A 144,179-nucleotide genomic window follows, 5' to 3' on the forward strand; every position below is an offset into this window, starting at 1 on the left:
AGTTCCTTCAGCATTTTGTGTGAGTTATTCTGGATTTCCAGCATCTGCAGAATACCTAGTGCTTATAATTGTTGAATGCTGATTTTTTTTTTGTTGCTCGTCGCGCCCTGACTAATACACCACAGCGAATTCTTAATACATGTTAATGCATATGGCGAATAAAGTTGATCTGTGATTCTTGATACTCGATGTGAGTTGTCTTCTTTTTTTGCTTGCGGTAAGGATTGATTCTGTTGGCTGCACTTTGCTAAAACGGGCTTAGAGTGGCACTGTGCCCCAGCGCATGAAGTTCCGGGGAGTCCCTTTGCGAAGACAACATCAGCAACAGCCGCGTAGCCCAACCCTACTCCCTCCCGTTCACCCTTTCTCTAACCACAGATCACACATCACACATCACACAACAGCTCCAAGGTCAGCATCTGAAGGAGCTTATTTCCTCCGGTAAACAGTACAGACATACAAACAGTCGGCCCCCTATCTACAACATCTCGCCACGCAGGAGAAACTCACGCAAATTCCAGCCACTGATCATCAGTGAGAGAAGTTGGACTCACTCACCCTCCTGTGTGTACGATTTTCCATTTTCTTGCGGAGATTTAAGTCAAGACTTCAGAGAGGCGGTGCCGCTGTGAAATATTGAAAGTTGGAAGAAATTATATTCCAGAAAGCATCCCTTCCAAAATTCTGCGCTTGGCGTGGTTGGGGGCGAATATCCCCCGCTTACTAAGAGGAGTGGAGTCAGAGGAAGCGGCATTGTCAGCGCCCATCTAAGACTAACCCAGAATGATCGGCGCTGCCGGGACGACTTGAATGGACGGAGGGCGACTGGTGGCTCAACCCCGCACAACAGGTAAGCGAGAGGAGGCTCCGGGGAAGATGCTACCCGAGGCTCCTGTGTCCTTTGGGAACTTAAAATGATATTCAACACCCATTGCAGTGCGCTGCGATAACTAATTCCAGTTTAAGTCTTCGGATTCTATCGATGGAAACGGGAGAGAGGTCAGCGCTAGCAAATGTCCAGCCCATGAACAATTGGATTTTTTCCACTTCACGCTATGCAACTAGCGGGAACTGATGAACCTTTTAGTTGGAGGTTCATTCTCGGCGGCTCTATAACACGTTTTCTAAGGGAAGTTTTAAAATAGGAATAATCTGTAAACCGACTTTCACTTTAAAGTTCGCTCTAGTATTCGCTGTGCGGTAGCGTTAGCCCTATGTGTGTGCACGTATGATCAGTCTATTAGCAACCAGCTCCACGGTTCATCACGTACTTCCAACCGCTCGACGAGGAAAATAATAAAATTTCCTTTAAGTTTACTAGGAATACGTTTTTAGCCGCAAAGTTTGTCCTTTTTTTAAAAAAAAGTCGGCCAGCATTCGTCCCCTTGTTCCTGTGCGGGCCCGGTGAAAGAGCTTTCCAAAGGACCCCACCTTCCCGGCCTCCGCTTCCTTCAAAGCCAAGCAGGCTTCTCCATCATTCAATTATCTTTTTGAGAGTTACCATTGAACCTGCCCCTGACGCTCTTCCAGGCTATGGTTAGAAACAGTTCATCCCTGTCAACAGCCCTTGAAATATTGAAGTTTTCCTTTAACCTTTTCTGCAATCAGGAGAATAAATGAAGTCTATGTATAATATCGGACCTGTTCTTACAATAGACCCAGACGTAAAGATGCTTGAAGTGGTAATGAAACTAAATTAGTTCTATTTCTGACTGCATTAGGGTCTGTTTAACAATCCTAGATATTTCTGCTTGTTATTGCTAAATATACAAATGTAAGACCATGAGATGTAGGAACAGAATTGGGTCATTTGGCCCATGCAGTCTGCTCCACCATTCCATGATGGCTGATTTATTATCCTCTGGACTCTATTCTCCTGTTTTCTCTCCTGCCTTGATGCCCTGACTAATCAAGAACATATCAACCTCTGCTTCAAATATACCCGGTGACTTGGCCTCTGCAACTGCCGGTGGCAATGAATTGCACAGATCCACCAGTTAATGGAGTGCATTTTGGAGGCAGAGTAGGACGCGCTGACACTACTGTCCATTTGTAGAGAGACAAGAGGATTTTGATACTGGAATCTGGAGCAACAAACAAGAAGCTGGAGGAAATCAGTGGGTTGCAGCATGTGGAGGAAAATATTGCTTGTCTATTTCTTGTTAGAGCTACCGTCTGAGCCGTTGACCTTCTCCAGCATTTTGTTTGTGGCACCTATACACGTGTTTAATGTTACCAACCTTGGAGGAAGTTCAACTCATCTATATCCTGCTTGTCAACATGGTGGGTGGCCTTGTCTTTCACTCCTTCCCTCTTTCATGTCTCCATCCCTCTTTCACCCCTTCCTCTTTTCTTTCTCATTCACCCTTTTCCCTTTCCTCACTTCCTCCCTCTTACCTTCTTTCTCTTTTCTCTTTTCTACTTTCTCTCCCCCCCTCTACTTTTCCTTAAATTCCTCTTGCTCTCACCCTCCCCGCTCCCGCAGCTCTGTCTCTTGCACAATGGGTAAAAAGCTTTGGAGGTGTTTGAGTAAGGATGAGGTTAGAGAGTTCATAAAACTTCTAAACTGGCCAATCAAAATGGTATATCTATAGTTCCATGAAGTTTTTGCAGGTGAATTGTCATTACCCACTCATTCATGGCCACACTTCATGAGCTGCCTAACTATACATAGGGATTAAATAAGACATACAAGCAGAATTAGAGCATTCTTTCCTTGAATCAGCCATTCAGTCATGGCTGTTTTTATTTTCTCAATCCCTTTCTCTTGCCACCTCCCTGTAACCCTTAATCCTTATACCAATCAAGAACCTATCAATCTTTGCTTTAAATGCATCCAATGGCTTAGATGTCCACTGTGACTTCAGATTTCCCATGTCTACAGGTTTTTGCTTTTCAAGATCATTGCAGCTCTGGTCTTGCCCTTCCATGGTCCAACAAGTTTTCCTCCAGCAGATTAACATTAGATTATAAAGTAAGATTAGCTTTATTTGTCACATTACATCAAATCATCAAAACATGCAGTGACGTGTGTAGCTTGCGTAAACGACCAAAACTGTTTGAGGATGTGCTGGGGGCTGCCCGCAAATATTGCTATACTTTTGGCTCCAATATACCATGCCGACAACTTACTAGCCCATACATCTTTGGAATGTGGGAGGAAACTGGAGCACGTGGAGGAAACCCACGTGGTCACGGGGAGAAAGTACAAGCTCCTTGCAGTCAGTGGCAGGAATTGAACTCGTATTGCTGGCACTGTAAAACACTATGCTAATCGCTATGCTATTATGCAGTCACAATTTGGTTTCATTTTCCGAAGGCAGCCTTCCACCAAACATATTGTTAGCACTAGCATAACACTGCATTGGACAGTCAAGTTAGGCAGAGGCACAGACACAAAGAGAATACTCAATTTGGGAAGATCTTTGAATCTGTACTCCACTTAATATTTGCTATGTTTATGAGAGGATAAAAAGTAAGTGGTGTCACTCTACTCGGGATGCATTTTACACTTGCTTTACTTGGCCCAAGTTTTAAGCAGCACTTTCTATCTATACGAAATAAGGCAATTTTGTAAACAGATGGTAAAACCCTACAGTTGTGAAAGAAATGATTTCACCTACCATATCTCTACTGAATTTATAATTCAATTTCCTCAGGAATTTATAGATCCAAATACTGTTCAAAATATATCACAATACTTCTCAGATTACAACAGTTATTAAGAAACTTTGGATTCATTTCTCATTTGAAAACTTTTAAGTTCCAGCATCTGGCTGAAAACTTTGTGAACTGCTGTCCCAGTGTAGTTTTGGGAACAGAGGTAGATTAGCCATTCTTTCTCCTGCGTAAATTTCGTTCAGGTTCACATGCTTTGGAAATGCAAAGTAAGAATTTTCATGAGGAATAATGCCTCGTTCCATCAGAATGAGCAGCATGACGGTCATGCTAAAGAAGAGACATTCCAGACAGTCATGGAAATAGACTGACTGGGAGACATGTTTGATGGACTGAATAATCTTTTTATAAGTGTATGTTTTTATGTATTCATAGGATGCTGATAGCTGAAGAATTTAAAGTCAACCATGTTGATTAGTCTGTAGATGCATATAGTCTAGAACACATCCTTTCCTGAAAGACATTTTCGGTTGTCATAGAATCATAGAGCACTACAGCACAGAAACAGCCCCTTAGCCCATCCAGTTTGTGCCAAGCTGTCAACCTCTTTAGTTCCACAAACTAGGTCCCTTCATACCTCTCCCATCTATATATTATCTAAACTTTTCTTAAATGGTGTAATCAAATCCAAATCCACATCACTGGCAGCTCATTCTACACTCATGCCACCTTCTGAGTGAAGAAATTCTCCCTCAGATTGCCTTAAATATTTCACCTTTCACCCTTGACCTATGATCTCTAGTTATAGCTTTGCCCAAATTCAGTGGAAAAAGCCTGATTGCATTTACCCTTTCTATACCCCTCATCATTTTACATGCCTCTATCAAATCTCCCTTCACTCTCCTAGTTGTCTCATAGCTATGTGCTGAGATGAGGCTTGTTATTGCTGGTGTCAGTTTTATTTTCAGTTTAATTACTTGAATTTAACTTCTCCACCTGCCACAGTAGGAGTTAAATTCATGCTCCAGATTAATGGTCTAGTGATCAGGTTTCTGTTCCACAAGGGTCCTATAGCCTTATTGCCAGTTTAAAAAAATTACCAGATGAGTGCTGGGCCAATTAAAATAGCAACCTGTTGGTAAAGGTTGAAGGTATGGCTGGGGGCTAAATCTTGCAGTGTTGTTTCTGAAGAGGACTTTGCCGGATCTGCAAAGGACATGAGAAGTGAAATACTAGAGGAATTCCAAATCGGTAAGATTGGGTTAGTAAAAAGGCTGATATAGAGATAAAATACCCAGTCCTTCACTGATTCTTCACCAATTCTTCACCAACCTGTCCTAAACACTAAAGAGTAAAGGTAGGCTCAAAGAGGGATGTTTATTTTCCTCATGTGGAGAACTGGATTCAATCTGAGGAACAAGCAGGTATCTGCAGCTTGTAGATATCCGGCATGCTACAGCATTAAGTCTGAGAACCCTTCCAACATGCTTCGGCAGATGAGGAATGTTGGGAACTGGTAGATACCAAATAGCCGAATAAAAATGAGTGTGAGAGCAAGCAGTTACATACCTATATATGTCACTTAGTGCAGTTTTTGGCTTCATCCAGTGAATTAAACGGCTGTGGAAACGTGTTTTTCAGGGTCTTTAGATATAAGATATAAGATATAGGAGCAGAATTAGGCAAGTCGATTATGGTTAATTTATTATCCCTTTCAACCTCCTTCTCCTACCTTCTCCTGGTATCCGTTAATACTCTTACTAACTCAAGAACCGATCAATCTTCACTTTAATGATCTGGCCATCACAGCTGTCTGTGGCAATGAATTCCACAGATTCACCACCTCTGGCTGAAGAAATTCCTACTTTACTGTTCCAAAGGACTTATTCTGAGGTTGAGGTCTCTTGTCCTAGACTCTCCCACTAATGGAAACATCCTCTCCACGTTCACTCTATCCAAGTCTTTCAATATTTAAAAGGTTTGAATGTATCCCTCCCCCCATTCTTCTAAACTCCAGTGGGTACAGGCCCAGAGCCATCAAACACTGCCCACTCATGAACCCCCTCATTCTGGGATCATTGTTGTGACCTTCCTCTGTATCCTCTCCAAAGCCAGCATGTTAGATAAGTGGCCACAAACTGCTCGCAAATGCAGTCTGACCCAATGCCTTGTAAAGCCGTAGCATTAAGTCCTCAAGCTCTTTGATGTCTATGCACTGAGTGAGGGCAGGAGACCTTTCTACTGGGTCCTGTTTTATTGTCTGAGACTTGGCTGGGACTATTTCAAATTAGATAAAGGTAACTATACAACTTTGGCAAACAATCTAATGGAAGAAATTGTACCCTAACCAGGAAGCTGCTTAACAGCGTAAACTTGCAGAGAGATCCAGTGGTTTAGTCAATATATTAAAATAATAACTCGTGTTTAGCTCAGGCAGGGATTCTAATTATGATTTGAACTCCCTTTGATCTGCTAATTGCTGGAAGTGCAAATTGATAATGGACCATTTGGGAAGCCTGAAAATATTAAGACTAAAGGCCAGTTTACTTTCCCAATGAAATTTAAGTTTTGACAAAAAAAAAATTAGGAATAATGGAAGAGAAAGTAAAGTGAACTGGAGATGATACAAACAAAAAGGGTGAAAGAAGAAGTAAATTAAGAGAAAATAGGGAAAAGGTCATGAATGAAAAGTAGGAAAAAAATGGAACCCTGAAAATTTGAATAACATGACCAATGTTATTTAATAATATTTTTGTAAATGAAGGATTGCTTTTCCATTGATTCAGTTGTGCTGCTTTCAGTGTGGAGAGGTTGAACGATGTAGGATCAAAAATCTCATTATAAATGTACAATTTTTCCAACATTTGTGGTCAGGTTAATTGGTAATTAATGTGCTGGTGCAGTAAATTTGTGGAACTCAGGGGAGGGTTTAGGACCAGCTGCTTTTTTAGGAGGCTAGTAGTGAGGAAGTGTAAATTATCTAGAAATGGTTATGGGATTATCTGCATTTCTGCCTCACCATGATCAAGTTGCTGGATAATTTACAGCTTAATAATAACATTAAATACTCCCTTATTCTGATCATGAAAACCAGGGTTTGAAGTTCATTTCTGCTTTGAACGATATTTCATGAAATGGTGTGAGTCCCAGTTGTAAAATGCATCTTTCTGATATCAGTTGCTTCTTACATTCCATCGTTTTTGGGAACGGGGCTTGGACTCGAGGAGAATCACAAACCAGTTCCCGTGCTATAATGTCCATGGGGAGAAAAGGTCAAAGATAAGTCAGCAGTCAGAAGACCTGCTGAAAATCTGTCCTTCAAAAGGGATAAAACAGGCTCACAGCCCTTGTCTCTCTTATAAACCTGACCTATATTTTCATACTAGACAAAGCTGTCAATCAAATTCACAAATCCCAACAGACCCAGAAACGTGCATCACATAAAATATTTACTCGATAGTTTTTGTTCAATCAGAACTGAAAACCAACTTGTTCAAGTAGCTACTAAAGCTATTACTAAAGTAAATAACGTTCATCAAATCTTAATGTTCAAGGTATAAACGTCATATTCCCTTTAAATAATGGCAGATCTGCAATTAGTTTCTGCTGGAGTTGATGCACATCATGTCCGTCATGGGCACCAGCCTCCCCAGCAGTGGGGAACACCTTCCAAAAGTGATGCTTCAAAAAGGCAGCATCCATCATTAAGGGCCCTCATCTCCCATGGTGTGCCCTCTCCTTATTGCTACCATCAGGGAGGAGGTACAGGAGCGTGAACATCTTCTAACCCTCCACCCTCAGATTTCTGAATGGATAATGAACACGACCTCACTCGTTTTACTCTCTATATTCAATAGTTCCATTTAATATCAGAAAGATGTATACAATATACGTCCTGAAATCCTTTTTCTTCGCAGATGCGAAAACAGAAGAGTGCCCAAAACAATGAATCACAGTACCAACATTAGAATCCAAAGCTCCCTGCCCTTCCCATGCACAAGCAACAGCAAAGCAAAGACTTCCCGCCACCACCATCCACTTCTGCAAAAAAGCATCAGCACCTTCAGGAATTTGAATTATATATATATTATTGTGATTTATATATTTTAATGTATTGTGCTGTAATACTGCTACAAAACAACAAATTTCATGATATATGTCAGCGATACTAAGCCTGATTCTGCCACACAAGCCTTCTCTTAATTAATGTTCTGCATTCCCGTCAGGGTAACTCCCTACATCATTCTACTTCCCTAACTTTGTTGCCCTAAGTACGTCTTTTACTAATCTGGCTGATGGCATTTTGTTTTGATTTCCTTATTGGATTTTTTCCAACAATACTGTAGGGTTATGGACTAGTTTTGAAATCTGTCACAGCAGAAACATGCACCGAGTTTTCTCTTCTCTACCCCCTTCATAATTACACTCTGTGGCCACATTATTTGTTACCTCCTGTACCTAATAGAGTGGCTGCTGATCGTATGTTCATGCTCTTTTGCTGCTGCAGGACATTCACTTCAAGATTCAACATGTCGTGCGTTCAGAGATGCTCTTCTGCACACCAATAACTGCGTGGTTATTTGAGCTACTGCTACCCTCCTGTCTGATTGAACCAGTCTGGCCATTCTCCTCTGACCTCTCTCATTAGCAAAGTGTTTTCACCCACAGAACTGCCAGCCAGAGACTGTTTTTTTTTGCATCATTCTCTGTAAACTTTAGAGACTGTTGTGCTTGAATATCCCAGGAGATGAGCAGCTTCTGAGATACCCCATTACCCTGTCTGACATCAACAATCATTTCACAGTCAAAGTCACTTAGAACACATTTTTTCCTATTCTGATGTTAGGCTCGAACAGCAACTGAACCTCTTGACTGTGACAGCATGCTTTTATGAATTCAGTAACTGCCGCAGGTTTGGCTGAATGGATATTTGCATTACCAAGTAAAGTGGTCGGTGATTGTATATTCAAGCAACATACATCAAAGTTGCTGGTGAAAGCAGCAGGCCAGGCAGCATCTGTAGGAAGAGGTGCAGTCGATGTTTCAGGCCGAGACCCTTCGTCAGGACTAACTGAAGGAAGAGTGAGTAAGGGATTTGAAAGTGGGAGGGGGAGATCCAAAATGATAGGAGAAGACAGGAGGGGGAGGGATAGAGCCAAGAGCTGGACAGGTGATAGGCAAAAGGGGATACGAGAGGATCATGGGACAGGAGGTCCGGGAAGAAAGACAAGGGCGGGGGGGGACCCAGAGGATGGGCAAGGGGTATATTCAGAGGGACAGAGGGAGAAAAAGGAGAGTGAGAGGAAGAATGTGTGCATAAAAATAAGTAACAGATGGGGTACGAGGGGGAGGTGGGGCCTTAGCGGAAGTTAGAGAAGTCGATGTTCATGCCATTGTATATTCATGTGATTGTATATTCATGCTCTTCTGCTACTCTAGCACATCCACTTCAAGGTTCGACACGTTGTGCATTCAGAGACGTTCTGCACGCTGCTGTCGTAATGCATTGTTATTTGAGTTGCTATTGCCTTCCTGTCAGCTTGAACCAGTCTGGCTAATCTTCTCTGACCTCTCCCATTATCAAGATGCTTTTGCCTACAGAACTGCACCTCAATGGATGTTTTAACCATATAACAACTACAGCATGGAAACAGGCCATCTCGGCCCTTCTAGTCCGTGCCGAACTCTTCCTCTCACCTTGTCCCACCGACCTGCACTCAGCCCATAACCCTCCATTTCCTTCCTGTCCATATAGCTATTTCCCCTCTCATCTCAAACCTATGCCCTCTAGCACAAGGTATTTCAAAAATGCTAAAGAGTTACTGACTGTCTACCCCATCTCTCATAAAATGTCTTTATCAGTCTCAGCTTCCAATACTCCAGAGAGAACAACCTCAGTTTGTCTAAACTCTCTTTATAGCTAATACTCTCTAATCCAGGCCCCATCCTGGTGAACCTCCTCTGCACCCTCTCTGATACCTCCAGATCTTTTCTTTTTGTTTTTTTTTGCACCACTCTCCATAACCTCTAGATACTGTTGTGTGAAAATCACAGGAAATCAGCAGTGTCTGAGATACTCAAATCACCCCATCTGCCACCAACAATCCTTCCACGATCAAAATCGAGATCATGTTTCTATCCCATTCTGATGTTTGGTCTGAACAACAACTGACCACATCTGCATGCTGTTATGGACTGAGTTGCTGCCACATGATTGGGGATTAGATATTTGCATTAATGAGCAGGGGTACAGGTGTACCTAATAAAGTGGCCACTAAATGTATAGTGGAAAGAAAGAGCTTCAGACTGTTTATTCTGACCCAATAGTTATAATCTCTCAATTCTGGTATCATATTAATGTTCATCTCACTTGACAAAAATCATTCTCAGTTGTTTATTAATATTGCTGGCTTGGTGAAGCATAATTTATGTTCCTGTATCTGGCAGAAAGCAATAATAGCTAATGTGTTCAGGAAATAATCCAATAAATAATCCAAAAGAGAGGAAAATGCTCTGTTCTTATCTCAATTTCCCCAGCACAGTCTGTGCAGTGAGCTTCCAATCTTAGGACAGATATTAGCACCACAGAAGTGATTCATTGCACCAAAGTATCTGATGAGGCAGTGTTTTTATATGGAGTGGAGTGTGAAACTTCTGATAGTTAAGGCAAGACTAATATAACCATATAACAATTACAGCACGGAAACAGGCCACTCGGCCCTTCTAGTCCGTGCCGAATGCTTACTCTCACCTAGTGCCATTTACCTGCACTCAGCCCATAACCCTCCATTCCTTTCCTGTCCATATACCTATCCAATTTTTTTTTTAATGACAAAATTGAATCTGCCTCTACCACTTCTACTGGACCTCGTTCCACACAGCTATCACTCTCTGAGTAAAGAAGTTCCTCCTCGTGTTACCCCTAAACTTTTGCCCCTTAACTCTCAACTCATGTTCTCTTGTTTGAATCTCCCCTACTCTCAATGGAAAGAGCCTATCCACGTCAACTCTATCCCCCTCATAATTTTAAATACCTCTATCAGGCACCCTCCCCCAACCTTCTACGCTCCAAAGAATAAAGACCTAACTTGTTCAACCTTTTTCTGTAACTTAGGTGCTGAAACCCAGGCAATATTCTAGTAAATCTCCTCTGTACCCTCTCTATTTTGTTGACATCTTTCCTATAATTCAATGACCAGAACTGTACACAATACTCCAAATTTGGCCTCACCAATGCCTTGTACAATTTTAACATTACGTCCTAACTCCTGTTCTCAGTGCTCTGATTTATAAAGGCCAGCATACTAATGTCACCAAGTAGTAAGCGGCATTGGGAAGTATAGGATATAATGCATCAGAAGTCGTTTAAAGAATACTAACTGGACTAACATCCGTATCGCTGACAAAAGAGAATTCAGACAGTGGAGTCTGAAGCATAAACAAACCGCTGGAGGAATTCAAGTAGCATCTATGCCAGCGACATGGTCATCATTTCAAGTTGATTTTTATTTATTCAGAAATATTCAGATTACAGGCCTCTCTGGCCCAACAGACCCATGTCACCCGTTGATACCCATATGACCAATTAATCTGCGGACACATTCGTCTTTAGAACATGGGAGGAAACGCGAGCATCTGGAGGAAACACACACCAGTCATGGGGAGAACGTGAAAGCTCTTTGCAGTCAGTGGTGGGAACGGACTCGGGTTAGTGTGGTTCTGTGATAGCATTGTGCTAACTGCGACACTACCGTGCTGCCCCACAGTATTAGAATATACAGAGCCTCGGCCCGAAACCTCGGCCATCTCTTTGAATCCACAGATGCTGCTTGACCCACTGGGTGCTTCCTGCTGCTTTTTAATGGTTTGGATTGGGTGGGTTGTGTTTGTACTTGCACAGTATAGAAGAGTGCGAGGGAAATTCATAGAAACACAAGATCCTAATGGACTTAATGTGGTGGATGTGGAGAAAATGTTTCCACTTGCAGAATGATCTTAAGCTAAGGGGTGTTGTTTAAAAATAAGAGGTCACCCATTTAAGGCAGGTTCAGAGATGAGAAAATCTTTTCTTTCTGAAGTTCCTGAATATTTGAAACTTTTCCTCAAAAAGCAATAAAAATGGTCCTTGAATATTTTTGAGGTATATACAGTAGGTATTTGATAAGCGACCCGGCTGGTGGCATAGTGGCATCAGTTTTGGACTTCAGGACGAAAGGTCTAGAGTTCGAATCCAGCTGGCTCCCCTGCACGCCTTTCATCCGTGCTGGGTTACGAGCTGGTGACCTCTTTGGAAACTCACCCGGCAGAAGGCAATGGCAAACCACTGCTGTAACTTGCCTCATACGCGGTTCCCCACTACGTCAGAGAGGCGTGGAGGGAAATCGTCCGCTAACCGGAGAAACTCCGGATGCAACGTATCTAAATTTGATAAGCAAGATTACTCTGGGTAGGAGGAAGTGTAATAAAGAGGTCACACGTAGTCTTATTAAATGGCAGATTAATGACTTAAGGGGGAACTTTACATATTCTGTCTCCTAATTTGTATGTACATGTATTTGTACGTGGAGCAGAGGAAGCAAAGTAGCCAATCAGAACCTCAATCAAATAAATCACGGTGGCAAAGTCCTTTAGTTCATCTACCTGTCTCGATTTTGTAACCTGTAATGCAAATGTCGGGATGAGGTTGAAGGCGCTCGGCAGAGGATGGCGCTTGGGAGGCTGTATCGGAGGGCTGGTCGGAAGCTCGAAGTTTTCGGATGGATGGACTCAGTGTCGGCTATGGTCAGCTGCTTCCAAGGCATCGGCAAGTTGACGGTGCCTGGGGGTTTATGGCAGGGAGTTTCTCCCTTTTGCCGCCTGCTATCGGGGACTCGGGAGTAGATCGACTCGGGGACTTTTGTGACCTTATTTACTTTGCCCATGGTTTGTTCTTCATCAAGTTATGGTATTGCTTTGCACTGCTGTAACTATATGTTACAATTATGTGGTTCTGTCAGTGTTAGTCTTTGGTTTGTCCTGTTTTCTGTGATATCACTCCGGAGAAACATTGTATCATTTCTTAATGCATGTATGCCTTTCTAAATGACAATAAAAGAGAACTGAGTGTTCTCATAATCTAAAATGCCAAAGGGCTATTGAGGTAGTGAACTTTTCTTGTGGACCTGTGGTATTGCTGGCACTGTTAGCTTCTACTTCACTTAAGAGCTGCTTTAAACTACTCAACCGTGGCTCATGTTCGGAGTGTGTTGGTGTTTGACATGATTGTGTAGCCAAGTTTCCATAGAACTCAATATATAAGTTTGCTGATGACACAACATTTGTAGGCCGTATCTCGGGTAATGATGAGTTTGAGTACTGAGAGGAAATTAAGAACCTGGTGGCATGGTGCGAAGACAATAACCTATCCCTTAACGTCAGCAAGACTAAGGAATTGGTTGTTGACTTCAGAAGAAGTAGCAGACTGCACAACCCAATTTACATCAGTGGTGCGCAAATGGAACAGGTCAAAAGCTTTAAGTTCCTCAGGGGCAATATCACAAATGACCTGACCTGGTCCAAGCAAGCACAGTTCACTGCCAAGAAGGCCCAACGGTGCCTTTACTTCCTGAGAAAACTAAAGAAATTTGGCCTGTCCCCTAAAACCTTCACTAATTTTATAGATGCACCGTAGAAAGCATTCTTCTAGGGTGCATCACAACCTGGTATGGAAGTTGTCCTGTCCAAGACCGAAAGAAGCTGCAGAAGATTGTGAACACGGCGCAGCACATCACACAAACTAGTCTTCTGTCCGTGGACTCACTTTACGCCGCACGCTGTCGGAGTAGTGCTGCCAGGATAATCAAGGACACGACCCACCCAGCTAACACACTTTTCGTCCCTCTTCCCTCCGGGAGAAGGCTCAGGAGCTTGAAGACTCGTATGGCCAGATTTGGGAACAGCTTCTTTCCAACTGTAATAAGACTGCTGAACGGATCCCGACCCGGATCTGGGCCGGACCCTCCAAATATCCAGACCTGCATCTCGGTTTTTTTGCACTACCTTACTTTCCATTTTTCTATTTTCTATTTATGATTTATAATTTAAATTTTTACTATTTACTATCGATTTGTTCTCCAGGGAGCGGGAAGCGCAGAATCAAATATAGCTATGGTGATTGTACGTTCTAGTATCAATTATTTGGTGACAATAAAGTATAAAGTAAAGTATATTTCACTGTTTGTTTCAATTTTTAGATGTACATATGACAAATAAAGCTCTCATTATCTTTATAAAAGCAGATGGTTATAGGTGGGGAAATTGGCTTGATTGAACTTAAAAATCTAGTGAGGTTGAATCGCCTTGATGTGGTGTAGCGCCCATCCAACAAGTTTAAAAATATTGTTTGCCTGAACACAACAGGTTGACTTGTTATTACTCTGCTTGTCATTTCAGTGTGACTGTCGCCTTTTAAATCTGAATGGTTTTGTACATGCTAAGCTAAAGAACAGATAAAAGATTTTTTTTATTCATTCATCAGCTGTGCCAGTATTTATTGTCCATCCGTATTTGTCCCTTGAGCTGAGTGGCTTGCGAAGGCCATTAAAAATTAACCACATCTGTGGATACGAAGCCACATGTAGACTAGATCAGATAAGGATGACAGATTTCTACCCCCAACAAATATTTATGGACCAGATGGGATTTTTGATACAAGTTAGAATGATTCCAGCTGCTGATATAAGATTTTCATTACAAATTTATTAAATGATGTGACTTTAAATTCTCTGACTGGGGTTACAAACACTTGTTTTTTGATCAAGTGTCCAGGTCTCTGGATAGTAGTCCATTAGCTTAACGCGCTGCTACCATACTCCTATTAATAAGCCATATTAAAAAAAAATGTCAATTAGATCATCAATAATTCATGACTCCAGCCTCCTGTTCAAACTTATTTTTTCTCCCCTAACATCCTTGGCCTCCTCACTATTCCCTGAAAATCTCTTGATTTTGAACGTGTCTCTGTAAACCATTACCTCGGGCATTATTTTCTCCTTTCTTTAACTGCAGCACAATCAGCCGATCACCCCAATAAATCCCAGGATGGTTGAATTCAGGTTACATTTCAAAGAGCAGAATAAATCTTTTTGACATCAGGTATTATGCTTTGCAGGCTTTTGTCTCATTATTTGAGTGAGTCTGTTTGTTCCTGGTACTGTGTGCACTGTGTTTTGTGTTATTATTCTCAACTGAGTTATATTTTTTGTAAAATGATCTGCAAAGAATGAGCGTATACACCCATCAGACCCATGGTGGCTCTTTCAGAGAGCTTTGCAATTAAACTTGCCATTGTTCTTTCCTCAATAGTGCTAGAAGTGTTTGTACTTATGCAACCATTTCTCTTTGGAAAGTTATTATTAAATCGGCTTCCACAGCCCTTTAAGATCAGAACAAGATACAGCATTAGAAAAAAAAGTTCTCCCTGATTCTTTTGTCAATTGTCTGAACATAATTAATTTTCTTTTTATGATTGCATAAAATCCTTGTGCTGGTTTCTAAACCAAGCTTTTGTGAATTTTGATGTTTAGAATTCATTTTATCAAAACAGAAAACCCACTTTACCCCTTTCAATTTTTGCGCTTTTATGTAGGTAATTTTGACATTTAGTGTTAAACAGGTAAGAGTGAATTGGCAGTCTGGTTTAAGTCCATCCTGTATCTTTTTTCCACACACACACCATATGTCGTATCTCAAATTACTCATATAATATTACCCAAAATATTATTTCTCGAATTTGTATTTGAATAAATCAATACTACCTCCCAGAGGAGCCCGGACCGCTCATTTGCCAGAACGTTGCTTCCGCAGTTTAATTTTAAATTCATTCCCATTTCAAGTTCAGTCTATGATCTCTAGTTCCACTGCTCTGGACAAGGTGAAACAGGTTATGGTGGTCAGCATATTATCTAGTCACTTTGAAGTCTCAAGAGCACCAACCAGATTGGAACTCAACCTTTTATTTTCCAATGAGAACCTGCACAATTTACATAATGGTTTGCAATAATCCAATCTCTTTCCACTCTCCTTTCAAATAAGTGCAGATTTTCTTCAGATGTAACCCAGCGGCCAAAGCTACACTCAGCCAGAAGACGGGGATTAAGGAGGTAAGCAATTTGATAGACTAAGGACCAGGAACTGGCAGGTTAGACTGTAAAATGGTGAATGTTAGTTCTGACTGAGTGAGTGTTTATATAAGAATTTATATAGAATGCTGTGTTTGGAGCTTGATTGTGACTTTTCTTCAGTTTCATGGCATGTTTTGAGTGATGGAAAGATATTAGTGGCATTTTGTCCAGGATATTACTAGTTTAAATAGCTGAAACTCTCACCATCAGAGAAACAAAGAAGTTCAATGATTATGATGGAATACAAGCAGAAAGAAGCTGGAGATGAGTGTACCAAAGCTGCGGGAGTGTTTCCATGAGAGAAAAATTGTTGAAGAATTATTGTTTCTAGGAGAATTATTTGCCATCAGAGAATGATTGTGTACCAAAGAAAGATTGTTCATGAGGCATGGACTGTCAGGGAACAATTTATTCTGACTTCCAGGCAGCCATGATATTGAAGACAACAGTTGCCTACCCAAGATTATCTATCAAAGAATAACTGCCATTAGGGAATGACTATCCACCAGGGAATGGTTGCCCATTAGAGACTGAATGATGGTCAAAAGCTAATGTAGAATGAGTTAGAATTATAGAACAGTATCTATTAATGAGCACTGGTCTACTATAGATTGATTTACTTCCAGAAAACAGTTAGCAAATCGCACTGCAGTACACCAATGGAGAACGGATGACTCAGAATACCTTCTTGGAGAATGATTTGCTATTTTAGATTGACTGTTTATCAGAAAGCAATTGTCTATTAGAAATTACACATCTGAGTTTGATTTACTATCTGAACTGTTGACTATTAGAGGTCAATTTTTCGTCAGGGGTCGATGTCTAAAAGAGATGGATTAACTAACAGAAAAGGTATGTCATCAGAGAAAGATTGTTTAACGGAAATTGTCTAATCCAGATCAGATGAATGCTTAAAATTGTGTACCAGGGGACGACTGAGTGTTAGAAATTGTCTGTTGGAGAGCAGTTGTCTTTTACAGTGCGATTTACAATCAGATGATTGTCCAACAGAGAACAATTCCCTATCAGCAAATGACTTACTGTCAAAGACGCATTGTCTACCTCTGTAAAAGTGCTCTACCAGGTAACAGAACATGTTCGTGCACCTAGCCATACTAAACACACGAATACCAAAACCAGTGATCGGTGCAGTCAATCTTCTGAAAACAGAAGAAGGAATAGATTTCAGGATGATTTTGCTAACTAGAATTTCTTAATTACGAGTTTTCTAAAGTGATGATTTTTAATACGGTATATAAGTCAGTGAATAAAAGGGTGTCTTTTGGAAATTGTCATGCAGTCGATGGAGATAGGTAGTAAATTTTCTTCACTTGGTATTCCTTTGGCAAGGCCTGTAAGTTATATTTTTGTGGAGTGTGTGCTTTGCAGGCTCTTGTCTTACTACCTGAATGAGTCTATTTGTTCCTGCTACTGTGTGTATTTGTTCTATGTTATTTTCCTCAACTGAATTATATTTTTTTTTACAAAATAATCTGCAAAGAAAGAGAACATTCTCCCATTATACCTATGGAGGCTCTTTGAGAGAGCTGTCCAATTAAACTCTCCATTGTATTTTCCCCAATGGTGCTGGAAATATTCGTAGTTGTACAAACATTTCTTTTCCAAATGTTAGTAAATCTGCTATCACTGCTCTTTCAGGGAGTGCATCTCAGATGAGAACAAGACACAGCATTAAGGAAAGTTCTCTCTTGATTCTTTCATTAAATGCTTGAACATAATTATTTTTCATTGTATGATTGCACAAAATCCTTGTGGTCGAGCTGACAGAAACAATTCAGCAGCAATTATGTCGGTGTACCAACTGGAAATCCAACAGAATGCTTGCCAGTTAAGCAATTTACCAAAGATGCAATTACTAATCCCAACTTCATAGCTGCAATTGCATTTGAAGGAAATGATCATTTGCAAGAAATAGTTAAATCTGCCCCAGAAAGTTCTTAAAGTGGAAGATTTCCCAGAAGTTCTACTTTAACAGTCTCCCATATGCAACGTGAACAAAGACATACTGTACAGAGTAACTCATCCAACCATTAGTATTTGAAAAAGCTATCCCAATTATTCCCTGTTTTCCCCATAGTCCTTACATTTTCCCCTTTCAAATATTTTTTTCCCCTCTATCTTCTCAGACAATCTTAAAATCATAGGTTGATGATGGATGCAGGAGGTAATTATCTGGTCCATTCTGTCCCTGCTGGAAGTGGAACTTGTCAGACAGATGACACGTCTCAGCTCTTGATGCCTTACTGGAAATTAATTATCACCCAGGTATATTTTAAAGTGACGAAAGCTTTTGCTTCCACCACCCTCTTCAGGCAAAGCTCCAGACCAGCACTAGTTTATTGTAGAAGATATTTTCCCGCTATTCTAAACAACCTATCTATCAACCTGTGACCTCCTTATTATTAACTTCCCTGGATAGAGAAATAACCCTTGCCTGTTGACTGTATCTAGGTCTCTCTGAATGTTACTTTTGATTCTGATACCGTCACATTTCCATGTAGAACATTCCCAATCGAATAACAGATCCTTCTTCTCTCTGGCTGTTTTGGCAATTCCATCAAACAGAGTTGTGGATGAAAAAAAAGGCTAGGTATCACTGCAAAAGTATGTTGGTAACTTTCCAGTAGCTATGGAATGAATGCATGAAGGGAATAAATGAAACCAATGGGAAAGGCAGGAGAGGAGCAAAAAGTTGGCACAAGCAGAATGGACCATACGGCGTCCTTCGTTTATATATTTCAGTGCTTTTATAATTTTCTGAAATTCATGGTTCAGCCTTTCAAAGTTCAAAGTAATTTTATTATCAAAGTACGTATATGTCACCATACACAACCCTGAGATTCATTTTCTTGCAGGCATACTCAATAAATCCAATAACCATAATAGAATCAATGGAGGACTGTACCAACAGGGCAGACAATCGGTGTGCAAAGGGCAATAAACTGCAAATACAAAAAGAAAGAAAGAGAAAAATATAATAAGTGTGCAATAAATTTTGAGAACATGAGATGAAAAGCCCTTGAAAGTGAGTCTATGGTTTGTGGGAACAGTTCAGTGATGGGGCGTGAAGTTGAGTGAAGTTAACCCTCTGATTCAAGAGCCTGATGGTTGAAGGGTAATAACTCTTCCTAAACCTGGTCGTGTGAGACCTAAAGCTTCTGATGGTAGCAGCAAGAAGTGAACATGACCTGGGTGGTGGGAGTCTCTGATGATGGACGCTACTTTCCTGTGACAACGCTTCGCGTAGATGTGCTCAATGGTGGGGAGCACTGTACTTGTGATGGACTGGGTCATATCCACTACTTAGTGAAGAACTTTCTGTCCAAGGGGATTGGTGTTCCCATACCAGGCAGTGATGCAGTCAGTCAATGTACTCTCCACCACACATCTATTGAAGTTTGTCAAAGTTTTAGACGTCATGCCGAGATTTAGCAAACTTATAAGGAAGTAGAGGTACTGCCACGCTTTCTTCGTAATTGGACTTGTGTGTTGGGCCTGGGACAAGTCCTCTGAAACGTTAACACTGAGGAATAAGCTCTTCTTCGGCATCTGGCTGGATATGGGTATCAATTTTAACCAACATTTTGATGGCAAACTCTGTCATCTTCATCAGGGACGATGCCTGGGCATGTCTAGACTGGTGGTATTTATACCCCCGTCGTCCATCCCTCCTGATTGGTTAGTCCTCATCCAATCAGGTTTTCGCTGTCCCACCTTATTTACAATTGAATTGCTGCTCTTTCCTAGAGCGAGACCTTTGTCTTCAATAAAATTCTTTTTCTCTATAGTTTAATTTCAATGGGTTCCTTCACCAGGTGCTCCCAAAAGCCATTGGCTTTTTGTGTAGTTTTGTGTAGTCAAAGTCAATCATATGACCATTGTAAATGAAATGTTCTGCTCCCCCTGGGTAATCCAAACGGATACACCTCCTGTGCTCCCTGATGCGGGTTTCCACCAATCGTCCCATCTGGCTGATGTGTGCCGCTCTGCATTCACAGGGAATCCTGTATACACCAGCCATTCAGAGTCCCAGGCCATCATTGACTCGCATAAGCTGTGATTTGAACTTCCTTACGAATCTGTGGATGGTATTAATCGGGTATTTTAACAGGATCCTGGCGTTCCTTCCAGAAACTGGAAATATAGGGAAGGTAGGCGGTAGCGAGGGGTTCCTTCTCGTTGTTAGGTTTCCTGGTTTTTTCCGTCTTCCTTATGTTTCCACGGTGGAATCCTGCATCTGGGAGCACCGGAGGTGTATCCGAATGGGTTACTCGGGGGAACCGGCGGTAACAGAACGTTGCATTCACAATGGCTGTAGGATTGACTTTGGCCCAAAACTACTGAGCCGAGCTGATTGGTTTTGGGACTGCTTGGTGAAGGAAACCATTGAAAAAAACTAGGGGAAAATAATTTCAACAAAGACAAAGGTCTTGCTTTAAGTAAAAACTGGGATTCGATTGTAAACAAAGTAAGGGAGTGGAATCCTGATTCAATGAGGACTAACCAATCAGGAGGGATGGACGATGGGGTATAAATACCATTGGACTAAGACATGCCCAGGCATCATCCCTGAAGAAGATGTCAGAGATTGTTATTGAAATATTGGTTAAAATCAATACCTGTGTCCAGCTGGAAGTCAAGAAGAGTTTATTTGTTATATATGCCAGGACAACACTAGATCAGGTTTCATTACATTGAGGAATTTAAAGTTGCCGACCCTCACCACCTCTGATTCCCCTAATGAGGACTGGTCCATAGGCCTCTGCTTTCCTCCTCCTGAAGTCAATAACCAGCTCCATGGTCTTGCTGATATTGAGTATTATTATGGCACCACTCCGCCAGATTTTCAATCTCCCTCCTTTGTGCTGACTTGTTAGCACCTTTGATTTGGCCTGTGGCAGTGGTGTTGTCAGCATTGGAGCCACAGAGTCGTAAGTGTAAATTGAGGCAGCGATACGGTGTCAAAACTCTGCTCCAGATATTAGGTGTTCAAATGAAGTTATCGCACAGCTGAGATTGCTAAATACTCGTTGCTCCTTTCCTAGTCAAAATAAAACGGTCTTTTTTTTAGTGTGCGAAGACCAACAAGCTAACATTGGAACAGTTGTACCTGCATAACTAGGTAAAGCTAATGGGGTACGAGTTACTCACAATGTTTGAGTGGACAGATTGGCAAGTTAGCAAATAGATATGTGGAGGTTCGAAATCCTGCCCATTAGTTCCAGGTCCACGACACATTTTCTTCAACCTCAACCATGGTTAATTCATTCCAAGGCAAGTCACCACCAACCGACAAAAAGCACTGATGAGATAAAAAGGATGCAAACTGGAGAATGGTGTAGAACAATCTTTCCTTTGTATCTAACCTAGGTTCTACTTGCCCTGAGGGGGTTTGTTGAGATGAAGTTGATGGAGTTTATTCCTCATTTAATCTAGGCCATATCTCTTTTGGAAATGTTTGCAGCAGTGATGAAGATAGAGCTTTATATAGTATCAATGTTTCAAAGTTTGCTTGCTTCAGAAGGGTTTGATAGGTGAGTATATAAGGTCAGGTGGAGGGGTGGAGATACATCTCTACCAAAGGAGATGTAAGGCGCTCCTTCCCTCCACTAGCCTGCAGGTCACCCTTGGGCAAGGTGTAGCAGCTGCTGAGCCCCCGATCAGGGTCACATGAATGGTGGATGGTCGTATGAGATGAGCAGCTGGTGCATATCACAGGTCCTGTTCACTGACGCCAGGTAGGCAATCTGTGAAGAGTATTGATAATGGCTGGGGTCATCCTTGTGAAGTCACTGCCCAGAAGAAGGCAATGGCAAACCGCTTCTGTCGAAAAATTTGGCAAGAACTATCAGACCATGATTGCTGTCACATGATATGGCACATTATGAAGACGATAGGTACATAAGGAACTTCAATTTATATCCAACTTTGGTGTACATGCCTTGGAAGGAGGGTTGCTCTGCATCTAACCGCACGGCACTCACCCATCTATGTTGAAGTGCAGTGTGGAAGAAGAATTAATCTGAACCTAACCTGAGAGTAAAAGAATATAAATGGATTTTTACTCTATATTTAACCTGTGCCATTCTGACACAGGAGTATCCGACACTTATCGATGAAGTCGGGTATTAATAACACTATCAATTTGGTGTTATATTGGTATCTCACAGCACTATTTATCCACTGTTTAGACAAGTATAAAAGACCTTGCAGCTCTATTCAAAAAAGACGAGGGTGTTTCAGTTTGCTTCGATCAACATTACAATGAAATGTGGGGCATTCATTTAATCCCTCTCCACGAGGCTTCTGTGGCTTTGCCTTCAGCAATAACTATAATGCTCCAAATATTTTTGTTGAGTCACAGATGTTTTTGTAAGAAGAAAGTGTTTCATCCTTTCTGTCTGCACCGGACTCCCACCACTCCATTCTGGGTGCTAATTGTTAATTTTTCCTGATAATCCCTGTCCAGGACTGTATTCCTTGGGTTGCAGAAGACAGCGGGGTTTCTTTTATATGGTGTAATATACCGAAGTGCTTTGGAAATGTTGTGGCCGTCGAAAAATATCACGAGCATTCAGAGGCAGGTTTGTCATTCAAGGAAGGTGAACTACAGAATCTGAGAGGCTTGCAATGCTCGAGCGATGATTAAGCTTTACAGAATAGGTGTAGGAAGAATTGAATTGAATTGACTCTATTTCTTACATCCTCCACATACATGAGGAGTAAAAATCTTTACGTTACGTCTCCGTCTGAATGTGCAATGTGCAAATTATAGTCATTTGTAACAAGTAGTCAATATAGTTTAAAAATACAATTGTGTCAGCATGAACTAATCAGTCTGATGGCCTGGTGGAAGAAGCTGTTCCAGAGCCTGTTGGTCCTGGCTTTTATGCTGTGGAACCATTTCCCGATGGTAGCAGCCGGAACAGTTTATGGTTGGGGTGAGTCGGGTCTCCAGTGATCCTCCAATGATCCTTCGGGCCCTTTTTACGCATCTGTCACTCTAAATGACCTGAATAGTGGGAAGTTCACATCTACAGATGCGCTGGGCTGTCCGCACCACTCTCTGCAGAGTCCTGCGATTGAGGGAAGTACAGTTCCCATACCAGACAGTGATGCAGCCAGTCAGGATGCTCTCAGTTGAGTCCCCGTAGAAAGTCCTTAGGACTTGGGGACTCATGCTGAACATTTTCAACCATCTGAGGTGAAAGAGGCGCTGTTGTGGTTTTTTTTCACCACACAGCCGTTATGTACAGGCCAAGTGAGGTGCTCAGTGATGTGAATACCAAGGAGTTACAGCTGTTTACCCTCTCTACCCCAGATCCCTTGATGTCAATAGGGGCTAGCCTGTCTCTGTTCCTCCTGTAGTTAACAAGCAGCTCCTTTGTTTTTGCGACATTGAGGGAGAGGTTGTTTTCTTTCTTGACACCACAATGTGTAGGTTGTCTCGATATTATTTGAAATAAGGCCAATCAATGTAGTATCATCTGAAAATTTAATTAGACAGGAGCTGTTGGTGGCGACACAGACATGGGTGCACAGAGAGTAAAGGAGGGAGCTTAGGACCCTCGGGGGGGGGGCTCCTGTGTTGAGGGTGAGAGGTTTTTGTCAAGCCTGGAGGGAATTATGGTGTTGAATCCAAGAACGGCATTTTCACATAAGCAACCCTCTTCTCTAGGTGTGTAAGGGCGGAGTGTAGAGCTGTGGCTATCGCGTCATCTGTCGATCGGTTGTGTCGGTAGGTGAATTGTAAGGGATCCAGTGTGGGTGGTAGCGTGCTGCAGATATAGTCCTTGACCAGCCTCTCAAAGCTTTTGCTTATTATTGAGGTGAGTGTGACGGGACGCCAGTCATTCAGACATGGTACCTTGGTCTTTCTGGGTACAGGAACAATAGTGGATGTTTTCAAGCAGGAAGGCACTTGGAGAGGGAGAGATTAAAAATGTCTGCAAACACACCAGCCGGTTGTGCAGTGCACACTCTGAGTACCCTCCCTGAGATGCCATCCAGTCCCGCAGCCACTCATTGGAAACACCTGCGTACTTCAATCTCGGAGATGACTGAGGTGCAGGTTGCATCGATGGCTCTCCTCTGAGGCTCAGTGTTGGCGATATTGAACCGAGCGTAAAAGAAAGATTTAGCTCATCTGGGAGAGAGGCAGCGATGTTGGCAGCACCATTCCGTTTAGCTTTGAAGTCCGCGATGGTGTGCAGACCTTGCCACAAGCTCTACGTGTTGTTGGTGGAGAGTTGTGTCCGGATCTTGTCCCTGTATAGTCGTTTCACTGATCGTCGCCGCATTTCTTGAGCTCCTGTTGGTTACTGGTGGCGAAAGCTCTGTCTCACGCGTTAAGTGCAGCGCGCACGGAACTGTTGATCCGGGGTTTCTGGTTTGGATAGACCCTGACTGATTTTGGGGGACAACGTCCTCGATACACTTTTGTATGAAGCTCGCCACCCCTTCTGTGAACTCAGAGACATCCTCATCATGAAAGGCATTCCAGTTGACGTCACCAAAGAAGGCAATAAAGCAGGAACAATAGTCAAAGTAATTCTTGTTTTAGACCAGTGGATGCAAAATCATCATTTTCCAAGAGTATAGAGGTGTCATGTTGTGACAGAATACTTCATGGAGTTTAACTATATTAGGAAGGATGAAAATAATCACCATTAGGCACATTAACATTGTACATTTGGGATCAGTTTTCCATGAGTGAGAGCAGGATTCTCAAGTGAATGTCTAGCCATACTCCGTAGTAAAAGAAATTCGGTTTTGCACCATTCAGTACGATGTGCTCTGTTTATGAAACATACTAATTCATTTCCACCAGAGGTCCTGCAGATGCCGGAAATCCAGAGCAACAAACACAAACACTGAATGAACTCAGCATCTACGCAGAGGGATAAACAGTGCCGCACCATTGGGTTTGAAGCACCCTGCACTTCCTGTAACAAAGCAAATTAAATGTTCTGGGTATAAAACCCTGCTGAGGTCTGAAAGATTTTACGAAAGAACATTCTGCAGCATCTGTTAGACATCAGGGAGCCCTAACCACTGCAGGCAAATGAGTTGATATATTTATGTATCAGTACGGCCATCAGTAATGTGCATAAACAAACATAATGACTTAACTTATTTCTTCACATCAAGTAGTTTCTTTCCCCTCTCTCACTCTTGAGGAGCTTTTGGCTCCAGTCTGATTAATCTGTAAATCCGCCTTTAGAGCTTAATATCATAAAACATAGGAGCAGAATTAGGTCATTCGGCCCATGAGTCTGCCTCACCATTCTATCATGCTTGATTTATCATCCTTTTCAACCCATGTTCTTGCCTACTCCCTGTAACCTTTGGTGCCCTTACTGATCGAGAACATACCAGCCTCCATTTTAAGTGTACCCAATAACGTGGTCTCCAGAGTCACAATTTATAGGCATCCGTTAGTCTCATGAGACCATGGATTTGCGCCTTGGAAATTTTGCAGGGTGCAGGCCTGGGCAAGGTTGTATGGAAGACCAGCAGTTGCTCATGCTGCAAGTCTCCCCTCTCCACGCCACCGATGTTGTCCAAGGGAAGGGCAAGGGCCGATACAGCTTGGCACCGGTGTCGTCGCAGAGCAATCTGTGGTTAAGTGCCTTGCTCAAAGACACAACAAGCTGCCTCAGCCAAGGCTCGAACTAGCGACCTTCAAATCAGTAGACGAACGCCTTAGCCACTTGGCAATTAATTCCACAGATTCACCGCTCTCTGGTTAAAGAAATTCCTCCTCATCTCTGTTCTAAAGAGATATCCTTGTATTCTGAGACAGTCCTAATCTCCCCTGTGATAGAAAGCATCTTCTCCAAGTCCATTCTATCTCGGCCTTTCAATATTCAATAGGTTTCAATGAGATCCCCCCCCTCCCCGCCCTATTCTTCCAAACTCCAGTGAGAACAGGCTCAGAGCCATCATGCGCTTGTCCTATGTTAAGCTTTACATTCCCGGGATCATTACTGACAACCATCTCCAATGCCAGCACATTGTTTCTTACATAAGGGGCCCAAACTGCTCACTGTGCCCCCAATGCCTTTTATCCCTGCTTTTATATTCTAGTCCTCCCAAGCAGGAGCAATGAGTCAAGATACCGGACGGTGGAACTCTGCTACCTTTTTTTGCGTCTTCCCTCTGTGCACCCATCAAATCCCTGAGCCTCCTACACCGATCAAAATAAACTCATAATAAAAGCAGCTCACTCCGGAAATATCAATAAAGTAGCTATCAATAATGGTACATCCTAAAATTAGATTCTATTCCCAACACATGTAACAATGCACTGGAGAGTGAGATGCCATGCAGCCCATCGTGACTGTGCTAGCTCTTTGAAAGAGACGTTAGACGACCCCATTCGCTGCCCTTTCCCTAGAACCATGAGCATTTTAAAGCCTGCATCTTAATCCCTTTTCACTCTGTTTTTACTCTTCTGAATACTGATTCCAGTGTCTCCTCCTTGATATTTTATGTTTTGCTTCAAATAAACACTGTTTTTATGTTTTTCTACGGTGGTGGTACTTTGCCACATTTGACAGGTAGCAATCAGTCTTCGTGTCTCCGAGTTGCAGAGAGGTTTGTGTCCAGAGTCTATGAAGAGACAAGTTTGCAGATTGCTGCTCTGTTTAGCCTCATTTTACTTCTTACATATAGCTTGATAGGTCTTCAACAGAACTTCAGCAAGGATATCTTTTGCCTTGTCTCACACATATGGTCAATAAGATGAGAGGAAGTTTCCATATCGTAAACTTCAGATCAAAGTTCAAAGTAAATTTATTAACAAAGTACATATCGTGGCTATCCCTCGAGGTCAAGGGTGATGGTCTTCGTTCTGACGAAGTGGCCCACAGAGCGAAGGTGCCTGTGCGTGTATTTGTTTAACGTGTACTTGATGTTGCACTCCAAGAAGCACACGATACTTCACAAATCAACCAACTGATTCCAATGGCATGGAAACCATGACGACTGGAGCTGATGGATTTGTTGCAGCCTTCATCCGCCTTCACAGCCGTTGAGTTTGTAGTAACTTCGTCCGCCTGTTCCACCGTTGAGGTCTTGGTTGGATTGTTCTTTGTCAGGGACCTCACCCTCGACCTTACTGCCATGGGTGACCCTTACCAGGAGCATAGCTCCAGACGGCATCGCTCTCGGGATCACAGGACCACACAAGCCCCTCCACCACGACAAGGTGACAATCCACGGAGAAGAAAGTACATATATGCAACCATATACTACTCTGAGAATAATTTCTTGCAGGTATTGACTGTAGAACAAAGAAATAGAATAGAATCAGTGAAAAGCAACACACAGACACATTCTGACAAGCAATCAATGTTTAAAAGAAGGAAAACTGTGCAAATATAATACAAATAATAATGATAATAAATAAATAGTGAATAAATAATACCGAGAACACGAGTTGTAGAGTCTTTGAAAGTGAGTCCCTGGGTTGTGGAATCAGTTCAGTGTTGAGATGAGTGAAGTTATCGATGATGGTTGAAGGGTAATAACCGATCCTGAACTTGGTGTGGTGCAACCTAAGACTTGTGTACCTCCTTCCCAAAGGCAGCAGCGGGAAGAGAGCATGACCTGGTTGGTGGTGATTCTTGATAATGGGGGCATTGCTCCTCTTAGATGTGCTCAGTGGTGGGGAGCGCCATTCCTGTGGTGGACCGGGCTGTATCCGTTGCTGTTTCCATACTAGGCCGTGATGCAATCAGTCAGGATACCCCTCTTATTTATCAGCTAAGCAGTGAAGTTAAGCTCCAATTCAGTGAAAACTCAGACCTTATTATTATACAAGTTGCAGTGTAGTTCTCTGAAAGAAATTCATCTTATCAGGGGAGGATATCTTTATTGATTGCAGCGGAGTTGATAATTGGGCTAGAGAAACATCTTGTTTCTTTTTAAGATCCACTCCTTGAATTCAAAGGTCCATCTATTAGAACTTGAATAAATCAAAATGGATGAAACTTATTGGCTAAATGTACTGGATTAAAAAAAAATGAACAGGGATTGTCTGTAGTTGTAGTTTCTCTCTGCAACATGTTCAAGAATCTGAATGGTTCTTGATTCTGAACCCCCCCCCCCATGGCTTCTATCACCCGAGTGTTCACTGTACCTCCTTTAACCCTATTGGTCTAGGTTAGAACAGTTGTCCACTAGCACAAAGAAGCTTGCATGGTGGATGGCTTGTATTCATGGAAAGTGAATGATTCAACATGGAATCTTGGAGCACAGCAAGAGGCCATTCAGCCCATCATACCTGTGCCACCTGTTCGTTTGAAGAAAATGTCTAATTTTCCCCACCCATATTTTGCACTTTTTAAAGTTGAGACAGAAGCAAGTATACCATCCAGACCATAACCGTACATTGGCCTGAAAATGTGGCAGGCTAATGCATTGAAAATCTACCTAATTTGGAGTAAAATAAAATGACTATTTCCAGGTTGTTATGTATTGTACTGGAAACTTCACTGGCCAGTTCCTAGAATTAATCAGCCTTAATTCACTAACCCACATCAAAGTTGCTGGTGAACGCAGCAGGCCAGGCAGCATCTCTAGGAAGAGGTACAGTCGACGTTTCAGGCTGAGACCCTTCAACAGGACTATTTCACTAACACCTTTTTCATGTAAGTAGCATATAAGTAGATGTAACTTATCTATGCAATATTCTTTTTGGAGTATTGTGGGGAAAATTAGAGACCTAATTGTCTTGAGAAGTAATTACCACAGGTTTGAAGTGTGATCCTGTAAACTACCTCATTATGATGGAAGTAACTGGGATAATGTGTAGCTCGACTGGTTAATGGTTGGGTTGAGCTGTTCTCCAATTTTGGGAATCCATTTTGCAAATGTTTCGTCACCATGCAAGGAGACATTATCGGTGCGCTGTTCTCTTGCAAAAGAATTCCCAGAAGCGTGGTTTTCCGCAAACAATTCTATAAACAGACACGTAGACCTTGATCCCATTTGTAAGCCAATGTGGGCAAAATTCCAGACAATGCATTGGGTTAGCCTCGGCACCGATCAGTGATGAGATCCCCCTCCCTACATCACAATTGAGTTTCCATAAAGATGACTAATCAACTGATTGATAAGTATATAAAGGCCGAGCATTCAGAGGACACACCACAAATGATCAGCGCACTGTTGATGTCTCCCCTGATGGTGACAAAACATTTACAAATGGTTTGCTAAGATCCGAGAATGACTCAACTCAACTACCTCACTATGAAGTGTTACAGACAATGTACAGGGTAGACAAACAAGGTGTCTACCCTGTACATTGTCTGTAACATTTTATTCTGCATTCTATTATTGTTTAACCTTGTAGTACTCTACCTCTATGTACTGATGGGATGAAGTGATCTATAATGGATGGCATGCAAAACAGGTGTTTCACTGTACCTTAGTACGATTAACACTAATAAAACAAGTTACCAGTTTAATGTATGCCCCATGCCTACTTTTCATTCTTTGGGTGCTTCACTATCCTCACAACCCCCAGCTACGTCAGTGACCTCTGTACTTGTGCAGCTGGCTCTTGAACCTGGCTGAGGCTAGGTTTTATTAGCCATAACTCTCAGATAGATCCTGCTGTTCAAGGCCTGGCCTCTCCGGTTTTATTAGTTTATCCTCTGAGTTTCCAGCTGCACCAGTTTTCACCCTCATGGTCTTCAATCTAAGGTCCTGATAGTCAACCAGTTACCTCTCCATCCCAGGCTTTTGGTCATTGTTCCTATGCCGGAAATGTTCTCTCTCTGGCTATGCATCACACTCACAATTTTAGCCTTGGGGCTTGATCCACAACCTAAGTCTATGGCCTTGACCCATGTATCTACTCCACAATGTACTTGCTCAGAAGACCAAAGCATCAGTCTTGGGTGGCATGTTATCCGCCACCAAGAAAACAACAACCTTTAGCTCTGCTTAAACACTTGAGCCTGAAGAACTGCTGAAATTTGCAGAACGAGACTGCAGCTCACACTAGTGTACCCTGCTGCTACACAATTGGGTGCACAAGAGAGTGCATTTGGAGGACACCCTCAAATGGGTGTTCAACTAGAGCACCTATTTGGATGCACAAGGAATTGTCCTTTGAAAGCCACAATTCCTTAGCCATCCAAATGGGTGCTCTAATTTCTCTGGAATTACTTTAGCCAGAGGGCTGTGAATTTGTGGAATTAAAATCCAGGTTATTGGGTATTAAAGTAGAGGTTGATAGGTTCTTGATTAGTAAGGGTGTCAAAGGTTATGGAGGGGGAAGGCAGGAGACTGGGATTGCGAGGGATAATGTCGGCCAAGAGAGAATGGCAGAACAGACTCAATGGGCTGAATGGCCTAATTCTGCTCCTATGTCTTGAGGTCTTATGAAAAATATCGGGTTATCTTCCTTCCAGCCATTGATATTAAAATATTCTACAAAATCACTATATTTCACTCTTAATAAAAACTGCCTGTATCAACAGATTGGATCACTGGAAGGTGTTGAAAGCAAATAGATTGGAATTCTGGTCGATCGGCTATTACTCAGTGTTGTGCTTCTATTTACAATGAGGTCTGGTGTTCCAGGGTCCCAGTTACAGATGTGTTTGTTTAGTTGTTTTCCCCTAACATGATTACACAGTAGAAACAAATGTATGATTGATAGCTGGATCTTGTTGCCAGAGGAGGTGGTGGAATGTGATACAATATGTTTAAGGAACATTTAGACAGGATCTTGGATAGGCATAGCATTAAAGGACGGGGACCTAATGTGGGCAGGGTGAATTAGTGTAGATGGGGATAAAGGTTGTCAGCAATTGGTTGAGCCAAAGGGCCCATTTCTGTGTGATACAACTTTGTCCTAATAATGGAGACACTAGAGATTGATGATACTGTTCAGTTAATCTGCCATTTTGTTGCTCACTCCAGAGATCCTCTGGAGTGAGAAACAAAATGGCAGATGAACTGAACAGGTCAGGCAGTTTGTATGGAGGGATATACTCTGGATGAACTGTTGTGATCCTTCCACAGATGCTGCCTGACCCTCTGAGTTTCCCTACCATTTTGTACTTTGCTCTATCACAATGGAGTGTCTTGGTAGCGTAACGCCATCTGGGTTCAATTTCCAAGGAGTCTGCATGCTCTCTCTGTAACTGTGTGGGTCTCCTCTGTTTGCTACGGTTTGCTCCCACATTCCAAGGAAGTGCAGGGTAGAGTTAGTGAGTTGTGGGCATGTTACGTTGGTTCCGGAAGCCTGGTGAGACTTGTGGGCTGCCCACAACGTATTCTTCGAGTGTCTTAGTTGTTGACGCAAAATGACAGGTTTCACTGTATGTTTCAACGTACATATGACAAATAAAGCTAATCCTTCAAAATCTTTACCGGATGGTTAGGGGTGTGTGTGTGTGTGTGTGTGTAATGATAATGACAGAAATCAGTGCCTGTAAGAAGTGATGGAAGTTGAGTGAAGTATAGTAGTTTGGGATTTAAGGATGGCTTTACAGGTAGAGATGTTCTCATTTTCCCATTATCCTTGACGTGTAGATGGCAGAAGTTGTGGCTTTGGAGGTGGTGTGGAAGAAGACTTGGTGAATCGTTGCAGTGGTCTCTCAGCCCATGATCCTTGGCTCATTCCCTAACCCGTCCATTTGTCTAACCAGATCCTCTCCCAACAACCCTGAGCGAGTGACCCAATATCTGAACATTACTTAGTAGGTACAGAGGCGATGTCAGGGGTAAGTTTTTTACGCAGAGAGTGGTGAGTGTGTGGAATGGGCTGCCGGTGACGGTGGTGGAGGTGGATACGATAGGGTCTTTTAAGAGACTCCTGGACAGGTACATGGAGCTCAGAAAAATAGAGGGCTACGGGTAACCTTGGGTAATTTCTAAGGTAAGGACATGTTCGGCACAGCTTTGTGGGCCGAAGGGCCTGTATTGTGCTGTAGGTTTTCTATGTTTCTATGTTAATCCATCCACTGACTATAGTTAACAACTGATCATATAATTAAAAAAAATCCTTCTTGAACGCCAATCCATTTTCTCACTCTTACAAATTCCTGCGTAAGAAACTTTACTCCGACCCCTGTAAGTCACGCTGCCTCATGCATTTACCAATCCCGACCTCAACTCAACATCATATTTCCAGGGCCTCTTTCCACACTAGGAACCCGTATTTAGATCTACTTTGTAAGCTCTAGCATCTAATTCCTGTTCAGCGGCATGCAATGTCTTGGCCCTTGTGGGTTTTTTTTCATTTGCATTCCCCAGCAGCAGATCTTTGAATGACTGCTTTATTGACACATTTCGAACTGAATGGTTAATGCAGCCAAACAGGTAGAATTCCTAGATACTTGTCACATATCAGGGTCTGCCTTAGTGTTATTCAGGTTGCTTTATTTTCTGAGGAGTTGCAATTGAAACCAAACATTGTATGATCAATGATAATGTCCCTACCTCTGACCTTGTGTGAAAACAATTTCTGCTTTCATTCTACACGAATAAAGTGAGTACATTCCAAATGTATTTCATTGGCTGCTGAGAGCTTTCTGCCATTCTAAGGTCATGGAAAGCATTGTAAGAACACCAGTTCTCTTTTCTTCTTACTCGAGCAACATTTCCAGGAGCTCTTCATTTTAATAAAATGAAAGTTTCTGGGACATACTTTACTGTTGTCTTATATAAGAGTTTATTTACTTTAATTTTGGTTGTAATTATTTGTTTGAGACATGTCAAATGTTTCTAGGTGTGAATGCATTAACGGAATTTATTTGACAATTTCTCTTGCTGAACAGACCAAACTGCCAAGCTTCAGAAGTAAAAGGGAGGGGGGTTTGAAACAATGATGAATTTTACCAAATAAAAAAAAGAGAGACAGTGAGATTGACACTAAGTGTGTTCCAGAATAACAATATCTGCACCTACTCAAGTGTCAAAATTCAAAATGTTCTGAGAGCACTGTCATAATAATAAAAATGCAATGCCTTCAGTATTCACATTCAGTGATTTCTAACTCATTAATGCAGCTGCATTAGAAAAATGGCTTTGTTACTAATTTACAATCCAGAGACTGTGAGTTCAAATTCCAGTGCTGTAGGAGTTAGAATTTTATGAAATGCCAGAAATTATGGAATTACAGAACGCGTCTTATGTTCCAATTGGAATCCGCCTGAGTATATGCTTCACACAAATTAAAAACCTCCACACAAATCAGAAACAAGCAACATTTGTCTGAAGTACAAGGCCATCTTTCATGTTACTATTGTAGGGAAGAAGGTCTCAAGACCCAAACTCGATGATTTGGAAACAGCTTCTTCCACTCTGCCATCAGATTTCCGAACGGTCCATGAATCCTTAAACACTACCTCATTACTCCCTTTTTTATTGCACTATTTATTTATTTTTGTGATGGATAGTAATTCTATGCCTCCAAGCTATTCTTCTACTGCCACAAAGCAAGACGCCTCATGGCATATATCAGGAATAATTAATCTGATTCTGAAATATGATTTTAATTTTGACTCTTATGGGCACCGAGCATTTAAGCATGTCCCCATGATCTTGTGCCATCATCTCAGCATCTGCTTCACTCTGCTCTGCTCTATCAACAGGCCTCCTCTCCCCTTTGACGATTTGCAGTGAGAATCTAGTGTGATGATAAGAATGCGTTTTTAGTGGTTAGGAAGAGGGAGAAAAAAAACAATGGTTCAAAGTCAGGCTTTTTAGTGCTTCTTCAGAACTAGTGTCCTACATGAATCTCCTCCTGGCTTAGCTCATCTCACTATCACCATATTCCTCTGTTCCTCACACCCTTCCCCTCAAACTTGGCTGGGATTTCCACCACAACTCTTTCCTTTGACAGTAAAATGTTAGCGGTAGATTCTAGTCAGGCTCTACTTAAATGGTTTTCATCCATGTTTTTAATAGATTTATTTCTGATGTTCTCCAAAAGTTGATCTTCCTCTGGAGTCGCTTAGTTTCTACATTTACATAAGGACCCATTTGTAGCTGATTGTAAAGATGAACGTTAGCCAACTGAATGCAAAAGACATGGGTATTTTTTGGCCAAAGGATGGTCAGTTGTAATTGCCAGTTTATATGTTGCAAGATGTCCAGCTTCTGGCCTCAAGTATAACAATTGCTCAGACAATATGGTGACCATAATTTCAGGATCAAAAACGTTATAAGGATGAGACCCAATCTTGTCTTGCAACTTGAATTGCTGATTCCTTACCCAATAGTCTCCCAGAGTTGTGTTGTGTTCCGCTGCTGTTAACTTCCAACCAATACTAGGAGAAAGATGACCTACACATCCATAGGTTATAGTTTGGTTTAGCAAGCCTGGTTGGATGTATCCTTGAGGGTTTAAGCATATTAATCCCAGCCTTATATTTGCCAGCGTAGTAGCCTTTTCCTAATCACCTCACTATTCAGAACAAACTGAACTCTTTCCATATCTCCTGCTGTGCTTTTGCTTGCAGTGTTCTTTGTTCCTGGAAACTGCAGGGCAAGAGTGTTGGCATACCTACCCCTGACTCAACAGCCAGGAGGTGGCTGAGGAGCTTGTAATGATATCGCAAAAATATTGGGTACTTTAATTCAAATTTAACAAACATACGGTGGCTACTCAAATGGTGAGATAGGATTACCTCTCTGGCTGAGCTAACAATAATGCTTCTGGCTGGCCTTGAGTTGAGTAACTGTGAGTCTAAAGCTCTAAGAGACTTTGTTATCAATGGAAACTTTAGTTTGCATTTTTGACCCCTCCTCTGAGCTGCTTTAGAAATATCAAAATATTTTTGAAGTGGTGTCGCATGTAGACAGTCAAGTTAGGCAGAGCTAGATCCCACAAATGGCAAAAGATAGTTACCAGATGAAGAAAACATTCTGGTCCTCTTATGCCATGGGATCATTTAAAGCCTTGGAAAACAGGCAGAAGACCAGTGCTCTTGTCTTATCTTAGACAATGCAACCTGAGCAGTGTAGCACTCCCTCAGTAATGCACAGTGAGGTGTCAGGAGGTATCACTTGCTCAGTCGCTGGATGGGACTTGAGCCTGTGTGATTAAATGTAGAAGATCCTGGAAGCACTCAGTAGATCAGAGAGCAAAGTCAACATTGTGTTTCTTGTCACAAGCACGTATACGTATGCACAGCTTCAGTGAAAAATGTGTTTGTAGCAGCATTCACAAGAGGGGTCTAATTTATACATAGATTTTGCAGAACTTTCACGCGAAAGAGCACTAAGAGAGGAAGTTGATTGAAGTGGCAAGTGGTCAGAGTGGTCTTCGTGTTGCAGAGATTGAGGGTGTGCAGGCTGGTTCAAGAATTAAAAGGGAAATATCTATTCTTGAACCTGCTGGTGTGGGACTTGGGGCTGACAATAAATGAGGACTGAGTGTCCTCATAATCTAATCTAATCTAAACCTCATGCTTTTTTCTAGCTGCAGGATGATGGCATGGTCCAATAGAGATTAATAGAGAAAGAAACAAGGTTATTATTTCAGCTCCAGGACCCTTTACCAGAGATGACAGAGGGTCCCAGACCTGAGATGTCAACTGTTCCACAAACAAAATGCTGCAGGAACTCTGGTCAGGCAGCATCCATGGAAATGAATAGATAGTCGACATTTCGGGCCAAGACTCCTCTTCAGGACAGAGAAGGAAGGGGGAAGATGCCAGAATTTAAAGATTGGGAGAGGCTGATACTAAGTTTTTTTAAGTTAGGAGGCTTAGGGTGAGAGGGGGAAAGATTTAATAGGAAGCCAGAGGGTGGTCTGTATATGGGATGAGCTGCCAGCAGAACTGGTTAAGGCATTAGCATACATTGACAGCACTTAAAAGGCACTTGAATAGCTACTCTCTTCTATCTTTCTTGAACATGGTTAGGAGAAGTTTAGGGCAGGGGTTCCCAGCCATTTAATGCCATGGACCAATACCATTAAGCAAGTGGTCTGTGGACTCCAGTTTGGGGACCTCTGATTTAGAGGGATATGGGCCAAACGTGGGCAAATGAGACTAGCTTAGACAGGAATCTTGGTCGGCATTGTTGTGCTTGATATTGAGGGAGAGTGCAGAGCACACCAGGATGCCAGCATGCAGGGTATTCCACTGAACTTTATAGATAACACTGCTTGTACAATATGTGAACTCCTTCCACGTGGGAGTGGCTGACTGAGTGGCGTAGGAATGATACTATTAACTACCACAACAGGTATGATCCAGTTGGGCTGAAGAGTCTTTCTTCTTGCTGTATGACTCTATAGCTCTATTTACATCAAATGCAATTTAATATAACTTCAGTTTTTTTTCTGAATTTCATTGAGTATCGGCTAGTGCAAGTGGGAAATGGATAGGTCTAAGGAGAGAGCAAGATGGGGTGAGACTAAACATGTGGTGGAGACAACAGTTCAGGTTTGATGGGCGATACTTGCTGTGTTAATTCTGCGATACCTGACGGCTAAGATGCCGGTTCCTACTTCAGGCAACCCCCAGCAAGTTCCTGCTCTTCATGCAGAGTTTTAGTTAGGGATAGAAGCAAAGAGTCACTGCTTTTTCTGTCACAGCCTCTGATCAGGAAGCAGAGGAGGCAAGTAGTGGCTGGGTAGCAGATGCACAATTAAAGCCCTTCAATAATTCAGCCTTCCGTCTGTGCCGATGGAGTTGCCAAGATCATTATAACGTGCACACCCATTGCTCTGCACTACTACCATGTACGTTGTACTCTCCACTTTCAAGGGCCAAACAATAATTCATTGGTGTCGATTGTCTCTCCTATCCCATTAATATCCTTGCTGTAATTACAGCTGCCTGATTAGTCCAACAACTTAAACTCCCTATTTTAATTAAACGTCTGTCTCCACAGAACAGAAAATTAAGCCAATGAAATCTGAATCCTTCCTGGAGACAAAGCTCTATGAAAATAAGTTCAGTTTTGCTTCATTTTGTCTCACTAAAGCTGGTTGCTTTGGACTAGTTGAAAACGACACAGCAAGCCTTCAATGACATATCATAAATCATAACCCCGGTGATTTTTACATAAAGGTCGAACTCTTTAAATAAATTTATATTTGAGGAACGTGCTGAGCATATCACAGGGAGATCAGCTTTAAACAGGAGAACTTTACAGCCTTTGACATGAATATTTAAATGACATTTAAAAAAAAATCTGCAAGTGAATAGCGATGTATGGAATGCTTGATATCTAATAGGCTTGTTCTAGAGCTAATGAGTCAAAAAGAAATCAAAAAGGGAAGAGTCTTTATGTTGCACCTTTCAAATCTATGGGATCGCTCAAAAATGCTTAATGATAATTAAACATTTCTGAAGGTTAGTTGTGTTAAGCAGACAAATATAGCTGCTAGTTTGTGCCCAGCAAGAGTCATAAATGCAATAACTTGCCAAGCAATCTGCTCCATTGTTATTGGTGTGCGATAAATATTAACTAGGCTAGTGAAACTCTCTTGTTCTTTAAAAATAGTGACAAGAGATCCCTCATTGAGGTCAAAAGCAACTCGCTTCAGTGAGACAGAATGCAGGAAAATTGAACTTATTTTCATAGAGTTTTGTCTTCAGAAAAGATTCAAATTTCATTGACTTAATTTCCTGTTCAAAGGAGACAGACTTTTAATTAAAATAGTGTGTTTAAGTTGTTGGACTAATCAGGCGGTCATAATTACAGCAAGGATATTAATGGAAAATCATAAACACAAGAGATTCAGCAGATGCTGGAAATCCAAAGCAACACACCCAAAATGGTGGAGGAACTCAGCGGGTCAGGCAGCATCTCTGGAAATAGTTGACTTTTTGGGCTAAGACCCTTCTTCCCTTCTTGGGGTAGGAAAGACAAGCTACACAATGAAATATTTCAAAGAGAATAGTAACGAGTAGACATGTTACTAGTGCTGACAAGGTTTGGCTGATGACACCTCTGTCAGTGCAGCACCTCCTCAATATTGAAGTGAATGTCAAGTGACATTTAAAATGCAGCAACAAAACTAGAAATACCTAATCTCTGACTCGGAGGAAAGAGGTTAGGGATTATCAATTAAACAGAAATAAAGAAAACAAAACAAAATTGTGAGTGACAGAATTCTTCATTAAAAAGCATTGGATTTTTTTCATATGTGTTTAATCGATTAATAGCTGAAGTGCTTAAACATGCTTAAGCCCGCAGTGTCAATCATCAGCTGCTTGTTGCTGCATTCTGTGTCTGCTTGCTGGCAAAGCTGTCAATTGGAATATAGGGTTGGAAGAAATGCTGAGCTGATCCATCGTTGCAACAGCTCACTTAGTCAACATTCTGAACTCTTCTTACTTTATAAAGACATCGGCAGTGTTGAAATGGGAAAGGTTCTCTGTGCAGTAGAACTAGATGATGGTGTAATGCTGAGATCTGCCACCAGAGGCTGCAATTCCCTGCAGTGATGATAATTCTTTATAACCCTCGCCAAGGGTGTCCAGAAGCAACATGGTATAGAGTCCTAGAAGTTTACATCTCTTCAGCCCAATGAATCAACTACAGTGCCTAACTAGTTAGTCCCAATTTCCTGCATTTGGCCCATATCCTTTTAAGCCCACCCCCTCAATTTGCCTACGACCAAGAGAAAATCTGCAGATGCTGGAAATCAAAGTAACTCTGATGAGTTCCTCTAGCATTTTGTGTGTGTTACTTCAATCCAAGTTCTGCTTAACGATACTATTGTACCTGGCCTAAACACTTCCTCTAGCAGTTCATTCCACATAATCACCATGCCCTGCATGAAAATGTTGTCCCTCAGGACCCTTTCTGATACAAATGTACTTCCCCTCTCACCCTAAATCTTTGCCCCTAGTTTCCCTACCCTGGGGCAAAGACTGTTACTGTCCACTTTTTCAATGCCTCTCATATGACATGTTCCTGTGACATTGTCCCTCATTCTCCTATGTTCCAAGCCATAAAGAACTAACCTGACTGACCATCTCCCTACAGTTACATCGTATTCAGCTCTGACTAACTTTTAGCCCTTGTGTTCCTTTGTTTCAATAATGAGTGTAGATTGAACTTGAAGAAGGGTCTCAGCCTGAAATGTTGACAGTTTATTAATTTCCTTTTCTTTTTCAATCTTTTTATGGTTTCAAAATGATAAACATAACAATGATAATGATACAAAGAGATCCGGATTACATTAATAACGGTTAACGTATACAGACACAGTCTCCGAGTAACATATTTAATTTAAACCTCCCAATCTCTTAATAGCTGAACATGAAAAAGATTCAAAAAAAAAAGTTTTTACCCCCTTTGCTAAAAAAAACAAAACAAAACAAAACTGGGCTGTCATATTTCATCGGTTAAGATCATTATTTGTCATTAACTCCGCTCCTCTATACATAAACAAAAAGTTATTAAAAAGGATTTGGAGAAGGTCAACTTACGTCATATGAAAATGTTGAATAAATGGCCTCCAAGTTTCTTCAAATTTAACCGAAGGATCAGTGGTACCACTCCTAATTTTTTCCAAATTTAAACATATTATAGTTTGGGAAAACCATTGAAATGTAGTAGGGGGATTAGAATCTTTCCATTTAAATATTTCCATAGATGCCGAGTTCCTCCAGCATTTTGCGTATGTTGCTATGGTCTAAACTTGCTGGTTTTGTGTGATAGTGGTTCTGGATACTGGGGATGTTGCGTGCGAGAAAAAGATAAAACCATATGAATCAGAATCGGAATCAAAATTAAGTTTAATATCACTGGAATATATCGTGAAATATGTTGCTTTGTGGCAGAGTACATCGCAATACATAATAAACTGAATTTTCAAAGCTTTCCCCTCCATGAACCTCAACTAAAATTAATTCTATCCCGTCCCACATCCATGAATCCCACTTCTTTCTGAAACTGAAGCTCAATGAGATATTGGTAAATCTTTTGAACTACAAATCCTGTTAACCCTCTCTGTGACCTGACCCTTCCAAGAACTGAGCTACAGTGAATGCTGCCTCATCCTGTGAAGACGGTCTGTTGCTTGACAGTGCTCACTGTCTTTTATGTGAAAAATAACGTAGCAATGGTGATTCAGGACCATCAGCTCCAGGGATTTACACTCAGGGGCCATTTTATTAGGTGCCTCCTGTGGCCAATGAAGTTGTCACTAAGTACATGCTTGTGGACTTCTGCTGCTGTGAACCATCACAGATGCTCTTCTGCACACCACTGTTAGAACGTGTCGCTATTTGAATTACAGTCGCCTTCCTGTCAGCTTGAACCAGTCTGGCTATTTTCCTCTGACCTCTCTCATTAACAAGGCATTTTCAGCCACAGAACTACTGCTCACTGGATGTTATTTGTTTTTTGCGCCATTCTCTGTAAACTTTAAAGACGGTTGTGCGTGAAAATCCCAGGAAATCAACAGTTCGTGAGACACTGAAAACACTCCGTCGCCAACAGTCATTCCACAGTCAAAGTCACTTAGACCACATTTCTTCTCCATTCTAAAGTTTGCTCTGAACAACAACTGAACCTCTTGACCATGTCTGCATGCTTTTATGGACTGAGTAGCTGCCACAGGATTGGCTGATTAGATGCATACATTAGTGCATAGGTGTACAGGTGTACCTAATAAAAGTGGTCACTGAGTGTATATTCGATTTTGATGTTGGCTGTAGTTTGTGTACAGTTTGCACATTCTCCCAGCGACTTTGTGACTTTCTACTAGGTGCTTGGTTTTCTCCTACGCCTGAAAAATACACCGGTGGGTAAATTGTCACTTAATGTAAGTGAGTGTCAAAAGAATCAAAGGAGATTCTTTGTGAAAAGTAGTAAATTGTAGGGCTACAGAGAAATAAGGAGGAGGGAATTAGTCTGATGGGATTGCTGTTTTAGGAGCAGTATTGACCCAATGGGCTGAACAGCCCCCTTCTCTACAAGTTTTCAATTTTTTTCTATGGAAGGAGTCCTGAAGTTGCTGCCCAAACGCCTTGCTCTTTTGGTAAGCTTGTTTTTCACAGAGACACGAGAGATGTGTCTGCAGATGGTGGAAATCTTGAGCAACACATACAAAATGCTGGAGGAACTTAGCAGGTGGGTTATGGAGGGAAATGAAGAGCTGATGGCTTTGGCCCAGACCCTACATCAGGTCTGGAAAGGAAGGGGACAGGAGAGAGTGAGGCCTCTGTCAGCCAGGGTCTAGATATGCAAGCCTGGACAGTACAATATGGAGAGCAAACTGTTGCCTGTGTAGCAAGCTCCCCCCTCCATGCATCTGATGAACCCAAAGGAATGGTGGAGACCGATACAATTTGGTACCAGCAGCATAGCAGGAGTTGCCAGTCAGCGTTGAACTCAACATGGGACTGATCTGGGGACTCCAGCTCTGGGATTTTCCCTCGGGGTTTACTTGTGAAGCCTTCCCCATGAGAGGGTATAGCTGCAAGACAGCAGATGTTTGAGATCAGAGTTTTTCAAAGTTTTAAAGGTTTCAAAGGTACATTTAATGTCAGAGAAATGTATACATTATACAAACGTACATTCTTTGCAACCATCCACGAAAACAGAGTGCCCCAAAGAATGAATGACAGTTAAATGTTAGAACCCCAAAGCCCCCCAACTCCCCACTCCCACACATAAGCAGCAGCAAAGCAACAGCATCCCCCTCCCCCACCAGCAAAAAGCATCGGAACCCCCTGCCGAGCACTCAACCATGCAGCAAAGCATCAATAAAGACACAGACTTGCAGTACCCCAAAGACTATTCATTCATCCGGTAATTCGACATACCACAGGTTCTCCCTTTCTCTAATAAGGGAAAAAGAGATGTCTCCGTTTCACAGCGGGAGGGGAGACATAACAAACAACTCACTGATTTATGTTAAAAGTCCATTGTGGCGCTTTTTCGGAGCTCTGTGCCCAAAGAACTCGGGTCCCTGGGCACACAGCCAGCAGCCAGCTTGCTGGTTTCGATCTTCCATCTCCCACGACACTACGATTTCCAGCAGAGGCACTGACCTCAAGTCGGCCCGCCTCCACAGTCACAAAATCCTGAAACCCGGAAGGCACGCTGATTTTCTAGCCGCTTCCATGGTATATTGAATAATGGGCAGTCGTGAGACCTGGAGAGCGGGTCCCATTCCCGCAAAGAACCAAAGTCAGCTCATCTCTTAGATGAGCTGCCAACCATAACTGACAAGCCCCATCTACCTGAAGCGACTTGTTTGAAGGGGCCAGTAATCCGCCTTTGCCTGCTCTCCTGTCAGTAGAAACGATTCCGCCGGCCTTAGTAGCTAAGCCACACGTGAAGGCCAGCAGCTGGACTTGGTTGTCAGAGGCTATTTGAGATGCACGCTGAAGCCAGAGTAAGATGCTGGCGGGTGTCAGGCAAAACCAGGTAAGGGAGGAGGGGATGAAGTAAGAAGCTGGAAGGTGATAGGTGGAAGAGGTAAAGGGCTGGGGAAGAAGGAATCTGATAGGAGGGGGCAGAAAACCATGGAGGAAAAGGAAGGAGGAGGAGAATCATAGGGAGGTTTTGGGCAGGAGATAAGACAAATGGTGAAGGGGTAACTAGAATGGGAAATGAGAACAGAGAAGGAGAGAAGGGAGAGAAATTACTCGAACTTAGGCCCATTGTTTCTGTCTGCTCCTGCCACACTGAACCCGAATCTGCATCCCCTCAATTCTATTTTGTTTCCCCTTGGTGTGTGATACTTCACACGCTCTCGATCACTTCAATCACTTTAGGTTTCCTGGCCCTAATTGTCTCTTCTTCACTAAGGGTGTTCAATCCCGATAAACTTCTATCTCCCTTAAAGCTCTCTGCTTCTTTTTGGACAACAGAGCTAACTAGCTGCCCTCCACCACCTTCCTCCTCCATCTGATGAACAAAGTTCTCACCTTCAACAGTCTCTCTTTCAGCTCCTCCGACTTTCTCCAAACCCAAGGTGTAGCCATGGTCACCTTCATAGGCCTCAGCTATGCCTGTGTTTTTGTCGGCTATGTGGAACCGTCCATGTTCCAAGCATCCACTGGTAATGCTCGCCATCTCTATCTACACTACACTGATAAATGCATTGGTGCTGCTTCCTGCACCCATGCTGAGCTCGTCAATTTCATCAACTTAACCTCCAACTTTCACCCTATCCTCAAGTTTACTTGGTCTACTTATGACACCTCTCTCCCCTTTCATGATCACTCTGTCTCCATCTCTACTGATATATTTTATAAATCTACTGATTCTTACAGTCATTTTGACCAAAGCTCTTCTCACTGTGTTACTTGTAAAAAAATGCTATTTCCCTTTTTCAGTTCTTCTGTCTCTGCCACATCTCAGGATGAAGCTTACCACTCTAGAACAACTGATGTGTCCTCCTTCCCTTCCTTTCCATCCCATCACCATTGATGCTACCCTCAATTATATCTCCTCTATTTCCTGCACATCTGTCTCATCCCATCCTCCCGGCACCATTAAAGAGATAAGGTATGTACCATCTTTACCCACCATCCCATGAGGTCTGGATCCATCAAATCATTACCTGTAACTTCTGCCATCTACATCAGGATCCTACCAGCAAGCACATCTTTCCCTCCCCTCCTGATTCTTCGCTTTCTGCAGGGATCACTGTGCGTGACTTCCTTGCCCACTTCATCCCCTCCCACTGTTCTCCCTCCCAAAGAGTTATTCCAAGTGGGGTGACACCTCACCTGCGAGTCTGTGAGGCCACCTACTGTATCTGTTGCCACCCGCGCAGTATCCTCTGCGTTGGCGAGACCTGACGTAGACTGGGGAACTGCTTCATCGAGCACCTTCTCTCCACAACTGCAAAAGGTGGGATTTCCCAGTTGCCACCCATTTCATTCTGACCTCTCTGTCCGTGGCCTCCTCTACTGCCATGAGCTGCTCATACAACCATTCACCACCTGCTCTCATGGCTTCGTGTGACTCTGATCGGTGTGGCTAAGCAGGTGCTACACCTTGCCCAAGGATGACCTGCAGGCTAGCAGAGGGAAGGAGTGCCTTATTCCTCCTTTTGTACAGAGGTATCTCCACCCTGCCACCCAACTACTTAACAAGAGTAGTTTAAAAAATTGGAGATTTAAAAAAAAGTATTTTCTGACCCTCTTTCTCTAAATTCAATTTTTTTTCCTGCTCCGCCCACCCCATTCTTTCTATATGTGCTTTTGCATTGAATTTGATCACTCAGTACTTCTTTCCCAGTTCATGCTCTTTGCTACTCGATAACCATTCGTCAGTAGTTTGCTTGTTAAGGAGACACACTATTGTTTATTCTCTTCACACAGGTCACTACAGGTGCCCTTATGGAGAGGACACATTGTTTGATTGTCCTGCTGCCAGTAACATGCCTGAAGAGTTTTGATTATTGGGAAAGAAATAAGATGCAAAAATTCTTTTTTTAAGTATTCCTTCTCAGGATACAAGCTTCACACTGAAGGGTGGTGGTTATTGACCATCATTTGATAATGTATTGAATACCGTAGCCTACGTTGTGAGGAAAACTGATCTCAAACCTCTGATGCCTTGCGGCTATATCCACTCATGGAGAAGACTTCAGGAGTAAACCACGAGGGAAAAGTTCAGAGCTGGCATCCCTCAGGCAGTCCTACATTGAGTTCAATGCTGGCTGGCAACTCCTGCAATGCCGCTGGTACCAAACCATATTGGTCTCTGCAGTTCCTTCAGGTTCATCAGATGCGTGGAGAGGGGGAGCTTGCTACATAGGCAATAGCTTGCTCTCCATATCGTACTGCCCAGGCTTTCTTATCTAGACAGTTAGATCACCATATCCACGGTCAGCTCTGGCTGATGGAGGCCCTCACCTCACGACAGTTGTGAGGTGTTGATGAAGTGGAGAATGGTGTCAAAATGGTGTGTGTCATAAGAACCCAAGAAACAGGAGCAGGAGTGGGCCATCTGGCCTGTCGAGCCTGCTCCGCCATTCAATAAGATCGTGGCTGAACTCGTCAGGGACTCATCTCTGCCAACCTGCCTTTTTGCCTTAATCTTTAATTCCCCTTCTATGCAAAAATCTATCCAGCCTTGTCTTAAGTATATTCACTGAGGTAGCCTCCACTGTTTCATTGGGCAGAGAATTCCACAGATTCACTACTCTCTGGGAAAAGCAGTTCGTTCTCATCTCCGTCCTAAATCTCCCCACATCTTGTGGCTGTGTTCCTTAGTCCTAATCTCACCTACCGGTGGAGACAACTTTCCTGCCTCTATCTTACCTATCCCTTTCATAATTATATATGTTTCTATAAGATCTCCTCTCATTCTTCTGAATTTCATCAAGTACAATCCCAGGTGACTCAATCTCTCCTTATGGTCTAAACCTGTCATCCCTGGAATCGACCTGGTGAACTTTCTCAGCCCTGCCTCCAAAGCCAGTATATCCTCCTTCAAGTAAGGAGACCAGAACTGGATGCAGTTCTCAAGGTGCGGCCTATCCAGTACCCTGTACAGTTGCAGCATAACCTCCCTGCTTTTAAATTCAATCCCTCCAGCAATGAAGGCCAACGTTCCATTTGCTTTCTTGAAAGCCTGGTTCACCCACAAACCGACATTTTGTGATTCATGCACAGGCACTCCCAAGTCCCCCTGCACAGCAGCGTAACGCAATTTTTTTCCCAATCAAATAATAATCTGCTCTTCCATGTTTCCTTCCAAGTGATCTGAAGTAGAACAATGTATGAGACTGCAGATGCTGGAATCTCGAGACAAGCTAACTGCTGGAGGAGTTTAGCAGGTCAAGCAGCATCTGTGGGAGGGAAGGTGTCATCAACGTTAAGGGTCCTGATTTTGGTTTTCCACCGAAAATGTCAGCAGCTCCCTCCCCTCACCACCTCCCTCCACAGATACTGCTCAACCTGTGAGCTCCTCCGGCGGATTGTTTGCTGTTGAGGAGAAGTGTGGTGCTGTCATATGTCTTCAGAGCAGCATGGTAGTGTAACACCATTACAGCCCCAATGAGCTGCTTCAGTTGCCGCTGTTCTCTGGAAGGAGTTTGTGCGTTCTCCCCGCGAGCGCCTGATTTTCCTCCAGTTGCTCTGGTTTCCTCCCACATTCTAAAGACGTACGGGTTAGTCGGGTAATTGGTCATTGGGTTGGCAGAACCTGTTACCGTGCTGTATCTCTAAATAAAATATAGTAAAATCTTCTGTACTTGTTTTGTGTGGTGGGGCCAGTGGGTTTGCAGAACCAATGGGAACCAGGTGGATACGGTGATGAAGTGATTACAGTGAGTTATATGGACCAGTATTCTCCTGAACTTAGGGTTATCTTCATACCTGATAATTTGTGATGCCATGTTGAACGCTGAAGCAGCAGAGGTCATATTGTAGTGCAGGGGTCACCTCCCTAGGGTGATAAGCACGAGTTATAGAGCACAGGACAAGACGAAAAACTGACTAGTTACCAAAAGGTTAAATGCTGAGTAACATTTGCAGCCATTAACTCTGACTATTAATTAATGTTTTTAATGATAATTACTATAACTGAACTGAAAATCAGGCACATTATCTAATTATGGGTTCCTTTGGCTCCTTTTCACATTTGGCTGAACTGACAAGTTAATTAGTGGAAAGTTCCAATATTAATCTTTGCATTCCATTTGAAATGTTAAAATGCCATTTTACCTCCAGCATAGACATGACTGGCTCTTCTTTTCGATTCTGTTTAATATAAACATGCCACGTGAATTTAATGAACAGGATGGGATTTAATGAGCTCTTCATTCAGCTTCAAGCTCATAGTTTGCAGAACCCAATGAGGTTCTCCATTTGTGGAGGTTGACTACAGATGCTGCGTCCTAGCGGTCTACAAAATACACAAGCCAGGTCAGTACGATATGGCTGTTGCCCACATAGGGGGCTCCCTCTCTCTAAGTAGCTGATAAATCCAAAGGAATGGCAGAGACTTGATACAGTTTGGCACCAGCAGTGTCACGGGAGCTGCCAGTCAACCTTGAACTCATTGTAGGAATGCCTTAGGGACTCCAGACTATTCCTCTGGGTTTACTCCAGAAGACTTTCCCATGTGTGAAGAGCAGCAGCGGTTTGAGATCAGATTTTTTTCTTCTCCAATATGAGTTACCGACAAAGGCTGATGAGCCCTTCTGCCTGAAGCAACAGGTTTTAAGGAACTAGTAGCCTGCCCTTTCCCTTCCTCCTGTCAGTAGGAACAGTTCTGTTGGGCTTAGTAACTAAACCACATATAAATGTCAGGAGCTGGACTTGGTTGTCAGAGGCTAATTGAGACACAAGCAATTGGGAGCATTTAATAGGTAGTGGGGCTCATCCCCACTATCACCCCAGCTATCACAACCTTCGAGAACCACCTTGTGTAGAATAAGGCTACTCAGCTCTTAGAGATATCTAGTTAGTTTTATTAGTCTCTTCCCTTTAGCCATAACTGCACAATTTTCCCTCCATTCAATGTTTATCCAGTATTCTTTGAAAGTTTCCATTGAAGTTGCTTTTCAGCAGATCATTCTGGATCAGCAAGGTGAAATTATGATTCTCTTCATCTGCTGATGGAGTCAAGTATCATGAAGCCACCTTTCTAGTTACCAAGTATCATAAAGCTTCTCTCCCAGCTGGGTTGTAGAAGAAATTTCTTCTTACTTATCCTGTTCAAGGTTCTTATAATTTTGAACATTATTAGGAATGTTAGAGCACAGACATAAAAAATAAGAGCTGGCTTAGTCCAGATGGCCATTAGACCATAAGATATGGGAGCAGAATTAGGCCATCTGACCCATTGAGTCTGCTCCGCACTCAGTCATGGCTGATCCTTTTTTTTTCTCCTCCTCAACCCCAGTTCAATGATTATGTTCAATGATTTTGCTTCTATGGCTCTCTGGAGCCAAGAATACCAAAGGTTCATGATCTTCTGAGAGAAATCTCACCTCACATCTGTCTTAAGTGGGCAAGCCTTTATTCTGAAATGATGACCTCTAGCTTTAGATAACTCCATGTGGAGAAACCTTCTCCCTGTGTCCATCTTCAGAATCTTACGTGATTCAATAAGATCACCTCTTGTTCTTCTAAACTATCAATGAGCTTAGGTCTAATTTGCTTACATTCTCGTCATATGTCAACGCTTCATACCAGCAATCAAAAGTAACGATTGCCTGAACTGCCTCTAGTGCAAATACATTATTCCTTAAGCATGCAGTTCTCCGGTTCTGTAAATGATTTGAATGCAAATGTATCGTTAAATAAGCAGAGCGAAAAAAAAGTAGTGAGGTAGTGTTCATGGTTTCAATGTCTATTCAGAAATTGGATGGCAAAGGGGAAGAAGGTGTTCTTGAATCTTGCGAGTGTGTGCCTTCATGCTCCTGTACCTCCTCCCTGATGCTAGCAATAAGAAGAGGCATGTCCTAGGTGATGGGGTATAGGTTTGATAAGCTGGTGAAGGCGCATAGGTCTTCTTCAGTCAGGGCATCGAGTATATATAAGCCATTGCTGAGGCCACTTTTGGAGCATTCTATACAGTTCTGGTCACCTTGTTGTAGGAAAGATGTTATTAAACCAGAAAAAGTGAAGTAACGATTTGCCAGGATGTTGTGTGGACTTGAGGATCTAAGTTACACAGAGAGGTTATGTAGACTGGAACTTTATTCTCTCAAATGTAAGAGAGTGAGGAGTGACCTAATAGGGGTATATAAGATCATGAGGGGCAAAGACAGGATGAAAGCATGTAGTCTTTTTCCTGGAGAGGGTTTGCTCAAAACAGGAGGATATAGGTTTAAGATCAGAGGGGAGGGATTTGAAGGGAACAGCTTCTTCACACAAAAGATGGTGTGTATTTGGAATGAGCTCTAGCTGAATTGGACATGTTAGCAACATGTAAAGTCTATTGAGATGAGAGTCTAAAGTCAGGTGGCATGGAACCAGCGCTGCTTCAGGCCGAGTAATCCATGCCAGCTGTGTTGCCCAGCGAGCTCGTCCCATCCACCAGTGTTTTGCCCCATAGCCCTCTGTGTAAGAATGGGTCAGGATCAAACTGATTCTATTCGGTGTGTGCTTTGTTTGCATAAACATGATCAAATATAACAATTTTATCTTCCCCATCTCCAGTGTACACTAATGCATCCTCTATAATTACCTTAAGCATTCATTTGTCCAAAAGTGGTGTGCTACCTACACCATGATCTGCAGCAGTTCAGTATAGCTGCTTCGACAGCACTCTCAACACATGACATGCAAGGACAAGGGCTGCAAAGATGTGGAAACACCACCACCTCCAGGTCTTGCTCTGTCACAAACCACCCTGACTTTGAAATACATTGGCTATTTCATCGTGATATTTAAATCAAAACTTCAAAGTTCAGAACTGGTGAAACTTCAGTGCCATGGATTATGTGGCACAAAAAAAATGATCAACTTCTCAAGGTCAATAGTATAATGGCACTTAATCCTAGCTGTTAATGTAGCATTAAAATTAGCATTGAAATAAATTTAAACAGACCCAATAGCTTTTTTATTGACTTTTGTTTCCTGGCCCATTATCCTGATGGTGAAATAAGGAAATTTGATGGGTGAACTAATACTGTGGATCATGTTTTTCTTTGCCTGAGAAATCAAATTGGGAACAATGGGAAATCAGCCAGATCATTCATTTTAATTTGTCACTAAATTAAATAGTAACGGGTCTGTATGTTGCTTCTGTTCCAATGTCTGTTGATACTTTTATTCAACACAAATCCATCAGAGTTTGCCTTGTCCTTTTAACATTCACAGCCCTTTGTGTGAAAAGCAGTTTCCCAGTTTCAATTTTGAACCGAGCTCAAATTTAGGATTAGGTTGCTTTGTTTTTGATTTTACCCAACAGAGAAAATTGATTCTCTATATTTACCTTATTGAATCCTTTTAATAATTTAAACTCTTCAATCAACTACCCCATTCAATCTATCTAAATTCAAGTAAATGTAAGCCTAGTTTATGTAGCATAATTAAATGCCTGGTATAATTCTGGAGAATGACCTCAGCACTCTTTCCAGGGACCATAACTCCTGGATGTTGAGGCAGGTACATACTGCCTTTCACAGAATCCTCAGCATTGTCGAGGAACACTTCCCATCCATCTGACAATCTCTTTGGCATCCTACCGTCAGGCAGAAGGTACCGCAGTATAAGAACAAGGGCTGTTAGGCTGGGCAACAGCTTCTTCCCCCAGGCTGTGACATTTGTGAACACCCTGCTACTACCCAGTACACATTATTTATGACAGCACCTGTAACATTGTGATATGTTTAACTGTAAGTTGTATATGCACTTTATGTCAACTTGTACATCTGTTCAATTTTTAAAAATGGTCTGTTTTATACATATATATAGATATGTACCATGTTTCGCACCTTGGTCCTAAAGAGAAGTTGTTTCATTCAGCTGTTGAATGACAATAAACTTTAACTTGAACTTGAATCTGACCAAGGTTCTACATAACTGAGGTAATTATTCATTTAATCAATAGAGGCATTCAAGTTGCTTTTAGACTAACACATGGAAATGCAGGGAATAGAAGGTTATGGATCATGTGCAGGCTGAAGAGATAGGTTTAATACAGAGTAGCATTTGGTTTGGCATAGGCATTGTGGCTGAAGGGTTTGTTCCTGTGATAAGCTGTTCTACGTTCAGTGTTGTATTTCAGTACTGACTAAGTGGCTTTATGCAGCACCATCTACAGCTCTTTCACAGAGTAAAACACTTAAATGTGCACTATAAACAAAACTCGATTGGAGTCTGAAGCACCTTCAATTATTCCAAAAGACTGAGATTTGGTAAAATACTGAAAGACTTTTATTCGCTGTATAATACGACCTCCTCAGTGCCCCCGGACTGAGGGGGAGGGGCAAGGCGAACACCTTTATACAGGACTCTGTGGGAGGAACCACATGGGCAGTCAGCAGAGGGGTGTGTCTAGACAGGTAACCGAGTTACAACATATATACATGGTTTACCACAGAGTCACACAAAATTAGGGCTGATTAATTGGAGAGAGGCTCTGACAGGCACCTTACAGGAGAAAAAGCAGCAGAGAAGCTGATAGAATGTCTGCCATTGTGAACCAACTAATCCAAGGGATTAGTAGGAGGTGAGGAAACCCCGTGTTGGCCAGGCTGCCCATCTGAAGCCTTGGGAGGCAGTACACTGCAGAGCTCTCTGACGGAGAAGTAGTACAGGAACAGCTCGCAGAGGGTCTGGCCGGAATTGACCGGCGTCAACCACCCAGAAACTATAAAGTGTGGTGCTACCAGTTCACAGTGTACCAAAGAGTGATGTGGCCCCTGAAAATGTGTAAAATCCCCTCATCAACAGCCGGTAGGCTGGGTGGGATAGCCAACACCTACATCCAGAAATGGCTGGGGCTGCCTCAGTGTTTCTCCGACACTGGCCTCTTCAGGAAGAACGTAGCGGCTTCCACTGAGATCCATCAGTCTGGTGTACCCGACTGGACATTGAGCTGAGTGAGTACTCTGACCCGCTGGTGAGGGGTGCCAACGCCCCAGTCTTTACCGGCCGTAAATGGAGAGCTCAAGCTGAAGCAGACCAGGCCATCAGCAGGCTGTGGCACCAAGGGGTTGTCGGCAGAGTCCAGGCTGGACATGCAGGACTTGGCTGGGGGAAAGGCCGCACGATTCTGGTCCAAGGCCTTGAAGAAAGAGAGTGGTAGTGGAGGAAGTGAAAAGGACAGGCCAGGAGTGCAACAGGGTGAAGACAGTGGCACAGGGCTGTTGGGGAAGATAGGCAACATGGGAGGGCACCAGCATCAGATCATTCAGCTCGTTTGACCTGTGGAAGGTCCTACAAACCAGATTCGGCTTCATCATCAGGACCACTTATGATACCTTGCCCTGCCCCCAGAATCTTCACCAGTGGTTCGGCAGTGAGAATAGCTGCCCCCCGTGTGATACCACCAATGCCAACCTCCAACACATCCTGGCAGAATGCAAGACTGCACTGTCCCAAGGGTGCTACAGATGGTGGAATGACCAGCTCCTAAAAAAGCTAGCAGAAATCCTAGAGACCTGAAGGTGGGATGTGAGAAACAGTCCTTCCCTAGCGGGATGACAGCTGCTTTGCCCGTTGGTTAAGGCTGGTAAGAGCGCTGAATGCTCCTTCGGGACTCTTTTTTACAGGCAAGGAGTGGAACACGGGGACAGATCTCGACAAACAGCTACAGTTCCTCACAAAAGTCACCACCACATCTCTCCACCCAGACATAGTACTGTGGTCCTCAGCTGCCAAGACAGTCCTCCTCATTGAGTAAACCATCCCATGGGAGGAAGGAGTGGAGACTTCCCATGAGTGGAGGAGGCTGAAGTTCTCAGAGCTGGCAGAAGGATGCCATGGCTTCTTTGGTGCATCGACGACAAGTTTGCTCCATGATATGGCAGTGAGAGGAGTGAGGCTCTGGAGGGCCACTGGAGAGTTAGCTGAAGAGGCCAAAAAGGGCAGCTTTTGGCTGTGACCAAGGAGGAAGGACAGAAACTGGGGGACCAACTGCCCCCACTGGAAGCTGCAGAAGGTGGCAGTGCTCCATCACCAGGAGATATACCAGGGCCAAGGGGGCAAAACGTCATTGAGTGGTGGTCCCTGGCTGAGGACCCTGCAGCTGACCCCAGGGCTCTTTTGGAGGTGCGGCAGGCAGCGATGCCAAGCAGGAAACAACGTTTTCCTATAAATCTCATAGAAACATAACTTGTTATGGTGTAATCAATTCTGCCCATCAAACTTGCGCCAGCTTCCTTTAGAGCAATCCATTTAGTTCCTATCCTAAGCTCCTGGTTGTAACAATCTAATTACTCCGGTGCCAGTTCCCTTTTTGAAGCTTTGCTTGGCATTGTTTCCACCAGCTACACAGGTCGTAATTTTCAGATCATCCCCCTTCTTTGCATGAAAGAGATAGATCAAATGGAAGGCCAAGGTTGAGATAGGTTTAGAACACATGAATACAAGTAAATTGGGGGAGAGCTTTCTCCATTGAAATGTGCTGTCAGGGGACTAGAAGCAGATCCACAGCAATGTTTAAGAGTCATTTAGACAAGTACATGAATAGGCTGGAATTAGAGGGGCGTGGACCATGTACAGGCAGGCGGGATTAGTTTAGAATGGTATTTAGAATGGAGGGAGGAGAAGATGGCGGCACGACGCAGCGCGCATAGCCTCTCCGGTGAAATGATATCGTATCTGTTAAAAAGGGGCCATGCACAATTCTGATTTGATGGAGACAGCCGTGAGAGCACGGAGGAACATCTGGAGTAACTTCTGAAATGCCCGGTTCGCTGCCGCTGCTACTGTACAATCGAGAATCTCCGGAGGGAAGGCCCCAAAATCCTCGGCTTTCCCTGCTGCTGGCGACCGGGGCTGGGGTCGAAGTGTTCGGCGGAGATGGTGCTCAGTGCTCGGTGTCAAGCTCGAAGTTTTCGGACGACTCAGAGCCGGACTGTGGTTGGGCATGGCAGGGAGAGTTTTCTTCCTTCTCCCGTCTGCGTGAGATGTGGACTTTTGAGAGACTTTGGACTTTTTTACCGTGCTCACGTCCTCCTTATCAAGTTATGGTATTGCTTGCACTGTTGTAACTATATGTTATAATTATGTGGTTTTTGTCAGTTTTCAGTCTTGGTCTGTCCTGTGTTTCTGTGATATCACACCGGAGGAATATTGTATCATTTCTTAATGCATGCATTACTAAATGACAATAAAGAAGGACTGCGTGTCCTCATAATCTAATCTAATCTATTATAGTTGATGTAGACCTGGTCGACTGAAGGTGCTGTTCCTGTGCTGTATTGTTCTAAGTTTTATGAAAAAAATGCAGAAGATATGAAGGGTCTCTGCCTGAAACGTCGATGGTTTATTCCTCTCCATTGACGATGCCTGACTTGCTGATTTCCTCCAGCATTTTGTGCATGTTACTTTGGATTTCCAGCATCTGCAAAATCTCTTGTATTTAGGAAACAGGGTTTATAAATTGAGGGTGAACAGTGATATAAGGAATTTGATCAGAGACAACCTTACCTGTGATGGACAGCATTGCCAATTGAACTGTGTTCCAGTGAATGCAACCCCAGCCAGCTCTCCTAAACTTGTATTTTTGTTTCAGTCAGTCTGAGTGAGGTCTATGAGGAGTTGCCATTGACGACCACCGATCTGCAACACCCATAACCAGTCTGTGAGAAATTAACTGAAAATTACACTGACCTTTCAGAATCAGCTCTTCAATTATTCCCTATTTTGCCTTCATTACATTGGTCCATTTTTATTTTTGGAAGATAACACAAGTTGCTTTGTGGAAGATTCTGCATGAATTTACTAAGTAATCACCCATATCTTTCCCGTTGCTGGGCATCTTTTTGTAGCTGTGCTGAGTGAAGGTTTCACTGTTAGAGGTGCAAATGGGAAACCAAGTTAAATTAAAGCCCCCTCTGCTCTCTTGGGTGAATGTAATTAAATTCACAGCCATCATGGAAAGAGCAGGGAGGTTGTGCACAGTGTCCTGGTCCATAATCATCTCTTGGTCGTCACTGCTGGAGCAGATAATTTATCTCACTGCTTTTGACAGGTCTTGAACGTGCATAGGGGGATGTTATATTGTGGGAGAGACTTCAATGAATCATACATCAAAAGTGCCCAGTTGGTTACAAGGAACCGTTCTAGCTATGAAATGGAATATATATTATACTAAAATGTTATAAAAGTTCTTTAAAAGTTCAGAGTAAATTTTATTATCAGAGTACATGTATATCACCACATACAACCCTGAGGTTCTTTTTCCTGCACGCACGCTCCACAAATCCCTAGAATAATATCTATAAGAAGATCAATGAAAGATCAACCAGAGTGCCGAAGACAACAAACTCTGCAAGTGCAAATACAAATAAATAGCAATAAATAACAAGAACATGAAATCACAAAATAAAGAGTCCTTAAGCTGAGACAGTTGGTTGTGAGAACATCTTAATAGATGAGTGTACTTGTCCCCTATTGTTCAAGAGACTAATGGTTGAGGGGTAGTAACTGTTCTTGAACCTGGTGGTGCAAGTCCTGAGACTCCTGTACCTTCTACCTGATGGCAGCAGTGAAAAAAGAGCATGACCTGGGTGGTGAGGATCTCTGATTATGGAAGTTGCTTTTCCACAACAACATTTCATGTAGATGTGCTCAATAGTTGGGAGGGCTTTACCCTTGACGTACTGGCCCAAATCTACTATGTTTTGTAGGATTTTCTGTTTAAAGACATTGATGTTCCCATACCAGATTGTAAGGCAGCCGGTCAATACACTCTCCACTACACAACTATAGCAGTTTGTCAAAGTTGCGCCACTGCAATTTCAAATTCAATGCTGCTGTTATCATTCACAAATATAGTTACAGTGACTCAAATACGCAAATGTTTTTATTAAGTTTTGGTTTGATTCTTGAGATCTGACATCTTGTTTCACTTTGGGCATAGCAAGAACTCTTGAGTTATTCGTCAGTAGCTCAGCAACTTCCGGTGGCTGGGTAGTGTCCGGATGGCACCGGGCCCAAACACTAATCAATCTGAAACATAGCATCTTCTAATTTCTTCATGATTGTGGATACGTTCTTCGCTGTAACCTTCTGCAACCTTCACAGTCTCGATGTAAATTGTAGGTTCCCAATTTCCATTATTTTACCATTTTTCTTCATGCCTTCCAGTTCAATTTCAAGTTTGAGTTTAATTGTCATTAAACCATACATGAATACCCATGAATACAGCCAAACGAAACAGCGTTACTCTGCGGCCAAGGAACAAAACACGGCACCAACAGTCATACACAGCACAAGGCACATATAGCATATATAAGGTAGCAAGCACATATAAGATACCAGTAAAATACAGTCACACAAAAAAAAGTCCAAGACCCTGAGTCCATGAATGTTGCAGCAGTCTGCAGTTGAAAACAATATGGCTTGTCTTCTGCTGCGCCAACACTGAGGGGAAGCACCAACTCCAGCTTAGACGTTGCACCACACTGCCCTCGACACACCGGTAGAGCTCACTGACTCCACTGCCTCTCTCCTAGGTGGCTGTAAATAGGTGACACTGCAGCTTGAGGCCTGGTCCTCACTATTACCGAGGCCACGCAGCTCTCCCCGTTCCAACAATAAATCATTGAATCAGACTTGTAGCATTCCACATTAACAATGTCCAACAGTGTCCTGCAATCACAGGAAAAGCCACTAAGATGATCATTTGCTGCTAGGCTGCACGCCACCTTTGCGCACCGACTTCTCTGACGCTGCTCTGATGTGGGCAGCAGCACGAGCCAGAGCAAGTCCAGCTCTTTCAGTCTCTCTGCCAAAGAGCAACTTGCTGATGCGGTAGACCTGCAGTAGTAACAAAGTTCTTAATGTCCAGCAGGGTCTTGCATTCGTAAAAAAAATGTTTAAGAAAGACAATAATAGCCTTTGCTGGTCCCGCAGAAGCCACTGCAATTGAGCACATTGCCATCCTACCAAGAAGTCAGAGCCCCAATCTCTAAATATAGAAACATAGAAATCTACAGCACATTACAGGCCCATCGGCCCACAGTGTTGTGCCAACCATGTAACCTACTCTAGAAATTGTCTAGGTTTTCCCTACCACATAGCCCGTCTATTTTTCTAAGCTCTATCTAAAAGTCTCCTAAAAGACCCTATTGTATCCGCCTTTACCACCTTCGTTGGCAGTGCATTCCATACACCCACCACTCTCTGTGCAAAAAACTTACCTCTGACATCTGCCTTGTCCCTACTTCCAAGCACCTTAGAACTATGGCCCCTCGTGTTAGCTATTTCAGCCTCTGTCTATCCACATGATCAATGCCTCTTATCATCTTATACACCTCTATCAGGTCACCCCTCATTGACTGTCACTCCAAGGAGAAAAGGCTAAGTTCACTCAACCTATTCTCTTAAGGCATGGTCTCCAATCCAGGAAACATCCTTGTAGATCTCCTCTGCACTCTCTCTGTAGTATCCACATCCTTCCGCTGAAGTTTCTTCTCAGACACTGGGAATTAGGCGTCATGTATTAACGTGGATTTAGGAATGTGAACAAATAAACAACAGAGATTTGAAATAAATAAGTCATTTACAAGTTAATCGAACTTAACTATTGGGACCAGAGCTTAACTAGTCAGAATAGAGGAGACTGAGGGTTCCATTTTCTCACAATACAAGGTTAGGTGGGAAAGTAGGCAAACAAGTTTGGTCTACAGAGAAGTTGCAAAGAAGCAAGGAGACCTATTAAGTGAGTGGGAAAGAGGGTTATAGAATATTGTGTACATAGTTAAAGAAAATTTTGTTGCAGTTTGTTCGTCTGTTATGTGCCATGTCGTACAATGTTGGCGATCTTGGTCTTTCCATGATCATGATTGTATTTGGCAAATTTTTCTGCAGAAGTGGTTTGCTATTGCCTTCTCCTGGGCAGTGTCTTTACAAGGCAGGTGACCCCAGCCATTATCAATACTCTTCAGAGATTGTCTGCCTGGCGTCAGTGGTCAATAACCAGGACTTGTGATATGCACTGGCTGCTCTTACAACCATCCACCATCTGCTCCCATGGCTTCACATGACCCTGATTGGGGTGGGGGGTGGGGGCTACACCTTGCCCAAGGGCAACCTGCAGGCTAGTGGAGGGCAGGAACACCTTACACCTTCTTTGGTAGAGACAAATCTCTACCCTGTCATCCAATTTGCTACAATTATATAGTCCTTTCGCAAGACCATGGTTGGAATGCCTTGTACAGTTCTGGTCTCCTCACGTAACAAACAAAATACCTGCCCTGGTAAATGCAGTTCACTCCATTTACTAAATTCATTAGACTGATGACTGAAATGAGAGGATTAAACCTTGGGAATGAATAAGATGTGCTTCAATGTTGCAGGGATCAGAAGAGTGAAATTCTTAGAGGGGTTATCGGGGTCAATGTAGAGAAGTTACCTTCCAGGAATGTAGAGTCTTGACTTGGAGTTAGTCGTAGGGTAAGGGCTTGGTAGTTTCAAGCCAAGGTGAGGTAAAATTCTTTCAGGTTTCTGAATCTATGGAACTCTCTATCCTTCTGCATTGGAGAAATTTGGTCATTGATTGATTTTTGCATGGGGTGGGGGGTGGAATTCAGAGTTAAGGTGGGGAATATAGTCAACAGCCTTGATCTTCAGGAATGTTGGAAAAGTCTTGATGGAGTGTATAGATGACTTGTGTTCTTGTGTGCTTTATTACGTCTGTGACTACTCTTAACAAATAGCTCTTTATTGAATGTAAAGTTCACTGGGACATCTTGATGCTTTGAAATGCTCTGCATAAAAGCATCATTCTCTGCTGTCAAGAAAATTGAATCCACAGAATTGGTGTTGCTAGTCTCGTGCCATGCTCACCAGCGGACCCTACACTATATTCGATCCGGACAGTAACAATGCAGAAATCGTCAATACTTTTGGAAGCTGCTTGGTGGGTTTAATAGGTATCACAGTGCATAGGCTCCCTGTGGATTACTCCTAATTGAATTGCTTCATTCTAGATGCACCCATGTGCTTGTCTCCTCCAAGAGAGCATCCAGTTGAGACCGGCTAATGTACACGCCATAAGACTGCAATGCTAAAGAGGTACAGTGCTGCTCATTGACTTCTCTCATCTACACTGCACACTTATTTATTTTGAAGTGCGCTGGTGACTGCATCTTCTTTATAATGCATGAAGGGAATGGAAATGATTTAAAGTGCGGGATCATCCAGCAAATGCATCTGAGCTCTTAACAACAAAACCATTTATTATCATTCCTGAAAAAAAATACACAAAAATCAATGGAGAGAATAAAATCTCAGGCATTTCTTTAAGAGTTAGGCAGGATTAAAGGGAGAATGAATTGGAGTTGAGCCCAGGCTGTCTTGTGAAATGTTACAGAGATATTCATTGGACCTTAATAACAAAAATAATTAAGTTTTATGGTATATATTGTTGGCTCTCACATAGACTGGAGTGTTTCGCTACTGTGGCCAATAGAACATTACAACACAGTACAGGCCCTTTTGTCCATGATGCTGTGAACTACTTTTTGAACTACTCTCAGATTAATTCAACCCTTCTGTCCCACATACCCCTTCATTTTTCCATCATCCATGTGCCTCTCTAAAAGTTTATTAAATACCCCTGAAGGATCTGCCTCTACCACCTCCCCTGGCAGGGTGATCCATACATTCACTATTGTCTGTATAAAAACTTACCTCTGATATCGCCCCTATACTTTCCTCCAATCACTTGAAAATGATGCCCCCTTACATTAGGCATTTCCACCCTGGCTATCCACTTGATTTATGCCCCTGATCATCTTGCACGCCTCTATCAAGTCACTTCTCCTCTTCCTTGAGTCAGACATGCTCTCTAATTCAGGCAGCGTCCTGGTAAATTTCCCCTGCCCTCTCTCAAAAGTTTCTTAAAAGCATCATTGCTCTCTAAAGTAATGTTACAGCATAGGAAAGGAAGATGGATTGTTGGGTCTGCATTTTATCACTGTAGTCTCGTGGAATTTATTTTAATCACCTTTAGTGAGGTAGAAAATAATTCCTTGAAGTAGCGTTCCAGGTAGATGGGGTCGTTAAGAGAACTTCTGGCACATTGACCTTCATAAATTAATGTATTGAGTACAGGAGTTGGAATTTGTTGTTGAAGTTGTATACAACATTGATGAGGCTAAATTTGGAATGTTGCATGCAGTTCTGGTCAACAGGAAAGACATCAATAAAATTGAAAGAGTACAGAGAAAATTTAAAAGTATGTTGCCGGGACTAGAGAACTTGAGGTACAGGGAAAAGTTGAGTAGGTTAGGACTTTATTCACTGGAGTGTGGGAGAATGAAGGGGATTTGATAGAGATAAATTATGAGGGGTATAGATAGAGTAAATGCAACAGGATTTTCCACAAAGACAGGAACAGAACTAGAGCATTTGGCTCAAGTCTCCTCTGCTATTTCAAGATAGTTGATTTATTTTCCCTCTCCACCCTATTCTATGCCTTCTCCCTGTAACCTCTTATGCTCTTACTAATCAAGAACCAACCAACCTCCACTTTAAATATAGCCAATGACCTGCCCTCTGCAACTGTCTGTGGCAATGAATTCCACAGATTCACCACCCTCTGGTGAAAGAAATACCTCCTCATCTCTGTTCTAAAGGGATACCTTTCTGTTCTGAGGCTATGTCCTTGGTTTAGACTTTACCTCAATTGGAGAGTCTAAAGTAAGAAATTTTTAAGAGGAAGCAGTTTACAAAAATACTATGCTCTTTCCTCAGTTAAAATGCTGTCTCCTTTTCTCAGTTACTTTGTCTCCGCAGGATCTGTTCCCAGGATGTTGCTTTCCTTTCCAGGATATTAGAGAAGTCCTCCTCCTTCAAAGAACTGGGCTCCCCTTCCTCCACCAGAGATGCTGCCCTCACCCGCATCACCTACATTTTCCAAATATCTGCACTCCCCCATTTTCCAGCCACCTTAACAGTGATAGAGTTCCTCTTGTCCTTACCTACCACCCATGAGCCTCCACATCCAACACATCATCCTCCACAACTCCTGTTATCTCCAAAGGAATTCTACCACTAAGCATATCATTACCTACCCATACTCTCTGTTTTTCACAAGTACTGCACTCTCCACGATTCCCTTGTCTATTTGTCCCTCCCCATTAATCTCCCACCTGACACTTATCTCTGCAAGCGGCTGAAGGGCTACACCTGCCTATTCACCTCCACCCTCACCTCCGTTCAGGGCACAAAACAGTCCTTTCAGGTGAGGCAGCACTTCAGCTGCACATCTGCTGGGGTCATCTGTTGTGTCTGGTGCTCCTGATGTGCTCTCTTCTACATTGGTGAGACCCCTCGTAAACTGGGGGACAGCCTCCTCGAGCAGCTGAGCTCCATCCACCAAAAGCCGAACTTCCCGGTGCCCAAACATTTTAATTCTGATTCCCATTCCCATTCCATCATGTCAGTCCATTGCCCTGTCTTATGCCAGGATGATGCCAGCCTCAGGGTGGAGGAGCAACACCTTATATTCCATCTGGGTAGCATCCAACCTGATGGCATGAATATCGATTTCTCTTTCCGGTAAAAGATATTTTCCCTCCCCTACCCCCCACCCCCTTTCTATTCCTCACTCTGGCTTCTTAACTGCTCCAGGATCTCCTCTTCCTTCCCTTTCTCCTATGGTCCACTCTCCTCTCTTATCAGGTTCTTTCCTGTCCAGTCTTTTACCTTTCCTACCCACCTGGCTTCACCTATCTCCTTCTAGCTACCCTCATTCATCTCCCTCCACCTTTTCTATTCTGGCATCTTCTCCATTCCTTTCCAGTCCTGAAGAAGGGTCTCGGTCCAAAATGTCGACTCTTTATCCATTACCATAGATACCACTGGATCTGCTGAGTTCCTTCAGCATTTTGTTTGTGTTGCTTTGGATTTCCAGCATCTATAGATTTCTCTCGTGTTTCAAGAATAAAACCTTATTTCTATTTTACAAATTCCTTGCAGGATGAGTGGGAAGTATATACGGAACGTGGGCAAATGGATTATTCTGTTCACCATTTGCCTGATACCTACTTTAGGAAGAGTGAGTCTGGCTTCAACCCATCACCGCAGCCACTCAGGTAAGTACAAGTTTTTTTGTGTGTTCATGTTATGATCAATTTTTCCAAATGCTCTAGTTGTGAATGTTATCTAGAAATAGGATGGCTGTTCTGATTTAGACCCATTTGGAGTTCTGTAGTCAGTTGTGGTGCTGCACATCAGGAGGGAAGGTAATCAGCAAGAGTTTAAAGTGTTAAATTATAAGGGTGCATTGCAGATAGTGGTCTTGAGTTTGGAAGGCAGAGGAGTGAAAGAATCTAGGTGAATAAAATGAGTTCATTGGCAGAGATAATATTTCCTCTATTTGAGGAACAATAAGACATAGTCTTGGAATTGGAGCCAATACATTCATGACTTTCCTGTTCACAAAGATAGTAGAGATCTGGAAGTCTCTCCCTGAAATGGCTACAATCTTGGAATCACTTGGGCTTTCAAAACTGAGATTGATTGTATCTGTTTGGCTATCAGGATCAAAGTAGAGGACTAATGCATAAATGGGACTGAGGTACATATCAACATACACAAAATGCCGGGAGAACTCTTCAGGTCAGGCAGCATCTATGGAGGGGAATAAACAGTCGACGTTTCGGACTGAAACCCTGCATCAAGAAAGGAAAGAAAGGGGACAAAAGTCAGAATAAGAAGGTGTGGCGAGGGGAAGGTCTGTCCATGACATCCTCCACAGCCATGATATGGCCACACTTGTTGTTCGTTCGTCATCGTCAATGAAGACCTTGACACAATTAATGATGATGATGACTAGCGCTTGATTTGAATTTAAGTGAAGGAGAGTTGCGCAGCGTCAGCCTCACTCTCTCTTCCCAATTCTCGTCTGGATCCAATGGCAAGACAAGAGTCGAGACAGCTGGAGATGGGACTAGGTGCAGTGGATGACCAGGACATCCTCTCTGTCTTGTCATGCTCTACGCATTCCACGACGCTTGCAGAGACCGCCTTCTTGACCGTTGGACCTTCGATTGGTCTTGTTCGCTCAATCTGCCGGAGTCTGTTTCACATGCTGGGATAGACAACTCCCTATCTCACAGAGGGTTTGAGACTACATTTAGGTTGGAGGAGAACCCCTCATATTCTATTTGAGTAGCCTCCAATCTGATGTCTAGAATATGAGTTTCTTTAACTTCCTGTAACTTCGCCCCCTCTCCTCTTTTTTCCATTCCTCATTCTGGTTTCCCTCTCACCCCTTCTCTTCTGCCCTTCAATTTCCTTTGTTTCCCCTCCTTTTTCACTTTCTTCCATGACCCAATGTCCTTTGGACTAATAGATACTTTCTTCTTCAGCCCCTTCCACCTATCGCCTCCCACCATCTTACTTCATCCCCTCTTCCCCCACTCACCCACCTTCTCCCTCACCTGGCCTTGCCTATTACCTGACTGTTTGTATTCCTTCCTCTACCTGCCTCTTCATTAAGTTTTAAAATGCTCGAATCTGTGAGTACCCCCATGGCCTCAATCCAACCCTATCTTTGTCACCTCCTCCAGCTCTACAGTCTCGCAATATCTCTGCATTCCTCCGACGCTGGCCTCCTGTGCAACCCTGTTTTAATTGCATGCCTCCTATGGCTCTGCACTGTAGAGTTAGTCCAGATAAAACTGGAATCTGTGCAACAAGAGAGGAAGTGTTAGGACTACTTATCTATACAGAAGCATATATTTCTTATGACAGAGAAGGGGGTGCATTCAGCCAATCAACTCCAGATTCACTCACAGAAAAATCCCAACAATCCCATTCTTCAACTTATTTCCTGTAACTTATTCTCTCACAAATGCCCACGAACTCCACTGTGATTCTCTTACCACCCATCTACAGTGGGAGAACCCTACTTCAGCCTATCCCCTATTGGTGCATCTTTAAATGTTGGAAGATATTGGAGCAGTTGATGGAAACCATTGAAATGGCAGAAAATGCAAACACCACTAAGACAGAACCAGAGGTCAGGATTGAACGTGACTCATTGAACAGTGAGGCCACTGTGCTGTCTGCTTCCTTCTGTGCAGCTTCCCATAGGTGGCCACTCACCCTGTTGCGATACTCAATGCATGGGGGGGATTACTCTGCATGAGGCGTCTCAATACAACAGTCCTGCTGTACTGAATGACCATTTCAGATTCAAATACTGCCGACTTATTTGCATGAAACTATGTTCGTCCCGGGAATATCAGCAAACTAATTAGCAAGTCACACAAAGAAAGATGAGCACTGTTACCCAAAATCTATGTCAAGGAGGTAGTCATAATCAGAGAGTAGAGAAGGAATTCTGTAGTAAAGAGCCGAAGAAACATTGATGCCAATAATGAAGCAATAATATCTATCTATCCAGTTAATTAGTTAGTGACAGAGTACAGACATAGACCCTTCCAGCCCAAGAAGCTCTCATGTCGCCCAATTACACCCATGTGACCAATCAACCTACCAAACTGTAGATCTTTGGAATGCGGGAGCAAACTGGAACAGCCAATTATAACTGGGCTGCACGAGAGGCCGGAATTGGAGGAGCATAGGGTTATTGGGAGACCTGCAGAGCTGGAGGGGATGGCAATGATAGGGTTGGAATGAGGTCAGGGAGGTACTCACAGAATGGTAAAAGTGAGGTGTTATTGGCTTGATATTGTAAGTAGAAATGAAACCAGCTTCTGCGCCTGCACTTTTTCCCAGTTAGCACCTTCCTGATTAAAACCTTTGGAGTTTGGCCATGCACTATGAGGGAAAGAAAATGCACTTCTCACCCAGGAGAACAGGAACTATGATTGGCTTTGACTGTGTTCTAGATTACATGCTCAAGAGGCTGGAACGACAGTTAGCAATGGCTTGGTAATGAGATTTTTAGCTTACTCCTCTCAATGGCTGGCATTTACCTTTCCAAGCAGATAAGCTGCTCCTCCTTGGTCCCTTTTCTCTTCTCACCTGATTTACCCTAGTTCTTCCTACATTCACCTCGGCCCCATCACCCTGTTTCTTTCCCCTCTTCTACCCACTCCATCTGCCCCCATATCTATCTATCTCTCTTTCTATCTATCTCTCTCTCTCTCTCACACTCTCTCTCTCACACACACACACAAACACACCCACCCACCCCTCAAACTGTTCCCATCTGCCCTCCCACCTCCCTCAAACTGTTCCCATCTGCCCTCCCACCTCCCCAGCTTGCTCCTCGCTCTACTTTCCTCTCTACCATCTGCAGCCCTTTGTAACCTCCATTTTACCTCCAACCAGCTTGTGTCACCATTTCCACTCTTCCCTTCTCCTGCTTATCACCCCTCCTTACCTAGATCTACCTACTGTCTACCAGCTCTTATCCCACCCTTTCCCATCACCTTTTGTCAGATGAAGGGTCAAAGAGCCAAAACTTTGACAACCCATTTCACTCCACAGAACTGTCTGGCCCTCTGAATTCCTCCAGCATCTTGTGTGTTACTCCAGATTGCAGCAGATGCAGTCTCTTGTGTCTCCAGATCAACAGTGCGTTATGCAATGCACATGTAAGAAATTGAATGGTTATCCATGACCATAAGACCTAGTAGCAAAATTAGGCCATTCAGTCCATCGATTTTGCTCAGCCATTCCATCATGGCTGACTGATTATCCCTCTCAATCCCATTCTCCTACCTTCTCCCCTAACCTTTGACACCCTTACTAATTGAGAACCTATCAATCTTCATTTTAAATGTATCCACTGACTTGGCTTCCATAGCTGTCTGTGGCAATGAATTTCACAGATTCACTATCTTCTGGATAAAGAAATTCCCCCTCATTCTAAAGGGACATCCTTCTATTCTGAGGCTGGGCCCTCTGGTCTGAGATTTCCCTGCTATAGGAAACATCCTTTCCACGTCCACTCTATCTATATTTGATAGGTTTCAATGAGATCCCGCTACATTTTTCTAAATTCCAGTGATGGCAAAGAGACATCAAACACTCCTCATATGTTAATTCTGTCATTCCGAGGGTCATTTTCGTGAACCTCCTCTGGACCCTCTCCAATACCAGTATGGGCCCTTCCCAATCACCGAGGTAGTGATGATTTTTTTACATCAAGCCCTTCTAGCTCAGTCAGAATCTTTTGGTCAGTTTTCCCCCATTTGTTAAACCAGTGGGTGTGAGCAGGTATTAGATAGATTGTTCCGCCATGTTCACCACTTTAAAAAAAAACTTGTCAGCAAAAGCCTTAATTAAATTCACTGCCACAAAGGTTTCATTTTGTTCACAAATATTTTCAATTGAAACAAGTCACCAATCAATGCCCTTGTCATTTGCAAGTACGACCCGGCTTGGAAAGGTCCATAGTGATCTGCCACTCATTTATCAAAATAAATTGTATATCAAAAAGCAGCAGCAGAAGCATTGACAGCCAGGGTTGGTGCACAGTGACAGGTAATGAGCATCCACTCAGAAATATATTGGTTCCCGAGCACAGATTTTATAAATATGTTTCTATTGCTCAACAGCTGTTGCCTTCAGGGAATTCGAGAATGGGCTCGAGCTAAGTCTAGGCTGGGTAGACTGTGATGTCAGGTTCCCTTCTCTGAAGTACACCTTAAACACCAATTACGTTTCTATGGTTGCCTGACAACTCTTATGGCCACATGAAACTGCAGAGCGTTGTGGACACAGCTCAGCACATCACGGACACCAGCTTCCCGTCCATGGACTCTTGTCTATTCTTCTCACTGCCTCAGTAGAGCAGCCAGCATAATCAGGGGTTCCACCCACCCCAGGCCTCCTCTCTTCCTTCAGGCGGAAGATACTAAAGCCTGAAAGCACCTACCACCAGGCTCAAGGACAGCGTCTATCCCATTGCTGTAAGACTATTAAATTATTCCCTAGTTTGTTAAGATAGACTCTTGATCTCAGAATCTACCTTGTTATGATCTTGCGCCCTGTTGTTTACCCGCACTGCACTTCTCTGTAGCTGTTACACTTTATTTAGCATTTTATTGTTTTATCTTGCACTACCTCAATGCTCTGTGTAATTATTATGATTATGAGGACACGCAGTCCCCTTTTATTGTCATTTAGTAATGCATGCATTAAGAAATGATAAAAATGTTTTTCCAGAATGATATCACAAAAACACATGACAAACCGACTTAAAAACTAACAAAAACCACATAATTATAACATATAGTTACAACAGTGCAAAGCAATACCATAATTTGATAAGAACAGATCATGGAACAGTAAAAGTCTCAAAATCTCTCGAAAGTCCCATCATCTCACGCAGACGGTGAACCTCCAGCACTGCCAACTTGCCAGTGCAGCATCCCGGAAGCATCCGACCACAGTCCGACTCCGGGTCCGTCCGAAAAACTCTGAGCCTCCGACCACCTGTTCGACACCAAGCACCATCTCTGCCGAGCATTTCGACCCCAGTCCCAGCAACAGGCGATATGCAAAGCTGAGGATTTGGGGCCTTCATCTCCGGAGATTCTCGATCGCACAGTAGCAGCGGCAGCAAAGCAGGCATTTCAGAAGTTTCTCCAGATGTTCCTCTGCGCTTCACGGCTGTCTCCATCAAATTCGGATTGTGCATGGCACCCCTAGTTACACATATCGATAATGATTTGATCTGTAAGAATACATTGGGTGGCACAGTAGCGTAGTGGGTGGCACAGTAGCACAACACTTTACAGTACAGGCGACCTGGGTTCAATTCCTGCTACTGCCTGTAAGGAGTTCATACATTCTCCCAGTGACTGCGTGGGTTTCTTCCGGGTACTCCGGTTCCCTCCCACAGTCCAAAGATTGGTCATTGTAAATGATCCCATGATTAAATAAATAAATAAAGGCATCCGTTAGTCTTGCGAGACCATGGATCTGCGCCTGGAAAGTCTTCACTCTCCAGGGCACAGGCCTGGGCAAGGTTGTATGGAAGACCAGCAGTTGCCCATGCTGCAAGTCTTCCCTCTCCATGACACCAATGTTGTCCAAGGGAAGGGCATTAGGACCCATACAGCTTGGCACCAGTGTCGTCGCAGAGCAATGTGTGATTAAGTGCCTTGCTCACGGACATAACATGTTCCCTTGGCTGGAGCTCGAACCCACGACCTTCAGGTAGCTAGTCCAATGCCTTAACCACTTGGCCACGTGCCCACACTCCCATGATTAGACTAGGATTAAATTGGGGGATTGTGGACAGCATGTATCGAAGGGTCAGAAGGGCCTATTCTGTGCTGTATCTCCATAAATAAATAACTACAAGACAAGCTTTTCACTCTATCTTGGTACACATGACAATAATAAGCTAATTTTGATTCCAATTCACACCCCTCTTCTGATGATGACTAGATATAAAGAATCTCATGGAATTTGAATTTATAACTCTTAGACCATAAGACATAGGAGCAGAATTAGGCCAACTGGCCCATCGAGCCTTCTCCGCCATTCAATCATGGATGATCCTTTTTTCTATCTCCTCCTCAACCCCAGTTCTCAGCCTTCTCCCCGTAACCTTTTATACCATATCCAATCAAGAACCTATCAATCTCTGCCTTAAATACATCCAGTGACCTGGGCTCCACGGCTGCATGTGGCAACAACTTCCACAAATTCACCATCCTTTGGCTAAAGAAATTACTCACGCATCTCCATTTTGAAAGGGCACCCCTCTCTCCTGAGGCTGTGCTCTCTTGTCCTAGACTCTCCCACCATGGGAGACATCCTTTTCACATCTACTCTGTCTAGGCCTTTCAATATTCGAAAGGTTTCATGAGATCCCCCTGCATCCTTCTAAATTCCAACGAGTACAGACCCAGAGCCATCAAACGTTCCGCGTATGATAACCCTCTCATTCCCGGGATTATCCTTGTAAACCTCCTCTGGATCCTCTCCAATGCCAGCACATCTTTTCTAAGATGAGGGGCCCAAGATTGTTCACAATACTCAAGGTGAGGCCTCACCAGTGCCTTATAAAGCCTCAGCATCACATCCTTGCTCTTGTATTCTAGACTTCTTGAAATGAATGCTAACATAGCATTAACCTTCCTCACCACCAACTCAATCTGCAAGTTAACCTTCAAGATGTTCTGCACAAGGACTCCCAAGTCCCTTTGCATCTCAGGTATTTGGATTTTCTCCCTGTTTAGAAAACAGTCTGCACATTTATTTCTACTACCAAAGTGCATGACCATATATTTTCTAACATTGTATTTCATTTGCCACTTTCTTGCTTATTCTCCTAAACTGCCTAACTCCGTCTGCGGTCTACCTGTTTCCTCAACACAACCTGCCCCTCCACCAATCTTCGTATCATCTGCAAACCTGACAACAAAGCCATCTATTCCGTCATCTCAATCATTTATATACAGCATAAAAGGAAGCAGTCCCAACACTGACCCCTGTGGAACACCACTAGTCACTGGCAGCCAACCAGGAAAGGATCCTTTTATTCCCACTCGCTGCCTCCTACCAGTCAGCCAATGCTCTAACTATGTTAGTAACTTTCCTGTAATAGCATAGGCTCTTAACTTGGTAAGCAGCCTCATGTGTGGCACCTTGTCAAAGCCCTTCTGAAAGTCCAAAAATACAACATCCACTGCATCCCCTTTATCTATCCTACTTTTAATCTCCTCAAAGAATTCCAACTGGTTCATCAGGCAGGATTTTCCCTGAAGAAAACCATGCTGACTTTCTACTATCTTGTCCTCTGTTACCAAGTACTCCATCACCTCATCCTTAACAATTGACTTTAACATCTTACCAGCCACTGAGGTCAGGCTAACTGGTCTATAATTTCCTTTCTGCTGCCTTCCTCCTTTCTTAAACAGTGGAGTGACATTTGTTCAGCTGGTGAATCATCTGGAAGATAGTAGAACACCATAGTTTTCTAGAACAGCTGCTCCACAGACACTTTGTCAGGCAGAGTGTGATAACTGGACCCTTGATATTCGAGTGAACCTAAAGCTGAGAGTCAGCCTTTATAACCTCCCAACGGCAAGGTATAACATCACCTGACACCACCCCCACCTCAGCTCATCTAGACTTGCAGTGTCTTAATAACTAACTATCAATATGTTTAGTGAACTACAATGATACCAGACCCAGATATGTCTTAATTGTTAATATTTTCATTCTGGTGGTCAGCCCATTCTCTGCTCATCTTATTCCCTGTCTCTGTAATCTCCTTGACCTAAGTAACCTTTGAGGAAATCATGCCCTTCTAGTTCCAGCTGTTTCCATTTTTCCAATTTTCCTGCCCCACTGCTGACAGCTGAGGCATTGGTGAGGATTCCCTCACCAAACCTCTCCAACTCTCCACCATTCTACCTGTCAAAGCGACTCTTTAGATGTTGTTACAGTCTTTAAATCTGCCATTTGACCAAGCTTTTGGTCTTCATTCTTACTGTTTCCCAATGTGTGGTCAGTGCCAAATTGTGTCTGATTATACTCCTGATGTGTGTTGCTATGTACTTTGATCCAAGTCTTAACTGGTTAAACAGGACATAATACAAAGTTCAAAGTAAATTTGTTATCAAAGTATGTACAGCATACGTTACCATATACAACATTAAGATTAATTTTCTTGCAGGCACTTACAGGTTAGAAGAAAGAAATACCATAGAATTTATGAAAGACTATACAAAAACTGGTAAAGACTGACAAACAACCAATGTGCAAAAGAAGACAGACTATACAAATAAAATAAATAATACTGAGAACATGAGTTGTAAAGAGTATTTGAAAATGAGTAGGTCGTACAATCACTTCAGAGTAGTGGTGATTGAAGTTATTCACACTGGTTCAGGAGCCTGATAGTTGTAGTGTAATAACTATTCCTGAACCTGATGGTGTGGTACCTAAGGCTTCTTTACCTCCAACCTGATGGTAGTAATGAGAAGAGAGTAAGGCTTGGATAGTAGGGGGGGGGGTGTTGATGATGTATGCTGCTTTCTTGTTGAATTCTAAGCGCTCCATGGTCGGAATTCAGGGTCCAGCATTTTTAACATAGACCCCACCACCTATGGCAACTCCTAAATGATTAATGCTGAATCAGTGCGTTCAATCTCTCTAAAAGAAACAGGAATAAATCTGCCCATTAAAATTTTTCTGTTGGAAATCTTTGGCTAAACACTAACTCACCTTCACTTACCTTATGTTAACAGGGACACTTAACTTCAAAGACTGCAGTAGTATTGGTTGGGATCCTTTGGTTTACTTGAAACCTATTGATGATTAGTACACGTATCCATTTATAAAATGTCTTAATGAAGGTTAAAACAACGAACAATGTAGAGTTCATCTTCCCAGTCACCAAGGTAGTGATGATGTCTTTTACATCAAGCTCCGAGAGATTAAAATTATATCAACTCCATATAAACAATAACTGATGAAATACTGAATGTTTGCTGGGAACTGGTTAATTTTATGAAAGGATAATCAATCCAAAGAAATATATCAATTGTAAAAAGAGAATTAACACAATACAAATATTTGCAGGCTGATTTTAAAGTTCGTACAGTAAGGAAAGTGATTTTGCTTATCGAAGTTGAGGGAAAACTGTCCTGTTGGACACTCAGTAGTGAGGGAGCAAGATGCTCACAGATTCTGAACTGACAGAGCATCACACTGTGCACGAGTTATGATTGAGGGAATCTGTACAGAGGGAACCTCACACTGTCAGAGACATGCACAGAGGGAGCACCACATTGCTAGAGTGTTAGTACCTGTGGAGTGCTGACATATCTTACTAGTCCTGACGGTCGGTGATACAGATATGATTAAGAATATTGTAAAGACAAAGAAAGCTGCTAAAGCATTTAAGGAAACACACATAAAATGCTGAAGGAACTCAGCAAGCCAGGCAACATCTATGGAAAAGAGAAAACAGTCGGCATTTTGGACCAAGGCCTTTCTTCGGGAAGAAGAGGAGAAGCTTTCCATTGATGCTACCTGGCCTGCTGAGGTCTTCCAGCATTTTGTGTGTGTTTCTTTGGATTTCCAGCATCTGCAGGTTTTCTTGTGTTTGTAAAACATTTGAATCTTGTTCATTCAACCTGACCTGTGTATAGACTTAATGCATTAAAATGCACTAGATTGCTTTCCTCTTTTGTAATTTTCATATTAAAATTTCTTACATATTCAGAGGTTTTCTGAAAGAATCTCCTCATAGGAATGTGTTACTGGCATTGACTTAATGAAGAAGGCATAACTTCAATTCAATAGAATTCTTCCACAGTCTTCATTGGATCAGCTTCTGAAATATACTCATGATCACTTAACTTCGTTATTCTCTTGCAACTCTTGCTGGAATTTTAACTTACACACTTATAACCATATAACAATTACAGCACGGAAACAGGCCATCTCGGCCCTTCTAGTCCATGCCGAGCTCTTACCCTATCCTATTCCCACCGACCTGCACTCAGCCCATAACCCTCCATTCTTTTCCTGTCCACATATCTATCCAATTTAACTTTAAACGACAACATCGAACCTGCCTCAACCACTTCTGCTGGAAGCTCATTCCACACAGCTACCACTCTCTGAGTAAAGAAGTTCCCCCTCATGTTACCCCTAAACTTTTGCCCTTTAACTCTCAACTCATGTCCTCTTGTTTGAATCTCCCCCACTCTCAATGGGAAAAGTCTAACCACGTCAACTCTATCAATCCCCCTCATAATGTTAAACACCTCTATTAAGTCTCCCCTCAACCTTCTACGCTCCAAAGAATAAAGACCTAACTTGTTCAACCTTTCTCTGTAACTTAGGAGATGAAACCCAGGCGCCATTTTAGTAAACCTCCTCTGTATTCTCTCAATTTTATTGACATCCTTCCTATACTGTAATTCGGTGACCAGAACTGTACACAATATTCCAGATTTGGCCTTACTAATGCCTTATACAAATTCAACATCACATCCCAACTCCTATACTCAATGCTCTGATTAATAAAGGCCAGCAAACCAAAAGCTTTCTTCACCACCCTATCCACATGAGATTCCATCTTCAGTTATTCCACTTGTTCCTGATTCTGCCTCCTATTTTTGTAAGGCTTTTCTTTGTGGCACGTACTTCCACTATCACTCCTACGTTCCATTATTGAGTGTCAGAGTTATTTGGTGGTGTGAACACACGGACTCTATTTTGAAATTTGAGTTATTTTCCTTGATGGCTTTAGTCATAGTTTTGCTTCAGACTGAACAGCTTCTCTTCCTCTCTCCCTCAAGACTTGGCTGAACAAAATCTCAATCATGTTCTGACTCTTCTGCACATTAGTGTCTCAGCAGAGGTATAACGGCTTGAGCACGTCCTTACATTCGCTCCACGTCCAATCCCTGCGGCAGCAACCTGTTACTGTCCTGCTGTCCTGAACTGAACTGAAGGTTTTCCTGTCAATGCTTTCATTTTAGATGGAGTGGTGTCAAGAGACTGAAACCTGAAGAACCTACACCCTGTTTCACAAACAATTTCGCAAACAATTCTATATGCAGACATGTAGACCTTGATCCTATTGATAAGCCAATGTGGCAAAATTCCAGACATCATACAGAGTTTGCCACGCAACCAATCAGCGATGAGTACCCCTCCCTACTTCAGAATTGAGTTTCTGTAATGACGACCAATCAACTGATTGATAAGTATATAAAAGCCAAACATCTGGAGGACACACCACAATGAATAGCACATTGATGATGTCTCCTTGAATGATGGTGAAATGTTTGCAAATGGATTGCCAAGATTGGCTGCAGAGGTTTCCCAGCCAAATCAGCATGACAGTTGTTGTCAGATCTGGGCCTGGACGAAAGGAGCAAAAAACAAGCAGCTCGTAGGATTGGGGAAGAGGCAGAATGAGTCTCTTGTTGGATTTGGAGTAGGCGAGAGGAGGGAAGCTGGAAACCAGGAGCAGATGGGCAGTGATCTGGCCACCACTGCCACCACCAACTGGAGAGTGTTGTGGTTAAGGGTCGAAACACTTGGTGAAGGTTGGGAACCACCTGATGACATCTGCTCCTGGCTGAAGACTATGGTTACCTTAGAAGGTAACTGGAGAATGCACCCTAACAGGTGTCTGTAACAAGGAGAACAACTCAACCAACCATCAAGCACCCGAGCTACGTACTTTCTGAGTTATTTCCATAATTAAATACATAATTTTAAAAAGTGGTATTTATTCAAGGATATATTTCGTTTATCTAAATTAATTAGGAAAACTAATACGAAATAAATTAAAGAAAGAATTCACTTACCTTCATAAACGTTTACCATCAAGACGATTCCATAGAATAGAAATAGAAACCATAGAAACTACAGCACAGAAACAGGCCCTTTGGCCCTTCTTGGCTGTGCCGAACCATTTTCTGCCTAGTCCCACTGACCTGCACACGGACCATATCCCTCCATACACCTCCCATCCATGTATCTGTCCAATTTATTCTTAAATGTTAAAAAAGAACCTTAAAAAAGATTCCTTTCAACTGAATGCGGTGATGCGGGATAAACGGCAGCAGAGTGGGAGCCAGACAGTGTCATTTCTGACTAGCATTGTGTTATAGACTTAGTCAGCTCCATCATGAGCCCAACCTTTTCCATGATCGAGGAGACCTTCAAGAGGGAATGCCTCAAGATGTCAGCATCCATCATTAAGGACCATCAACATTTGGGTTACACCCTCGTCTTGCAGCTACCTTCAGGAATGAGCTAGGAGCCTTTAGATTAGGGTTTTCCAACCCAGGGTCTACAGACCTCTTTGTTAATGGTAGGGTCTATGTAATAAAAAATGTTTGGGAACCCCTGCTGTGGATCCATAGTCAACAATTCAGGAATAGCATCTTACTCTCCACCATCAGATTTCTAGATGGTCCATGAACCCATGAACGCTACCTCACTAGTCCTTTGTTCTGCACTATTTATTTATTGTATAATTTATAGTTTTTAAAGTTTTTGCATTGCACCGTTGCCGCAAAACAAAAAAATCATGTCATATGTCAGTAATGATAAATCTGATTCTGAACTTTGCTAATGTTTCTTGTATTATTAAACTTAAAGACCTGTTTCTTCAGTGCCTCCTTTGAAATCATCACTGATTTCTTAGGAAACATCTCTATTAGTATTCTGAATCCAAAAAAAATCTGTATTCAGAGATATGGCTTAATGGAAGATATATTTATCTATGAGCTCACAATATCTTAATTGAGGCAAATGTTTAAGGTCTCTGGCAGTTGTCCTGAAACTCACATTACACGAATACTCAGCATGTAGCTCTTCCAAAAATCCTCTTTTCAACACTTTTGTTGTGAAACTCCCTGTCCCTCATTTAAAACAACTTTGTTCTATTGACAACATGTACCATGTCTTCATCTGAACTTCTGTCTCGTTCAATCCATCCTCTTAAAGATTTTCTGTGGACTTGTTTAGAATGAAATCTTATTTGTTTTCCTGTCTATTCCTTTGCTGCAGCCATAAGATCACCTTCTATTAATACTATTGTGAGGATCATGTGTTCACTCCCTGTGTCTGAACTCATATCTGTGGATGCAGTTTGTTTGCAAGCTCTCTACTCACTCAGGCAATCTTATTGACATATGAGTATGGCTGGCCTTTGTGTTCTTGTTACAGCCACTACCAGCATTGCCAGCTTAAGACCAGGAATTTCTAATAAAGGCTTATGTTGTCTGTGACATAAGTAAGAATTCACATTTTCTTTAATTCCAAAGGAAATTTTTCTTCCCTCTTCTTCAGGTTGAGCACTCTTATGGCAAGGGTGATGATTATAAGTGATTTAATCACTGCGGGTCTTCTATGATTGCAATTCCTACTCCACAATTTGAAACATTATATACAAGCTTCGATTGATGTTTTATATCACAGTAAACTAACAGTGACCTATTTCCGTGGTTCCTTCTATGCAATTGGATGTTCTTTGTCTTCAATTCTATTTTGTGTCTTTCTTCAGTAACTGATGGTGTGACATCAGCACTGTTGCAAGATCTGGCATGTTGCTATATGATGCTTTGAAATAATTTCAGTCCATCTTTGACTGGTTTTAAACACAGGATTCTGCAGATGCTGGAAATCCAGTGTAGCACGTGCACAGTACTGGAGAAACTCAGCAGGCCAGGCAGTGTCGATGGAGAGAAATAAATTGTTGACATTTTGGCCAAGACCCTTCATTTGGAGTGGAAAGCGCAGTTCCCTCTAAGCTGCACAGGTGTGTGGCCGCGCAGTAACTGAAATGCTCTCGCACACATAGCCTTTGCTGTTATGCAGATGGAATTTTCTTTTATACTAAGTGATGTGCAGTTTTCAGGCTGTGTAAAAATTTCCTGAGAAATGATTGGTTTGCGCAGCAATATATAATAAAAAGAGAGAACGTTGCTTGAAAGGAAAGGAAGGGGGAAGAAGCTAGAATAAGAAGGTGGGGGGGTAGGAGGAGGAGTACAGGTTATTGGTAAAGGTAGGTGGGAAAGGGGAATGAAGTGCGAGCTGGGAGGTGATAGGTGGAAAAGGTAAAAGACTTTTTACCTTTTACTTGGTGAAGACGGAATCTCTCAGGAAAGGAGAGTGGACCGTGGGAGAAATGGAAGAAGGAGAAGTACCAGATGAGGAGAAGAGAAGGGGCGAGAGGAGAGCCAGAAATGGGAAATGGAAAAAGAGAGAAGGGGGAACGGAGAAATCCATGTTCGTGCCATCAGGTTGGGGGCTACCTGGATGAAATAAGAGGTGTTGCTCCTCCAGTCTGAGAGTGGCCTTATTGTAGCAGTAGAGGAGACCACAGACCAGCATGTCAAAACGGGGATGGGGAGTGAACTGAATTCTATCTATTTGTATTTACTTTTAACCCAATGTAAACTCTTTCTTTCTGCTCGGTTTACGCTTGCTTCTTTTACAGTCTACATTGTAGCTAATGATGAAACATTTCTAATATTCAGTGACATTCTCTGTTGTACTAATGCCAATTTGCACATGACCAAGGGCAATGATCTGCGCTTGTAGTGTTTGCCCTAAGTAGCTCAAAGAATTTTCAGTGATATTCTCACACCGTAATATAGTTGTATGAAGCAATGAAGATCCTAATGTGCACTAATTGTCTAAGGCTTTGGGGTCTCGTTCAACCGAGCAGATGATGTGGCAGATCTAGCCTGGCAAATACTTTGGGTTCTGCTAAGCCCGCATGATGATCCTTGAGAAATGAGCCATGTTTTTCAACTGGCATGTGCAATACCACCTTTTAATCAACAAAACATGTGAAAGTCTTATCCTCTTCATTTGGTATTGACCAGACACTCTCGCTTCTCTGCACTAGAACTACATTCCAATTCATCTCTTTCACCAATCAACTTCCCAGTTCCTTACTTCACCCTTCCACCCCTCCCGGTTTCACCTATCACCTACTACCTTGTATTTCTTCCTCCCTTCCCCCCCACCTTCTTACTCTGACTTCTCAACACTTCTTTCCAGTCTTGAAGAAGGTTCTCTGTCCAAAAAATTGATTGTTTACTCTTTTCCATAGATGCTGTCTGGCCTGCTGAGTTCCTCCAGCATTTCATGTGTATTACTAATGCATTAAACTCTTGTTTCTTCAATGCATATAGAACAGGTCAAGGCTTACATAGTTAGGTTTTGGCCATAACTTGGGCACTGCAACATGTTGTACCTAGTAGAAAATGCTTTGCCACCAGGAGGTAAAAGTTTGATTTTGATGCATTCATGTTCAACACCTCTTTCCATTCAAGATTCATTTTCCTGAGCCAATCTTTATCCATCAATGATGACTGATTGTGTGTGTCTGTGTATTTGTGCAGGTGTATGTAATTATGTGCACTGAGGAACTCTCCTGACTGCCAGAACCATTGATAAATTGGCTAACCTAGCCCCTTTGAAACCTTGTAGAAACATGTTGACAGATAAAGTGCTGTTTCCTTTAGTGGTACTTGAACAAACTTAACTAACGACCCCTAATTGAACTTCATTTTTCACATTGATTATGAACCATTTAACCATATATTTCATTTTGAAATGATTTGCTTTCTGTTGCTGCTGAATGCATACAAATGAAGTGAGTTCAATTCTCCATTGTTCACACAAGATTTGAAACTATATAGATTTCCTCTCTGCGGTTTTTGCTATGAAAACTTCCCCTATGTGAAGAAATTACACCATTGGGATTGCTTTGATTGACTAGTTTGGTTTTAGACTTGCCTATTGAGAAAATGTGGCTTTTTTTCCTCACAAGAATTAAAGCATTTTGCCATTTTAAACTGACAAATGCAGGATGTCTCTCAATAATCTATAAAGCCATTTGTGTCAATCTTACCCACTTGCTTCAGATTCTTGTCGATGACAGTAAACTTGTACCTTGCATTGGATAAGATTATTTGACACTTTTCAATGCCATAGATACCAGCAGGATCAAATGTGAGATTTTTGATGTTTAAGAACTGATTTATTTTATTCATTGATTAAGCCATAAATGAAATTGCTATGTTGTGCATGGTCAATATATAACAGATGTTTCAATGGGACATTGTGCCTCTCTGGCCCGACTTCTCATTCCTAGTTCCAAAGCTGTAGTCTCCATAAATGTTGAAGATTTAGGTGGAAATAATCCTATAACTTTCAAACCACTTGCTGATACGAAACAATATTTTTACATTGATATAGTTTTATCTATATATTTATCAATATCCATGATAAGATCCATCAAAAGATTCACATATTTCTGAACACATTCAGAGTTTAAAGTACAAAGTAATTTTATTATCAAAGTACGTACATGTCACCATATACTGCCTTGACATTAATTTTGTTGCAGACATTCACAGTAGAAATACAATAGAATCATGAAAAATGATACACAAACACTGATAAATAACCAATGTGCAAATGAAGACAAACTGTGCAAATACAAAAAAAAAAGAATAATGATAATAAACAGTAAATAAATAATACTGTACTGATAACAGGAGCTGTAGACTCCATTAAAATAAGTCCATTGATTGTGGAAGCAGTTCACCATTGAAGTGTTAAATTAACCATGCTTGTTCAGCAGCCTGATGGTTGAAGGGTAATAACTGTTCCTGAACATGGTGGTGTGGGACCTAAGGCTCCTGTACCTCCTCCCCAATGGCACAGCGAGAATAGAGAATAGCCTGGATAATGGGGGTCCTTGATGATCGATGCTGCCTTCTTGTAGATGTGTTTAATGGTGGGGAGAGCTTCCCCTGTGCTGGACTGGGCTGTATCCAGTAAGTTTTGTAAGCTTTTCCATTCTCGTGCATTGGTGTTTCCATACCAGGCCATGATGCAACCAGTCAGGATACTCTTCAATGTGCATATATAGAAGTTTGTCAAAGTTTTAGATGACATGCTAAATCTGCGCAAGCTTCCAAGCAAGTTGAGGAGCTGTCGTGCCTTCTTTTTAATGGCACTTACATGCTGGTCCCAGGCAGATCAGTATTTTTGCTGGTGTATTTTCACCATCAGTGCAAGTTTCCACTAGGTAATTTGCTGTGAAAATCATTTTCATATGATCAGTGTATGAAATGTTTGCACAGCAGATGCACAATTACTGCTGCCTGCATAACCAGCTTGTATCAGTCATTAGGTCCTCTTCTTCTGAAGTCTTTTCTGTCAAAGCTGTTGATCACACAATAGAGCAGTGGATTTCCCACCTATCCAAACTCCATTTATGTACGGTATTATGTAAAAGTTTTAGGTGTGTGTATGTGTGTGTGTCTGTATGTATGTATGTGGAGTGGAGAGCGAGTTTGTGAATCTGGCAGCAGCAAACGATGTTGGGAATGGCAAGGGTGGAGCACCGCAGGAGGGATGAGAGACAGGCGGTAGAGAAGGAGAGCGAGGGTGGGGGCTGGTGTAGATGCAGACATACCCATCCCTGAGACCCATATCAGAATCAGGTTTATCATCACTCACATATGTCATGAAATTGTTTTTTTGTTGAATCAGCAGTACAGTGCAATACATAAAATTACTACAGTACTGTGCAAAAGTCTTGGGCACCCTGGCTATATATATATATATGTGCCTAAGACTTTTGCACAGTACTGTAGTTTAATGCCTATACAGTAATGCCTATCCTTGCACAGTACTGTAGTTTAATGCCTATACAGTATCCTTGGATTCATTAGCCAAGCCTCTGGCAGCAGTGTCATTCTTACTGGACACATTGGGAGATCTTCTGTACTATTGGTACAGAAGCGTGAAGGCGCACACTCAACGAGTCAAGAACAGCTCCTTCCCCTCGGCCATCTGATTTCTGAATGGACAATGAACCCATGAACACTACCTCAATACTTTTTATATGTCTATTTTTTAACTACTTATTTAATTTAACTTATCAATATATGTGTTGATTTTACGGCAATTCACAGTTTTTTCCCTATTATTATGTATTGCATCATACTGCTGCTGCCAAGACAACAAATTTTGCGACACATGCCGGTGATATTAAACCGAATCTGATTCTGATTCATTTCCTGGCGCTGTCTACGCAGAGTTTTTACGTTCTCCACATGACTGTGTGGGTTTCCTCTGGGTGCTCCGGGTTTCTCCCACATTCCAAAGACATACGGCTTAGGGTTAGTAAGTTGTGGGCCTGCTATTTTGGTGCCGGAAGTGTGGTGACACTTGCAGGCTGTACGCACCACACCTCGGACTGTTTTGGTCGTTGGCGCAAATTGTGTACCTTACTGTATGTTTTAATATACATGAGACAAATGAAGCTGATCTTTAAATATTTCTCCTTAGATTTTCATTTACCAAAGATGTAAGTGTGTACAGTAAAACTCTAATGATCTGGCAGCCTGAGAATTTATCGGACTATAGGATGTTATTGATGCCCAAACACAATTTCTTTCTACATTTACACTGTAGTACAGAAATTTTTTCAATGAACTTGGTGTGTTGGGAGCAGGAAGCATCAAAAGATCAAAGTAAATTTATTATCACAATACACGTATGTCACCACATAAAACCATGAGATGCATTTTCTTGTGGGCATACTTAATAAATCCATAACAAAATACAGTAATACCCATAAGCAGCCTGAATCCCTGTTTCTGCCACAAACCTGCTGCCCACATTCCTGGCTCCAACCCTCAGTCCGGACCCTGTGCCAGGATCTATGGACAACAGGCCTGGACAAGCAGGCCGCTTTCTGTCTGTATGAATAGTTCACGTTCCAGGCTAATTAGTGAGCCAGATTCAGAAACATCAAAATCTCTGAGCAATGGGATTCTGGATTAGCAGAGTTTTACTGCATACGGAATTAGTTCAGTCCTGATCTTGAATGGGACAACAGATTGTCCCTATGATTTTGAAGTCATGAAATGATTTGAATTGATCTGAAAAACTAAATGGCAGCTTGGGTTTAAGCATTTCATCTAAAAGGTGACTTTTCCCACACCACAGCATCTCCTGTACGATGATCTATACTCAGTGGCCAGTTTATTAGGTATACCTGCACTCCTGTTCCTTAATGCAAATATCTAATCAGCCAATCATGTGGCAGTAACTTAATGCATAAAAGCATGAAGAGCTTCAATTTTTCAGACCAAACATCCAAAATATGGAAGAAATGTGACTTTGACCATAGAGTAATTGTTGATGCCAGTAGTTTGAGCATCTCAGAAAATGCTGATTGTTCACACACAACAGTCTCTAGAGTTTACAGAGAATGGTGCGATAAACAAAAAAAAGTCCAGTGACCAGCAGTTCAGTGGACAAAGATGCCTTGTTAATGGGAGAGGTCAGGGGAGAATGGCTAGACTGGTTCAAGCTGACAGGGAGGTGACAGGAACTCAAATAACTGCACATTACGAAGAGCATGTCTGGACGCTCAACACATTGAACCTTGAAGTGATTGGGCCACAGTAGCAAAAATCCAAAAACATGCAATCAGTGGCCACTTTATTCGGTACAGGGTGTACCCAATAAAAGTGGCCACTGAATGTAGATAATCCACCTAGCCTGTGAGTTCACATCTCTGGACTGAGGTCTTGAATGCACAACCTACTGACCCACAGGCAAGAGAACCACCCGCTGAGCCCTGTCGAGAGACGTGGAGTGGGTTCTCAGATCTCAGTCGAGGTTCTTCCGTGTCAGGAGTGTACAGTTCACATGTCAAGGAAGTGCTGGGTAACTTGCCCCTCACTTTGTCTTTTCTGCTTTGCAGTGGTTCATGTTAAAGCCGGTACGTGCGAGGTGATTGCTGCCCACCGATGCTGCAACAAGAACAAGATCGAGGAGCGTTCCCAGACGGTGAAGTGCTCCTGCTTTCCTGGCCAGGTAGCTGGGACGACACGAGCAGCGCCATCCTGCGTGGACGGTAGGACCTTCCTCTGAAGTTGATAGAATCACCTCTGAGCTTTACCCTGTGAACGGTCGACAAATAATTATTCTGAATTACAGCACAGGCTGTTCAGCCCATCTGATTTAAAATGATGTCCATGCTTGCTCTCATTCCATTTCTCAGCGCCACATCATTAAATGGCCAAATCCTCCAGCACAGAGATCATAGGTTTATTAACGGATTGTGAAGAAAATATTTAAAAAATTTGTTCCTTAGTCTTTTCTGATTTAGCAGCAAGAGGTATCCACAGAGGAAGCATCGTACACGTGTTAAAGTTTACAAATAGAAGTATTTTATTGGAATTATATAAAGAATAAAATATAAAAAGAAGGAAGAATACTGAATGAAGCAGAGAAGGAAACAAAATAATACTTATGATCCACTTATTGAACTGATCTACACAATGCCAGAGGGAACCACAGTTGTCCGTCAGCCTTTAACGCAGCCTTCTCTGTCTAACCTAGCACCCAGTCTGAGGGAAGATTCCAAGAAGTTGCCCCTTTTTATACTCTTCATAAACTATTTTATTTATTTTTTAAATATTTTCATTGAGGGAGACAGTGTAGAACAGGCCCTTCCAGTGCAGTGGGCCACACCACCCAGCAACCCGCCTATTTAACACTAGCCGAATCATAGGACAGTTTACACTGACCAATTAACCTACTAGATGTATGTCTTTGGACTACAGAAGGAAACCAAAGCACTGAGAGAAAACACCATGCATTCACGCGGAGAATGTACGAACTTCATTACAGATGGTGTTGGCAATGAACTTCGAACTCCGGAACACCCCGAGTTGTAATGGCGTTGTACTAATGACTACGCCTCCATGGCACCCAATACTTACCTTCATACTTTCCCGTCAACAATACCAGGTGGTATTTACACCTGCAGAATCATCCACTCCTTCACAAACAAACATGTATTTTCACCGTTATCTGCTGTCAGGGCTGTAGACTAGTACTCACACTAAGTTCAAACATTGCTGTGGACTGGTTCCCTTGTATTTTCTCAAAACATTCCTACATTCCAGACTAACGCCATTTTGTCTTACAAACTTCCATCATGTGTTACACATTTTAATATAGATCAAGGAAGAATCAAATTTAACTTTCATTTCACTCCTACAGTACACAAACAGGTCTGTGCTGGACATAAACCATCCATGCTCATTACTCGTATGTTAACCTTATTTTCAAAATTCTCTCCACATTCTCCTCAACAACCCCCAGATTCTACCACTACACCACAGGCAACTTATATTTGGGTCTCCCGCTTCCACAGCCCCCAGTGACCCTGTGATTTCAGTCTCTGAGGCCGATGTGAGACCATCCTTCAAGAGGGTGAACACACGGAAAGCAGCTCACCAGAGGAGGTACCTGGCCAAGTACTGAAGACCAGGACTGATTAACTGCTTGGAGTGCTCACCAATATCTTTAATATTTCACTTTGGCGGTCTGAGGTACCCACCTGCTTCAAGCAAGCTTTAATTATACCAGTGCCCAAGAAATTTGTTGCCTTAAAGACTATTGTCCAGTAGCACTTACATCCACAGTGATAAAGTGCTTTGAGAGGTTGATGATGAACATATCAACTCCTGCCTGAGAAGCAACTTGGATCTGCTCCAATTTGCTTACCGTCACAACGGGTCAACAGCAGGATACCATTTCATTGGCTCTTCACTCAACTCTGGAACATCTGGACAACAAAGATGCACTCATCAGGATGCTGCTTATTGACTACAACTCAGCATTCAATACTATCATCCTCTGAAAACTAGTCAAGACCTTAGATTCAATACCTCCTTGTACAACTGGATCCTTGATTTCCTCAATTGCAGACCCCAGTCAGTTTGAATTAGCAACAACATCTCCTCCACAATTTCCATCAGCACAGGTGCACCACAAGGCTGTGTGCTTAGCCCCCTGCTCTACTCGCTTCATACTTATGACTGTGAGGCTAGGCATAGCTCTAACGCCATATTCGAATTTGTTGATGACACCACTGTCATAGACCAAATTAAAGGTGGTGACGAATCAACATAAAGGAGGGAGATTGAAAATCTTGTTGACTGGTGCCACAGCAACAACTTCTTACTCAATGTCAGCAAGACCAAGGAGCTGATGATAGACTTCAGGAGGAGGAAACTGAGGGTCCATGAGGCATTCTTAAATGACAAATCAGAGGTGGAGAGGGTCAGCAACTTTAAATTCCTCAGTGTTATTATTTCAGAGGATCTGTCATGAGTCCAGCACGTAAGTGCCAGTAAGAAGAAAGCATGGGAACACCTCTAGTTTCTTAGAAGTTTGCAAAGGTTCATCATGTCATCTAAAACTTTGACAAACTTCTATAGACGTGTGGTGGAGAGTATATTGATTGGTTTCATCCTGGCGTGGTTTGGAAACACCAATGCCCTTGAATGGAAAGGCCTACAAAAATTAGTGGATACAGCCCAGTCCATCACAGGTAAAGACCTCCCCACCAGTGAGCACATCCACACGGAGCACTGCTGCATCAATCATCAAGGTCCCCACTCTTCAGGCCATGCTCTCCTCATGCTGCTGTTATCGTGAGAAAAGTACAGGAGCCTCAGGACTCATACTACCAGGTTCATGAACAGTTGTTATCCCTCAACCATCAGACTCCTGAATCTGAGAGGACAACTTCACTTGTTACTCCACTGAACTGTGCCCAGAACCTATGGACTCACTTTCAATGACTCTTCATCTCATGTTCTCAATATTTATTGCTTGCTTGTTCATCTATTTGTTTGTTTATTCTTTCTTGATTTTGTATTTGCACAATTTATTGTCTTTTGCACATTAGTTGTTTGTCCGTCCTGTTGGTTTCAGTCTTTCTTTGATTCTATTGTGCTTCTTGCAAGAAAATTAATCTCAGGGTTGTATATGGTGACATATATAGGCTTTGAAAAAAAAAATTACCTTGAGCTTTGAACCAACCCATACATCTTTGCCATGAGTGAGGAAACTTAAGTGCCAAGAGGAAGCCCATGCAGTCACTGAGAACATGCAAGTTCCACATAGCCAGCACCCAAGGTTGGGATTGTACCGGGATGCTGTTGCTTTAAGGCAGTTGCTCTACCAGCTGTGCCTTTACACTGATGTGGGCATCTGACTATTGAAGAGTGGTCTGAAACTAATTGCACTAATTCTCCCCACCCCAGTTATTCCCAGAGCCCTGTGGGTGCTTATGGTTCAAGCTTATTTTTACTTCTCTTTCTAGTGACATTATTACATCTGCTACCTAATCTCGCTCTATCCTTCCCTACCCTGAGGGGAACATTCCCCACATTCTCCATTCTATTTGTAGCACTGAATACAGAGGGACTCTTTCTTCTTCATGTTAACATAGAATATAGAACAGTACAGCACAGGCCCATGATGTTATGCTGAACTAGCTAAATTAGTAATCAGATGCCCAACTAAACCAATCCCAGTTGCCTACCCAATACCAATCTCCCTCCACTTCCCGCAAATTTCGGTGCTTAAACAAGAGGTTTTGAACAGTCCTAATGCATTTGTCTCCACCGCAACTTCAGACAGTGAATCCCAGGCACCCACCACTCTTTGTAAAATAAAATGTGCCCTGCACATCATCTTTGAACTTGCTCCTCTCAGCTTAAATGCCCCCTATGCTGGCAGTGCAGAATTGCACCGGTATGTTTGGGGAGAGTGGAATTGGTACCAACTGCCACAAGAATCCTCTGCCCAGCCTTTTTATTAATGGTTTTCCCACATGAGGCCTTGTGAAATGATGATGCTCGGGAGCCTGAATGTTAAAATGGTGCTAACAGTAGAGTTGCTGATGATGAGGGGGTAGAGGAGGCACATTTCTCCTGAAGCCAATAGGCATCTCCATGGTTTTGATGGCATTCAGCTCCTGATTCCACCAGGACACTAGTTTGTTTACTTCCTGGTGGTACTTTCTGGTGATCGGTCCAATGATGGTGGTATCTTCTGCAAACTTTATCAGTTTAACTGATGGATCACTGGAGACGCAGTCATTGGTGTATAGACAAAAGGGGAGAGGGGAGAGGACTCACCTGTGTTGAGTGAGTGGGATATGGAGATATGTTTACCTCGTCTCACCTACTGCCACCTGTCAGGAAGGAAGTTTGAGAACCACCTGCAGATGTGAGATCATATAATCATATGTTTATATTTAAATGTGATGTGCATGGCAGGGTGGAGGTCTATCGCTACCAAAGGATATGTCCTTCCCTCCACTAATCTCCGGGTCACCCTTGGGCAAGGTGGAGCACCTGCTTAGGCCCTCTGATCTGAATGACGTGAAACCATGGGCCAGGTGGTGGATGGTCATATGAGCAGTTGGTACATATTGACGCGACCACTGACACCAGTCAGACAATCTCTGAAGAGTATTGATAATGGCTGGGGTCACCTGTCTCGTAAAGACACTGCCCAGAGGAAGGCAATGGCAAACCACTTCTGTAGAAGAATTTGCCAAGAACAATTATGGTCATGGAAATACCATGATCACCCATGTCACATGACATGGCATGTGATGATGATACATATGATAATCATATATTTATGTTTTCCTGTTCTGGACACCTAATCAAGTGGAAATATTTTCTCTTATCTCAAATTTTGGGTGGTTTGCTGGACAGTGTAGAGAGCCATGGACATTTCCATCCCTAAAACTAACAGGTAGTTAAGAAGTCTCGTGGGATACTTCCTCTGTCGTGCAAAACATAGAATAGCTGAGCAAGGAGATCATGTTGGATCTCCTTTAAAAACTAGAGAAGCTACATCCGGGTGAATGTGAATGGTTATGGCCAGCAAATTGCAAGAGGGTTGTGACAACACTTGTATAGACCCAGAGGAGATCTACAAATATATTGCTAGGGATGGTAGAGTTTATTTATGAGACATATTAGTTGAGCTGGGATTATTTGGCACCAGAGAAGATTGAGGTAAGATTTAAGTGGTATGTAAAATTATAAGGGGTCCAGCTAATTTGAATAAGAAGGATAAATTTCCTTAGCAAAGGTCAATAAATAGATGGAACACAAGCAGAGGAAGGGTTACAGAAGCGATAGAGAAAACATTGTTCACTCTGAAATCGGAACGGAAGTATGGAGCAAGCAGACTCAGTGTTTACAAGTACTTGGAAGAGCACTTGATGTGTTGTAAGCTATGGAGCAGCAGACCGAGGGCTGGGATGTGGAATCAGTATCAGTCATAGAGACTGGCATGCCCTTGTCGAGTGCCAACTTGACCATCGTTTGCTTCACACTGAACGTAGAACACCACAGCACACTACAGGCTTTTTTTCTTTTAATTAAGTGTAATCGTGAACAATAGCCAGATCAGAAATGCTGATCAAGTCAACTAGTTCCCAAGGAGAAGTCTGATAGGCCAATCAGATAGTTCACTGCTGCTCAGCGATAGTACACACAAAAAAATCATGTACTCTACAATTAAGAAACATTAAAAAATAGTAGAAATACTGGAGTCACGATAATCATGATGAAGTCTGCTGGAGAGAGACATTTATACACATGCTGTCCTCCATAATTCAAAGAGATTGAAGGATAAGGTTGCAGGGTGACAAAACGTGGCAGGAGCACTTGGAATAAAAACTAATCCCTACCGGGAGAAAACAGCACCTGTTCTTTCCACACTGTTCTCCAGCAGTTTAAGGACAAAGTCCAGCCAGAACATAACTCACAAGTGCTCTTGAAAGTCAAGTATTAACCCTACCTACCAACAACCAAGCATTGCCATCATGGTCCCCTTCATGATAGTTTATGAAGAAGCATGTGACTTCCCTCCCAGAGATGATAGGTGTTTGTGCACTCGACTCTTGAAGGCTTGGACTCCATCGTCGCAGATGTTTCCAACCACAGCATCTGGAAGGCTGTTCCAAATTCTGATAGCACAATAAAGGAAGCTTCTATCCAGTGTGTAGGTTCTCGCATCAGGCATAGAAACAGCATGATGTTGCGCCCATGATGTTGTACCGACCTTTTAATCTACTCCAAGGTCAGTCCAGCCCTTCTCTGCTACATAACCCTTCATTTTTCTTTCATCTATGTGCCTATCTAAGAGTCTGTTAAATGCCCCTAATGTATTTGCCTCTACCACTACTCCTGCAGTGTGTACCATGCCCTGACCACTCTTCTTTCTTAGTTTGTTCTTTGTTGTTATAACACTAAATAAACGGCCGTAACCAGCAAGTTTTATACCTCATACTGGACTTCTGAAGAACTGCTGGCTCATGAAATCGGCAAGGATCCAACAAAGGGGTCAGATGGTGGTCAGAGGAGTCTGAGAAAGATTGCAGTGTCCAATGTTTATTTAATTGGGGGCACAAATATGTGTAATGGGGCCTGATGGTGATGAAAGGCAAAGAAGGTGTCCATTAGCATGTGAACGTGAGAGGGAATAGGGTAGTTAAGGGCCATTTAGAGGTCAGTAGAGATCCTGTATGAGTGTGAGAGACCAGATTGTGGGAGACGGTGAGTTTTTGTCCAGAGTACTCCTCCTCCTCTTGTTCATAAAGTGATTCTGCAAAGCCATTTACTTCACGAATTCAGCCTCCCTTGCTGCTTTTCAACATTAAGCACAGAACTGCACAGTGCAGGAACAGGACCTTTGATGTGCAATGTTGTGGCAAAGTTATTAAGCTAGTAATTAAATGCCTAATCAAACTAATCCTTTCTGCCTTCTCAATGTCCATATCCCCTCATACTCTGCACAATCCTGGGCCTATCTAAGAGCCTCCTAAATACTTGCCTCCACTGCCACCCCTGCAGTGCATTACAGGGACCCTCCAGTCTCTGTGCAAAAACCCACCCGCACGCACCCTTCTAACTTGCCCCCTCTCACCTTAAGCGCATGCCTTCTAGTATTAGATATTTTGACCCAGGAACAAGATTTTGGCTGTTTGCTCTGTCCATGCATCTCACAATCTTATGATCTTCAGCTGAATCTCAAGGTTGTATATGGTGACAATTACATACTTTGATAATAAATTGTCGACCTGAGGGGGAAACCAGAGAAAGAAAGCCAGTAGGATCAGAGGTGGAGAGGGTTAGCAACTTTAAATTCCTGTGTTACTATTTCAGAGGACATGTCCTGGACTCAGCACGCAAGTGCTATTGCAAGGAAAGCACGGCAGTGTCTCTACTTCCTCAGGAGTCTGCGGAGATTCGGCGTGACGTCCAAAAGTTTGACAAACTTCTATAGATGTGTAGCGGAGAATGTATTGACTGGCTGTATCATGGCCTAGAATGGAAACACCAATGCCTTCGTACAGAAAATTTTACAAAAGGTGGTGTATTCGGCCTAGTACACCACTGGTAACACCCTCCCAACCATTGAGCATATCTACATGAAACTGTCATAGGAAAGCAGCATCCATCATCAGAGATCCCCACCACCGAGGTCATGCTCTCTTCTCGCTGCTGCCATCAGGTAAAAGGTACAAGAGCCTCAGGATCTGCAGCACCAGGTTCAAGAACAGATACTACCCCTCAACCATCAGGCTCTTGAATAGAAGGGGATAACTACACTCACGTGCCCCATCATTGAAGCGTTCCCACAACCAATGATCTTACTTTAAGGACTCTCTATCTCATTATCTCATGTTCTTGTTATTTATTGCTACTTATTTTTATTTGCATCTGCAGAGTCTGTTGTCTTCTGCACTCTGGTTGATCTTTCATTGATCCTGTTATAGTTACTATTCTATAGATTTGCTGAGTGTGCCCACGGGAAACTGAAATAAAGCTCAGGGTTGTATGTGGTCACATATATGCACTTTGATAATAATTTTACTTTGACTTTGACCTAGCCATGTTTTCTAAATGCTGGGAAGTGAGGATGTGATTCAGGTGAACTGCAGTTCTCCATTTCACTTTGAACTGCAGGTTCTCCATGTGTGGCCTTGTATTTTCCCCTGCTGGGTGGCACCTGTCTCTAGATTAGCAAAATGGAAGGTCTGGAAGCAGTTTGGGTGTTAAACCCCATCTGTGGAAACATCCAATGGGCTCAAAAGTGAGATTGCATGAACTTTCTCCTTATGATCTCCAAGAGATTTGATTTGGTTCTGAAATGCGCCTTTCTTTTCATTCATGAGTAAATCGTCAGCATATCAGCCCTTCCATTCTCTCAGCTGTGATCTAGCTGGTTGCATTCTTTCCTTTGCTAAGGGTTCACTTCCCCTCACAGAGATCAGGCCCTTAATCCAGGTTGGTGCTTCTGCGCAGTTCCAAAGGAGTGCTGAGCTGTGTCTGTTACCAGAGCCCGGCACTGGGACCAGAGGTGGCTGAGCAGGAAGCGATGAGGGGCTCCACTCTCATGGTGACGTTTCCTCTCTCGTTGCAGCCTCGATTGTTGTTCAGAAGTGGTGGTGCCACATGGAGCCGTGCCTGGAGGGAGAGGAATGCAAGGTTCTGCCGGATCTCAGTGGCTGGAGCTGTAGCACTGGGAACAAAGTCAAAACCACTAAGGTTAGTGACTCCCTCAGTGTGTGCAGACATCAGCCTCCTCCACCTTCTCCTCACGTTGTAGAATTTCCATCCTAGTACCTTCATGGTCAGACCTTGTCCCTATATCTGTTACCTCCTATAAGTTCATAACCCTGCCCAATCTCTACACCCCTCCACTTCTGACCTCGTGTGCAATCCCAATTTTAATCATCTTTCCTTTGCCAGCTTTAGCTGATCTGATATAAAATTAATCTCAAATCTGATCTAAATTGGACTTTGATCTGGAATATTTGCAATAAATCTTTAGGCCTCTCTGAGGATACCCTTCTAAGTTTAACCTCCTCCATTGAGATTGGGAGTAAACCAGGAAGTTAGCTTGGAATGAAGGCTTAGGCCTTATTGATGAATTTAGGGAGAGCTCCTCTGCTTTACAGTTACTCACCTGAAGCGAGTAATCATTTCTGGACCATAAAATCCCGGGAGATATGTTCTGATTTAAAGCTGAGAGTGAGACTGTAATCAGTCCTCAGGATTCCTGAACCATGGCAAATTCTTTTGCTGTTAAACATTTCCAGAAAACTACTTCCACTGAAAAGATTAAATGAAAAATTACACGTTCATTGGCACCCGCCATTTTGTTAAAAGACCCAATTCTTGTTCTACGCCTCATGTTACTACATAGAACACATCCAATCATCACTGAGAAGCTCCTAATTAGCACGTTTAATAGTCAATGGCATACCACGGCCGCACCATAGTGTAGCGGTTAGCGCAATGCTTTACAATTGGGGTTGGGGTTCAATTCCCGCCACTGTCTGAAAGGAGTTTTTACGTTATCACCGTGACCATATGTGTTCCAGCTTCCTCCCACATTCCAAGAAAAAGTACGAGTTAGGATTAGTCAATTGTGGGCACGTTGTGTTGGCGCTGGAAGCGTGACTGCCCAGTACAATCCTCGCTGATTTGATTTGATGCAAACAATGCATTTCACTGTATGTTTTGGTGTACATGTGACAAATGAAGCTTAACTTTATCTTTAAAGATCTTCAGCCATTTGCATGGGATGATTTAAAATTTAGCCTGGTTAGTCCTGATGTTTCGTTTTACTCAATATACCAACAAATCCTTTCCTCCCTCAGATGCTGCTCGACGTGTTGAGCCCTTCCAGCAGATGGTATGTTGCATCAGACTGCAGCAACTGTAGTGTCTTGAGTCTCCTGGTTAAAGTTCTGGCCCCATGGGAAACTAGCCCACTTCGGGTTTAGTAAAATCGATTGATGTTCATAGGATCTGGGTTACTGTCCAAGCACTTGTAAAGTTACACTGGTGGGGCAGGAGCACCTCCAGGGAAATCTCCAGTCGAAGTGCTCTGTGCACAAACTACTGTGAGACCCAGATTCAAAGGGTAAAACTTAGTTGTTGCTTTTCACTGCATATCAGATGTGGGCTAATGAATCTGCAACACTGAGATAAGAAATGTTATCCCGAGGTCCGACATTTCAATGCTCAGGGTTCAGAGTTCACAACCCAAGTTGAACCTTGTAGTGCAGCGCTGATGGACTGCGACCCTAATTGACCCTAATTGACCCCCAGAGCTGGAGGCCTCAAAAACACTTGTTCTCAAAGTTCAGCGAAATGTTGAAAATCCCATGGTACTATTTGACAGGAGTTCTCTGGACCAACAACCTTCCCTCAACCCACATTAGCAAAACCAGACCAACAGAACCACAATTATTGGATTTCTAAGTACTTTTTGTTTGTGAGCTGATTTGAGGAGTTGTGGTTAGACCACACTTAGGTTATTGTGCCATTCTGGAGGATGTGATTGTGCTGGAGAGAGGGTAGAGGAAATTCACCATGATATTGCCTAAATTGGAGAACTTATGTGAATAGGAGAGATTGGATAGGCTGCAATTATTTTTTCTAGAGAGAAGGAAGCTGAGGATTTATGATGGATTTATATAAAATGATGAGGGGCTTTGATAATCAGAATCTTTATTCCCAAGGCAGGAATATCAAAAACAAGAGGGCTTAGATTTAAGGTGAGAATAAGAAGATCTTTTGCACAGTAGTTGAACATCCAATTTGCTGCGGTCTTCCATTGATTCTGTTATGGCTATTATTCTCTAGATTTAATGAGTATACCTGCAAGAAAATAAATTTCAGGGTTGTATATGGTGACATTTATGTACTTTGATAATAAATTAACTTTGAACTTTGATTTAAAGTGGAATTGAGGAGGTGATGTGATCACTATGTTTTTGCGACATTTAGATAGGCCAATTAAAATAGCAAGGCGTAGAAAACATATAAATCTATTGCAGGCAAATGGGATCGGAGTAGGTTGGCAAAAAGGTTGTCATGAACATGGTGGGCTGAAGGGCTTATTTTCATGACTCAATCTCATCAGAGACAGCCGCCTTTAAGCCCGATAAGACATCTAACGTCTCCTTTTAACGATACAAGTTCTATCTGGGTAACATGTAGCCGCGTTGAATTCCCCAAATGCAATGTTCTTTTCCTTAGTAAATGTAGGTGTGCATGATCCTTGGTTAATGTACGGTAGATGGCATGGTAGCAATTAGCATAATGCTCTTAAGGTGCCAGTGTCCCGGGTTCAATTCCCACCGCTGTCTGCAAGGAGTTTGTATGTTACTAGAACATAGAACATAGAATAGTACGGCACAGTACAGGCCCTTTGGCCCACAATGTTGTGCCGACCCTCAAACCCTGCCTCCCATATAAGCCCCCACTTTAAATTCCTCCATATACCTGTCTAGTAGTCTCTTAAATTTCACTAGTGTATCTGCCTCCACCACTGACTCAGGCAGTGCATTCCACACACCAACCACCCTCTGAGTAAAAAACCTTCCTCTAATATCCCCCTTGAACTTCCCACCCCTTACCTTAAAGCCATGTCCTCTTGTATTGAGCAGTGGTGCCCTGGGGAAGAGGCGCTGGCTATCGACTCTATCTATTCCTCGTATTATCTTGTACACCTCTATCATGTCTCCTCTCATCCTCCTTCTCTCCAAAGAGTAAAGCCCTAACTCCCTTAATCTCTGATCATAATGCATACTCTCTAAACCAGGCAGCATCCTGGTAAATCTCCTCTGTACCCTTTCCAATGCTTCCACATCCTTCCTATAGTGAGGTGACCAGAACTGGACACAGTTCTCCCCGTTAATCTGTGGATTTCTTTTGGGTGCTCCGGTATTCCAAAGATGTACAGGTTAGTTGGTTAATTAATCACAGGGATGTAATTGGGTAAAGCGGGCCTGTTTTACTGGAAGGGCTTGTTACCACACTCTCAATCAAAGCTTCTCATTACTACCATCCGAGAGGAGGAACAGGAGCCTGTAGACCCACAATGAATGTTTTATGAACAGCTTCTTCCGCTCCGCCCTCAGATTACTGAATGGTCCACGAGCACCATCTTACTATTCTTCTGTTGCACTATTTATTAATTTTATTTTTCATTATAACATAGTAATCTTTTTAATGTCTTGCACTGCTGCCACAAAACTACAAATTTCATTGCATACAAGATCCTGGGAGGCAGGAATTATGAACATTTGGAGAGGCATAATATGATTAGGAATAGTCAGCATGGCTTTGTTAAAGGCAGGTTGGTGCCTTACCAGCCTGACTGAATTTTTTGAGGACGTGACTAAACACATTGATGAAGGTAGAGCAGTAGATGTAGTGTATATGGGTTTCAGCAAAGCATTCGATAAGGTACCCTAAGCCAGGCTTATTGAGAAAGTAAGGAGGCATGGGATCCAAGGGGACCTTGCTTTGTGGATCCAGAATTGGCTTGCCCATAGAAGGCAAAGAGAGGTTGTAGACATGTCATATCCTGCATGGAGATTGGTGACCAGTGGTGTGCCTCAGGGATCTGTTCTGGGACCCCTACTCTTCGTGATTTTAATAAATGACCTGGATGAGGAAGTGGAGGAATGGGTTAGTAAATTGCTAATGACACATAGGTTGGGGGTGTTGTGGATAGTGTGGAGGGCTGTCAAAGGTTACAACGGGACATTGATAGGATGCAGAACTGGGCTGAGAAGTGGTAGATGGAGTTCCACCCAGATAAGTGTGAGGTGGTTCATTTTGGTTGGTCAGATATGATGGCAGAATATAGTATTAATGCCAGTATAGTATTAATGACTCTTGGCAGTGTGGAGGATCAGAGGGATCTTGGGGTCTGTATCCATAGGACACTTAAAGCTGCTACACAGGTTGACTCTGTGGTTACAGACCCCACTTGGAGTACTGTGCTCAGTTCTGGTCACCTCACTACATGAAGGATGAGGAAACTATAGAAAGGGTGCAGAGGAGATTTACAAGGATGTTGCCTGGATTGGGGAGCATGCCTTACGAGAACAGGTTATGTGAACTTGGCCTTTTCTCCTTGGAGCGACGGAGGATGAGAGGTGACCTGATAGAGGCGTATAAGATGATGAGAGATATTGATTGTGTGGATAGTCAGAGGCTTTTTCCCAGGGCTGAAATGGCTAACACGAGAGGGTACAGTGTTAAGCTGCTTGGAAGTAGGTACAGAGGGGATGTCAGGGGCAAGGTTTTTTTTTACGCAGAGAGTGGTGAGTGTGTGGAATGGGCTGCCGGTGACAGTGGTGGAGGTGGATACAACAGGGTCTTTTAAGAGACCTAGATAGGTACATGGAGCTTAGAAAAATAGAGGGTTGTGGGTAACTCTAGGTAACTTCGAAAGGAAGTGCATGTTCAGCACAGTATTTTGGGCCAAAGGGCCTGTATTGTGCTGTAGGTTTTCTATGTTTCTATATCAGTGATAATAAACCTGGTTCTGATTCTCAAGTTCGAGGTTATTGTCTTTTCAACCGCATACATGTATACTACCAAACGAAACAACACTCCCCTGGACCAAGGTGCACGTCACAGTGCATGTAACTCACACTCTACATGTAGAGTGATATTACCACAAACAAATTAACATATGATAAGGTGCATTTATGACACACGTATGTTGACACTTCATATATGGTGAGACCAGAGTGATGACAGGGAGTTCAGCAGTCTCACAACCTGGTGGAAGAAGCTGCTTCCCTTCCTAACAGCCCTTGTTCTAATGCTATGGTATCTCCTGCTGATGGTAGGGGGTCAAAGAGATTGTTGGTCAGATGGGAGGGATCGTTGACAATGCTCTGGGCCCTGAGTATACAACACTCCTGGTAAATATCTCGGATGGGTGGAAGAGGGAGCTCAAGGATCCTCTCAGAAGTCCTCACAGTCCTTTGTAGGGTCTTGCAGTCAGATGTCCTGCAGTTTCTGCTGATGTAGCTGGTTAGGGCACTTTCAATAGCGCTCATGTAAAAATTACTCAGAATGGAGGAAACGGGTGGGCCTTGCTTGCCTCAACCTCCTCCGGAAATGGAGGCTCGGTTGTACTTTCCTGACTAAATAGATGGTGCTGAGGGATCAGGTGAGATTCTGATGAGAAGTGTCTATTTAAGACTGCACCTACATCCTCTAGCATGGTGTACAGAATGCCACTTCACTATCCAGCAGGTGGATGGTCGTATGTTGACAAGTCCCCACTGGAAGTCAGTTTTGAGTGCAACAATTTCCTTGAAAACGCAGCAAGGCTTGGTATTTAGTGTAAGCAGTGTGTTGAATGAGAATGCAGAGAAAGTGGAGGAGCCTGGCAAACGATACAGTCTTAGTGTTTGCTATTTTAATACGTTGTTTCAGGAGATCTGAAGCTAGTGAATTCTGATTGTTCTTGGTGTAAACAAGACTCACATCTGTGATTTGTCTTCCATTCAGATCTCTTGTGCTTTCTGCATGGAGTTTGCACAATTTCCCCTGTGGGCACCTGGGTTTCCTCTGGGTACTTCAGATTCCTCAAGTGTCCCAAAGCTGTGCAGGTCAGTAAGTTAATTGGACACTGGAAATTTATTCTAGTGTGTAGAACAGCACTAAAATCTGGGGGCAGCTGATGGAAGGTTAGCGAGAATACAGTGGATTAGTATTGTCCTAACGAAGGGTCTGGGCCTGAAATGTCCACTGTTTTACTCTTTTCCAAATCTGCTGTCTGGCCTGCTGAGTTCACCCAGCATTTTGTGTGTGTTGCTGAGTGTCATCTAAAAATGGGAGTTTGATGGTCAATATGGATGGTGGGCAAATGGTCAGTTTCCGTTATTGACTTTGAGTCAATGACTAAGATGCTGAGGCAAGGCAAGTCATGTTTTATGGTTGCCATTGATTCTTAGTCAGCCTTTGGTGTGTACAGAGGCTGTAATTTCAAAAAGGTGTTATGGCATGGTATTTCAATTACTGGATTGACCTTCAGTGGAGTGGAGCATTGATCGAAAGACGTGAGTTCAAATCCCACCACGACTTCTGGGAATTTAAGTTCAAGTAGGCAAATGAATCTGGAATGAAAATACTGCAAACAGTAATGATGATTGTGAAACTATATTGGTAATTGATAGTCACGTACTGAGATACAGCATAAAACTGTTTATATGCCATCCATACAGATTATTCTAAAATATAGGTACATCGAGGCAATACAAAAACAGAATGGTGTTATAATTGCAGAGAAAGTGCAGGTATATGGTAAGGTGCAAAAATCATGAAGCACTTGTTTGAGAGATCAAGAATTCATCTTTATCATACAGTACATTAGATGTATTCAAGTGTCTTATAACAGCAGTATAGAACTTTTTCTTGAGCCTAGTGGTGCATACTTTCAAATTTCATAATGTATGTGAGTGATGATTAACCAGATTCTGATATGGGTCTCTTTTGTGGACTGAGAGTGGGAAGAGGCCAGGGAGAAGGGAATCATGGTTGGGTAAAGGGGAAGAGAAAGGGGAGGGAGCAGGAAGAACCAGAGAAATATTCTGTAATGATCAATAAACCAATTGTTTGACATCAATTGACCTTGCCTGGTACCTCAGGTCTAGGTGTATCTGTACCCGTGCCATCTCTGCCCCTGGCACTCCTTCTCTGCCACCTGTCCCACACCCCTCCCGTGGTGTTCCACCCCCGCCATTCCCAACATCCTTGACTCTTGACAGATTTACAAACTCACTTTCTGCTCCACCTTGACAAGCTGTCTTAGGCACCCTAGCTATATATTTGTGCCTAAGACTTTTGCACAGTACTGTAATTGACATTGTCAGTGATATCTATATCCTGTGAATGCATAAATGAAAGAAAAAGGCTGGTAGACTACCAATTTGATGTTTTTTCCCCCCTGATTCTCAGCAGGGTCTGTCTCATGGGCACTGCTTCATACACTGCCCATGTCGTTGCACGTGCAAACCATGACAATAATGGGAATAAGCATGATATACCTCCCCAGTACTCCAGTTGCATCAAAATCATCTCCATCTCGTCCCTTCCTAACAGGACCGGTTTAGACAATTATACCACTTCAAATAATCTGCCACATTGAATGTGGAAAACATTTACTGGACTGTATTTCTGGGTGCTAGCCAGAATGGTAAATTGTACAAATGTGATGTAATGAATTGAGGAAAGTTCCTTCATTCTTCAGTTAGAATTATGTATTCTGCTGGTTATATCTGAACCAACACCAAATTCTGCTCACTGTCTCCCCTATAACATGGCATGGTCTTTCAATCCAGCAATATCTCCAGTTTACATTCTCAGCTTTATTCTCAAGACCTTTTCTCTTCTCGAATTTAATGATATCCACAAATGCTGAAATCTCCTCACTCCCCCTATTCTGACCACGTCTCCTCCAGAAATAGCCTATGATCCGTGTTGAACTTCCCTGCTCCTTTAAGGTGCCTGAGGGATCACCCTCGTTAACTTCTCATTATTGTGTGAAATTTTAATTGCTAATGGCTCCCGTGAAAGGTCTGCAGATGTTTAGCATGTTAAAGCCATGATAAAACAAAAACGTGTTTTTGGCTGTGGAAAAATTGCGTTGCAATGCATTAAACTGGGAGAAATATATTGGTAGAGAGCCAAACACAGTGAAGGATATATTGAAGGACAATCTGAAGGGCAAGCTTTTCAATCTTCCATCTCCTTGATGTAACAAGATAATGCGCTGAGTGGCTGCTAATGGTATTTAATCAGATCTCAGTCGGTTTGACATTTCCACCCCAGATCCAAGTCTTTTAGTGCAGACATACCAGTCATTCCCTCTGGGAATCACGGATTCATACTGCGTAGAAGGAAGTTATTCTGCTTTTAATAAAAACAGAAAATGTTTTAAAAATACTCAGCAGGTCAGGCAGCATCTCAGGAGTGAGAAGCTATTAGTATTTCAGGTCAAAGACCCTTAATCAGAACTGAGGAAGAGAGGGAGCAACACACACAAATGCTGGAGGAATTCAGCAGGCCAGGCAGCATCTATGGAAAAAAGTACAGTAAAATGTTTCGGGCCGAAACCTTTCAGCAGGACTGGAAAAGCTTCTCATCTTTTTTTCTCTGGTCCTGCTGAAGGGTCTTGGCCCAAAACATTTTATGTACGTTTTTTAATAGATGCTGGCAATACTCACTACACGCTGGAGGAACTCAACAGGTCGGGCAGCATCCAAGGAAACGATCGGTCGACGTTTCGGGCCGGAACCCTTCGTCAGGACTGTAGATGGAAGGGGCAGAGGCCCTATAAAGAAGGTGGGGGGAGGGTGGGAAGGAGAAGGCTGGTAGGTTCCAGGTGAAAAACCAGTAAGGGGAAAGATAAAGGGGTGGGGGAGGGGAAGCAGGGAGGTGATAGGCAGATAAGGTGAAGAAGGAATGGGGGAAAACACAATGGGTAGTAGAAGGAGGCAGAACCATGAGGGAGGTAGTAGGCAGCTGGGGGAGGGGGCAGAGTGAAACTGGGATGGGGGAAGGGAGGGGGAGGGAATTACCGGAAGTTGGAGAATTCAATGTTCATACCAAGGGGCTGGAGACTACCCAGACAGTATATGAGGTATTGCTCCTCCAACCCGAGTTTAGCCTCATCATGGCAGTAGAGGAGGCTATGTATGGACATATCCAAATGGGAATGTGATGCAGAGTTGAAGTGGGTGGCAACCGGGAGATCCCGTCTGTTGTGGCAGATGCAGCGGAGGTGCTCGACGAAGCGGTCCCCCAATCTCCGTCAGGTCTCACCGATGTAGAGGAGGCCGCACCGGGAGCACCAGATGCAATAGATGACCCCAACAGACTCACAAGTGAAGTGTTGCCTCACCTGGAAGGACTGTTTGGGGCCCTGAATGGTGGCAAGAGAGGTGTAGGGACAGGTGTAGCACTTACACCAACAGGGATAAGTGCCGGGTGGGAGATCCGTGGGGAGGGATGTGTGGACCAGGGAGTCGCGGAGGGAACAATCCCTGCGGAAAGCGGAGATATCTCCCCCTCCCTTCCCCTATCCCAGTTTCACTCTTCCCCCTCCCTCAGCTGCCTACTATCTCCCTCATCATTCCACCTCCTTCTACTACCCATTGTGCTTTCACCCATTCCTTCTTCACCTTTCCTGCCTATCCCCTCCCTGCTTCTCCTCTCCCACCCCTTTATCTTTCCCCTTACTGGTTCTTCACCTGGAAGCTACCGGCCTTCTGCTTCCCACCCTCCCCCCACCTTCTTTATAGGGTTTCTGCCACTTCCCTCTACAGTTCTGACGAAGGATTCCAGCCCGAAACGTCGACCGATCTTTTCCACGGATGCTGCTCGACCTGCTGAGTTCCTCCAGCGTGTTGTGAGTGTTGCCTTGACCCCAGCATCTGCAGAGTATTTTGTGTTTCAATAGATGCTGCCTGGCCTGCTAAGTTCCTCCAGCATTTTGTATGTTTTGCTTTGATTTCCAGCATTTGCAGAATTTCTCTTGTTTACAAAGAGAGTATGCAAATTAGATAGCTGAGAAGATGGGAGAGGGCAATAGGAGGAACAAAGGGGATTTCTCTGGTAGGGTGAAATAATGTGGCTCTCGAGGGATAATTAAGCTCCTTTGTCTGGTAATGGTTTGCTAATGTTGTAATGTTGTGAAGTGTATAGGCTGATGCACAGGTACATTGTCCAGCAGGCCTGAATATACCGATAGAGGAGAAACCAGGCAATAGAGACAAAAACATTCAGCCTTTGAGGTAACACACACAAAATGCTGAAGTGTGACCTGACCTGACCTGCTGAGTTCCTCCAGCATTTTGTATGTGTTGCTCCAGATTTCCAGCATCTGCAGAATCTCTTGTGTTCAGTCTTTAAGGTGCCTGTCGGTGATTAAAAAAGCAGCAACGTTAAACCAGAATTATAGAGATTTCTGAAGGAGACGTTGTCAGAAATGGATGAGTGAAGAGATTTCAGCACCTGTACATATATCATCAAATTACGGAACAGGCAAGATCAATCGACATCAGGGAGTGTATAAAATGAGGCTAGCTTCCAATTAGGATGGCGACCGAGATTTTAAAGGCAGAGCTTCAAGGCAGATTTTCTGAGTTGAGGAGCGCAGACATCCCACCTCTCCCGGAAGTTCCGGGAATCTCCCACATATTAATAGCGGCTCCCTGATGCCCACAGATTATATACAATATCACCGGACATCCCATCTCTCCCGGAAGTTCTGGGAATCTCCCACATATTAGTAGTGGCTCCCTGATGCCCGCAAATTATATACAATATCATGGAAATCAATTTTTTTGCGAGCAAGCGAGAGAGAGAAAGCAAGAGAGAGCACGAGAGCGACCACGAGAGAGAGTGAGAGCGCGCCATGGCAGAGTGTTCCAAAAAAAAAAGAAAATATAAAACGTACTTCACCCCAGACTACACTAAAGTGTACCTCTGCCTAATAGGGGTCAAAATAATGACAGTGTTGCTCGCTGCACTGTTTGCAACAGTGACTTTTCTATTGCCCATGTTGGGTTAAGACTGTAAAAGACATGTTGAGGTGAGTTTAACAGGTGTCATTCGTTCATTAGCATAGCTAATGTTATTTAAACTAGCTGGCAAGCTGTTAAGGAGACATAGCTATTGTAGACATCCCACCTCTCCCAGAAGTTCTGGGAGTCTCCCGCAAATTGATGGTGCTACCTCCCTGAAATGAGTTTTTGCAGGGTGGGATGTCTGTGTCATGGAAATCAATTTTTTTGAGAGCGAGCAAGAGAAAGCAAGAGAAAGCACGAGTGTGACTATGAGAGAGAGAGCGCGCATGAGAGAGCGAGCGTGAGAGCGACCACGAGAGAGAGAGAGAGAGAGAGAGAGGGAGAGAGAGAGAGAGAGAGAGGGAGAGAGAGAGAACAAGCGAGCGACAACGCGCCATGGTAGAGAGTTCCAAAAAAAGAAAATATAAAACGTACGTCACCCCCAGACTACCCTAAAGTGTACCCCTGCCTAATAGGGGTAAAAAATAATGACAGTGTTGCTCGCTGTGCTGTTTGCAACAGTGACTTTTCTATTGCCCATGGTGGGTTAAGACTGTAAAAGACATGTTGAGGTGAGTTTAACAGGTGTCATTCATTCATTAGCATAGCTAACGTTATTTAAACTAGCTGGCTAGCTGCTAAGGAGCTACTCTATTGCAGACATCCCACCTCTCCCGGAAGTTCCGGAAGTCTCCCGCAAATTGATGGTGCTACCTCCCTGAAATGAGTTTTTGCAGGGTGGGATGTCTGGGAGCGACCAATAAGCAAGAGGGATTCATTAGAAAGGGCCCATAAAAATAGCACAGGTTGCAAGCAGAGCGGTCATCCTTTGATTGTGTCCGTGTTTAGAGTGGCATTGGTTCATTACGCTTAGCTGAGGTAAAGTACCTTCTAAAATACTCTTTCTCTGTTCTTATTTCCTGAGGGATAGTAGTTCAGTGAGAATGGCTCCAGGAGCAGTGTTTTGTACTGTGTGTTGGATGTGGGAGGTCTGTTAGACCTCCAGTCTCCAAAATAAACACAACTGCACCAGGTGCACAGAAATGCAGCTCCTGACAGATCGTGTTAAGACAATTGGAGTAAAGGAAATTACAGTGGCATGAGAGAGGAACTGGCCAGAGTTGACTGGAAAGGCACACTAGCGGGAAGGACGGCAGAACAGCAGTGGCTGGAGTTTGTGCGAGAAGTGAGGAAGGTGCAAGACAGATATATTCCTAAAAAGAGGAAATGTTCAAATGGAAAAAAGATGCAACCGTGGCCGACAAGAGAAGTCAAAGCCAAGGTTAAAGCTGAGGAGAGGGCATACAAGGAAGCAAAAATTAGTGGGAAGACAGAGGATTGGGATGTTTTAAAGCTTAGAAAAGGAAACTAAGAAGTTCATTAAGAGGGAAAAGATGAACTATGAAAGGAAGCTAGCAAATAATATCAAAGAGGATACTAAAAGCTTTTTCAAGTATATAAAGAGTGAAAGACATGTGAGAGTAGATATAGGACGGATAGAAAATGATGCTGGACAAATTGTAATGGGAGATAAGGAGATGGTGGAGGAACTGAATGAGTATTTTGCATCAGTCTTCACTGAGGAAGACATCAGCAGTATACCGGACACTCAAGGGTGTCAGAGAAGAGAAGTGTGTGCAGTCACAATTATGACAGAGAAAGTGCTCAGGAAGCTGAATAGTCTAAGGGTAGATAAATCTTCCGGACCAGATGGAATGCACCCTCATGTTCTGAAGGAAATAGCTGTGGAGATTGCGGAGGCATTAGTAATGATCTTTCAAAAGTCGATAGATTTTGGCACGGTTCCGGAGGACTGGGAGATTGCACATGTCACTCCGCTATTTAAGAAGGGGGCAAGAAAGCAAAAAGGAAACTATAGACCTGTTAGCTTGACAGTTGTTGGAATTGATTGTCAAGGGTGAGGTTACGGAGTACCTGGAGGCGTGTGACAAGATAGGTAGATCTCAGCATGGTTTCCTTAAAGGAAAATCCTGCCTGACAAACCTATTGGAATTTTTTGAGGAAATTACAAAATTATAAGGGAGATGTAGTGGATGTTGTATATTTGGATTTTCAGAAGGCCTTTGACAAGGTGCCAGACATGAGGCTGCTTAACAAGATAAGAGCCCATGGAATTACAGGAAAGTTACATACGTGGATAGAGTGTTGGTTGATTGGCAGGAAACAGAGAGTGGGAATAAAGGGATACTATTCTGGTTGGCTGCCGGTTACCAGTGGTGTTCCACAGGGATCAGTGTTGGGGCCGCTTCTTTTTACATTGTACATCAACGATTTGGATTATGGAATAGATGGCTTTGTGACTAAGTTTGCTGATGATACAAAGATAGGTGGAGGGGCCGGTAGTGCTGAGGAAACAGAAAGTCTGCAGAGAGACTTGGATAGATTGGGAGAATGGGCAAAGAAGTGGCAAATGAAATATAATGTTGGAAAGTGTATGGTTATGCATTTTGGTAGAAGAAATAAACAGGCAGACTATTATTTAAATAGGGAGAGAATTCAAAGTTCTGAGATGCAATGGGACTTGGGAGTCCTCGTGCAGGATACCCTTAAGGTTAACCTCCAGGTTGAGTCGGTGGTGAAGAAGGCGAATGCAAAGTTGGCATTCATTTCTAGAGGAATAGAGTATAGGAGCAGGGATGTAATGTTGAGGCTCTATAAGGCACTGGTGAGACCTCACTTGGAGTACTGTGGGCAGTTTTGGGCTCCTTATCTAAGAAAGGATGTGCTGATGTTGGAGAGGGTTCAGAAAAGATTCACTAGAATGATTCCGGGAATGAGAGGGTTAACATATGAGGAACGTTTGACAACTCTTGGACTGTACTCCTTAGAGTTTAGAAGAATGAGGGGGGACCTCATAGAAACATTTCGAATGTTGAAGGGCATGGACAGAGTGGATGTGGCAAAATTGTTTCCCATGGTGGGGGAGTCTAGTACGAGAGGGCATGACTTAAGGATTGAAGGGCGCCCTTTCAGAACAGAAATGCGAAGAAATTTTTTTAGCCAGAGGGTGGTGAATCTGTGGAATTTGTTGCCACGTGCAGCAGTGGAGGCCAAGTCATTGGGTGTATTTAAGGCAGAGATTGATAGGTATCTGAGTATCCAGGGCATCAAAGGTTATGGTGAGAAGACGGGGGAGTGGGACTAAATGGGAGAATGGATCAGCTCATGATAAAATGGCAGAGTAGACTCGATGGGCCGAATAGCCGACTTCTGCTCCTTTGTCTTATGGTTAAGGAACTGGAGGTGCTGCTTGATGACCTTCGACTCATATGGGGGATTGAGGAGGTGATAGACGGGAGCTACAGGGAGGTAGTCACAGCGAGGTTGCAGGTAACTGGGTGACTGTCAGGAGAAGGAGGGAGATGCAGAGCCGGTGGAGAGTACACCTGTGGCTATTCCCCTCAATAATAAGTATACAACTTTAGATACTATTGAGGGGGACAACCTGCCCGGGTGATACTGTACCGGGTCTCTGGCCCTGAGTCTGGTGCTGTGGCCAGAAGAGCAGAGAGGTGAAGAGGACTGAAGTGTTGATAGGTGATTCTGTCATCAGGGGAACAGAGACGAGGTTACCTAGGCGCGATAGACACCCTCAGATGGAATGTTGCCTCCCTGGTGCCAGATCCAGGATGTCTTGGATTGGGTCCATGGCATTCTCAAGGGTGAGGGTGAGCAGCCAGAAGTCTTGGTATACATTGGCACCAATGACATACCTGTAGGTAGACAAGGTGAGGAGGTCCTGATGAGAGATTTTACAGAGCAAGGTAGAAAGCTGAGAAACAGAACTTCTAGGGTAATAATCTCTGGATTGCTGCCATAGGGAGGGTAGGAATAGGATGATTTGGCAGGTGAATGCGTGGCTGAGGAACTGGTGCAGGGGAGAGAGGGCAGGGGTTCAGGTTTATGGATCGTTCGGATCTCTTCTGAGGAAGAAGCAGCCTATGCAAAAGGGGTGGGTTACACCTGAACCAGAGGGGGTCCAATACCCTTCCCGCCAGGTTGGCTAGAGTTGTTCGTGAGATTTGGCAGTGGGGTAGAAACTGGATTGATAGTGCTGAGGATGGAGTAGCTGGTTTACAAACTGAAGCAAGGTGTAGTGAGGAGAGGCTGTTGATAGGGAAAAATTGCAGTCAGCAAGATAAGTTGCAACATAAAAGGTGGACAAAATCGAGAAAAGGTGAATGCAGGGCTGATGCTGTTTTATTTGAATGCCAGCAGTATATGGAATAAAGTAGATGAACTTATAGCAGAGTTACAGATTGGCACGTATGATGTTGTCATATGAAGAGTGTCTGATGATTCTGGGCCTGTATTCACTAGAATTCAGAAGAATGAGAGGAAACTTATTTGAAGCTTATCAAATGGTGAAAGTCCTTGATAGAGTGGATGTGGAGAGGATTATTCCTATGGTGGGAGAGTCTAATACCAGAGGACACAGCCTCAGAATAGAAGGGTGTCCGTTTACAATGGAGATGAGGAGGAATTTCTTTAGCCAGGGAGAGGTGAATCTGTGGAATTTGTTGCCACAAGTGGCTGTGGAGGCAAAGTCTTTGTGTATTTGATAGATTCTTGATTGGTCAAGGCATGAAGGGTTGCAAGGAGAAGGTAAGAGATTGAGGCTGAGAGAAAAATTGGATCAGCCATGATGAAATGGTGGAGCAGATTCGATGGGCCAAATAGCCTAATTCTGCTGCTATATCTTATGGTCATGGAGGAACTTGAAACAGAAAAAAAAGAACGCGTCTTCTAAAGTTGGAGAAATCAATTCTAGGTCCTACAGGCTGCAATATGCCCAGTCAATTCCCTAAACTTGCATTGGGCCTGATTGTAACAGCACTGGAGGCCAAAGATACAATGGGAATGAGATGGGGAATTAACATGCTTGGCAGCTGGGAGGTCCTGTGAGTTGAGTACAGGTACACTAGCAAAATGATCACCCAATCTACATTTAGCTTCTCTGATACAGGGGAGGCCACCCAAGTATTGTGACACCGAAATCAGTACATTTCATTGGAGAAATTTCAAACATGAAACCTCTTGATAAACCTCCTGAATTCTAATAATGATGCTAATAGATGAGCCAAGGCTAGTGGAGGCCTCGGTCTTTCAGGTTTCTTTAATAATAAGCTGCTGTATCCCATTCATTTACCTGTTCACTCTGATTGTATTCCAGGTAACTCGATAGTCCTTTGGGAAAACGGGAGGCAGTGTTTTAATATTTAAAACCTGAAAAGTGCTCCACCTTTCAACTGAGGGGGCCCACACATTGGACTGGTTAACCTGACTTATAGTTTGTTCCCAAGCAGCTGCTTTTGTCCGAATGGGAATCGCTTCGGCTCCCAAAGGAACGTCAGATATAATGAGTGCAGTCAAGACACAAGACAGGAGGAAAGGAAGCATTGGAGAGCCTCTAATGAATGCTGTGCAGCTGGTCAGGACAAAGACTACGGTGTCTATGAAGTCTCTTTACAAACACAATCTGGGGGTATGGACATGGGTGACTCAGCTTACTATCAACCTACTGAAGACTGAAATCAGAGGAACATCTCACCCCCAGCCCCTTGTTCTCACACGGGGCAATTCTCCACTGCCTCTTTTCCCAGTCCAGATACAACTCAGCCTGAACACTAGCTCTGGTCTTCAAAGAACATGATATGTAGCTGCCTTCAAAAGGAAAAGGAAACTGTATTGATCTACACCATTCCAGTGGATTTTTGGCACTTCCCATTCAATTCTAGTCGATGAAACTCCACTCTCTGGTTTTCAGGTCAACTATCTGGAGAAGCCATTGATTACAGCAATGGGGCATTTACCTGGTTTATAGCATCTCCTACATCCACTGGATATTAATGCCAATGCTAAGTTGTCACTAACTACGTTGCAGTTCAGTCCACAGTGAAAATTGAACAAGTTTCAAGTTTCTACGCCTGACTGGATCCAACTCAACTCCTGCCTCAGTGGGGCCACCTTCCCAGCAAGGCTTCTGGGAACTCGCTTCTGTTATGACGATTCCTCGCCCTACATTTGCTCCATTAAGTGACAACTGAAGGTCCTGTCCTTATTTTTATAACAGGCCTGCTGATTGGCTTTTTGAGACTGAGTAGTGAGAATTAATGCAATCTTGTGATTACTGTAGAATCAAGTTAGACTGTATTATAACTGTACAAATTCAGAGATAATACATGTTAATGTCTGATAAAGATAATGACTTGTGTTGTGAATTTCATTCCCATTAATATGTGTAAATCATCTATGCAATGACTGGGTCCTCCATGGCTGAATCCCTGCCATTTGAACCGAAGAGCCTCTTATTAAAGTGACAAATGATAATTCTTTGTGATGATGACCCCCAGTGCACTTTCATACATCACAAAATACCTGCAGCCTTTAACAGTGGTGACTACCCCATCCTCTCCAACTGTCTCTCTACTGTGTCTTACTGGATGGGATTATTTATCAATGGTTTCTTTCCAAGCTCTCAAACAATAAGGTTTCTCAAGGATTTATTCTTGATCTCCTACTATTGGACCATAGACCTAGAAGTAGAATTAGGTCATTTGGCCCATCTTCTCCATTCATTCTCTCACTGCCATTTCATAAAAGTATACTAGGACCCTGTAAGCCAAGTTTAATTATCATTCAACTGCACTTGAATATAGCCAGACAAAGTAGAGTTTCTTGGGGCCAAGGTGCAAAACACATGACATATTACAAACACCACACAGCATACACCTAGCACAAATAGCATATATGATTACAATTTCAGAAAAACACAGACAGTCACAAAGAAAAAAAATAATGTAGCTCAAGTCCCTGAGTTGCATGACTGTAGATTGGCCGGGTCAAGCTTGTTTTTCCCCTGCGCGAACACTGGAGGACAGCACAGACAGGAGGGGACTGGCCCCTAACCTAGCAAAATTCTAGTGCACCCAGCAGAGGTCCCTGCTCTCTCCCCTGTGTGCCTGCCACAGGCCGCTGTGTTCAGGGCAACCCTGCGGCTGAGGCCCAGTCCTTGCCACAACCGAGGTAATGCAGCTTCCCTTCCGCCAGTCTCACCAATACAGGTATCTTGCTGTCCCAATAAAAAACGTCCGAGATGTTTTTTGGTTTGAGGGCGGACTTCTAATCCCAATAAAACATCCAAGGAAATCACCCGCTCCGTTTGTTGGATTGCGCATCATCTTGGCAAAATGATAAGCAACAAGTCCAGGCGACAACACAGCAATGATACTCAATAAGTCCAGCTCCATCGCTATCGAGCAACTTGTTATGGGATAGTCCTGCAGTACTTGATTTTCATAGTATCCAGTAATGACTTGAGACTTACGAGATGAACAAATGGACCTGTGACCGGACTCGGAGTGGTCACTGCATCTGAGTGTACCACCGTCCTATTAGTAATTGGTCTTTACATTATGATCACCTACTGTATCTCCTCCTGAGATTCAGATTCATTTATTTATCACATTTACATTGAAACATACAGTGAGATGCGTTTTTTGTGTCTCCTCCATTTGACTTTGATTTATTATAGTGTTTGTCTGATATCCCTTATTATACAAAAGCAGAGATTACCTCCAGTTTTATATTGGGAAGATTAAGGCCTTTGGGACTCAAGTTCATTCTGAGCAGTTGTGATGTAGATTTAAATTAGAACCTCTGGGTGCCTGATGGTTTCTGCAGGTCTCTATGACTTAAGATAGAGATTACTTGACAAATCTGTTCAGTCCAGCAAATGACATAGTGGCTTTGTGCAGCCAGCAGTAACTACATAGTTAAATATCTATTGGTCTTGGCAGGGGCCCACTTAAAGCCAGTCCTAAAGGACAAACACTTGGGTGTTTTTGATCTCATTTTGTCCTGGGAGACATTGAAGAAGGACAAACTGTTTCCTGTTTTCAATAATTTTCTATGTGTTCAACAAGTGGGAAGCACTGGCTCTGTGGGTCTGTATACTGGAAGCTTTGGAGAAAAGTGTGAGTTTGGGACATGTGGTCTAATCAGAGGGGAACCAGACAAGTTCTCAGAAGGTGGGTGAAGTAGACAGCCATGGAGTTCTGTGCCAAAAGTGGAACCACAAAGACCTGGATTCAGTTCCACGAATCTACCGTCCTCAAGTGTGATCAAGGTTGGAGAAGCATCCCACAAATCCTTGTCACTGTCCACTTTGCCTCAGCATCACTGTGAACTTGCCAACAATGTTCAGTGGCTTGTCTCACTTTTAGCTACTTAGCACCACTACAGCCTCAAACGCATTTCTCCCAGTTACAGTTCTAACTAGACAATCATTGCAGACCACTCCCTGGCATCCTTCCCTCATTCTTACCTGACAAGCTGGAGTACAGATGGAGGCCTCAGCATATATCTGGCAGGGGACAGAGGCAGCTGAATCTCTCCACAGTCTTGGTGGTTACAGAGTATATCATTATTGAAATAGACAGTGCATTGGCACTAGACAGCAGCAAGGTTGAAACAACGCATGTAATGCACTTTCTCACATCCCACTGATCCCTCATCTTGTGATAAGGAATGACAGATGCTTTCTGTGCCTCCTCCCTGACCTTGTTCCTTGCACTACAAACCAATCCTGACGCCTGCGACAAGCTGACCGAGCAGAGGAAGAAGAACAACCCGATGAAAGAGCAAGAAGGTAGTGATGGTGAAGGTATGCCATCCCTCAGTTTCACATTAACAGCTGCCAACTGAGGATGTTGGCATTTAGTTTACAGATTAGAGACAGCATCTACAAGGGGTGTAATACTGGGCTACAGGCTGGGCAGGGGCAAGGGTAACACAAGTGCCAACTGAGAAGGCAATGTCATACATACAATTTCTCAGCTAAAGTACTCATTGGAGCAGGCTAGAGAAGATGGCGCATGGTTAAATACCAGGTACTTTGCAAGCCTATCAAAAACTTTGTGCTGTCAAGGAGACAGAGCATGGCCCCAACTTTGCACAGGGTTTAGTGCAGGACTCAGAGATTAAATGGACATCTCCATTAGCACATTTGTGGAGCTAATGGTGATGCAGGATCTGACAGATATATCCTAATTTGCAATGGAAGCTGAGACATTCTCAATGCAATCACAGCTTGCTCCCATTGTGACTACAGACACCGGTGTCTGAAGAGGCTTGCAGGGTTTCATCAAACTGACCTCCAAAGTAGATACAATAGACAATAGACAATAGGTGCAGGAGTAGGCCATTCGGCCCTTCGAGCCAGCACCGCCATTCACTGTGATCATGGCTGATCATCCACAATCAGTATCCAGTTCCTGCCTTATCCCCATAACCTTTGATTCCGCTATCTTTAAGAGCTCAATCCATCTCTTTCTTGAAAGCATCCAGAGACTTGGCCTCCACTGCCTTTTGGGGCAGAGCATTCCACCTATCCACCACTCTCTGGGTGAAAAAGTTTTTCCTCAACTCCGTTCTAAGTGGCCTACCCCTTATTTTTAAACTGTGGCCTCTGGTTCTGGACTCACCCATCAGTGGGAACATGCTTCCTGCCTCCAGTGTGTCCAATCCATTAATAATCTTATATGTTCCAATCATATACCGAGGTAACTCTCTAAGGGAGCGGTGATGGTACTGGGGAGCACAGAGCTCATTCTCTAGCCTCAGTGTGGTTGCGGCTGAATCTCTCCACATTCTTGGCGGTTCTGTTCCAGGCCGAGGGGGTATAGCGGGGCAAGGGAGGATGAAATGCAATCAATAGTCCCTAAACAAAGGCAGCCCGTGTCCTCTTCCCCGTCTGCATCAGAGGGACAATAAGCAGAGATGTTGCAAATATCCAGGGAGCCAACTTCAGTATTTTAAAGTACTTGGCCATTGTGATCAAGAGGGGGACAGGCAATATGGTCCTCAGCCTGCCCTATGCGCTAAATGATCCGGCTAAGAAAGTCTTCCGTCTGGAAGACTCTGTGGCCAATCTAAGCTCGTGGCTTCTTGTGAGGTTCAATGTCAAATTTAGTTGATACACCTTGGCACATCCTACAATTAAAAACGTGATATAGACAAAAGATGTTGTTATACAGTTGGGAACAGTACAGAACCAAACTTATCTATGATAATGCACTGAGGAACAGGTCCTTAGGTCCATGATGTCTGCACTGAACATGATGTTGAATTAAACAATATCTGTTTTACTGGTGGATAACCCATATGTGTCTCTCTCAGGGCTTTCCAATCGGGGGTTCATGGACCTCTCGGTTAATAGTAAGGATCCAGGGCTCTAGAAAGGTAGGGAACCCTGGTCTATCTAAAAGCATCCAAAATGCCCCTTTCATATCTGCTTCCACCAGTGCTTCTAGCAACCTGTTCTGGACACCCACCACTCTTTGTTAAAAGCACTTGCCCAACACATCTCCTTTAAACCTACCCCTGTCATATTGAGTGCATTTTATCCACCATGCTGGATTGGTACCAGTTAAATCAAGTTTAAAATCATGATAACATTGCCACAAGTTTTAAACAATCCAATGAAAAATACTTAGGGCATGTTATTGATATTTGTTGGTAGTTACCGATTAAGAATCCACAGTTACCAGTGCTGAAGGTGATATAGTTCTATCCTGTCGGAATAGATGCGGAGAACAAGGTTACCACAGGAGAGGAGTAGAGAGGACTGGAAAGGTTTCTTATAAAAGCACTTATGAATTGTTAATGAAACTGCGCCTCCTCTGGCAGGAAGATTAATTACAATGCGGCCTGTTTACCAAGGAAGTTCTGCGTGTTGACGTAAGGATTTGTAATGGGAAAAACCCGTAGGAAAACCATATGGGTGTAATATTTTAAAGCATTTACCAAGGGGAAGATTAATGTCTCTTTGTGTAGCAACATTGTAAATGAATGTGCAAAGATTTCTTCCTACTGCTGGATAAATGCATGAAGTGCAACAATTTGCTGAGCTTTGGGACCACATTGGGTAGATCTTTCAGATGAAGGCAGTAGGGAGAACTGATTGTGAGATTGTGTCAGGGATCAGGTTCAGAATTAGAGTCTTTAAGCAGAACAGGGAAATGTAGAGCCGAAAACATGGAGAGGTTTAAGGGAGAGTTTCAGCATCAACAAAGAAAATTTATGAATCAAGGTTTCCCAATTCCTCATTTTCTTAGTTAGGATGCAATATTAATCATTGTTAAGAACTCTCTTACTATCTCAAAATTCAGATAATTATTTGTCATTCCTGTCTTGTTTTAGTGTTTCCCCTTTAATGTTGTTCAGTTTGAAACTGCGGAAAGTGAGATGCTTACATGCTTTATCCCCCTTATGACAGCAGGATGTTCTCCATTCCTGTATCACAGCTGAAGTTTCCACACTCTGAATTGCTGGCCTGACAGTAACAGTTGCAGTTTGACCAAGATGGGCTAAGTCAGTGGCAAGAATTAGCTGAGGGGCATTGCAGCTCATACTAAGACTTTGACCCCTCACTCTCCAAATATCTTCTTCCTGAAAGTCGCTCCATTCATGATCCAGGACCTCTATGGACAACTGGGTCATCAGACTCTCTTTTCAACCAGTAAGATTTAAGAATAAAGATTAAACAAAGATGGTAGATAAGGAAGCAGAATGAACAAGAACTAAATTGGGTACCGTAAGAGAAATAGAGAGAGCAAGAATGCTCGGAATTACAGAGTGAGAAAAAGACAGGAAAAGCAAGTCAAAGATTTTTAATCTCTAGAAATAATTTACTATTTGTTAGAATGAGATAACAAGTTCCTTTGTGGTCAATTAAAGAAGCATTGGTCTTGTCATTAAGAGTGTCTTTAGGCTGTAATGTAGTTCAACCTAATACCCTGTGGTAATTTTTTCCTCTTTGGCATTGGAAGCAATCTGATTTCTGAGTTCTGAAGTGGCTAATGTGGCCAATTTGGGAAGAAAAGATTCTTCCGCCAATGGGTCAGGCGGTGCTCGATAGAATGGGCGGGTGGGTGGGTTGAGAGGCAGTGTGCTCCCTCCTGCTTGCACAGAGCCCCCCCTTGTTCCTGATCCACAGGCTCAAGGTTCTCAATGCCACCCTGAATACTTCTCCGCTTTGAGTAGTTGTGAGGCAGAGGTACCAGGAGTCAGTGGCAGCACTGCATTTCTCCAAGGAAGCTTTGATGACATTATTCCATCTTTTCTTCATTCCATCAGTTATTCTCCTCCAGTGAAACTCAGAATGGAGTGTCTGTTTTAGAATATCGACCCTACTGAACTTAAAGGACTTAGTACTGACAATAATGGTGTTATTTTTCTAGTGCCTTGAAGGGCCTGCTATAGAGTTTGATTTTAATACATAAATACATCAATTTCACAAAACACGTGGAGAGATTAAGGTGAAAGCAGTGACCTATGGCAATTTCTAACTTGCACCATGTCTCCAAAGAGTTTGAAATGCTCTTTTACTGACTGCTCAAAAACACGAGCTTTTAGAGACTGACAATTATCCAAAGATTGGATTGATTTTGCTTCCTGGAATCTCGCCCTAGGGTTACATCCTTGAAAGAAAAAGAACATCCAATTTTTTTTTCAAGATCTCAAGTGTTGCTGGAAGGCCACAACACTCACATGAAAGCTAACTTTCAGTGCCTGCGACAAGATCCATTCATGTTCTCATCAAGAGCCAACAGCAGTCCAGATGTTCAACAGAACAAGTCATTGGCTTATGATTCAAGTAATCAATAGCTCATCTCCCTCCCTACAGATCTGCTCGAGCGTGGAACTAGAAAGAACTGATCTAAAGGTAAAATAACTGTTGTACACACTTGGCCAGAAATAGACAGGAATAACTGATTAGATTAAAGCTCTATAATTTAAAAAAAAAATTGATTCAGGAGGGAAGCAACCCAAATTAAGACACAGATTAATGGCTTCCACTGCTCTTTGTGGTTTCATTTCCCCTGAAATAAAGGAAGAGTTTGATTTTATGTCATGCTGTTCACACCCTTCAGATGACTTAAAGATGATACAAGTTCTACAGAGACCATTTGTTTTCTCAATTGCTTGTACTTGACTGTTAATTTTAATGATATATTTAAGTCTGCTGATGACACCACTGTTGTAGGCCAAATCAAAGGTGGTGACGAATCAGCACGTAGGAGGGAGATTGAAAATCTGGCTGAGTAGTGCCATAACAACCTCTTGGTCAGCAAGACCAGATAGCTGATTATTGATTGGTTGTGTTGAATTGTTCTTCGATCTTGGCAATTTACTTGTAAACATTTCGTCACCATACGAGGGAACATCATCACTTTGAACTTTGAATTTTGATCTCAAAGTGAAATTCAAAGGAAATTTATTATCAAAGTATAAATATGTCACATATACAACCCTGAGATTTATTTTCTTGTGGACAGTAATACCAAGAAACAAAGAGAAATTAAGCGATAAATATGGAAAAAAATGGGACAAAGAGTCCATGAAAGTGAGTCCATAGGTTGTGGTAACTGTTCAGTTTTGGGGTGAGTCAAGTTATTCTCTCTGGTTCAAGAGCCTGTTGGTTGAGGGGTAATAACAGCTCTTGAACCTGGAGGGATGGATCTTGAGGCTCCTGTACCTTCTTTCTGATGCAGCAGCGAGAAGAGAGCATGGCCTGGATGGGGGGTTTCCTTGATGATGGATGCTGCTTTCTTGCGATAGTGCTGTGTGTTAAATCTTTTGTGTGGCACCTTATCAAAGGCCAACCGACAGTCAAAATTCATCATGTCTACTGGTTCCACCTTACATATTTAGCCAGTTACAATCTTCAAAAACTCTAAAAGTTTTGTTAAACATGATTTCCCTCATAAATTCACTTCACTCAGCCAAATCCCATAAATGACTTCTCTTTTCTGTTATCTTTTCCTTATAAAGAGACTACTGTCAGTCTAACTGGTCTGTTATTTCCTCCTTTCACTCTCCCTTGATTCTTAAATAGTTTTACATTTGCTCCCTTCCAATCTCTGGGAGCAGTTGTAGAACTTATATTCAGAGCAAATACATCCACTATTTCCAAAGGTACTTCTAACAATCTTGTTTGCCTTTTTTGCCTTCGTACTATTGCTGGGTGGGTGTCAGGGTGGAGATATGGCTCTACCAAAGGAGGCGTACAGTGCTGCTTCTCTCCGCCAGCCTGCAGGTCACCCTCGGGTAAGGTGTAGCACCTGCTTAGCACCTCCCCCCCACCCCCCTCCGATCAGAGTCACGTGAAGCCATGGGAGCAGGTGGTGGATGGTCGTATGAGCCGCTGGTCACAAGTCCTAGTTATGTAACCATTGACATCAGGCGAAGAACCTCTGAACAGTATTGATAATGGCTGGGGTCACCTATCTTGTCAAGTCACTGCTCAGAAGAAGGCAATGGCAAACCACTTCCGTAGAAAAATTTGGCAAGAACAATCATGGTCATGGAAAGACTATGATCGTCCACATCAATTCGACACGGCACACAACAAATGAATGAACTATTGCTGGAAATTTATTGCCTTTCTGTCCCTTCTGGGATTGACTTATTCCTAACAATGAGGTTCTTGACAAGGTTGGCTTCTGATCTATGCAGAATACATTGGATGTAATTGAAGCACCTTCAATTACTCCAAAAGACTGAGGTTTGGTAAAATACTGAAAGGCTTTTATTCGCTGTACAATACGACCTCCACAGTGAGTGTCTGCCCCCGGACTGAGGGGGAGGGGCAAGGCGAACACCTTTATACAGGACTCTGTGGGAGGAGCCACAGGGGCAGTCAGCAGAGGGGTGTGTCCAGACAGGTAACCGAGTTACAACACATATACATGGTTTACCACATTCACCCCTCCTTTTTTAAAAAGAGTCCCGCGGGGTGAAGTGACTGACAATATTTACAAGAAGTATATTTACAGGTTAAGTCTATCAGGCAGTCGAGTCTGTCGCTGTGATCTACGTAGCACCGGCAATGGCGGTTGTGCTGGCTCCGGCCTGACTTCAGGTGCCAGCACGTTAGGCGTCGGTAATCCCTCGTGCGTGTGCGTCGCGCCCGGTATGGGAGTGTCGTGTGGTGTCTGTATAGGGTTTGGGGTGCACGGTGTCTCGTAGGTACATAAATTGGTAGGTACGGGCTCAATAGTCACCACGGAGTGTTCAGGGTAGGGGCCCGGAGCTCCTGTGGGCGCCAGGTCGCGGATGGAGACCGTGTCCTCCCACCCATCAGGTAAAACCACGTAGGCATACTGGGGGTTCGCATGAAGTAAGTGAACCCTCTCGACTATCGGGGAGTATTTATTGCTCCTCGCATGTTTCCGGAGCAGCACTGGCCCCGGGGACGTCAGCTAAGATGGTAGGGTGGTTCCAGTGGTCGATTTTCTGGGAAAAGAAAAGAGCCGCTCATGAGGGGTGGCATTGGTGGCTGTGCATAACAGGGAGCGGATGGAGTGGAGTGCCTCGGGAAGGACCTCCTGCCAGCGGGAGACCGGCAGTCCCTTTGACCTGAGGGCTAAGAGTGTGGCTTTCCACACTGTGCCATTCTCCTTCTCTACCTGTCCATTCCCCCGGGGATTATAGCTCGTGGTCCTACTGGTTGCAATTCCTCTAGCCAGTAGATATTGGGGCAGCTCGTCACTCATAAACGAGGACCCTCTGTCACTGTGGATATAGCACGGGTATCCGAACAGAGTGAAGAGCTTGCGCAGGGCTTTTATAACTGACGTGGTAGTGGTGTTGGGGCAGGGGATGGCGAAGGGGAACCGCGAGTACTCATCAATTACGTTAAGAAAGTACACATTGCGGTCGGTGGAGGGAAGGGGGCCCTTAAAGTCAACACTCAGTCACTCAAAGGGGTGGGTGGCCTTGATGAGTGGTGCCTTTCCGGGTCGGTAGAAGTGCGGTTTGCACTCTGCGCAGACTTGGCAGTCCCTTGTCATCGTCCTGATCTCCTCAAGGGAGTAAGGCAGGTTCCGGGCTTTCACGAAGTGGAAAAGCCGGGTGATTCCCGGGTGGCAAAGGTCTACATGTAGGGCGTATAGCCGGTCGATCTGCGCGCTGGTGCATGTTCCCCGGGATAGGGCATCGGAGGGCTCGTTGAGCTTCCCAGGCCTGTACATGATGTCATAGTTGTAGGTGGAGAGTTCGATTCTCCACCTCAGAATTTTATCATTTTTGATTTTGCTCTGCTGCTGATTATTAAACATGAATGCGACAAAGCGCTGGTCAGTTAGCAGGGTGAACCTTTTGCCGGCAAGATAGTGCCTCCAGTGCCTTATAGCTTCCACTATGGCCTGGGCCTCTTTCTCTACCGCAGAGTGCCGAATTTCAGGGCCTTGAAGGGTACGGGAGAAGAACGCCACTGGTCTTCCTGCCTGGTTGAGGGTAGCAGCCAGCGCAAAGTCGGAGGCGTCACTCTCTACAATACGACAACACTCTGTACAATACGACCTCCACAGTGAGTGTCTGCCCTCGGACTGAGGGGGAGGGGCAAGGTGAACACCTTTATACAGGACTCTGTGGGAGGAGCCACAGGGACAGTCAGCAGAGGGCTGTGTCCAGACAGGTAACCGAGTTACAACATAGATACATGGTTTACCACAGTACTCAACACTGTTTTCTCCATCTCCGGATTTGTTGGCTGTGGTATGCCTCAGACTGGTCTGCTAAGACTGTTCTATGGAAAATGCAGAGAAAGGCCAAATATCTGACACAATGACAAGGCCAAGGGAGGTGTGAGAAACACAGTACTTCCCACTATAACTGCCTGCCTACAGCCACACATACAGAGGTCATGACATAGACGAGCCAGCAGAGATCCCAGTCAAACCAGATTGCAGCGTCTATCTGATCAGTGGACACAGCCATTTTGAGATGCTTTCTCGCACATGCATTGAATTCTTCCATGATATGATTTCCAAGAGCCATTAATTCACTTAAAAACAGAAAGCACTGTGTATGCTCACTGGGTTGGGCAACTTCCGTGGGGTGGGGCTCAAGGTTCATGTTCCAGCTTTATAGTTCCTTCCTCAGAACCGGAAAACGTGAGAGATAAAAATGGTTTAAAATTTCAGAGAAAGGAGGAGCAGAGGGAACAAAATGGGAAGTATGAAAGAAGTTGGAGAGCAGGAATGACAAATAGGGTGACAGCTGAAAGAGATTTCTAAAGGCAGGTGAAGACAAGATAGAAATATCTGGGGAGGTGCAAATAGGAGGCAAATTTAATCTGAAGTGACTGATTGACTGAGTTTGATATCTCCATTCAACTGGCAAGTTTCTCAGAGGTGTCTTTGAACTCAGAGTTCTGTTTCTCTTTCCAAGGAAAAGTTTTATTTTCAAATGCAGTCCAGCACAAATTCACCATATTGCATAGATATAAAGGGGTTAATTATCAGGGGGAAAAAAAAGTGCATTGAACATTAATTTTACTTCCTTGAGTTTGGAAGGCTGTGCGCTAAGCTAGCAGAACTGTAAAGACTTAGATGAAACTTCCAATAAATGCATAAAAAATGAAGCATCATTCATCGTGTCATCATTTAATTAGGTCACAGCTGAGCTTTTACCTCTGTGTCATTTTCCTGCACTAACCCTTCTATTCCATTAATATCCAAAAACCCATCAGCCTCATTTCGAGTATCTACAGCAGTTGAGCCTGCACTGGTCTCTTGGGCAAAGAGTTTCACAGATTCACTATCCCCTGAGTTCTCACCGGTGGGACTGTCTTGAACAAGGGAATGTAACTACAAGGTAAGGAGCCAGTCATTTAGAACTGAGGTAAGCAGAAACTTTTCAGGCAGAGGGTTGTAAATCTCTGGAACTCTTGAAGGCATCTTCAAGAGAGGGTGCTTCAATAGGGCGGCAGCCATCATTAAGAGCCCTCACTATCTGCACACGCTGTCTTCTCATTACTACCATCAGGGGGGAGGTACAGGAGCCTGAATGTGCACTTTAAATGATTCAGGAATAGCTTCCTTCCCTCTGATTTCAGAATGGTCCATGAATCCATGTCTTCACCTTTTTTTTACCCTATTTATTTGTTTAGTAATATATAATGACTTTATGTCTCTGCATTATACTGCTCTACAAAACAACAAATTTCACATCACAGTTGAATGGCGGAGCAGAGTCGATGGGCTGAATGCCAATTCTCCTCTTATCTCTTATGGTCTTATATAAGACTGATAATGAAAGGAAACACACTCAAAATGCTGGAGGAACTCAGTAGGTCAGGCAGCATCGAAGGAAATGAACGAACAGTCCTGAAGAAGGGTCTCAGCCTGAAATGTCGACTGTACTCTTTTCCATAGAATGCTGCCTGGCCTGCTCAGTTCTTCCAGCATTTTATGTGTGTTGATTTGGATTTCCAGCATATTCAGACTTTCTCTTGTTGGTGATAATGAACCTGATCCCGATATTTGATAGATTGTGGAACAAAGAGGTGTGGAGAAATGGCACAAAAGGGGAGTTGAGGACAGCATCACTCAGCCACAACAATATTAAACGGTAGGGTGGCCTTGAGGGACTTGAAGGCCCATTGCTTCTCCCAGCTTACTGGTGTGTTCTTGTGAAGAATTATCATTTCAATGCCGAATAGCCAACCCTACTTCTGGTGGGGGTTTGCAGCGCAAGGAGGCACAATCTTAAAATGAGAGGCAGGTCAATTCAGGAGTTCATTTTCACACAAAGGAGAATGGAAATATGGACTTCAGTCCTCAAAAAACTGCAGTTGCTGCAGATCAGTAAGAGCTTTCAAGACTGTGATCGATAGATCTTTGTTGAGTAAAGGCATCATGGGATTTCAAGCTAAGGCAGGTAAATGGAGTTCAGATTCAGGTCAGCTATGATCTAATGGAATAGACACAAGACTCGAGGGACTGAATGGCCATATGCAGTTCAGTATAAACAATAAAACTAAGAAATTGTAACCCACCTTATAAATTATTGCAAAAGCTAAAAGAAAAATACATGGTTAAGTAACAATAAAGCTAATATATTGATACATTAGACCATAGAACAGTGTAAAAAGGAGCAGCATTTTCATTTAGCTGCTTATTCCAGCTCTGCCCATAACCTTTGCTGTTCAGTTTAAGTTGTTTTGTTTGTTTGAAGCTTTAGTCAGTTTGCAGAAGGACTGGTATTGAAGGAGCACATTGCCAAGGTTAGCCAGATAAAGGTTTATTAAAATTCATGCCGTTTGATTTATATTTTAAGATGCATAATACATTGTAATATTCTTTTGCGTCATTATTTCCAACATAATTCCGCTCCTCTGATCCAATGTTGTTTTAGCAAACTATTATATTTCACAGTTCCATTTTCCTAGAGGGCCCAGCTAATGGCTTCAAGACCCTTTGCTCCGATTCAGACTGTTCTAGCCCAGTACTAACCTTTGCAAGAATGACGTGGAATTAAAGAGGCAGGGTCTCAATAAACAAGGGAAGACTTAATCAGACGATGGGGAGAGGCTGAACCAAGAGCCCCAATTAATGTCTCTTCAGCAATACTATGGGTTAAATAATTGCATATTTTTTATTCTATTGCCTTATGTAATATTTCATTCTGCTTTGAGTTGCTGAGCTCTTTTGAGGAGTAGTTATTTGTTGTGTAGGGAAAGCAACAGTTAATGTCTGCATAGCCAGGGTTCACCAATAGCAGTGAAAAAGGAATCTGGGTATAGTTCCGCTGTGGCTAAAATACTGGAAGATTATAACAGTGATCACAGAGCATTCATCGCAAGGCAGGGATTTAAATCCCACTGTGGCAGCTAGGGAATTTAATGAATCTGCCAGTGCTTGGGATGGCTACTATGAAACCACTTGGTTCACCAATATCCTCCAGGTATCATTGCATCTAAGACATCAGCTGTTTCCCTTTCCACAGATGCTGCCTGACCTGTTGTGTGTTGCCAGGATTTGCAGGTTTTATTGCTGGCTGGAGTGGCTGGTTCTGATTGGAATCGACATTGCTCAGTTATTTAAGTTCTAGCAAGCCTTACCCTTGCATGCTTATGCTGTTGAATTTGCACATGGCTGGCGTAATATCAGGGAATCATCTCCCAGATTCTAAGGCAGGATCAGCTTTGACATAGAGTCAGCGTCACCACTAATTCAATGGGCATTCCAAGATTAGAAATCCGGAATCAAGGAGAGTGGTAAACAACTTTTAAAAGAAAATAGTATAACAATTTTAATTAAATGGAATTTAAATTTTAATTACATTAATAAAATGATTTGATTCAATATTAATATATTTTTTAAATATCTCTGATACTTGGAGGCATTAAAAACACCTTAAGATCTTTGACAGATTTGACTCTCTCCCTTTCTGTCAAAGTAGTCTCCTGGGGAATGAAATCAGTGTCCTGACCTTACTATCCTGCCTCAGAAGGATGGAGGGTTCTGTAACTGGCCCGGGAGTAAATGGGGGAGTGTGGGGTCTGAGGCAGTGAATGTGGTTATAATCCCACTCATTGAAATCTCAGATATTATCAGTGGAAGTTAAATAGCACAGACTTGTACCAAACTGTATTGGTGTCTGCTGCTCCTTTGGATTCATCAGATGTGTGGAGAAAGAAAGCTTGCTACATGGGCAACAGCTTGTCCTCCATCTCGTACTGCCCAGGCTTGCATATCTAGACAACTCGGAAGCAACATCATGGTCGACCCTGACTGACGGAGGCCTCACTCACTCACTCACTCAACGTTTGCCTTCCTAATTACTTATCACACCTGCATGTTAGCTTTAAGTGACTTGTGCATAAGGGCACTCAGGTACCTTTGAACATCAACATTTCCCAATCTTTCACCACTAAGACAAAAACTGCTGTTTTGTGAACCAATGTCAGGCATTTTAATGATGTTGTTACAGTACTGGGCAAAGGTCTCTTGTTACAGGCTTAGGCATATATATACTGTATATAGCTAGGGTGCTTAAGACCTGTGAAAATTTTATGTATTGCTCTGTGCTACTGCTACAAAAAAAACCTTAATTTCATGACATATGTGAGTGATGATAAACCTGATTCTAATATGGGTTTCTATTGTGGACTGAGAGTGGAAAGGGGGCAGGGAGAGGGTAATCATGATTGGGAAAAGTGGAAGGGAGAAGGGAGGGAGTGTGAAGCACCAGAGAGACATCTGTAATTATCAATAAACCAATTGTCTGGAATCAAATGACCTAGCCTGGTGTCTCAGGACCTGATGTGTCTGCACCCACGCCACCCCCCTGCTCCTGGCACTCCTTCTCCGCCACCTATGCCACACTCCTCCCGTAGTTCTCCACCCTCGCCATCCCCAACATCCTTTGCCCCTGCCAGATTTACAAACTTGCTCTCTGCTCCATGTTGACAAATACAGTACTCTGCAAAAGTGTTAGGCACCCTAGGTATGTGCATGTGCCTAAGACTCTTGCCCAGTACGTTCATCAATGACATGGGAAGTATCCAGGGCAATTTTGCAGTGGGAACAATCTCAACAGGAAATGTTGACTTTGTATTAATACATAATTTGATAATAAACCTAAATCTGATGTTAATCCATTTGCCAGCTAACTTTCAGTTGATTGTTCTCCAAATAGAGGTGACCTAGGGAATCCACCAAAATCCCATGCACAACATCATGGGACAAAGAGCCTGCATTGTGTTGCTACGAATGCATGATTCAGCTTGATTCACTTGGATTAGGCAGATTCCCAGAATCTTTCCCTGTCCATTATGTCATGGTAAATAGGGAAAATTTGCCTTCAGATCAGTCAAGGTTCTGGCTAGAAATTACTGTTCAGTGACTCCCGAGGGATATTACTGCAATGTGGGATGTTATTTGGGATTTCATATAGTATTCTCCTTGGTACCTGCACATAGCCACAGCTCATTGGGTCATTTGGGACTTCAAAGGTTCTAGATTCGACCACCCGAGTGTTGAACAACAGCACCTCTGACATACTCAGGACACCCGAGCACATAGTCCAGCGTGAGAGGGCAGGGTTGTCATGTCAGAGGCGTGATCATTCGGCTCTGAGGGCAGTCGTCTCAGGGGCCATGAAAATCCCCATGGCACTAAGAGAGTTCATCGAAGTAACCCTCATTCAAAATCACTAGACAATAGTTGATCTGATCATGATCACTTTTCAAGATCCGAAACCTTGCTGTGCAAGGATTCGGTGCATTCCTGCAAACAAGAACGGCGGAGCCACAGAAAGATTCTACGTTCTTTTGTTAAATTATTGGCTACAAGACCTGTCTTGCCTACCAGTGCAAATTGTGGGCAGGAGTGCCAGCTACTGATTGTACTCAGCTCTACACATACCATTCCACGTCCTTCAATTAAATGAATTTCTCCCCAACTGTTCTTGCAAAGGGTTTTTGAATTTATCCTCTTCAAGCACAAGTGTCTGCTGCAGGTTCTACTGCTCTGGAAAAGTTGGAACAGCTGCCCATGTTTGACATTGCCAAATCCCATTAGAATCCTAAAAAAAGGCAGCAATATGATCTTGCAACCTTTTGTTTTCCAATGAGAACATGCCCAATTTGCCCTTGTCACAATCCAGTCCCTTTCCCCTCAATCATCTGGGTTGCTCTGTCCTGAATTCTTTCAAAAGCTGCAATATCCCTCTAGTATTATGGTGACCAGAACTTCATGCATCATTCGAAACGGCAAGGAAGATGCTACGTGTGCGGTGAACCAAAATGCCGTGATGATTGCGACTTTATCTTTAATATTTTTCCTCACATCTGAAGCTCTTGGAAGTAGACATGTGGCTGATAACCGTAAATTAGGTGGATACTTTAAGTTTAAAATCAGCATTTTTGGGGACGAAGAGTAATGTTCTTTTGTTCTGCATTTCACATCACGTTCAGGGTATCAAGTGACTTTCACTCCCAGGTATTATAGTGCGCACAATTTTTTAAGTCCTTCTATACTTGGAAGGGCATCGAAATAGCTTGGGAAGGTGATGAATTGAAAGCAATGGAAATACTCAGCAGTTCTGGGAGCGTCTGTGGGGAGAGGAAAGATATGTGGGTCACTTTGATCCTGATTGATGCATGTGGGCTGCAAGACAAAAGTCAGAGATGAGTTGGATATCTGACTGGGGCACGTGACCTCACACTCCACCACACTGAGCACAGGGATAGATTGCAAATGTACAGAGCTGAGATCTGGGTGCACTATGCATGCAGCCTTCTATCAGACACAGCTCGTGTGCACAGGTTTGGAATAGGGACTCCAATAGCACAGCAGGTAATGTTGCTGCCTCACATCCCCGGCCACCCGCATTCGGTGCTCACTTCAGCTGCTCTCTGTGTACAGTTCAGTCATTCTCCCTGTGATCCCCGTGGGATTCCCTGGGGCCTCTGTTTTCCTCCTACCTATCAAAGAAATTGCGGATAATTGGATACCACAAATTCACGCTGGGTTAGATGGGAGAAAGGGGAAGTTGATCAGAAGGAACGGAGTCAGGAAATATAAAAAAGGGACTGGATTTGACAGGACTGCTCTGCGAGCTAGCATTGACCCAAAGGGCAAACTTCCTTTTCAGTGTATGAGAACTTGACCTTAATTGTAAAGAAATCTATTTTTCGAATGTCCCTTTATGTTTTTAATTCATCTTTAGAATGTGTGTTATTAATTAAATCCACTATGTATTTTTAAATTAAATTTTATATCTTAATTACCAGGACATTTTCAATATCTGCAACAAGGCAATCAGGACAATCACGGGGTCAGGGCCTCAGGATCCATCGCCTTAAGCCGAGTCGTTATTTATGAATCTTTCCATCTTGCAGAGCAGCTGCTGCCTTGTTCTAGAGGTTGACTGAACCCTTATGAGTATTAATAAAAGTATGACCTCAGGATTTGTGTGGGCAGTGACTGCAGGTTGTGGTCTGAATTAAAAACAACCTAGGAATGATCACAGTATATGTGACATATATTTAATTGGGTTGCTACCACTCAAGAACAGTTATTACTCTTCAACCATTAGGCTCCTGAAAAAGTGTGGATAGCTTCACTCATCTCAGCTCTGAACAAATTCCATAACCCATGAACTGACTTTTACTGACTCTACAATTCATGTTCTCAAAATTATCTATCTATTTTCTCATTATAATTATCATTTGTTTTTGTTTTCTATTTACATAGCTTGCCTTTTTCGCACATGGGATGTCAGCCTTTGTGTGCAGTTTTTCACTGGTTCTATTGTAGTTCTTTGTTCTACTGTGAATGCCTGCAAGAAAACGAATCCCAGGGTAGTAAATGGTGACATATATGTAATTTGGTAATAAATTTGCTTTGAACTTTAAGATTTAGAGTCACAAAGTCATAGAGCACTACAGCACAGAAACAGGCCCTTTGGCCCATCTAATCCATGCCAAACCATACATGCCATGTGTCTATCTGTTCTCTTATACATCTAACAGTGATACTTAGGGAAAGTACAGACAGAAGGATCTTACTCACCAAAGAGAAGTTGGCTAACTCTGTAGATAAAACCTCAGTAAGAAATGTTGCTTTATAACTACGTTCTGCAACAAATATAATACAATGGGCAGTTTAAATTATCAGCTTCCTCCAGTGTCCTGGAGAGAAATAGTTTCAGGGATGTTTCACTCTTTTGCTTCCTGGTCTGTAGTATGCTTGTAACACTTTTGGTTTTATTTCAGACTTCCAGCATCTGCATTACTTTGCTTCTGCACAGGTATTCTGGTGTTCATGATGAGGGTCTTTACTCTAAAAGGCTGATAGATACTTCAACATTTATGATAAGAGTTGATAGAGTATACTGTATGTGTAAAAAATGTTTCCACCTATTTGAAAACTAGTCAATCCAATGTGGCATTCAGAAGAGCCTACGTTCACCAAGTTGATTAAATATATAACTTACTCCTGCAGGAATAGTTCAGGTGAACAAGTTACCTTACTTTAAATGCAAATCCATAAAGTCAGAGCACTACAATCAGGAATGGGGGAATGATTGGATAGTTCCCCTGTCAATCTCGTGATAACCATATTGAAATTTGTGACATGGTTTCTGCACAAACTGGCTTCCTCTGGGGACGTTTATCCTGCTTTTATTGGGAGAAGTTGTTGTAGAAGTTGTCCTCTGTTCTGTAAATGGTCTGAGTCTCCTGACTACGTATTGACACTAAAAACCTTTTTCAAAATAAAAATGAAACCTTTTCTAGTGAAGTCTATATCTGAGAGAAGTTGTATCAGACTAACTCAATCATACTTGGCTGAATTAACAGACAAGACTTTGGGGAGGAGGACCAAAACTGTATGCAGTTTTCCAGGTGAGGTTTCACCAACACCCTGTACAATTGTAACAAATTCTCCCTATTTTTAAATGCCAACCCCTTTGCAATGAAGGCCAAAATGCTGCTTGCTTCTCAATCAAATGTTGGACTTGTCTGCTGGTTTTTCTGTGATTTATTCACTAGAATGGCCCGTCTCCTCTATACATCGTGCATTTGCAGCCCCTTTTTCCATTCAGATCTGCCTTTTGATTTCTCTGACTGATGTGCATGACCTCACACTTCCCAGCATTATTCCCCATTTGCCAGTTTCTGCTCACTCAATCTACCCAAATCCTATTGAAGATTCTTGGAATCCTTATTATAACATTCCCTTTCACCTACTTTTGGAAGATCAAAAACCTTACATACTGTTCCTTCCCCCAGGTCATTAATGCAAATAGTGAACAATGAACTGACCTCCATGATACTTAACTAGTTAGCTCCTTCCGGTCTGCAAAGGTTTATTCCAACTCTCTGTTTTCTATTAGACAACCAGTTTCCAATCAATTGTGATGCACTTTCTCTGGTACCATGGGCTTTTAATTTAGGCATCAGCTTCCTATTTGGCACCTTGTTAAGTGCCTTCTGGAAATCTAAATATACCACATCTACGGTGTCTTCTCCACCATCCTTCCCTGACATAGTCAAAGAATTTGAGCAATGGCCTGTTGGATGTCTTATATGGCCTGTCTCTGTGTAAAGTTCCCTTCTGACATGCAGGTGGTTATGGAGTGATGAGATGAAGCCTCATGGCCCCTAGATATTTACCTTTAAATGGCTTGCTCTCTTCTTCAATTGTCTGAGGGATGGCTTGATCTTCTCACTGGAGGTTCACAGAATTCACTTATAATTCCTACCCAGTGGGGTGGCATAATGCAACGTTCCCAAACACCATTAAGGTAATTCCAAGAGGTGGACATGGTCAGTTCAGGGAACATTTAATCTGTCTCCCAAATCCATCGAAAGATGAAAACTAGAAACACACTAGAAAGGGCAGAGGAAGATTAAAATAAAGTCCACCTGTTGCCTTGCAAGCAAAACCCGGTAGACTTTTTTTGTAAATTAAATCAGTTGAGTAACTAGAAGCCAAAAGTTTATTGGTGCCGGCTGACTTTATGCCAGGTCCATAGTTTGCCTTTGGACTTAACATTTTTACCAACCTGACTTACTGATGGGGAGGGGGGTGGTGGTGGGAGCACCTGAATATCAAAGGCATCTCCGTTGAAATAAGGAAAGGAATCAGAATCAGCTTTATTATCACCGGCATGTGTTGTGAAATTTGTTAACTTAGCAGCAGCAGTTCAATGCAACACATAATATAGACAAAAATAATAAATGAAATGAAAATGATAATAAAATAATAATAAGTAAATCAATTACAGTATACATATGTTGAATAGAAATACCGTACGAGAGCTGATTGATAAGTTCGTGGCCTAAGGTAGAAGGAGTTAATTTTAGAAAATCTAGCACATTTATTTTTCAACATAGTCCCCTCCACAGCAGAGGTGATTTGATAAGTTCATGGCCTAAGGTAGAAGGAGATGAGTTATACGGCTCTTGTTACATGCACATGCAGTTCAACTCTTTGAGTGGTTATGCAGAAAGTTTGAAGTTAATAACTCATCAGGGGTGATTGATAAGTTCGTGGCCTAAGGTAGAAGGAGATGAGTTATTAACTTCAAACTTTCTGCATAATTACTCAAAGCATTGAACTGCATGTGCATGTAACGAGAGTCATATAACTCATCTCCTTCTACCTTAGGCCACAAACTTATCAATCACCCCTCGCATATTTAAAAAAAAGTGAGGTAGTGTCCAAGGTTGTCAAGCCGAGGAGTGGCAATGGGAACAAGCTCCCACTACCTAAAAGTGCTCCTCACGGCATGTACCTCAAATAGCCTCTGACAACCAAGTCCAACTCCTGGCCTTCTCGTGTGGCTTAGCCTCTAAGCCCGGCAGAACTGTTTCTACTGACAGGAGAAGGGGCGAAGGCGGGTCCTGGTGCCTTAAAACCAGTGCTTCGGGTAGATGGAGCTTGTCAGCCTGGGAAGGCAGTCCATCTAAGAGAGGGAAAACTCTGATTTCAAACCTCCACTGTCTTGCGGCCATACCCACTCATGGGAAAGACTTTGGGAGTAAACCTTGAGGACAAATCCAGAGCTGGAGTCCCTAAGGCAGTCCGACGTTGCTTTCAACCTCGCTCTGGCAACCCCTGCGACATCACTGGTACCAAGCTGTACCAGCCCTTGCCCTCCCCTTGGACAACTGTGGTGTTGTGGAGAGCGGGGACTTGCTGCATGGGCAAATACCGGTCTTCCATACAACTTTGCCCAGGCCTGCGCCCTGGAGAGACTGAAGCAAGACTTTCCAAGCAGAGATCCATGATCTCGTGAGACTAACGGATGCCATCCACCCAAGATGGAGCTGGCTAGATTAACAACTCCCTGCAGCTTCTTTCGGTCCTGTGCAGTAGCACCGCACCTGCCCCGCCCCCCCCCAAGCCCCCTCCATACCAGACAGTGATGCAGCCTGTCAGAATGCTCTCCATGGTACATCTATAAAGGTTTTTGAGTGTATTTGTTGACATACCAAATCTCTTCAAACTCCTAGTAAAGTATAGCCATCGCCTTGCCTTCTTTATAACTACATCGATATGTTGGGACCAGGTTAGATCCTCAGAGATCTTGATTAACGTAGAATTGTTGGAAGCTCCTAATCTGTATTCCATGCTTTGTTCACTTCCCACAAATGAAGAGATCAAAAGGAGTACTCAGTGACTGGGAATCTCCTACAGAAATTCCTCTTAGTAGGAGGGAACTTAGGGACTATAGATATTTTCCTTGACGCCTTCCCAATTTCCACTTCTTTGATCACACTCACATTCGTTATCCAAAATTAACCTATGTTAATGAACCATCTTTGTACTTTTGCCCAGTTTTGGTCTGTGTATTTCGGTGAGTACTTAGATATTTATGCATTGCAGGTATAAGATGTAAAATGTTTATTGTAATTGTAATAAATGATCATGCATTTTGTATCATGATATCAGTAAATAAACCTAATGCAAGTTTAGCCTGTATCAATCAATCATTATTTCAACGTTATTGTCTGACAGTTATGTTGGGAATGTCAGGAAATAGCGGTAATATGCATGTAATGCCGAATTTACAACATAGGGAGAATGGGGATTGCATTTAAAACATATGTGACAGGCTTTTGGATTTTTGTTTCCAGTAGTGGCAAATTAAATTTGGTAGCAGTAACTGAATTAATTTTTTTTGCAGTAGAAACAAGACTAAAATGCTTTTAGAAAGACTGGGCCAATATCACTGATAATAATTTTTTTCAAAAGTGTTGCTTCCTCAGAATTTTTGTTGTTTTTGATAGACTGCTTGAAGCTGAACACAAATATAATTTCGGACTATTAGGAATTTGGAGAAACAAGAAATTAACTTATATTGAATATGCATTTTAATTGCATAACAGTGCTGATGCTTTGCAATAGTTTAACAAATTTAAAATGTTTTGTTGATGATTTTCATTTGTACTCAGTGTCTGAGGCTTCTCATTTAAGTGTCCGACAATAATCACCAGCATTGATGGATTCTAGTTGCCTGATACCATCTCTCCATGACCCAAATGTTCTGGTGAAACCTTTCACCATGCTCGTCACTGACAGCACCAAGACTTGCAGGAAAGAAGTCTAAATGGCAATGCAGAAAATGAATCTTTAGTGACATGTTGCACCGCCTGGTTTTGTATGCTTGAAGCAAGTTGTCAACCAATTGCACGTAGTTTGGTGCCAAGAAAATTTTCAGCAACATTCTTGAATACCTTCCATGTGATTTTTCTCCAATCCCACTGGAAATTCTCTGAATTGCCTGTCATTGATGAGCTGTTTGATTCGTGGGCCAAAGATGCCTTCCTTAATCTTGGCATCTGTTATTCTGACTTGAATTATGAATTGAAGTAACAAATATAGGCAATTTCAAAGCAATGGTGTGTGATAGGGAAATTTCATGGTGATTTTCATGACCAGCAGCCCAAAGTCCATAAGATATACCCAAAACTATTCAGGAAGCAAAATCTTTGTTGTCCAGTGTAACCAGTTGGTTGACAGCCTCTAATCTCAAAGGTTATATGAAGTTTCTGAGGCAGGCTAGAGACTGATGAGGAGAAATAATATAATAATGCCATGACTGGAAAAATAATATTTAGAAGCTACACAACATCTGGACCCTCAGAAGGTCTTCCCAAGTACTGAAGTTCTGTGGAAGGACAGTGCTTTGTATATGATAGCTGCAACTAAATTACTGCTTCCTCCCAACAGTGTCGGTGTGAATGGAAGTAAGAAATTGCAAGGAAAAGGATTCACTCTTGGGAGTTTTCTATCATCCCTTTACAATAACAGCCCTCTTAGAAGAGTAATAATCAAGAAATAAAGGGGCCTTGTGAGAAAGATTATGAATAACTCTGGGCGATTTTAATCCTCATATAGATTAGGAAAATCAAATTGACTAAAGTAGTCATGAAGATGAGCTCATAGAGTTTATTCAGGACAGTTTCTTAGAACAATATGTTGCAGAACCAGTCAGGGAAAAAGCTATTTTAAATTTGCTCATGTGTAATGAGACAGGATTAATTAATGATCTTACAGTAAAGGATTCTCTTGAGAAGAATTTCATGTTCCGTTTGAGAGTGTACAACCTGGGCCTCAAGACAGTGTCTTAAGCCTAAATCAAGACAATTACAAAAGTACGAGGGCATGGATGGTTAAAACAAATAAATTAGAAGCTAAGGTGGTGAGTACACTGAGGCAGATATTTAAGGTAATAATTTACTCTCAACAAAAATATATTCAATGAGAGGGATGGCCTATCAATAGTTAAAGTTAGGTTGGTACCAAGATGAAAGACAAGGTGTATAATGTAAAAAGTTTGATGGTGGGTCAAAAGACTAGGAGCATTTTATAAACCAGCAAGAGACGAATAACAAGTTAAAGGGCAGGGTAACGGGTTGTGCAAATAAACCAGTTTGTCTAAAGATGTATAGTAAGAAATTCGTCAAGCATATAGAAAGTAGAAGATGAAAAAGAATCTAGTGTTTTCCCGGGGTATATGACGAATAAACTCGTCTAGAGCTTCCAGCTAGGTTCAGGGATCGATTTTAGCCGATGTTTTGATGGCAAACTCTGCCATCTTCATCAGGGATGATACCTGGCCATGTCTAGGTGATATTTATACCCCTTTCATCTGTGTCATCTAGTTGTGTAGTCCTCAACCAATCAGATTTCCGCTGTCGCACCTTGTTTACAATCAAATTCCAGTTCTTACTTAACAGCAAGACCTCCGTCTCCATTAAAATTCTTTTTCTCTGGTTTTACTTCAATGGCTTCCTTCACCAGGCGGTCCCGAAAGCCATTGATGCTGCACAGTAGTTTCTGTAACATCGAAGTCAAACCTGTGGCCATTGAAATAGCTGCAGAGATAAATGATGCATTGGTTGTGATCTACTAATATTTAGGAGGATGAGAGGTGACTTGATAGACATGTGTTCGTCCATCGCCGATGTCGATGAGGACCTCGACACCATTATGATGATGATGGTGTCGAGACTAGTGCGTGATTTGGATATAAGTGAGGGAGAGTTGCACAGTGTCAGCCTCACTCTCTCTTCCCAATTCCCATCTGGATCCAGTGGCAAGACAGAGTCGAGATGGCTGGAGATGGGATTAGGCGCAGTGGATGACCAGGACATCTTCTGTGTCTTGTCCTGCTCTACACGTTCTACGACACTTGCAGAGACCGCCTTCTTGACTGTTGGATCTTCCATAGGTCTCGTCTGCTCAATCTGCCGGAGTCTGTCTTCACGTGCTGGGAGAGACATCTCCCTATCTCACCGAGGGTTTGAGACCCGTCGGCTACCCTCACCTGGTTTGGCCGGCTTGTCGAAGTCGTTGCCCGGGGTGTGGCCGCTGTTGAATGCAACCAGCTACGGGGAGCCACAGGTGAGAGCTGAGTACCAGGTGGGGACCAAAGGTGGACTAACTGCCTTGAAAAGGACGCGACATGTTCCCCCACCAGAGGTGCTACCCCTCCCTGACACTCTATACACCCCCACAGACGTATACAAGATGATAAGAGGCATAGACTGAGTGGATAGCCAGAGGCTTGCCCCCTAGGGCAGAAAAAAAAGCTAATATGAGGGGACATAAGCTAATATGAGGGGGGAATTGGATGAGAGTGTAGTGGGGGAGGGATAATGTCAAAGATATGTTTTATCCAACTGGAGAATCGTGGGTGTGTGGAATATGCTGCCAGGGAAGTGGTAGAGGCAGCTATATTACAGACGTTTAGATAGGCACATGAGTGAAAGAAACATGAAGAGTTATGTAGGAAGGAAGGGTTAGGTTGATGTTAAAGTAGGTTATGAGGTTGGCACAACATTTTGTGCATGTACTGTGCAGTGGTGTTCTATCTTCTATACTGCATATTCTAATATTTCTGAGATTGACAGAAAGATTCTGGTGGACTTGAAGACCACATATGTAAGCCTCTTCTTCAAGAATTCCTTAAACCAGGCAGTTAAATTACAGTCCAACAGGAATCAGTGCTGTTGGTCCAACTTACGTACTGTCCGTTACGATGCTGGCATTTAGGGCAGCAATGAAGGTCCTCCATCTCTGTCTGTCCGTACCTTCACACACAGATATAGAAGGATTCTTCATTGCTGTTTCCATAATAATTTTTTTGACTGGTCAGGGTCATTGGCCCTGGGCTGCCCCACCAAACCTGGAGGACTGGTGGACTACTCTTAGTCTGGCTTCTACCCTTTACCCTGTTTGGCATGGGTGATCCTACCAAGGGCCAAAGCACTAGGCTCTGACTCCAACCAACATAGCTCTCTGGGTTATTGAGGCACACCAGCCTCCAAATCCTACAACCTGGTTGTGGTCCTCTTGGAGGTGTTGGCTCAACTATTTAAAGTCTAACTTAGATGAAGGGATCTTGTGCGTTGTAGCAAAGTTTGCTGATGATACAAAATGAGAATGAAAGTTATACAATGGACGAAAAGATTCCGTGAAGGGATATAGAGGTTAAATGAGTGAGCAAACCTTTGGAAGGCAGAGTGTAATCTGGGAAGGTGTGAGATTATGCATGTCAAGTGAAGAATAAACAACCGCTGTTTAATTGAGATAGAGTACTGAATGCTGACATTAAAGAGAGATTTGAGTGTCCTTCATCATAAAACACAGATAGTTAACATTCAAAACCAGCAGACATTCAGGAAGGGAAATGGATTGCTGGGTTTTATTGCAAGCAGGTTGGAATACTAAATCCAGGGAGATCTCACCTGGTGGATTGCATACTGGGTTAGTCCACTTGTTACATTGGAGGTTAGTGGACTGTTATATGAGGAATAATTGGACGGGTCAGGTCTACTTTCATTGAGACTGAAAGACTGAGATGTAATTGTATTGAATTGTTTGACATTCTGAGGGGACTGCACAGTCTTAGAGGGCGCTTCCCTTTGTGGGAGAATCAATAACTAGGGACAAAGTTTCAGAATTCAGTGTTATATATCAATGCAACTAGTAAGCAGATCCCTCCCAGCTTCTGTGGCTTGGATTCAAAACCTGGCTCCTGGTAATGTCTGTGTGGCGTTTGTACATTCTGTATGTGTTTCCTCTGGGTGCTCTGGTTTCCGCTAACATCCCAAAGATGTGAGAGTTGGTAGGTAGATTGGCCAATGTAACTTGCCTCTGGTATGTAGGTGAGTGGTGGAAGGTAGCAGGAGTTGAGGGGAAAATGGGGAGAATAGAGACGGATCAGTGTTAGTGACTGCTTGATAGTCAACGTGGACTTTGGCAGTGGAAGTGTCAGTGTCAATGCTATATAGCTGCATGGCTAAGACTATGAGAATAATGAAGCAGCCATTAAGATGCAGATGATAGCTTTGAGTCTTTGGACTTCTTAACTCCTGAGACTGTGCTATTGAATTATGGTCAAGGTCAGGATAAGAAGGAATTTTTGGACACAGTGGAAGTCAAGAGCAGACATTGAGCCAAGGCCAAGATCAGATCAGTTAATAACCCACACAAAATGCTGGAGGAACTCAGCAGGCCAGGCTGGGCAGCATCAATGGAAAAAGAGTACAATCGATTGTACTCTTTTCCACAGATGCTTCCTGGCTTGGTGAGTTCCTCCAGCATTTTGTGTGTGTTGCTCGCATTTCCAGCATCTGCAGAATTTCTATTGTTTGTGATCAGATCAGTTAATACTCTTATTGGAATGGTGAAACAGATTTTAGAGGCTGTGTGGCCAACACTTAATCTTATGCTCTTACTGTGTTATGACCAGAACAGTTGTTTGTTAAGAGCTAACTATTGGCCAGTTCAGTGCTGGGAACTCTGTGTTATTGTTTAAAATAACACTGTGGAGCATTTTACATAAGGCTGAAAGGCTTTGAAGGAAGAAGTGTCAGAGATTAGGACTAAAGTATTTGAAGGCACAATGGGTGTTGGTGTGGTGTTGAAAGCTGAGAAGCCAGCATTAGAAGATGGTGGAACATTGTAGGGAAAGAGAAGATTACGGAGATTTGAAAGGTGAGGCATTTGAAAACAAGGATGAATGCTGTATTTTAATGTAATGTAGGTTTGGAAGGTACAAGATACTTCTTGGCTGCTGAAAGATATTCAGATTCTTAGTCAATCACAAGTTAACTGTGCTGCTGTAACAGCAAGGCATTGATCCAAATCATATTGCCCTATGGGGCATGGACTAGGCTTGGTCTAATAATCACTTACACTAAATATGGAGTCATTACACTGGTATCTGTTGTTACTGCTTTTGGCAGCCTAGCTTCTCATGCATCTGCGCCACAGGCCTTAATTTGCAGTTCCAATGCAAAACTGTTCAAAATAAATGGCACAAAGCTTGTTTTCATCGAGGCCTCAGAGGAATGTCACACCACGGTATCTGTCTGCTGTGGTGTGTTTTCCAAACAGTATGCTTGAGGAGATAATTCAGTTACAAAGTGTTCACAATTCAAATTGAGGTGGAGATTAAATAAAACGGTTATGGTGACACCCCAGAGTGAAAATCTTCCTGGGGACCAAGCCAATATTTATCCCTCAATCGATGTTACTAAAATATATATATATATATATATATTTAACATCGACTGTACCTCTTCCTAGAGATGCTGCTTGGCCTGCTGCATTCACCAGCAACTTTGATGTGTGTTGCTTGAATTTCCAGCATCTGCAGAATTCCTCGTGTTTGCGTTTTATATTTATGTATATATATTTGGAGAAATGAGGAGCTGCTTCCATTGCCAAATGACAGGGAATGCAGGTTCTATGTGGTGGGTTAAAGACCCAGGAGAAGAGAAACATGCACAAAATGATGGAGGAACTTGGCAAGTCAGGTAGTATCTATAGAAGGGAATACAGTGTCAAAATTTCAGACCCTAATGAAGGGCCTTGGCTTGAAATGTTGAGTTTATTCCCCTCCATAGATGCTACCTGAGCTGCTGAGTTCCTCCAGCATGTTGTGTGTGTTGCTCTGGATTTCCGCATCGTGTTTATGTTTTACACAAGTGCAGTGGGTGTACTGTCTGCAAGGGTGGGCAAGCCAAAACCTCTCGGTTTGTGGGGGAACAGTGCAGGGCACTTATGGGGCTTTGGGAAGGAGCAAGATGATGAAATGGAATAGAATTCTCCACAAGGAGCCAGAAGAGATTTGATGGGTCAAACCTGCTCCACTCTGGCGTGGTATTCTACGGAGACACAAAAGTTTGCAGATGTGGGAGTGTAGAGCAACATACAATCTTCTAGAGGAACTCAGTCAGCTGAACAGCCTCTGTGGGAGGAAAGGAACTGTCAACGTTCTGGGCTGTATCCCTGCATCAGGACAAAGCCCTGATACAGATTTTCAAACTGAACTGACAACAGTTCCTCACCTCCTTCCCATGGATGCCTCTGAACATGTTGAGATTCGCCGGCAGATTATCTCTGTCTATTCTATGACCCGACGGTCATAGTGCCTTTCTCTTTGGTTGCTGTGCAGAGACTGGCCGCTATATTTCCAATAAATTTTGTACAAAATAATACAAATCACTTTGGAGTGGTTCATTAAGGTTGTTATAGCTGGAGGAAGTAGTGGGGATGAGCTCTCACTACCTATTAAATGCTCCCAATGGCGTGCATCTCCAAAAGACTCTGACAGCAAATCCAGCTCTTGGCCTTACGTGTGGCTTAGCTACTAGGCCCAATGGAGCTATTTCTACTGACAGGAGAAGGGGAAAAGGCGGGGGGGTTACTGGTGCCTTAAAACCAGTCGCTTCGGGCAGATGATGCTCCTCAGTCGTGGTTGGCCACTCACCTAGGAGAAGGAAAACTCTGATCTCAACCTTCGCTGACTTGCAGTTATACCCACTGATGGGGAAGGCTTTGGGATTAAGCCTTGAGGAAAAACGCAGAGCCTGGAGTCGCTAAGGTTCCACGCTTGAGTTCAGTGCTGACTGGTAGCTCCTGCAACGTCGCTGGTGTCAATATGTATCGGTCTCTGCCGTTCCTTTGGGTACATCAGGTGCGTGGAGAGGAGGAGCCTGCTATATAGGCAACAGCTGGCTCTCCATATCATGTAGACAGTTAGGATGCAACACCCATGGTCATTCCCGAGTAAAGGAGGCTCTCACTTCTGAATATCCTGAAATCACGGTCATGCTAATGTAATCTCTTGTACTTGGTTTTGCCAGTAATGTCATCACTAGACTGTCAGTTACAAAACATATTGCAAATACATTGGTCTAAAGTTGTGAGTCCAATGGATGACTTAGATACTTTAGTTGCAACAATAGGGCACTTTAGAGAATAAATACAGCAGCAATCTGTGAGTTTTCAACTCACTCTCTTTCCATTATGACTCCTGAATAGACCTGATCTATCCAATTGTGCATCACACACAAAATGCCAGAGGAACTCAACAAGTCATGCAGCAACTATGGGGGGGAATAAACAGTCGATGTTTCAGGCCAAGACCCTTTGTCAGGACTGGAAAGGAAAGGGGAGGAGCTAGAATAAGATTCTAGGGTGGGGGGGGAGGACGAGGATTACAATCTGGCAGGTGATAGGTGAGGGGGAAGATGGATGTGTGGGGAAGGGGGAATGAAGTGAGAAGCTGGGTTGTGGTAGCTGGAAGAGGTAAAGGGTTGAAGAAGAGGTAATCTAATAGGAGAGGACAGTGGACCATGGAAGAAGGGAAGGAGGAGTGTAATCAGGTTTATTTTACCAACCGTGTGATGTTCTTGACAAACCGCATATTACTGGATTTTAGAGTTCTTATTCCCTTCTTGGCCTTCACCCATCTTCCGAAACATCTTCCATCCTATAACCTGACATCTCTCTGAACCTCCAATTTGGCCCTCTTGCAAATCTCCAATCTGCTTTGTTGCACTTTTGGTGCTTTCATCTGCCACTTGCACTAGCTTTGGAAATCTATCCAAAACTTCTTTGCCTGTCTGCTTTCTCTCTTCCTTTAAGGTGTTCCTTAAGGCTAATATCCCTTCATTTACCCTGACACCTCCTCATCTAGTTAGGTGTCAAATAGTGTTTGATAATGGATTGCAATAGCATTTTACTGTATTCATGATGTTTTAAAAATGTAGGTTGCATGACATCATTTAATCAATATAAAGGATATGCTGAGGGAATTGTAAATTAACAAATGCCTACACTTTGTACTAATGGCGTTGGTCTAAGCAATTATTAATCCTCCCCTTGATTAAACATTAGTATCTGATTGGGTCGAAGTGCACTACTTCACTTCAATTAGATTACTCAAGCTTGATTAAAGCAAAAGGAAGCCAGGTTCAGGATCTAAACTTGCCTCTGAATATCTGTTCCAGGCATTGATGTTATCTTCAGATTGCTGATGACCCCACAAAGCATCTTGATGACATTTTTCATTGATAAGATACATTACTCTGCAAAATAAATCGTCAATCAAATCCCAGTTAGTAATTAAACAAAAATCAGGTATTGAAAATGGATCCAGTTCTTTCCCGGTGTACATGACGGATAAGCTCTTCTCAGGCTTCCAGCCAGGTACAGGTATCAGTTATAACCGACGTTTCAATGACAAACTCTGCCATCTTCTTCAGAGACAATGCCTGAAATCAATCAGGTATTGTTTCGGATTTGAGAGCCTGCATTTGATGTTTTTTGATTAACTTTCTCAGTATATATCAACAATTCCTGTGAGAAAGTCAGTCCACCCTTGAACCATACACACTCTGCCAGAACTATTTAACAATAGAAAGCATTGAGATAGTAAGCACGATGTCAGATTTTTATACTATCATTATTCCACTCACACATATCCGTTTCTTGATAGTGTTGATTCTCCGTGGCATAATTATACATATTCAGTGCTCTCCGCCAGGTGATAAGTTTCAAGATTTACTGGGGTGTATGGGACACACTAAAGTTTATGAGAGATTCCAATGTAAAAATACGATTGTGTGAGTGAGGTTGGGTAGTGAGAGCTGCAACTATGTGCGTGTGTGACTCAGTAAAGTGTGTGTGCATGTTTGATTTGTGTGTGTAATTTAGTGATGTGATTCAGCAGTACAAGTGTGAATGAGATTTGGCTGTTCAAATGCACGCGATTCGGAAGTGCGCATGAATTCAGCTGGTTTAGATATTGTTGTATTGATGTAGAGGCAGAGTCATACAACACTACTGCACAGAGAGAGGCCCTTTGGTCCATCTAGTCCGTGTCAACCTGCTATTCTGGCTAGTCCCATTGACCCACACCTGGACCACAGAACTCCATACTCCTCCATTTATGTATTTATTCAAAATGATCTTGCAGTAGAATCTGCATCCATCACTTCCACTGGCAGCTTTATCTTCACTTTGAGTGAAATTCCCTCTCAAGTGCTCCTCAAGTATTTCACCTTTCACCCTTGATCCATGAACTCTAGTTCTAGTCTCACCCAACCTCTGTGGAAAAAGCCTGCTGGCATTTACCCCTCATAACTTTATAAAAGATTTTTAAAGACAAGATAGTTAGAAAGCTTGAGAGTGGTGAGAATGTAGAACTCATTTTTCACAGGGAGTGGTTGAAGAGAATAGAACAGGGAACAGGGAATAGGATCTATTGTAAAACTGGGCTTGAAACAATAGAAGAGGCTTGAGTCCGTCATAAATGCTATCATGGATTGGTTGGACAGAATGGTCATGTTTTGTGCTGTAAAAGCATAATTCCAGAAAGATTTATGTAGAAATATGAACAGAATGGGTAGAGCACTTTGATAGTTTAGTAATGGAATTCTGACTGAATACTGAGCCAGTTAATAAATTATTCACACAAACATGCCAATGTAATTGCTGGCATACGAGTGGTTATCTAATGGAATCAGACTAATTAGAGGAGAAGGTAGACACGAAGATGGGTAGATGAAAGGCCTAGATAGAGTGGACAAGGAGAGGATGTTTCCTGTAGTGGGAGATAATAGGAGCAGATGGCACAGCCTCAGAGTTCGAAGATATCAATTTAGAACAGAGATGAGTGTGAATTTCTTCAGCAAAAGGATGGTATTCATTGCCACAAATTGCTATGGAGGCAAGTTATTTAAAGCAGAGGTTGGGTGTCTCCTGTTAGCCAGTGAGCGGCAGTTCTGTGGGTGAAAACGCCATGTTAACGAGAGAGTCAGGGGAGAGTGGCCAGACTGCTTCAAGCTGACAGGAAGGTGACAGTAACTCAAATAGTTACAACAGTGGAGTGCTGAAGAGTATCTCTAACGCACAATGTGCAGAACCCTGAGGTGTATGGGCTACAGCAGCAGAAGACCATGAACATACAGTACAGGGGGCACCTAATAAAGTGGCCACTGAGAGACGTGATGGGTGTAAGGTATAGTTTGAGCTATGAAGATAGATTAAAACGAAGAGCATGGCTTTATTCCTGCTCCAGTTGAAACATTTCACACTCACTGAATTCAGGATTTGTCTACAAAAATCACAGTTAATAAAAGTGCTATAAGATAGTCTGTCAGTAAGAAATTCTACATGAAAATATCATTTCTTAGGCTGGATGTGTTCTGTGGGTGTCAGAGCGAAGATTGAACACATTTGAATGTTGCAGTAAAGGAAAGCAATCAGTTTTTTTTTGTTCTGTATGAACGCCACACATAAAATATTAAGAGTGAAGAGGGTGTTTACTGAGGGATACAAGCATGGTTTGAATTCCTCGCACAAGAGCATCTGGAGGTTAATATAATGTTATTAGCATAACCTTAATGAGAATAAAGTCAAACAACTTTTATTAAATGAATGCTAACTGGGAACACGTATAAATTAACACACACAGCATTGCTGCCAAACGACAGCCTGCTATGCCTCAGCTCAAAATGGCTCTGAAATTTAGGAATAATGCATAGAGTCAGGGGTGGCACCATAGTGTAGTGGTTAGCACATTGCTTTACAGTATAGGTGACACAGGTTCAATTCCCACCGCTGCCTTTAAGGAGTTTGTACGTTCATCCCGCGACTGTGTGGGTTTCCTCCATAGTCCAATGACATGCCGATTGGTAAGTTAATTGGTCATTGTAAATTGTCCCATGGTTAGGCTTCTGATAAATTGGGGGATTGCTGAGTGGCATGGCTTGAAAGGCCAGAAGGGCCTACTCCGTGCTGAATCCCAATCAATCAATAACTAACTAACTCCCAACTGTTTTCCATATTCATAAAGCCATCCCTTGATACTTAAGTGAGCAAAGATTGATTAGCCTCACTAAAGTCTTTTAGAATCATTCTTTCCACCTCCAAGTAATATAATTTGTATCCCAGAAGGGTTTAACACATTTCTTCAAACAGTCCCCCCTAAACTTCCCACCATTTTCTTCCAATTGACCTTCCCACTCAGAGGGTGTTCCATGGTGTACCATGTCTGGAAATCTTCTTTAAAGCAACAAACTGCATTCTTATAGAACCGTTAAAAGTTCCAAAATATTTTACAGAAGGTTTGCCTTTAGTAACCAGGGCACCAATGCTTAAATGCTCTTTTACCAGGATCAATTTGCCTCCAGATCTCATTACAATCGTGGTGCAAACAGAGGGGATACGAGGGGATTGCTACTGTCATTGTGGCAGTGTTTGAATGAGTATCAGTAAAACTGAACCAAAGGAAAATGGCTTTGCTTGTTTGGAGGGCAATCACTTTAGTCCCAAGACATCACTGTGGAATCTCCCTGAGGCAGGGCCCTTGGCCCAATTAGCTTCTGCAACTTTATTCTTAATGTTTATAATGCCATTTGTAACTATAAAATAATGAAGTCATAATCTCAAAGAGTTTAACCATATCGAGCAAATCTACAAGGAGAACTGCCCCAAGAAAGCAGCATCGATTATCAAAGACCCCCACCATCCAGGCCATGCCCTCTTCTAGTTGCTGCTCTTGGGAAGGAGGTACAGGAGCCTTTGGTCCCTCATCACCAGGATCAGGAACAGTTAATACCCTTCAGCCATCAAGCTCCTGAACCAGTGTGGATAACTTCACTCACCTCAACAACGAACTAATCACCAAACACAACTACGGATTCCCTTTCACACTCTCTACAACTCATGTTCTCAGTATTATTTATTTATTGTTTCTATATGTATTTGCACAGTTTGTCTTTTGCACATTTGTTGCTGGTCAGTCTTTGTGCGTAGTTTTTCCATTGATTTTATTGTATTTCTTTGTTCTGTGAATGCCTGCAATAAAATGAATCTCAGAGTAATATATGGTGACATGCACATATGTACTTTGAATCTTGATATTCAGACGTAGATCTGATAATTAACAAACTATATTTTCACCTGAGAATATGACCAGCTCCACCCAGCCATACAAAGGCATTAACACTAGGGCACAAATCCACTCCTGTAAACATTCTGAGGTCATTATTGACCGGGAATGTAACCATAGCCACAACGATAGATCAAAGAAGAGTCTCAGCCTGAAATGTCGACTGTTTACTCTTTTCCATAGATGCTGCCTGGCCTGCTGAGTTCCTCCAGTATTTCATGTGTGTTACTTCGGGTTTCCAGCATCTGCAGATTTTCTTGTGTCAAAGATTAGACATTTTGTGGAGCGTGGCTTAATTTCTAACTTTCCCAAAGTCTTTCCTCCATTTAAAAAGTATCTGTTAGGAGTATAATGGAATGCTCTCCACTTACCTGGATGAGTACATTATCAACAACACCAAAGCAACTCTACAGTTCTGGCAAAGCATTTTTCATGCTTGGCCACCACAGGAACCATCTGAAATACCCCTTCATCCCCGAGCAGTTTATTTATTCTTATATTTATTTACCTGAAAGTGCAGTTCAGTGTAATTTTGTAAGGTGTAAAAAAAAGAGGGCTTCACAATCAATACGAATGAATTAAATCAACAATGTTTGCATTACAGTTGCACTGGTTGGAGATTTAAGTTACTTTCACCTTTCTTTTAAGCAGTATGGCAGGAGGCACACTGAAATGCTATTATCTTAAATGCCATTTAAATCTAAGTCAAAGTAAAGCATTAAACTTTCACTGTTATTTGATCAAAATCCCAGAATTCTCTACCCAATAGTTCTGTGACCAGAAACCACAACGGTTCAAGAGGAGAATTTACCCTTACCTTCTCGTGGTCAATTAATGATTACTGCTTCTCCAGAAGTACCACAAGCCAGAGGAAAAAAAAACACTAAAGCTTTTCAAAGAACCACATTGGGAAATACTACCACAGGTTTGATTGAAGAGGTATGTTTTAAGGTGGAGAAGGAATGTGAGAAGAATTATGGGTAGAATTCCACAGCTTAAGGCTTTGCCAGCAAAATTCAGGCCTACTAACTAAGGAACAATGAACTCCAGGATGTTAAAGAGGCCAGAATGGGGAAGTACAAAGATTTTACAAGGTGAACATGAAAATGGAGAATTTTGAATTTTATATTTTACTCTTTCCAAAATGAGTAAATAAGGTCAATTAAACTCAACTACCTTATTATTCTTTTAAAACTGTAGGTCCTGCAGATACGCAGTGGAGTTTGAACAGAGAGTAAAACTGGGAGTAAAACAGATTATTGAGCATGAGTTAATGTTTTCAGAACAGTTATACATTTGAGTGAAATGTATTTTTGATTGGGATAATGTCCAGGTTTGTGACAAATTTTAATAATGTGTAAATGATGAATTGCTTTAAAAGTTCCTACTTGTTAAATTGCCAGGCTGATGCAATTTGAATAAACTCACAGCATAATAAACAATACAATTGGGAAACTTGGGTTGTCGTAAGAGGCGACCTGATGGGAATTGAAAAATAAATATACTTTCCTCACGCTCAGATGAAAGACTGAGAATTTATGTGACTATAAATCTAATTAGGCAACTGTGAGAATTATTAATATTCCAACATCTGTACAATGCTTCCATCCATGAGGAATAATTTAATTTTGTTGAATTTAACAAAATGCATGAGTGGAATACAGTAGCCAAACTGCACAAACCACTTGGAGTGCTGGCAGATTAATACATGAGGATTGAAAGGGAATTTCCACTCTACCTCATCAGGAGCATCCCAAGAATGGATGTTGCAATTTCCATCTTCCAGTTCCATGTTTGTGAATCAGGAATTTATTAATTATGGTTCTACATCTTTGCTGAATTGTTTTATTTATTTATTGAGATACAGCACAGAATAGGCCCTTCCCTTCGAGCCGCACCACCCAATAAATTTAAACCTAGCCTAATCATAGGACAACTTACAATGATCTACCAGACCTACCAACTGCTACATCTTTGGACTGTGAGAGGAAACCAGAGCAC

At 42.8% G+C, this 144,179-nt stretch overlaps 1 protein-coding gene across 4 annotated transcripts; it reads left to right on the top strand.

Annotated features, from left to right (window-relative positions):
* The first annotated feature begins 405 nt into the window (after window positions 1-405).
* On the top strand, window positions 406-107,299 carry LOC134355914 (chemokine-like protein TAFA-2). 4 transcript variants are annotated; one of them, XM_063066453.1, is made up of 7 exons: window positions 406-850; window positions 15,691-15,758; window positions 58,330-58,414; window positions 61,325-61,440; window positions 81,567-81,719; window positions 90,119-90,243; window positions 106,285-107,299. In XM_063066453.1, the coding sequence occupies exons 3-7, from the start codon at window positions 58,404-58,406 to the stop codon at window positions 106,294-106,296; spliced, it is 417 nt and encodes a 138-aa protein (XP_062922523.1). In that variant the 5' UTR covers window positions 406-850; window positions 15,691-15,758; window positions 58,330-58,403; the 3' UTR covers window positions 106,297-107,299. The 4 variants fall into 4 exon arrangements, with proteins under 4 accessions (XP_062922523.1, XP_062922520.1, XP_062922521.1 ...); XM_063066450.1 differs by having other exon boundaries at window positions 106,418-107,299; XM_063066451.1 differs by lacking the exon at window positions 15,691-15,758 and having other exon boundaries at window positions 106,418-107,299.
* Window positions 107,300-144,179: the final 36,880 nt, after the last annotated feature.

Source organism: Mobula hypostoma, chromosome 13 (genome assembly GCF_963921235.1).
Source record: "Mobula hypostoma chromosome 13, sMobHyp1.1, whole genome shotgun sequence".
Taxonomy (NCBI): Eukaryota; Metazoa; Chordata; class Chondrichthyes; order Myliobatiformes; family Myliobatidae; genus Mobula; species Mobula hypostoma.

Coding starts and splice junctions, on each gene's coding strand:
- LOC134355914 (XM_063066450.1), top strand. Junction 61,441..81,566: donor CCATCACCGCAGCCACTCAG/GTAAGTACAAGT, acceptor TCTGCTTTGCAG/TGGTTCATGTTAAAGCCGGT. Junction 81,720..90,118: donor AGCGCCATCCTGCGTGGACG/GTAGGACCTTCC, acceptor CTCTCGTTGCAG/CCTCGATTGTTGTTCAGAAG.